The 144,179-nt window shown below is 38.8% G+C and overlaps 1 pseudogene; it reads right to left on the bottom strand.

Annotated features, from left to right (window-relative positions):
• Nucleotides 1–84,125: 84,125 nt before the first annotated feature.
• Nucleotides 84,126–136,430, bottom strand: LOC122690400 (annotated as a pseudogene).
• Between the last annotated feature and the right edge of the window lie 7,749 nt (nt 136,431–144,179).

Here is a 144,179-nt window from a genome sequence, read left to right as displayed (position 1 = left end):
TCTGCAGTGATTTTGGAGCCCAAAAAAATAAAGTCTGTCACTGTTTTCACTATTTCCCCATCTATCTGTCATGAAGTGATGGGATCATATACCATGATCTTAAGTTTTCTAAAAGTTGAGTTTTTAGCCAACTTTTTTATTCTCCTCTTTCACTTTCATCAAGTGGCTCTTTAGTTCTTCTTTGCTTTCTGCCATAAGGGTGGTGTGATCTCCATATCTGAGGTTATTGATATTTCTCCTGGCCATCTTGATTCCATCCTGTGCTTCATCCAGCCCAACGTTTCGCACGATGTACTCTGCATATAAGTTAAATAATCAGGGTGACATCCTTGATGTACTCCTTTCCTGATTTGGAACCAGTCTGTTGTTCCAAGTCCAGTTCCAACTGTTGCTTCCTGACCTGCATACAGATTTCTCAAGAGGCAGGTCAGGTGGTCTGGTATTCCCATCTCTTTAAGCATTTTCCAGAGTTTTTTGTGATCCACACAGTCAAAGGCTTTGGGATAATCAATAAAGCAGAAATAGATGTTTCTGGAACTCTCTTGCTTTTTCAATATCCAACGGATGTTTGCAATTTGATCTCTGATTCCAGTGTGTCATCACATTGGGCCAATATAAACACTTAAAATGCTATTACCATAGTTCAAACACTTTTTAAACCTTCATTAAATTGCTTTCAGAGACAGTTTCTCAGTAATACAAGAATAATAAATCCAGTCTCATTACTTTGTAGTAATAGGATTAGTCTCTTGGTCTCTTACCCTCTCCACTTTTGTCTTATAGTTTCTTAATGTTTTTCATTCTTTCAACAATTAATAAATATCAAATGGGCTAGTTTCTGGGGATATTATGGGGAATAAACCTCTCTCATATTGAGAGGGAGAAGATATGGGGCCTCTGGAAGCAGACTGAGACAAGTACTGCTGTTGTTGTTTAGTTGCTAAGTCATGTCTGACTCTTGTGCGACCCCATGAACCACAGCCCGCAAGGGTCCTCTGTCCATGGGATTTCCCAGGCAAGAATACTGGAGTGTGTTGCCATTTCCTTCTCCAAAGTACTGCTGTTACTGAATGCAAGTTCATGTACCAATACACAGTGAAGTTAAACAAACCAAAACATCAGAGTTTGAAGCAGAGAAAGGTTTATTCCAGGGCCAAACAAGGAGAATGGGTGACTAATGCTCAAAGCACCCAAATTCCCCAATGGTTTTTGGGCAGAAGTTTTTATACTCAAAATTTGAGGTGACAGATCACACTTTGTGACTTTCTTTTGATTGGCTGGCAGTGAGGTAACAGGGTGGTTCTCCGTGAAACTAGTGCTCAGCTTGAAATTACCAAGCTCCACCTGGGTGGGGTCCTTAGTTCCTGCAGAAGATCTCAAAGATATTCTTATGTATAGTCCTTGAGAAGGAACCAGAATTCTGCCTCAAGGCTGTACTACAGTTTCTGGACTATTCCACTCTTGTGTCTGTATCCTCTCCCTTCCCTGGTTAGCAACTATTTGAATCTGCCCTTTGGTATTCAGGAAGGTCTAGGAGGCAGAATGAAATCTATTTTCTACAACAGAAAAAAGGAGGCATGGAAAGGATTTGTACCCTAGAGGGTCCCACAGAGTTCTGCTCAGTTTCACCCTCCATCTCAGTAGATAGCTCTATTTGACTTCAGTCCTCTCCATTCATGAGGAGGTGTAGTATTACCTAAATCAATCACCTCTATTATAATGAAAAATAAAGACTGAAAACATTTTAGCCCAAAGTTTGAAAGTAAAAAGAAATTCTGGACACTGGAATCAGTGCCTTCCTAGTGAAACATGAGGGAAGGGGGCAGGACACAACCTTTGAAAGAATGACACAGACTGAGAACACAGCATGACCAGATTAGAATCAAATGGATCCAAGATGGTACACAAGCTAACTTCGACTAGACCTCACTATACACTCACTGTAACATATCAGCAAGCTAAATGATACACTCAGAAGCACCATGACAGTTCCAAGGCCTATCATCAAAGATCAGAAAATGGATGATGGCCCAATTCCTGGAAATCTCCACCCTTTCCCCAAAATAGTTGTAATAATCCTCCCATTCAATAGCCCATGAAATTACCCAGCCCATAAAAGCTAACCACATCACATTGTAAGGCTGCACTTGCCCTCTATGACTGCCCACACTCTGTCTGTGTAGTGTGCTTCTCTTTAAATGAATACACTTCCTACTTATCACTTTGTCTCTCACTGAATTATTTCAGAAAAACATCTATTTCTGCTTTATTGACTATGCCAAAGCCTTTGTGTTGATCACAGTAAACTGTGGAAAATTCTGAAAGAGATAGGAATACCAGTCTACCTGACCTGCCTCCTGAGAAATCTGTATGCAGGTCAGGAAGCAATAGTTAGAACCGGACATCAAACAAAAACAGGCTTGTTCCAAATAGGAAAAGGAGTACATCAAGTGGCTGACTTTACTTTTTGGGACTGCAAAATCACTGCAGATGGTAACTGCAACCATGAAATTAAAAGACGCTTGCTCCTTGGAAGAAAACTTATGACCAACTTAGACAGCTTATTAAAAACAAGAGACATTACTTTGCCAACAAAGGTCCATCTAGTCAAGGCTATGGTTTTTCCAGTAGTCATGTATGGATGTGAGAGTTGGACTATAAAGAAAGCTGAGCACCGAAGAATTGATGCTTTTGAACTGTGGTGTTGGAGAAGACTCTTGAGAGTCCCTTGGACTGCAAGGAGATCCAATCAGTCCATCCTAAAGGAAATCAGTCCTGAATATTCATTGGAAGGACTGATGCTGAAGCTGAAACTCCAATATTTTGGCCACCTGATTCGAAGAGCTGACTCATTTGAAAAGACCCTGATGCTGGGTAAGATTGAAGGTAGGAAGAGAAGGGGACGACAGAGGATGAGATGGTTGGATGGCATCACCGATTCAGTGGACATGAGTTTCAGTAAACTCTGGGAGTTGGCGATTGACAGGGAGGCCTGTCGTACTGCAGTCCATTGGATCACAAAGAGTCAGACACGACTGAGCAACGGAACTGAATTATTTCTGCAATGAGGCATCAAGAACCAGAGTTTCATTAGGTCCTGAAACCAGGTCTATGATCTCAGTTGGAAGACCATGGGTTTTGGCTGGATTTGAGTCCCAAACTGGGTTTTGGCCAGGATAGAGTTCTGGCACATGAGTTGAAGTATCAAGCTAAGGTAAATGATTTCACTAGTGCCTTCTTACTTCCTTTTTGTCCTCACTTTCATTCACTGAATTTTTTCACTGTTAAATGTGCCAGGTACTATTCAAGGCACCAGGACTATGACAATGAACGTGACAAATAAAAATCCTCAAGGAACCTACATTCTAGCTGGGGATACAGGTACTACACACAAAAACAACAACAAAAATAATAGGTTATATTCTACATAGTGATACATGCTAAGAAGACAAAAATTAAACTGCAGACACAGGAGAAGCTCTGAAAACTGACTAGAAGTCACCTTTTTTTAAGAGACCATTATATGCATAAGGGAGATCTCCATTTGTAAGATTGTCTCCCTCACCATACCAGGAAAGAAAAGGGTATGAACTTATTTCTAAAAATTCTTATTAATGCAGAAGGCACCAACTTATATCTGCATTACAATCTTATCCTCATTTACTGTGCTTTTCCTGGTCACTTTCCATAACTGAATCCCCACCCCCAACAGCTTTTGTCCTTAACCAAAGATGGTATTTAAGGTGAGGGCTTCTGCCATTTGGAGAGTTACACTCACTTTTCCTGGCTTTCTGCCATGTTATTAAACTTTTATTTGTTTTTCTCCTCAATCTATCTTACATCAATTTAGCTATTAAATCAGCTAAAGAACCTAGAAGAAAAGAAGGGAAAGTTCTTGGAGTAGTTGGCAGGACACTACAATGATTGGACACTACCCTCTCTAAAGCTGCTGCAGCTGAGATATCCTGGAAGAAGGTAAGATTTCTTACCATTCAGTCCCCTAAATCTCTGCCTGCAGGGTCTAATGGAAGTAAGAGTGTTGGAATCCTTTTCTTTTCCTAAATTTACATTATCAGGAGAAAATAATTGTGGAATTTGTTTCTTGGATATAGAGACTTTGGTAAAAAAATTTATGTGTACACTTGTTTGCTACTATCCTTGTACTCCCAGAGATGGTCATTGTTTTCTTAGTTCTCTGTTGTCCTTTTCTGTCTCCTGAGAGCTTGACCTTATAACCAGTGAGAATAGTCTCTCTAGTCTCCACCAACTGAAGGATGCATATACCAGCATGTATCTGGCAGGCATCAAAAAAGGCTGCAGATCCAAGAAGCAGCATTCTTTTTGTCCAAATGTGCAGGCTTTCAGAGGAGTCTGTCAGAACGAGTCCCAGTCCATAGAGGGCCTTTGTCATCTCAACTTTCATTGTCTTACTGTTTCAGGAAAAGTCCCATTAGAGTAGCATCTGCTTCTTGTCACAGATTAGCATGTCTGTGACTGAAGGCATCACATAGTCTCATGGGAAGTCAGAGATACATTTGCACCACCCTATTCTTAATGCCTGTGACAAGGAAATCTTTCCTTTCTTAGGCTACCTCTGTGGGTGAACTTTCTGAATCTTGTGAGGGATGTTATTTTTTGAACTCTCTTATAAAACATCTCTTACATCTTTGGTCAAGTCATAAAAAGGTTTACAGGTTTGAGTTGCTATTGAGATTAATACGTCTTATCTCTAATATCCAGACATTTTGAGTTGGAATATTTAAAAGCTAATTTTTAGAGACTTCTTATCCTAAACTGAGTGCTTCCCTGGTGGCTCAGAGGTTAAAGCATCTGCCTGCAATGTGGGAGACCCAGGTTTGATCCCTGGGTCGGGAAGGGCCCCTGGAGAAGGAAATGGCAACCTACTCCAGTATTCTTGCCTGGAGAATCCCGTGGACAGAGCAGCCTGGTAGGCTACAGTCCACGGGGTCCCAAAGAGTCAGACCAGACTGAGCGACTTCACTTTCATCCTAAACTATTGTCTTATTTGTACCTGTGGAAAGACCAAATTAAAAAGTGGATGCACAGAGTTCCTGGTGGCCTAGTTGTTAGGATTCCAGGCTTTCACTGTGTAAGGTGAGTACAGGGAAAAAGAGAGTGAGCCAGGCAGTCAGGCAATAAAAGGGAAATTTACTATAGGGAAAAGAGAGGGTGACTGGCCCTTAAAGAGAACCAGCGTCCTCCCTTTCTGACAGAATCCTTCTTATACTCCACCAACGAAAAATTCTCTGAAAGGATGGTCATGTAACCGGAGGTCTGAAATCTGGTGGTCTCACAGCTTTGAGAAGATAGGTGCCAGTAAGAAAACAGTGAGAAAACAGGCTACTCTAAAGGGACTTTTCCAGCAACAGTGAGACAATGAAAGTTGAAATAACAAAGGCCCTCTATGGACTGGGGTTGCCAAATGCCATTTGGACAATTTGGTCAGTCTCACGGATCACTGTGATTTTATTTTTTGTTTGTGAGGTCGACATAATGAGCCATCTTATCAATGAGACCCCATGTGGGCCCTATCACCCTGCTGTGGCCCTAGGTTCAATCCCTGATCAGGGAACTGAAATCATGCAAGCTGTGCAGCACAGCCCAAAAAAAAAAAAAAAACTGATAATAATAAAATATAAAAATGTTTAAAAAGTATATACAGAGAAGTATAACAGCTAGTCCTAGGAACTCCTAGTGGAGGTAAAGGAATTCCAACTGAGCTACTTCAAATCCTAAAATATGATGCTGTGAAAGTGCCACACTCTATATGCCCATAAATTTGGTAAACTTAGCTGTGGCCACGAAACTGGAAAAGGTCAGTTTTCATTCCAGTCCCAAAGAAGGGCAATGACAAAAATGTTCAAACTACCATACAATTGCACTCATCTCACATGCTAGCAAGGTAATGCTCAAAATTCTTCAAGGAAGTCTTCAACAGTATGTGAACTGAGAACTTCCAGATGTATAAGCTGGATTTAGAAAAGGTGGATGAACCAGAGATCAAATTGCCAACATCCACTGGATCATAGAAAAAGCAAGACAGTTCCAGAAAAACATCTACTTCTGCTTCATTGCCTTTGACTGTGTCAGTGAGTTCAGTTAAGTCACTCAGCCGTATCCGACTTTGCAACCCCATGGACTGCAGCACGCCAGGCCTCCCTGTCAATTGCCAACTCCCAGAGTTTACTCAAACTCATGTCCATTGAGTCGGTGATGCCATCCAACCATCACATCCTCTGTCGTCCTCTTCTCCTCCCGCCTTCAATCTTTCCCAGAATCAGGGTCTTTAAGTATTGGAGTTTCAGCTTCAACATCAGTCCTTCCAATGAACAACTAGGACTGATCTCCTTTAGGATGGACTGGTTTGATCTCCTTGCAGTCCAAGGGACTCTCAAGAGTCTTCTCCAACACCACAGTTCAAAAGCATCAATTCTTCGGTGCTCAACTTTCTTTATAGTCAAACTCTCACATACATACATGACTACTGGAAAAACCATAGCCTTGACTAGACGGGCCATTGTTGGCAAAGTAATGTCTCTGGTTTTTAATAAGCTGTCTAAATTGGTCATAAGTTTTCTTCCAAGGAGCAAGCATCTTATGATTTCATGGTTGCAGTCACCATCTGGAGTAATTTTGGAGCCCTCTCTCCCAAAAAAAGTGTCACTGTTTCCACTGTTCCCTATCTATTTGCCATGAAGTGATGGGACCAGATGCCATGATCTTACTTTTCTGAACGTTGAGTTTTAAGCCAACTTTTTCATTCCCCTTTTTCACTTTCATCAAGAGGCTCTTTAGTTCTTCTTCACTTTCTGCCAGAAGGGTGGTGTCATCTGCATATCTGAGGTTATTGATATTTCTCCTGGCAATCTTGATTCCAGCTTGTGCTTTATCCAGCCCAGCATTTCTCATGATGTACTCTGCATATAAGTTAAATAAGCATGGTGACAATATACAGCCTTGACTTACTCCTTTTCCTTTTTGGAACCAGTCTGTTGTTCCAAGTCCAGTTCTAACTGTTGCTTCCTGACCTGCATACAGATTTCTCAAGAGGCTGGTTAGGTGGTCTGGTATTCCCATCTCTTTCAGAATTTCCCACAGTTTATTGTGGTCGATACAGTCAAAGGCTTTGGCATAGTCAATAAAGCAGAAGTAGATGTTTTTTCTGGAACTGTGTTTTGCTGTGTAGATCACAGCAAACTGTGGAGAATTCTTTAAACTTGGAACAAGGGACTGGTTCCAAATTGGGAAAAGAGTATGTCAAGGCTGTATATTGTCACCCTGATTATTTAACTTCTATGCAGAGTATATCATTCAAAATGCTGGGCTGGATGAAACACAAGCTGGAATCAAGCTTGCCAAGAGAGAAATATCAATAACTTCATATATGTAGGTGACACCACCTTTAGGGCAGAAACTGAATAGGATCTCTGTGAAGGTTAAAGAGGAGAATGAAAAAGCTGGCTTAAAACTCAACATTCAAAAAACTAAGATCATGGCATCCAGTCCCATCACTTCATGGCAAAGAGATGGGGGAAAATGGAAACAGTGACAGGCTTTATTTTCTTCACCTCCAAAATCACTGTAGATGCTGAGTGCAGCCATGAAATTAAAAGATGCTTGCTCCTTGGAAGAAAAGATATAACAAACCTAGACAGCACACAGCGCATTAAAAAGCAGAGACATCACTTTGCTGACAAAAGTCCATATAGTCAAAACCATGGTTTTTCCAGTAGTCATGTACAGATGTGAGAGTTGGCTGAGCCCAGAAAAATTGATGCTTTCAAACTGTGGTGCAGGAGAAGGCTCTTAAGCGCTCCTTGTATAACAAGGAGATCAAAACAGTCAATCCTAAGGGAAATCAACTCTGAATATTCACTAGAAGGACTGATACTGAAACTGAAGCTCCAATACTTTGGCCACCTGATTAGACAGCTGACTCATTGGAAATGACTCTGATGCTGGAAAAGATTGAGGGCAGGAGAAGAAGGGGGCAACAGAGGATGAGATGGTTGGCTGGCATCACTGACTCAGTGTACATAAATTGGAGCAAACATTGGGAGTTAGTGAAGGACAGAGAAGCCTGGCATGCTGCAGTCCATAGGGTCGCAGAGTCGGACATGACTGAGTGACTGAACAACAGGGAACTCCTTTGGGCTTCCCTGGTGGCTCAGCAGTAAAGAATCCACCAGACAATGCAAAAGACACCAGTTTGATCCTTGGGTTAAGAAGATCCACTGGAGAAGGAAATGGCAAACCACTCCAGTATTCTTGCCTGCAAAATTCCAAGTACAGAGGAGTCTGGTGGGCTATAGTCCATGGGGTCACAAAGAGACACAACTTAGCAACTAAACAACAAAAGGGACTTCTTTAATAAAATGAAAAAGCAAAAATTAAACTTCCCATCCAAAGTAAATGTTCTGTTCTTAAAATCCAAAGAGTCAAAGGCACCACCTCCCAACACTCCTACTTATTTTTGATCTAAGAACTGCAGTTCCAGAAGGAATAGATATCTACAAAAATGACAGAATCTTACCAAGCTTGTTTTGTGTCCTCACAACTTGGCTCAGTAACTGCCAGGTTAGAGGTTCTAAAATATAGCTGAAGAAATGTGGGCTGCACCCCATCTGCAGCTAGATATCACTGATCAGAAAATGCTAGTTAAACTCCATGTGTGGCTAGGAACCTACCAAACTGCTGCCAACCCTCAAGGGAATTACAATATAGAATTACAATGGCCATTAAGAAGAAGTTCCAGTTAGATAAAATTATTTAAGAAGTGCACTTAAAATCAAGGGCTTACAATTCAAACAAAATAGGGTATGCAGAAGCCTCCAAAAGGCTTGAAAATTCCAACATAGCTTCACTGAAAGACTTGCTACAAAAGACCAATCTAAGAGGTATCCAAAACAAAAACCTAAAAGATTGATGTGGCCCTACTAATTCCCTCCATCCTCCCTTGAGTATCCATTCTAGTAATCCTTTGTTTAAATTACATTTGCACTCTGAAGAAACTACTAAACAGTTATCTTTTAAAATAAGAAAACCCAAGGTGACGGGAAATTCTCTTTGGGTCAAAGGCCAAACTAAAGGTCATAGTTAAAAAATTTCTTAAGCCCAGGAAGGATACTCAAAAACTTTTATAAATGTATTATTTTCTGAGATTAATGGATAGACAGAAAGGCAGAAAATAAGACTAGAGGCCAACAGCGTGTATGAACTTCTGACCATAACTATATTCAGAGCATGAGACCTTGAAAATATTTTTTTTTAATTTTTAATTAATTAATTATTTAATTTTTTTAATTTATCTCCCCTAAATAAAATAAAATTATGTACCCAGTGGGAAAGGAGCAAACTGGAGATACTTTATTTAGATAGGTGGGTCAACCCATTGATATTCAGGCTGCAGTCCAGTTCTTTGGGGAAATGGAAACAACAGTCTTTGCCTTGCAAAACTCTACAAAACCAGAAATGTGGTTCTAGAGGCAATTAAAATCCAACCAATCTTTACCAATCACCAAACCTCACCTATTCATCTCAAAATGCCTGTAAGCATTAAGACATTAGAAACAGAATTGTCTTGGACTTAAGAAAAAGAAAAAAAAATTAATAGCAACTACCCAACCTCTGATAATAGGCAAGTATGCTCCCAAAACTCCATTTGGAGGAAACTTGGATCCTTTCTCTGTGCCTTTTTTGTGAAGATTTTCCATTCCCATGTTCTCTAGGAACTAAGAGCCATACTTTTCAATCCAAACTTAAGGAAGATGTTTCTCATACAAAAAAAAAAAAAAAATGGGTATCACTCTCTTCCAACAACACAAGAGACGACTCTATACATGGACAATACCAGATGGTCAATATCAAAACCATATTGATTATATATTCTTTGCAGCCAAAGATGGAGAAGCTCTACACAGTCAGCAAAAAACAAGAATGGGAGCTGACCATACTCAGATCATGAACTCCTTGTTGCCAAATTCATATTTAAATTTAAATTGAAGAAAGTAGGGGAAACCACTAGACCATTCAGGTATGACCTAAATCAAATCTCTTAAGATTATACAGTCAAAGTGACAAATAGATTGAAGGGATTAAATCTGATAGACAGAGTGCCAGAAGAACTATGGACAGAGGTTCATGACATTGCACAAGAGGCAGTGATCAAGACCATCCCCAAGAAAAAGAAATGCAAAAGGCAAAATGTTTGTCTGAGGAGGCCTTACAAATAGCTGAGAAAAGAAGAGACGCTAAACGCAAAGAAGAAAAGGAGAGATATACCCATCTGAATGCAGAGTTTCAAAGGATAGCAAGGAGAGATAAGAAAGCCTTCCTCAGTGATCAATGCAAAGAAATAGAGGAAAACAACAGAATGAGAAAGACTAGAGATCTCTTCAAGATAATTAGAGATAACAAGGGAACATTTCATGCAAAGACAGGCACAAGAAAGGACAGAAACGGTATGGACCTAACAGAAGCAGAATATACTAAGAAGACATGGCAAGAACAAAGAAGAACTATGCAAAAAAGATCTTCATGACCCAGATAATCATGATGGTGTGGTCACTTACCTATAGCCAGAAATTCAGGAGTGTGAAGTCAACTGGGGCTTAGGAAGCATCACTACAAACAAAGCTAGCGGAGGTGATGGAATTCCAGTTGAACTATTCCAAATCCAGAAAGATGATGGTGTGAAAGTGATGCACTCAATATGCCAGCAAATTTGGAAAACTCAGCAGTGGCCACAGGACTGCAAAAGGTCAGTTTTCATTCCAATTCCAAAGAAAGGCAATGCCAAAGAATGTTCAAGCTACTGCATAACTGGACTCATCTCACACACTAGCAAAGTAATGCTCAAAATTTTCCAAGTGAGCCTTCAACAATATGAGAATGGTGAACTTTCAGATGTTCAAGCTGCATTTAGAAAAAGCAGGGTAAGCAGAGATCAAATTGTCAGCATTTGTTGGATCATAGAAAAAGCAAGAGAGATCCAGAAAAACATTTGCTTTATTGACTATGCCAAAGCCCTTGACTCTGTGGATCACAAAAAAAACATTCTTAAAAGGATGAGAATCCCAGACCACCTGACCTGCCTCCTGAGAAATCTGTATGCAGGTCGAAAAGCAACAGTCAGAACTGGCCATGAACAACAGACTGGTTCCAAATAGGGAAAGGAGAATGTCAAAGCTGTATGCTGTTACCCTGCTTATTTAACTTATATGCAGAGTGCATCATGAGAAACGCTGGGCTGGATGAAGCACAAGTTCAAATCAAGATTGCTGGGAGAAATATCAATAACCTCAGATATGCAGATGACACCACCCTTATGGCAGAAAGCAAAGAAGAACTAAAGAGCTTCTTGATGAAAGTGAAAAAGAAGAGTGAAAAAACTGGCTTAAATCTCAATATTCAAAAACCGAAGATCATGGCATCTGGCCCATCTCACTTCATGGCAAATAGATGGGAAAACAATGGCAACAGTGACAGAGTTTATTTTATTGGGCTCCAAAATCACTGTGGACAGTGACTGCAGCCATGAAATATTTTCCCCCTGCTTTTTTTTCCCCTTTATTTTTATTAGTTGGAAGCTAATTACTTTACAATGTTGTAGTGGTTTTTGCCATACATTGACATTTCATGAAATTAAAAGACACTTGCTCCTAGGAAGAAAAGCTATAACAAAACCTAGACAGCATATTATAAAGCACAGACATTACTTTGTTGACAGATCCATCTAGTCAAAGTTATGCTTTTTCCGCCAGTCATGTATGGATGTGAGAGTTGGACCACAAAGAAAGCTGAGTGCCAAAGAATCAATGATTTGTACTATGGCGTTGGAGAAGAATCTTGAGAGTCCCTTGGACTGCAAGGATATCAGTCACTCCTAAAGGAAATCAGTCCTGAATATTCATTGGAAGGACTGATGCTGAAATTAAAAGACACTTGCTCTTTGGAAGAAAAGCTATAACAAACCTAGACAGCATATTATAAAGCAGAGAGGGGAGCTACCCCACTCCCAAGGTCAGGGGTGGTGGCCGAGAGGAGCTATGCCACGTCCAAGGTAAGAGAAACCCAAGTAAGACAGTAGGCACTGAGAGAGGGCATCAGACGGCAGACAGACTGGAACCACAATCACAGACAACTAGCCAATCTGTTCACATGGAACACAGCCTTGTCTAACTCAGTGAAACTAAGCCATGCCGTTTGGGGCCACCCAAAACAGATGGGTCATGGTGGAGAGGTCTGACAGAATGTGGTCCACTGAAGAAGGGAATGGCAAACCACTTCAGTATTCTTGCCTTGAGAACCCCATGAACAGTATGAAAAGGCAAAAAGATAGGACACTGAAAGATGAACTCCCCAGGTCGGTAGGTGCACAATAAGCTACTGGAGATCAGTGGAGAAATAACTCGAGAAAGAATGAAGGGATGGAGCCAAAGCAAAAAAAAAAAAACACCCCAGAATGAAGGGATGGAGCCAAAACAAAAGCAAGTTGTGGATGGGACTGGTGATAGAAGCAAGGTTCAATGCTATAAAGAGCAATATTGCATAGGAACCTGGAATGTTAGGTCCATGAATCAAGGCAAATTGGAAGTGGTCAAACAGTTCACAAGAGTGAACACCGACATTCTAGGAATCAGCGAACTAAGATGGACTGGAATGGGTGAATTTAACTCAGATGACCATTATATCTACTATTGTGGGCAGGAATCCCTTAGAAGAAATGGAGTAGCCATCATAGTCAATAAAAGAATCTGAAATGCAGTACTTGGATGCAATCTCAAAAACGACAGAATGATCTCTGTTTGTTTCCAAGACAAACCATTCAATATCACAGTAATCCAAGTCTATGTTTTGACCAGTAACGCTGGAAAGCTGAAGTTGAACGGTTCTATGAAGACCTACAAGACCTTTTAGAACTAACACCCAAAAAAGATGTCCTTTTCATTATAGGGGACTGGAATGCAAAAGTAGGAAGTCAAGAAACACCTGGAGTAACAAGCAAATTTGGCTTTGGAGTACAGAATGAAGCAGGGCAAAGGCTAATAGAGTTTTGCCAAGAGAACACACTGGTGATAGCAAACACCCTCTTCCAACAACACAAGAGAAGACAGTACACATGGACATCACCAGATGGTTGACACTGAAATCAGATTGATTATATTCTTTGCAGCTAAAATTGAGAAGCTCTATACAGTTAGCAAAAACAAGACCAGGAGCTGACTGTGTCTCAGATCATGAACTCCTTATTGCCAAATTCAGACTGAAATTGAAGAAGTGGAGAAAACCACTATACCACTCAGGTATGACCTAAATCAAATCCCTTATGACTATACAGTGGAAGTGAGATATAGATTTAAGGGACTAGATCTGATAGACAGTGTGCCTGATGAACTATGGACGGAAGTTCGTGACATTGTACAGGAGACAGGAATCAAGACCATCTCCAAGGAAAAAAGAAATGCAAAAAAGCAAAATAGCTGTCTGAGGAGGCCTTACAAATAAGTGTGAAATGAAGAGAAACGAAAAGCAAAGGAGAAAAGGAAAGATATACCCATTTGAATGCAGAGTTCCAAAGGATAGCAAGGAGAGATAAGAAAGCCTTCCTCGGTGATCAATGCAAAGAAATAGAGGAAAACAATAGAATGGGAAAGACTAGAGATCTCTTCAAAAAAATTAGAGATACCAAGGGAACATTTCATGCAAAGGTGGGCTCAATAAAGGACAGAAATAGTACAGACCTAACAGAAGCAGAAACTATTAAGAAGAGTTGGCAAGAATACACAGAAGAACTGTACAAAAAAGATCTTCATGACTCAGATAATGACGATGGTGTGATCCCTCACCTAGAGCCAGACATCCTGGAATGTGAAGTCAAGTGGGCCTTAGGACCCATCACTATGAACAAAGCTAGTGGAGGTGATGAAATTCCAGTTGAATATTTCAAATCCTAGAAGATGATTCTGTGAAAGTGCTGCACTCAATATACCAGCAAATTTGGAAAACTCAGCAGTGGCCACAGGAATGGAAAAGGTCCGTTTTCACTCCAATCCCAAACAAAGGCAATCCCAAACAATGCTCAAACTACCGCACAATTGCACTCATCTCACAGGCTTGTAAAGTGATGCTTAAAATTCTCCAAGCCAGGCTTCAAAAATATGTGAACCATGAACTTCCAGATGTCCAAGCTGGTTTTAGAAAAGGCAGAGGAACCAGAGGTCAAATTGGCAACATCCACTGGATCATGGAAAAAGCAAAAGAGTTCCATAAAAGCATCTACTTCTGCTTTATTGACTATGTCAAAGCCTTTGACTGTGTGGATCACAATAAATTGTGCAAAATTCTGAAAGAGATAGGAATACCAGGCCACCTGTCCTGCCTCTTGAGAAACCTGTATACAGGTCAGGAAGCAACAGTTAGAACTGGACATGGAACAACAGACTGATTCCAAATAGGAAAAGGAGTATGTCAAGGCTGTATATTGTCACCCTGCTTATTTAACTTATATGCAGAGTACATCATGAGAAATGCTGGGCTGGATGAAGCATAAGCTGGAATCAAGATTGCCGTGAGAAATATCAATAACCTCAGATATGCAGATGACACCACTGTTATGGCAGAAAGTGAAGAAGAACTAAAGAGCCTCTTGATGAAAGTGAAAAAGGAGAGTGAAAAAGTTGGCTTAAAGCTCAACATTCAGAAAACTAAGATCATGGCATCTGGTCCCATCACTTCATGGCAAATAGATGGGGAAACATTGGAAACAGCGGCTGACTTTATTTTTCTGGACTCCAAAATCACTGCAGATGGTGACTGCCGCCCAACCTAGATAGCATATTAAAAAGCAGACATTACTTTGTCAACAAAGGTCTGTCTAGTCAAGGCTATGGTTTCTTGTATGGTGGTCATGTATGGATGTGAGATTAGGACTATAAAGAAAGCTGAGCACTGAAGAATTGATGCTTTTGAACTGTGGTGTTGGAGAAGACTCTTGAGAGTCCTTTGGACTGCAAGGGCATCCAACCAGTCCATCCTAAAGGAGATCACTCCTGGGTGTTCATTGGAAGGACTGACATTGAAGCTGAAACTCCAATACTTTGGCCAACTGATGCAAAGAGCTGACTTATTTGAAAAGACACTGTTTCTGGGAAAGACTGAGGGCAGAGGAGAAGGGAACGACAGAGGATGAGATGGTTGGATGGCATCACTGACTCAATGGACATGGGTTTGTGTGGACTCCAGGAGTTGCTGATGGACAGGGAGGCCTGGCGAGCTGCGGTTCATGGGGTTGCAAAGAGTCGATGGACACGACTGAGTGACTGAACTGAACTGAACTGATGCTGAACCTGAAACTCCAATACTTTGGCCACCTGATGGGAAAAACTGACTCATTGGAAAAGACCCTGATGCTGGGAAAGATTGAAGGTGGGAGGAGAAGGTGATGACAGAGGATGAGATGGTTGGATGCCATTACCTACTCGGTAGACATGAGTTTGAGTAGGCACCAGGAGTTGGTGATGGACAGGGAAGCCTGGTATGGTGCAGTCCATCAGGTCGCAAACAGTAGGACACTACTGAGCAACTGAACTGAACTGATTTGGGAATGAACAAATAAACAACTTTTCAAAAAATATTAGGAACTACAGTGTCCCTGTGTCTGTGTGTTAATGTGTCTACACTTGTGTGTTATAGATGTGTAAAATTTTTCTACCTCCAAACGACACTGCTAAAAGTAATCTATACTTATAAAGAGTTTTATTTAATTGGACTGATGGCAAGTGCTTGGACTGGATATTCTAAAACTCTCAGAAGTATAGAAAGTAACCCTAATGTTTTTCAAGTTCACATGATCTACAATAATTTTGGTAAATAAAAGCTAGTTTGAGTTTGTTGGTTTCACCCAGATAGGAATGTCTTTGGGCTTCCCTGGTAGCTCAGCCAGTAAAGAATCTGCCACAATTCGAGAGACCTGGGTTCAATCCCTGGGTTGGGAAGATCCCCTGGAAAAGGGAAAGTGTACCCACTCCACTATTCTGACCTAGAGAATTCCGTGGACTGTATAGTCCATGGGGTCACAAAGAGTGGGACACAACTGAGCAACTTTCACTTTCACTTTAGAGTTATCAACACTGAATATAATGCAGACATAAAACTTTTATTCTGCATGGATTTATTAATCAAATATGTTCATCTTTTATATTTCACAAAATTTGTCAGCAAGAAAAATAGCTTGGGGTGATGGCTGACTTTGTCTAATGTTTCATGAATTTTCATGAGTAGTCTAAACATAATTTTTGGGAGAAAATGATTTAGATAACTCACCTGCCAATTCAGGTAGATGTAAGAGACAGGTTCAGTCCCTGGGTTGGAAAGATCTCCTGGAGGAGGGCATGGCAACCCACTCCAGGATTCTTGCCTAGAGAATCCCACGGACAGAGGAGCCTGGCAGTCTGCAGTCCATAGGATTGTACAGAGTGAAACGCGACTTCAGTTCAGTTCAGTTCAGCCGCTCAGTCGTGTCCAAGTCTTTGCGGCCCCATGAACTGCAGCACGCCAGGCCTCCCTCTCCATCACCAACTCCTGGAGTTTACTCAAACTCATGTCCCTTGAGTCAGTGATGCCATCCAACCATCTCATCCTCTGTCGTCTCCTTCTCCTCCTGCCCTCAATCTTTCCCAGCATCAGGGTCTTTTCAAATGAGTAAGCTCTTTGTATCAGGTGGCAAAAATATTGGAGTTTCAGCTTCAACGTCAGTCCTTCCAATGACCACCCAGGACTGATTTCCTTTAGAATGGACTGGTTGGATCTCCTTGCAGTCCAAGGGATTCTCAAGAGTGTTTGACAGTATTTTTAATTAAAAATAACATCCAAAATCTTTTTAGTAACTTGAAACTTTGGAGCTTTGCTAAGTTAATTTAAATGATGGAAATTTACTAAGCATCTAGATCATTTCCAAATAAAATAAAATAACATAAAATAGTGAAACATTTATTACTAAACATAGGTTTATCTACTTTTGACTTTCTATCACAGAATAACTAAAGATATTCAGGTATATTATTAATGGTAGACATTTCCTGTGCCACATTGAAAGACTGTACTATGAGAAACAGTACATTTATGAATGTATGTATTTATAAATTTGCCAATCTAAAGAACACTGGTGTAACAGACAATCCATAATTTTTTACTATTTAGTTTTCACTATAAAGTTTCTAAGGGCAAATTATCTTGGTCATCTGATGCAAACAGCTGACTCTTTGGAAAAGTTCCTGATGCTGGGAATGATTGAGGGTATCAGAGGATAAGATGGATGGATGGCATCACCGATGCAATGGACATGAAGTTGGGCAAACTTCAGGAGATGGTGATGATGTCAGAGAGGCCTGGCGTGTAACAGTCCATGAGGTGGCAAACAGACTCAACTGGGTGACTGAACAACTAAGGTAAAGAATTCTCATAAATGTAATTAAAACTTCTAGAATTAATAAGGGAACCATCTCTGTATACAAAGAAATTATTGACAGGATGTATGTTGTCAATAAAAGAAGGTATGAAGAACGGGGATATATCTTTGCTGAAAGAAAAAAAAAGTTGAAGGTTTATGAAAAAAGAGTCTTTGGAAAGGATTTTTCTTGTTTTGATATGTCAGAATTGCCTAAGGGTAGAATGAATGAGTCAATATCAAAAGTAAGCCTGTACAAAATTAGAATTTAGCTTTCTCTGTTAAGAGATCAAAGTTTTCTTAGACTTTTGGTCTACTTTTGTAACAGTCTGTGAAAGTTTCTTTACCTTTTAAAGCAATATCTGCCTAGAAAGAAAAGGTTTTTTTTTAATCAAAATAATTTACTGTATTGTTTCTATCATGTCTTCAGTTACTTAGGAAAACTGAGTTTTCTTAATATTAAAAGAGTTAAATTTTGCTTACAACTACATAACCGTTTCATATTTTTGAAATCCTCATCACTTTGATGAACTGGATAATTGAGTATTGTTTCATAATGATCTGTGATCCTATTTAGGCATGTGTCCAAAACTCTTTGATATTTTCTACAAACTTTGCCAAATCTATTTCTAAATGAAGTCTTTATTGACCTCAAACAAACTTCAATTTTCCCAGAGGGTCCCCATAATATTTCAAAAAATTTGTTCTGTCATGGTGTAAAATGGAAGGTTTAACACTAATTGAGCTTATTGATATGTTAAATTACATGGGAAGTAACGTCAAATAAGAAGTGACACTAAGCCTCCTTTATGTTTTTTGTCTATGAGTATTCCAGAAAGTGTATGTAATACCTGGAAGTCTGATATGTCCTGGTATCAGTTCAGTTCAGTCACTCAGTCACGTCCGACTCTTTGCGACCCCATGGGCTGCAGCACACCAGGCTTCCCTGTCCATCATCAACTCCTGAAGCCTACTCAAACTCTTGTCCATCACATTAGTGATGCCATCCAACCATCTCATCCTCTGTCGTCCCCTTTGCCTCCTGCCTTCAATCTTTTCCAGCATCAGGGTCTTTTCCAATGGGTCGGTTCTTTGTATCAGATGGCCAAAGTATTTGAGTTTCATCTTCAGCATCAGCCCTTCCAATGGATATTCAGGACTGATTTCCTTTAGGATGGACTGGTTGGATCTCCTTGCAGTCCAGGGGAATCCCGAGAGTCTTCTCCAACACCACAGTTCAAAAGCATCAATTCTTTGATGCTCAACTTTCTTTATAGGCCAACTCTCACATCCATACATGACTACTGGAAAAAAAAAAAAAACAACTTTGACTAGATGGACCTTTGTTGGCAAGGTAATGTCTCTGCTTTTTAATAAGCTGTCTAGGTTGGTCATAGCTTTTCTTCCAAGGAGCAAGTGTCTTTTAATTTCATAGCTGCAGTCACCACAGTGATTTTGGAGCCCAAAAAAATAAAGTCTGTCACTATTTCCATTATTTCCCCATCTATTTGCTATGAAGTGATGGGATTGGATGCCATGATCTTAGTTTTCTGAAAGTTGAATTTTAAGCCAACTTTTTCACTCTCCTCTTTCACTTTCATCAAGAGGCCCTTTAGTTCTTCTTCGCTTTCTGCCATAAGGGTGGTGTCATCTGCATATCTGAGGTTATTGATATTTCTCTCAGCAATCTTGATTCCAGCTTGTGCTTCATCCAGCCTGGCATTTTGCATGATTTGCTCTGCATATAAGTTAAATAAGCAGGGTGACAATACACAGCCTTGATGTACTCCTTTCCCAATTTGGAACCAGTCTGTTGTTCCATGTCCAGTTCTAACTGTTTCTACTTGACCTGCATACAGATTTCTTAGGAGGCAGGTAAGGTGGTCTGGTATTCCCATCTCTTTAAACTTTTTCACAGTTTATTGTGATCCACACAGTCAAAGGCTTTGGCATAGTGAATAAAGCAAAAGTAGATGTTTTTCTGGAATCTCTTGTGTTTTCAATGATCCAATGGATGTTGGAAATTTGATCTCTGGTTCCTCTGCCTTTTCTAAAACCAGATTGAACATCTGGAAGTTCATAGTTCATGTACTGTTGAAGCCTCACTTGGAAACTTTTGAGCATTACTTTGCTAGCGTGTGAGATGAGTCCAATTGTGCAGTAGCTTAAACATTCCTTGGTATTGCCCTTCTTTGGGATTAGGATGAAAACTGACCTTTTCCAGTCCTGTGGCCACTGCTGAGTTTTCCAGATTTGCTGGCATATTGAGTGCAGCACTTTCACAGCAGAATTTGAAATAGTTCACCTGGAATTCTATCACCTCCACTAGCTTTGTTCATAGTGATGCTTCCTAAGGCCCACTTGACTTCACATTCCAGGATGTCTGTCTCTAGGTGAGTGATCACACCATCATAGTTATCTGGGTCATAAAGATCTTTTTTGTATATAATGCTTTAATCAGTCATAATCTAGTTATTATCCTAAAATGTTGTATGTTAAGGAAATTACCAAATTTCCTTGTCAACTATATTACAATGAACTCTCATCAGATCTTTAAGCATGGCCATTTTTAAGTATTTTGTCATTTACACAAAGTTATTGCTTTGCACAGACGCTTTTACAAAAGTATTCCTTCAAAAAAAAAAGTGCCTTATCTTCAAGAAGATTCATTGAAATAACTTTCAACAAATACAGGTTTCTGATAACCTTAAGAACATAAAATTGAACTGGGTAAGAGTTTGCAGAACTCCAAGGAAAAACTAAATTCATAAAACTACTAACACAAGATCAAGATCAATAAGAATTCTTTACATGAGACTGAATGAACTAATGAGGATGATAAATAATTTTTGTAGCTTTGTGTTTTACTGCTGGTTCTCTAATGTTTTGGTTCTCTAATGTTTTGCTTCTCCAGATCTTAGGAAGTCTTTTTCTCTTTTCTCTTAAGCTATCAAAAATTTGATAAGATATATCTTTGTGAACAAAGACAAAACATTTACTTTTTTTCCCTACCTGAGCCCTCCAGCTTTCAGAAACCCTTAAGTATTCTTTTCATGCCAACATATTTATTTGCATACATTCAATAAGAATCTGTTGTACTTGAAACAAGACACAATTAGAAACATTTGGTTATATTATCAAGGCTTTGACTGGAATACCATATTTGAGACAGGTATGCAGAGGCTCAGATATGACAGTTTTAAAGAACTCATGCTGACTTTATGGAGTCACTAAAGGTCCTTGGAAAAACATTCTGGTACCGCCCTTACAGAGTTCCCAGCAGTCTTATAGAGTGAGTAAGAAACGTCATTTCTTGGCAGTTGTAGAAACCTCGGGATACTTGGGGATGGAACCTCAAGAAGAGAGGAATTCACCCATATCTATAGTTATTGTACACAAAGTCTGATGACAAGTATTTGGCTTCGCTTCATAGCCTTGAGAGCCTGTTAACAGTTCAGTCTGAGATTCCTTATGAAAAGTTCCAGCATAATATACTTAAAAGAGCCTAAATGATCAATCATTATTCTTGCTGCACTTATGTGAATAACCAGACCAAGTTTATTGAATCTAACCTTAGTTTGCTAAACAAATTAGTCTTAATTTGGCTATCTTTGGTAGAAATGAGGGTAATTTTAAAGAGGAAAACTTATGCTTCAATAGCATACCTTTCTGGACATTAGATTCTAGTGCTGTTCTTTGTTATCTGAGATTTTGCTATTTACTTATAAACTAGACTAGATCCTAAATTCTTCTAGTTTCCTCAAATATCTGACTATGTATCTCCAAACTAACATCTCCAATTTTCTCCCATCTTTCTGACTTGGAATCACTGAAAACTAGTTTCCCTTTCTTTCTGAAGCCCTGCAAACTGAAGCTAGATGAGTTGATATAAACCTCAGTAAAATCACTATAATAACTTATGTTTATATAATTTTCTTCATGCCTGTTGCTGTATGAGCTACTCAGAAACTTTACCCAATGATATTGTCAGAAAAATTCAAACTACAAACCAGAAAAATCTGTCAAATCGCCACTACCTGCCCTCACTCCAACTAAAGATGCTTCGAGCCTGACATCTAGAAATCTTCTCGGCTGGCAGCTCTCAGGACTCAGACACTGGACTTATAATATGTGCCAATCATTAACCTTTGTTTCCTTATAAATTCCTCATATTAAATACCTGATTTCTTACACCATATAGGCCTAACTTTGGGAGCCCAGCTGCATCACCTGTCTCCTAAAATGAAACACAACTTTTTAACTGAACTGACCTACTCTCAAGGACTGAGAAACTGGTTCAGTGAGATGAAGCAATCTATCAACTTGGCTTCTGGATTGTAAAACTTCCCAGGGAAATTTCAAAGGCAGTACTAGGGGGAGCAGAATTTCTCACCCTGATATATGGCTCTTTGACATAAGGATTATTTTAGGCTGATTATTTTTTTAAAGTGCAAACACAGGAGAATTTTGAAAACAGCAGAAGCTGCCCTTTTGTGGGGGAAATTAATATTTATAAAAGAACTCTCCATTTGTAAAGGTATCTCCTTCTCTGTACCAGGAGGAGATGAATGACCACATCTCTAGAAACTCTTATCAATGGAGAAGGTATTGACTTCAATCTGCATAATAACCTTACCCTTTACTGTGGTTTTCCTGGTCACCTCCTATAATTGACTCCCCACTCCCAACATCTTCTTTTGTCTTTAGTCAGAGATGGTATTTGGCCATTTCAGAGTTAAGTCAGTTTTCCTGGGTATCTCCATGTGTACAAGAAGTATACATGTAATTAAAATTATATTTGCTTTTTTCTTGTTAATCTGTCCTTTATTAAGTGGGGGGGGGGGGTCTCAGCCAGGAACCTAGAAAGAGAAAAATTATTTTTCCTCCCCTACACTGCATTTCCATATTACAATTACTTTTCAGGTAGCAATTTTCAGTCTGAAATTTACTCTGTCATCTATACGCTATGTGCTGTGGACAGCTGTCAATTAGACAAAGACTCTAATCTACCACTTGTCCAAAGATGGCATAAGTATCCAGGCTAAAATACTTGTCTTCTCTGACAAGTACTAATTAACTGTTGGGCCAGAAAGCCCTCCCCAGATACAAGAGGACCTAAGTAGCCCCTCAAACACAAGTTGACAAAATGTTCAATTGTGTGGTTATAGGTTAGTCATCAACACAAACTAACAATAGCACACATGCCCACATGTTGTTGTTATTTAGTCACTAAATCGTGTCTGACTCTTTGCCACCACGTATTCTCTGTTAAATCAGTTATCAACACTGAAACGTATACATATTTTTTTAAAAAGTCAAGTCAAGCATTTATCATAAATGGACATCTGGAACAAATGACATGTTTATAGAGGAGTAAAAAGTAAATATCCCTTACTCCTCCATCGTTGTCAAAAAAAGCTTCAGGATGAAGAGATTTAGCCAATTATGGATTTCTGTCTGGAAAAGCTACCACTGCTAGTTTGTACTATTCTTCTCCAATAAATATGTGGGTGTAATGATCTGTAACAAAATTTCTAAATTGTTGATTGTGTTCCCCACCGATCATAGAACTTCCATCTCTAATTATCTCATGGTAATCAAATGTGAAATCACCAGCTTAAATGAAGAGGAGAATACATACTTAACTCCTAGGTAAATTTAGCAATGTACAATCAAATCCAATATAAATTCATCTAAAAAGAGTAGAAAATAAAATCCTATCATTTGTCCAAGTGCATAGAAGAGACCCTGACAAAGCAAGATGCAACTAGAAATGGGGACACAGAAATCCAGTTAGGTGAGCCAACCATACATGATAGTTTTTATCCATACCATATGATTTTATGTTTACTGTTTCTAGGTAGTGAGACCAAACTCCTAACCTTCAACTGCTTCTCTAGTGAAGAAGGTATAAACTATACTGTTTCAAACCTATGTCATGTCTCAAAAGGTGCCATGTTGTCTGCTCACACTGAAATAAAAATAATGAAAACACAAATGTATGCCAAGTCACGTAGCTGCAAAGGGATGAAATGAAGCCATTGCTGCACTAGTATATGGATTAATGTTGCCTTTTGCTGTCAATTCTAGCAAACACTACATCAAATGTGTAACCATGGCTGATTCATGTTATAACATTCACTCTCGGGTTTTTCTCTCCAGAAAGCCTATTCCACAGTTTATGAAGCTTGAGAGACACGAGTTATGCATAACCTCAGAAAAGCTAAGGGGCATCACATTCACTGGTATGGATCAGTGTGCAGATAGTTAATTATTTTGCTCACAGCCAAGAAGGAACATTTTTCCATTTCAAGATTTTTACCATATATATTTGGGGAATGTATAGTTCTGCGCATCAGTTGGTTTAAAAAAGAAAAAAAAATGTTGCAATCAACCTCTTTAAAACAGGCATTGCAAAGGTTTATTACATTATTTTTAATATTTCTAAAATTCTAGGAGGAGGTGAGCTAAGATGGCAGAAGAATAGGATGGGGAGACCACTTTCTCCCCCACAAATTCATTGAAAGAACATTTGAATGCTAAGCAAATTCCACAAAACAATTTCTGAACACTGGCAGAGAACATCAGGCACCCAGAAAGGCAGCCCATTGTCTTTGAAAGGAGGTAGGACAAAATATAAAAGATAAAAAGAGAGACAAAAAAATTAGGGACAGAGAACCGTCCCAGAAAGGGAGTCTTTAAAGAGAAGTTTCCAAGCACCAGGAGACCCTCTCCCCAGCGGGTCTGTGGGGAGTTTTGGAATCTCAGAGGGCAACATAACCAGGAGGGAAAAATAAATAAATAAATAAAACCCACAGATTATGTGCCTAACGGCAACTCCCAGCAGAGAAGTAGCCCAGATGCCCACATCCACCACCAGCAAGTGGGTGCTGAACAGGGAGGCACAGGACCGGGCCTGAATGCCCTGAGGGCAATCTGAGGGAGCTAATGTGAGATAGCAACCTAAACTGTGGGATAGCCAGAGAGAGAGAGGAATAAAAAGAGAGAGGGAGAGAGAGAGAACTATCCCTTGAAAAGCCCTAACCTAAGGCACTGCCGGCCCACTCACAGAACAAAGGACTAAGCGAATACCAGAGGAGAGCTAGCCTGCTGCGGACCGGCCCATCACCCACCGGAATCAGGGAAGCAGGCCAGCAGCAGCCAGAGCCGGAAAGGGACAAACTTGGCCCCAGAGATGGCATCCTCTACCAAAATGCGATCAGGCTTCTAATTGCTAACCAAGACTTCCTGGGATTCTGGATGGTTGACATCCGCCAGGAGGGTCACAGCCAGAGATCAGATCCCCAGAAGAGACACACGTGCCTGCTGCCACCCAGGAAACAGAGCGGCTGGGACCAAGGAGGTGATAGGATGCACCTGCCACCTCAGGAGAGTGTGCTCGCCAAGCACCTGGTTGCCTGAGCTGCTCGGAACTGGGAAAGGCACAAAACACAGGCCCAATTGAGTCTGCACCTTTGTGGAGTACCCGAGAACCTGAACCTGAGCGGCTTAGACCTGGGAAGGGCATGCAAGCCAGGGCCCGCTTTAGACAGTTCACATGCAGAGCAACCTGGAACCTGAGCAGTGTAGACTGGGAAAGTACACATGCCGTGAGCAGGGGCAAACCCAGTGTGACCAAGACTGTGAACACTCCCCACACACACCACTGATATTTGTTTGCAGTGCTCCTCTCCCCACACCACCACTGAACAAGTGAGCCTAAACAAATGACCACCTTCACCCCCTTGTGTCAAGGTGGAAATTAGACACTGAAGAGACCTGAAAACAGAAGAAGCCAAAATAAACAGAGGGAACTGCTTTGGAAGTGACAGGTGCAACAGATTAAAACACTGTAGTTAGCAGTGACTACACTAGAAGGGGCCTATAGATCTTGAAAAGTATAAACTGGAACAAAGAACTATCTGAAACTGAACTGACCCCACACTGCCTGCAACAGCTCCAGAATAACTCCTAGATTTATTTTTACTATAATCATTTTTTTTATTTTAAATTTTTTTGATTTTAAGTCCTCTATTACTCTTTTAATTTTCATTTTTATAACCTACTATTATCTTGCAAAAAAAGACCCTATTTTTAAAACAAACTTCATATATATTTTTTATAATTTTTGTGATTTTTTTTTAATATTGTATTTTTGAGAGTCTAACCTCTACTCTATATTTGTAATCTTCGCTTTTTGGTATTCGTTATCAATTTTATACCTTTAAGAATTCAATCTTCACTACTTATTTTTACTCAGGAGTGTCATTACTGGCTTGATTACTCTCTCCCCCTTTGACTCTCCTTTTTCTCCCCCAGGTCACCTCTGTCTCCTCCCTCCCCCTTCTCTTCTCTACCCAACTCTGTGAATCTCTGTGTGTATTCTGGGCTAAGGAGAACACTTAGGGAACTGATTGCTGCCTAGACATTTCTCTCTCTTTTTGATCCCCCCTTTTCTCCTCCTGGTCACCTCTATCTCCTTCTTCCCTCTTCTCTTCCCTATGTAACTCCATGAACCTCTCTGAGGGTTCAAGACTGTGGAGAGCACATAGGGAATTGATTACTGCCTAGATTGCTCTCTCCCCTTTTGATTCTCCCTCTTCTACTCCTGGTCGCCTCTATTTCCCTCCTCCCACTTCTCTTCTCCATGTAACTCTGTGAATCTCTGGGTGTCCCTCACTGTGGAGAATCTTTTCACCATTAGTCTAGATGTTTGGTGTATGGATGGAAAAGTCTTGAGGCTACTGTAAGAATAAGACTGAAAATCAGAGGCAGGAGGCTTAAGCCCAAAACCAGAGAACTCCTGACTCCAGGGAACATTAATAGATAAGAGATAATCCAAAAGCCTCCATACCTACACTGAAACTTAGCACCACCCAAGAGCCAAAAAGTTCCAGAGCAAGACATACCACACAAATTCTCCAGCAACGCAGGAACATACACTGAGTTTCAATATACAGGCTGCCCAAAGTCACACCAAACCCATAGACATCTCAAAAGCCACTACTGGACACTTCACTGCACTCCAGAGAGAAGAAATTCAGCTCCACCTGCCAGAACACCGACACAAGCTTTCCTAACCAGGAACCCTTGACAAGCCACTCGTCCAACCCCACCCACAGGGAGGAACCTCCACAATAAAGGAGAATCACAAACTGCCAGAATACAGAAAGGCCACTGCAAACACGGCAATCTAAACAAGATGAAAAGGCAGCGAAATACTCAGCAGGTAAAGGAACATGATAAATGCCCACCAAACCAAACAAAAGAGGAGGAGATAGGGAATCTACCTAAAAAAGAATTCAGAATAATAATAGTAAGAATGATCCAAAATCTTGAAAACAAAATGAAGTTACAGATAAATAGCCTGGAGGCAACGATTGAGAAGATGTAAGAAATGTTTAACAAAGACCTAGAAGAAATAAAAAAGAGTCAACCAATAATGAATAATGCAGTAAATGAGGTCAAAAACATTCTGGAGGGAACCAACAGTAGAATAATGGAGGCAGAAGATAGGATAAGTGAGGTAGAAGAAAGAATGGTAGAAATAAATGAAACAGAGAGGAAAAAAGAATTAAAAGAAATGAGGACAACCACAAGGACCTCTAGGACAATGTCAAACTCCCCAACATTTGAATCAAAGGAGTCCCAGAAGAAGAAGACAAAAAAAAAGGCCATGAGAAAATACTTGAGGAGATAATAGTTGAAAACTTCCCTAAAATGGGGAAGGAAATAATCAGCCAAGTCCAAGAAACCCAGAGAGTCCCAAACAGGATAAACCCAAGGTGAAACATCCCAAGACACATATTAATCAAATTAATGAAGATCAAACACAAAGAACAAATATTAAAAGCAGCAAGGGAAAAACAACAAATAACCCACAAGGGGATCCCCATAAGGATAACAGTTGATCTTTCAATAGAAACTCTCCAGGCCAGAAGGGACTGGCAGGACATACTTAAAGTGATGAAAGAGAAAAACCTACAGCCCAGATTACTGTACCCAGCAAGGATCTCATTCAAGTATGAAGGAGAAATCAAAAGCTTTACAAGCAAGCAAAAGCTGAGAGAATTCAGCACCACCAAACCAGCTCCTCAACAAATGCTAAAGGATCTTCTCTAGACAGGAAATGCAGAAAGGGTGTATAAACTCGAACCCAAAACAACAAACTAAATGGCAACAGGATCATACTTATCAATAATTACCTTAAATGTAAATGGGTTGAATGCCCCAACCAAAAGACAAAGACTGGCTGAGTGGATACAAAAACAAGACCCCTATATAAGCTGTCTACAAGAGACCCACCTCAAAACAAGGGACACATACAGACTTAAAGTGAAGGGCTTGAAAAAGATACTTCACACAATCGGAGACCCAAAAAAAGCAGGAGTAGCAATACTCATATCAAATAAAAAAAGACTTTAAAATCAAGGCTGTGAAAAGAGACAAAGGACACTACATAATGATCAAAGGATCAGTCCAAGAAGAAGATACAACAATTATAAATATATATGCACCCAACATAGAAGCACTGCATTATGTAAGGCAAATGCTAAGAAGTATGAAAGAGGAAATGAACAATAACACAATAATAGTGGGAGACTTTAATACCCCACTCACACCTATGGATAGATCAACTAAACAGAAAATTAACAAGGAAACACAAACGTTAAATGATGCAATGGATCAGTTAGACCTAATTGATATCTATAGGACAGCTACCCTAAAACAATGAATTTCACATTTTTCTCAAGTGCACACAGAACCTTCTCCAGGATAGTTCACATTCTGGGGCATAAATCTAGCCTTCGTAAATTCAAAAAAAAATTGAAATTACCCCAAGCATCTTTTCTGACCACAATGCAGTAGGATTAGATGTCAATTACAGGAAAAACACTATTAAAAAAATCCAACATATGGAGGCTAAACAACACCCTTCTGAATAACCAACAAATCACAGAAGAAATAAAAAAAGAAATCAAAATATTCATAGAAATGAATGAAAATGAAAACACAACAACCAAAACCTATGGGATACTGTAAAAGCAGTACTAAGGGGAAGGTTCATAGCATTACAGGCTTAACTCAAGAAACAAGAAAAAAGTCAAGTAAATAACCTAACTCTACACCAAAAACAACTAGAAAAGGAAGAAATGAAGAATCCCAGGGTTAGTAGAAAGAAAGAAATCTTAAAAATTAGGGCAGAAATAAATGCAAAAGAAACAAAAAAGACCGTAGCAAAAATCAACAAAGCTAAAAGCTGGGTTTTTTTGAAAAGGTAAATAAAACATACAAACTATTAGCCAGACTCATCAAAAAACAAAGGGAGAAGAATGAAATCAACAAAATTAGAAATAAAAATGGAGAAATCACAACAGACAACACTGAAATACAAAGGATCATAAGAGATTACTATCAGCAACTATATGCCAATAAAATGGACAACTTGGAAGAAATGGACAAATTCATAGAAAAGTATAACTTTCCAAAAGTGAACCAGGAAGAAATAGAAAATCTTAACAGAGACATCGCAACCCCAAAAATTAAAACTGTAATCAGAAATCTTCCAGCAAACAAAAGCCCAGGACCAGACGGCTTCACAGCTGAATTCTACCAAAAATTTAGAGAAGAGCTAACACCTATCTTACTCAAACTCTTCCAGAAAATTGCAGAGGAAGGTAAACTTCCAAACTCATTCTATGAGGCAACCATCACCCTAATTCCAAAACCAGACAAAGATGCCACAAAAAAAGAAAACTACAGCCAATATCACTGATGAATATAGATGCAAAAATCCTTAACAAAATTCTGGCAAACAGAATCCAGCAACATATTAAAAAGATCATACATCATGACCAAGTGGGCTTTATCTCAGGAATGAACCGATTCTTCAATACTCGCAAATCAATCAATGTGATACACCACATTAACAAATTAGGTTAAAAACCATATGATTATATCAATAGATGCAGAGAAAGCCTTTGACAAAATTCAATATCCATTTATGATATTAAAAAAAAAAAAAACCCTCCACAAAGCAGGAATATAAGGAGCATACCTCACCATAATAAAAGCTATGTATGATAAACCCACAGCAAACATTATCCTCAATGGTGAAAAATTGAAAGCATTTCCCCGAAAGTCAGGAACAAGACAAGGGTGCCCACTCTCACCACTACTATTCAACATAGTTTTGGAAGTTTTGGCCACAGCAATCAGAGAAGAAAAAGAAATAAAAGGAATCCAGATTGGAAAAGAAGTAAAACTCTCACTATTTGCATATGACATGATCCTCTACATAGAAAATTCTAAAGACTCCACCAGAAAATTACTAGAGCTAATTAATGAAAATAGTAAAGTTGCAGGATATAAAATTAACACACAGAAATCCCTTGCATTCCTATACACTAACAATGAGAAAACAGAAAGAGAAATTAAGGAAAGTATTCCATTCACCATCGCAATGAAAAGAATAAAATACTTAGGAGTAAATCTACCTAAAGAAACAAAAGACTTATATATAGAAAACTATAAAACACTGATGAAAGAAATCAAGAGGACACAGATAGATGGAGAAATATACCATGATCATGTATTGGAAAAATCAATATAATGAAAATGACTATACTACCCAAAGCAATCTATAGATTCAATGCAATCCTTATCAAGCTACCAATGATATTTTTCACAGAACTAGAACAAATGATTTCACAATTTGTATGGAAATACAAAAAACCTCGAATAGCACAAAACAAGCTTGAAAAAGAAGAACGGAACTGGAGGAATCAACCTACCTGACTTCAGGCTATACTACAAAGCCACAGTCATCAAGACAGTATGGTACTGGCACAAAGACAGAAATATAGATCAATGGAGCAAAATAGAAAGCCCAGAGATAAATCCACGCACCTATGGACACCTTATCTTTGACAACAGAGGCAAGAGTATACAATGGAGAAAAGACAATCTCTTTAACAAGTGATGCTGGGAAAACTGGACAACCACATGTAAAAGAATGAAGCTAGAACACTTTCTAACACCATACACAGATATAAACTCAAAATGGATTAAAGATCTAAACATAAGACCAGAAACTATAAAACTCCTAGAGGAAAACCCTCTCCAACATGTATCACAGCAGGATCCTCTATGACCCACCTCCCAGAGTAATGGAAATAAAAGCAAAAATAAACAAATGGGACCTAACTAAACTTAAACACTTTTGCACAATGAAGGAAACTATAAGCAAGGTGAAAATACAGCCTTCCAAATGGGAGAAAATAATAGCAAACGAAGCAACTGACAAAGGATTAATCTCAAAAATATACAAGCAACTCCTGCAGCTCAATTCCAGAAAAAAAAACGACCCAATCAAAAAATGGGCCAAAGAACTAAACAGACATCTCTCCAAAGAAGACATACAGATGGCTAACAAACACATGAAAAGATGCTCAACATCACTCATTATCAGAGAAATGCAAATCAAAACTACAATGAGGTACCATCTCATGCCGGTCAGAATGGCTGCTATCCAAAAGTCTACAAACAATAAATGCTGGAGAGGGTGTGGAGAAAAGGGAACCCTCTTACACTGTTGGTGGCAATGCAAACTAGTACTGCCACTATGGAGAACAGGTGGAGATTCCTTAAAAAACTGGAAATAGAACTTCCATATGACCCAGCAATCCCACTCCTGGGCATACACACCAAGGAAACCAGATCTGAAAGAGACACGTGTACCCCAGTGTTCATCGCAGCACTGTTTATAATAGCCAGGACATGGAAGCAACCTAGATGCCCATCAGCAGATGAATGGATAAGGAAGCTGTGGTACATATACACCATGGGATATTACTCAGCCATTAAAAAGAATACATTTGAATCAGTTCTAATGAGATGGATAAAACTGGAGCCTATTATAGAGAGTGAAGTAAGCCAGAAAGATAAAGACCAATACAGTATACTAATGCATATATATGGAATTTAGAAAGATGGTAACAATAACCCTATATGCAAGACAGAAAAAGAGACACAGATGTATAGAACAGACTTCTGGACTCTATGGGAGAAGGCCAGAGTGGGATGATCTGAGAGAACAGTATCGAAACATGTATATTATCAAGTGTGAAACAGATCGCCAGTCCAGGTTGGATGCATGAGACAAGTGCTCGGGGCTTGTGCACTGGGATGACCCAGAGGGATGGGATGGGGAGGGAGGTGGGAGGGGGGTTCAGGATGGGGAACACATGTAAATCCATGGCTGATTCATGTCAATGTATGGCAAAAACCACTATAATATTGTAAAGTAATTAGCCTCCAACTAATAAAAATAATTGGGAAAAAAAAAGATTCTACAAACAATAAACGTTGGAGAGGGTGTGGAGAAAAGGGAACCCTCTTACACTGTTGGTGGGAATGCAAACTAGTACAGCCACTATGGAGAACACTGTGGAGATTCCTTAAAAAAAACTGGAAATAGAACTTCCATATGACCCAGCAATCCCACTCCTGGGCATACCGAGGAAACCAGAATTGAGAGAGACATGTATACCCCAATGTTCATCACAGCACTGTTTATAATAGCCAGGACATGGAAGCAACCTAGATATCCATCGGCAGACAAATGGATAAGAAAGCTGTGGTACATATACACAATGGAATATTACTCAGCCATTGAAAAGAACACATTTGAATCAGTTCTAATGAGGAGGATGAACCTGGAGCCTATTATACAGAGCAAAGTAAGTCAGAAAGAAAAACACCAATACAGTATACTAATGCATATATATGGAATTTAGAAAGATGGTATTGATAACCCTATATGTGAGACAGCAAAAGAGACACAGATGTATAGAACAGCCTTTTGGACTCTGTCGGAGAAAGTGAAGGTGGGATTATTTGGAAGAATAGCATTGAAACATTTATATTATCATATGTGCAACAGATTGACAGTCCAGGTTCAATGCATGAGACATGGTGCTCAGGGCTGGTGCACTGGGATGGCCCAGAATGATGGGATGGAGAGGGAGGTGGGTGGGGGGTTCAGGATGGGGAACACATGAATACCCATGGCTGATTCATGTCAATGTATGGCAAAAAGCACTACAATATTGTAAAGTAATTAGCCTCCGATTAAAATAAATTGTAAAAAAACAAGGAAAATAAAATAAAATTCTATAAAAGAACAGATATAGTTCAGTTAAGAACAAATTCAAAGTCCTAGGAATATAAATCATTAAACATGCATACATAATACTTGGACAGCTCCTCAAAACATTGGGATTAAAGAGAAGAATGATGATTTCTATAGAGAAATGTGAAAATCAAAAACACTGTATTTTATCTGAAGTACAGACTACTAGAAGCATAAGCTGAAGGGATTCTTAAGCAGCATAAATCAGTCAGGCAGGCTGAAACAAACTGACCTACCTGTCAGGACCAAAGCAGAAGGTTCTGCCAAGGTTTAAGGGGGGTAAGGCGGAAAGGTGGGAGATGCTTGGGGCCAGAGGCAGGTGGCAGCAACTTCACTGCTCCCCTGCTGAGCTGCAATGCAGGATGGAGCTCAGGAAACAGGGAAAGATGTTTGTTGCTCACTCCACTTAAGTTCTAAGAAGTAGCCAAATAGCTTTCTTAACACTGTCTGGGTCCATGCCTTAAGGAATGCCATGGTTTATATCAATATTCTCTGATTAAATCTGCCCCCACCCAATAATCTAAGCTGCTTTGAACAGAGGCTGAATAGACCTGTTAGAAACTTGAGAAACTTTTGTTCTTAAATCAAAGTAAAAAAAAATATAAAATATATATAATTCCTACAAAGGGTTTGTGTTTAGTTTGGTGGTGGTTCCTGTTGGCTGCTTCTAGCAGGAATGGTGCAAACAATCCTATAGCCAAGAGATTTTCTACCTTACCACTAGGGGGAGCGAAAGGAATAAGAGTGAAAATGCCAGCACTTCAGTTAACAGGCTATAGTTTATGAGAGGTGTATTTTATGAGAAGTTTATCTTCCAGTTTGCTTCAAGCAGGCACTGGTCAGCATTATTTTGGAGCCCCAGAAAAAAATTTCAAGCCATTCCAACCAATATACTTTTAGCATCTACTGTGAGTAAGGTCATGGCTAGATGCAATGAGGGACACAGAGATAAATGACACAACCCTACTATCAAGTGGCTTGCAAATTAGTGGCTTTGGTGGTGGGTGGGGAGAGGGATGCAAAGTCTTTAGAACTACCTATATTAGAGCTTATAATAGTGTGATAAAATACACAAAAATGTGAAATTAAGTGATATTCTATTGATAGGGAGGATAAGTTATAGTTCAGTTAAGGGAGACATTTCTTGTTTAGTTGCTAAGTTGTGCCTGACTCTTTGAGACCCCATAGACTGTAGCCGGCCAGGCTCCTCTATCAGTGGGATTTCCCAGACAAGAATACTGGAGTGGGTTGCCATTTACTTCTCCAGGGGATCATACCTATCCAGGGATTCAAACCCACATCTCCTGTACTGGCAGGTGGATTCTTTACCACTGAGCCACTGGGGAAGCCCTAGGGGAGACATAGGAATTATGAAAAAATCTTGTGAAAATCTCAGCACTGTGACTGATGCAAAGTATGTTAGAAATCACTCAGGTGTTTAAGAAGTCTACTGTTACTTAGTTCAGTTCAGTTGCTCAGTCATGTCAGACTCTTTGCAACCCCATGGACTGCAGCATGCCAGGCCTCCCTGTCCATCACCAACTCCCGGAGTTTACTCAAATTCATGTCCATTGAGTCAGTGATACCATCCAACCATCTCATCCTCTGTCGTCCCCTTCTCTTCCCACCTTCAATCTTTCTCAGCACTCAGGGTCTTCTCAAATGAGTCAGTTCTTCGAATTAGGTGGCCAAAATATTGGAGTTTCAGCTTCAGCATCAGTCCTTCCAATGAATATTCAGGACTGATTTCCTTTAGGATGGACTGGTTGGATCTCCTTGCAGTCCAAGAGACTCTCATGTCCAAGACAGACGGGTCATGATGGAGAATTCTGACAAAATGTGGTCCACTGGAGAAGGGAATGGCAAACCACTTCAGTATTCTTGCCTTGAGAACCCCATGAACAGTATGAAAAGGCAAAAAGATAGGACACTGAAAGATGAACTCCACAGGTCAGTAGGTGCCCAATATGCTACTGGAGATCAGTGGAGAAATAACTCCACAAAGAATGAAGAGACAGAGCCAAAGCAAAAACAACACCCAGTTGTGGATGTGACTGGTGATAGAAGCAAGATCCGATGTTGTAAAGAGCAATATTGCAAAGGAACCTGGAATGTTAGGTCCATGAATCAAGGCAAATTGGAAGTGGTCAAACAGTTCACAAGAGTGAACACCGACATTCTAGGAATCAGCGAACTAAGATGGACTGGAATGGGTGAATTTAACTCAGATGACCATTATATCTACTACTGTGGGCAGGAATCCCTTAGAATAAATGGAGTAGCCATCATGGTTAACAAGAGTCCAAAATGCAGTGCTTGGATGCAATCTCAAAAATGACAGAATGATCTCTATTTGTTTCCAAGGCAAACCATTCAATATCACGGTATTCCAAGTATAGGCCCCAACCAGTAATGCTGAAGAAACTGAAGTTGAACAGTTCTCTGAAGACCTACAAGACCTTCTAGAACTAACACCCAAAACAGATGTCCTTTTCATTATAGGGAACTGGAATGCAAAAGTAGGAAGTCAAGAAACACCTGGAGTAACAGGCAAATTTGGCCTTGGAGTACAGAATGAAGCAGGGCAAAGGCTAATAGAGTTCAGCCAAGAGAACGCACTGGTCATAGAAAAACACCCTCTTTCAACAACACAAAATACTCTACACATGGACATCACCAGATGGTCGACACTGAAATCAGATTGATTATATTCTTTGCAGCCAAAGATGGAGACGCTCTAGACAGTCAGCAAAAACAAGACCGGGAGCTGACTGTGGCTCAGATCATGAACTCCTTATTGCCAAAATCAGACTGAAATTGAAGAAGTGGAGAAAACCACTACACCATTCAGGTATGACCTAAATCAAATCCCTTATGACTATACAGTGGAAGTGAGAAATAAATTTAAGGGACTAGATTTGATAGAGTGCCTGATGAACTACCATTACTAGGTTTCTGAACAACGAAAAACAGGAGCAAATGGTCTCTGCCAACTATAAAAAGCTTCCATATGCCAGGCACCTGATTCCAATGGATGCTCTGGGAGGGCCATTGCCCCACCAGAGCTGGTCTTCCATAATGGAAATGGGAAGACCATGATTTAGATGGCTACGATGGTTACTTTTATGAGTCAATTTGGAGTGTGTTTTGGATGAGATTGGGCTTCCCAGGTGGCTCAGATGGTAAAGAATCTGCCTGCAATGCAGGAGACCTGGGATCAATCCTTGAGTCTGGAAAATCCCCTGGAGAAGGGAATGGCTACCCACTCCAGTATTCTTGCCTGGAGAATCCCAGGGACAGAGGAGCCTGGCTGGCTATAGACCATGGCGTCACAAAGAGTCGGCCACAACTGAGCAACTAACACTTTCACTTTCTTTTCACTTAGATGAAAAGAAATATTTAAATCAGTGAATGTTTAAAACATTTAAATATTTTAAAAATATTTAAATCAGTGAATGTTGAGTAAAGCAGTTTGCCCTCCATAATCTGACTGGGCTTCATCCAATCAGTTGGATTGAAGGCTTGAAGAGAACAAAAGTCCAGTTTACCCGAGCAAGAGAGAATTCTCCAGAAAAATGCCCATGGACTTCACATGCACCATCAGCTCTCCTGGTTCTCCAGCCTGTGGGCCCACAGTACAGAATTTCAACTTGCCAGCCTCCATAATCATATCAGCCAATTCCTCATAACAGTTCTTTACATATATGTACACATTCTCTTGGCTCTGTTTTTACACACATGTGTGTGCATGTTAGCCGCTCAGTCATGTCTGACTCTTTGCAGGCCCATGGATGGAAGTCTGCCAGGCTCCTCTGTCCATGGAATTCTCCAGGCAAGAATACTGGAATGGGTTGTCATTTCCTTCTCCAGGGGATCTTCCAGACTCAGGGATCGAACCTGGGTCTCCCACACTACAAGCAGATTCTTTACCATGTGAGCTATTGAGAACTGTAATACAGTGACTCTTTGGCATACAGCAAGCAACTCAGATTTGTGTATAAGAGTACCAAATGATAATAGACTTTAGTAACTGCACCATTTCTTAATGTGGCTCTTACTGTGATACTAGCTAAATATATATCTCTTTAAGCACACTCATGTTCCCACAGGGAGAAGTTTAGTCCCTAGTCGTATAAGAGAGCCCAGCAAGAGCAAGCACTTTCACCAACAGTGAACTTTGGGAGTCAGGCAAACTTAAGTTCAACATCATAGTTCTACTATTTATTCACTGCATGAATATAGGCAGGCTTCTCTAAGATCTCAGTTCCACATCTATGATATGAGACTATTAATACCTATAGCACATAGTAAGATACTGTACGTGAAGTATTGGGTTGGCCAAAAAGTTCGTTTGGATTTTCCGTAAGATGTTATGGAGAAACCTAAGTGAACTTTTTGACCAACCCAATATTTGGTATCTGAAAGGCATGCTCTATTTTTTTAAATTGTCCTTATACCCACCATCCACATTGTCCAGTTTATACTTTATTGTATTGTTTCAACATATCTGTATCCATATAGCCATCAACTTTTAACAGCTATATTCCAAGGGCACATAACTAAGAAGTTTCTGCTGTACCCAAATGTTAGGGAGGGAAAGTTTCTTAACAGCCTCTTGATTCAGTTTTCCAAGAGTGAGAGAGTACCTCTTGAACCACAAGTAAAGTATACTTCCCATCTGTCCATTGTCCTGTCTAATCATTCATCATCTCCCATTTATACACAAGCATAGGGTTCCCCTTGCAGAGAGTCATGTCAGGGATCTCCCCTATCCTCGAAAATATCTGAGAAAGGCATATACCGTAAATCAGCATGTGGGCCCTTGTTTCAATAATAAAAATGATTCCTTCAAGGACATAGAGAATAGACTGGTGTTTGCCAAAGGGGAGAGGGTTAGGGGAGGAATGGAGTTTGGGGTTAGCAGATGTAAGTTTTTATATATAGAATGGATAAACAACAAGGTCTTACTGTATAACAGAGAGAACTACATTCAATATCCTATGATAAACCATAATGGAAAAGAATATAACAAAAAAGAATGCAAGAATGTGTATGTGTGTAACTGAATCACTTTGCTAAACAGCAGAAATTAATACATCATAAATCAAATATACATCAATTTAAAAATTGATAAAAAAATAATAAAAATGATTCTTTATGAGAAAAGCTGGAATTTCCTGTTGTTTTGTCCTAGATATGCAAAAGAAACAGATGCATTGACAAAACTGAGACATTTTGTGGTTTATATTCATTTGGGGGACATCTGAGATAATTTGTATATTGAGTACAGAGGAAAACAAGACCTAAAGGAGCCGTATGTGGCAACAGTGATTATGGATGTGGCTCTGGAGCCACATAGCGATGAATACCACTGCCTTATTTTGGAGTTATCTTTGGCCTTTTCCTACTTGCTCATTCCTAGATGACAAGGTCCTACTCCTTCCCTCAAGGGCCAATTCTGTGTTCTGCTTCTCTGGACAATGTTTCTCCAAGTGTGGGATATAACTCAGATTCTCCTGGGCTCCGACTCAGATCCACTGAAACTGAATCTCAAAGGGTAGGCCTTGAGAATCTACATTTGTAAGGAACCTCCCCCTTATCCTGCTAATGTACTGTAAAGCTTGATAATCACTACTCTAGACTAGAGGTGGATTACCATGAAGCTAATGAAGCATGCACACAATGAAGGTTTAGGGCCTCTAAACTTGCCTGGATCCCTTCCCAGAACCTTAATCTAATTTTTTTTAATTGGTAAATCTTTATTCTTTTTCCTTAAAGAGCCCTCCTCTTTAAGCTTCAGGTTAAATACAATCCTTGGATGCATCCCTACTCTGGATCCTAACTGACAAGAAAGTCAAACTCAAATCAGTTAAGCTATTAGATAATAAGAAATTTTATCATACCCATCTCTTGGGTATTTGCATTTTAGTAAAGATCTTTGGAGAGATTGAAATCTTCAAGTTCCAAAGAATAAATTCTCAGCAAAGGAAATACTGGCAAATGTCAAGCACTGGAGGGAGTAGAGGAGGTTCTTATCAACACATCTCAAACCCAACTGGGTTTGCAGAAGATTTTCTGCCTTCTTGGGAGGCTGGCCATAGATTTCCAGCTACAGAATCTGTTTAAGGAAGTTCATTAACATTGAGCTCTTTGTAACTGGTCTCTTGTTCCATCCTGCTAAAGATCAAGGAAACAATGTAGACACAGGTTTAATAAAATGATATTCTCACCTGGGAAGTTTGCCTGCAGCCAACAATGACATTCTCAGAGAGGAAAAGGAGCAACCAAGTCCAGCAAGTATAAATTAACTGGATGAGAGGGTAACCCATGTTCTAAACAGATGTCTCTGCACAGAAGGCACACTGACATTAATTCCAACAATTGAAACATACCACCTCACAAGTTGAAACTCTTAATTAAGAGGACTTTTGTCCTTGAAAGGTGACTAGAGAGAAGGGAAGAAGACCATGGCATTTGTAAATTCTCCTAAGGAAAAGCACCTCCAGACCTACTAGTTTGAGTGATGTAAATAGAACTTGTAAACCATGCCTTTTAATGTAAACAGATGATTTTTCTTTGTGTTAGAAAAATCCAATCGCTAAGAGAGATCTGAATACAAAAAGAACGTTTGGGAATTTAAAAATGTTTTGTGGTACTTTAAGGAAAGGAATTCATTTGAATTTCAGAGTGAATTTTATGAAACTCATTGCTATGACTTAGGCTTTGTTTGAAATTGATTTGGATTTCTATTTATACTTATAGAGAACTTGCCATGATGACCAGGGTGGCTCAGGTATGTCTCTCTTCTCACTGTGGCCACGATCCTAGCACCCAATTACCTGAAATTGGCTGAAACGCTGCAAACCCAACAGCTTTAGTATGTCATACTGATGTGCCATGTCACCTCACAGACCTAAACAAATTACATTACCTTAGTTTTGCTCTGCTCATTCTAAAGCAGATCCACTTCTCCACATTCAAAAATAACACTGAATGCACAGTGAGCAGAACTTATACTTTAAATTTTATGTCTATTAAGGCAGCACTCTCCAGGCCATGTTTAGTGGAACACTAATGTCTGGCAAGATATTACCCCCACCATACACACTAACAGTCAAAGAGTCAATAATCAAGTAAGTTTGGAAAAGAAGACACAACTTATCCCCATGTAGGGAAGTCACACTTTAAATTGTCATATGAAATGCTATGATAAGTGATACAGCAAAGAAATCTATTAATATTTAACTTCACATTGGCATTCTTGATGTGGCATCCCCTTTATACCCACTTTGCTAGGCTTGCCCTTTGATATTCAGATAGCTTGGTATTTGTCCACTGCCACAGTGTATCACAACTATGGTAGAGGAATGCTCCTAACTCCTGCTGCAGCCCTATGGAGCTCCTCTAATCCTTCCTCAGCTTCCACACCAGGAAAGAAGGATCAGAGTAGAGATCACAGAGCCACATGACAGCTAGATGCAATTGTCTAAATAGCCTGTAGAGAGAAAACAGATTCTTTTCTGTGGGAAGGAAAACCCACAGGAGAGGGTTTAAGAAAAGGTTAATGGTTTAATTTGTACTAATAGTGCCAAAACTATATAAAATGTAGGCTTGAGAATTATGCATCAGGAGATAGATTTTCCAGTCCCAACACCTATTACCCTGCTTCCTATGATATAACCAAACCAACCTTAAGGTTATCAGTTATAAAAAGGAGAACAAACTGACCTTCCAGTTTCTAATCAGAGCTGAGAAGTATACTTTGGAAGATTAAATGGAAAACATTGCACAATAAGCCAATCAGCCCTTCATCATTTATTAAAAACAAACAGCCAGATCTGGATCAATTTCAAAAGTAAATGAATAAAAAACAGTATCATATTCACTCCTGTTTTTACCCTAGTCTTTCCCAAATTCAACTGTTTAACAACTGACTCAGCAATCCTGACACCGATTCTACCTCTGGACTCGATGTTTGCACTTTTCTCAATGTTTAAATGCCAACTTATCCCCCACAGAATTTTCCTTGGCTCTCTAATCCTGTTCTTGTCAACTAATTTTCTTTTGTGCAGGAAATGCCCTGCTTCAGCCTAAAACCACACAGCACCTAACCCTTGCAGTTTCCCATTACCTGGCAACCATTTTGTCCACCCTTCCCAGGCCCACCTCCCATAAAAAACTTCAAGGCAAAAACAGAAGGAGTGTGGTCAAAAATGCTATTCCATACTACTGCCATTTTAGGAACAGTCCACCTAAAATTACAGGCTCAGTTAGGAGAGTTAGTCCCAAGAACTAAATTAAATCAACAAAAAGCAAGGAGGGGACAGTTGAGAGGTATCAAGCTCTAAACCAGTGATTCTCAATCTGAGAACCATAGAAGCTAATCAGTTCTTATGAAGAGCTTGTCAATCCATGTGTATACTAACCCACTAACAAAATATTTTTAATATATGCAGAAGTTTTCATGGTTATTAATTAAATTCAAATTCATTAAAAATAATCCTGAATTAATAGAAATTATATGACATTACCCCCTGGAGGAGGGCACAGTAACCCACTCCAGTAATCTTGCCTGGAGAATCCCATGGACAGAGAAGCCTGGCAGGCTATGGTCCATAGGGTCTCAAAGAGTTGGACAGGACTGAAGCGACTTAGCACAGCACAGCACATACGACATTATAAAAGAAAAACAGAAAATGATAGCTATTTTCATGGAGGCAAGGGTGAAGAGGGGATAGTCTCAGGAACTATTTTTATATGTACAAGAAATCTTCATCCTTGAAAATTTGGGGACCATTGCTCTAATCCTAATGGCAAAGGTCAACTAACAAATGCACTATCTGATAGACTCGTAGATAACATATTATGTACAATGTGAGAAAATGCAATTTAGTCTTAGTATAATGAAAAATGACAAATGAAATGAAATTTTGTTTCAGAGAAACTGAGGACATAAAGGCCCATATGTAATGTATGATAAAAATTGATAAAAAGCTTTCTACAATTGTAAAACCAATCACTTCAAAGAAATGTATTAAGGTTGCTATGACAACCCTAACACTGAATTTGGAATTTAGGCAAGCAAAATCAATAGATTTTCTAATTAATACCTTCCAAATATTATTTATCCCTATGAACATCATTTATATGTAACAATCAATTTCTACTGTTAGTTTTTGAGAACTCCACTATCTTTTCTGATTATTTCCAGAAACTTTCTCATTAACCTAGTCTTGTGTGATTTATTATACATTTCTTTCCTGGCACGAGGCCAACCACAATTGCCATGATAGGCTCTTGTATATAAACTTGTAAATCTCTGATTCTAGATTTCTGTTTTAAACCTTGTCCTTTCTTTTACAAGTCTGGTTTCTTTGAATAAAAAGTAGAGAATTAAAAAAAAAAAAACCTGAATCTGCAAGGTGAATAAACAAGGAGGAAAAAAAAAAGTGAGAATATGACAAAGAATAGAGAAATTGTCAGAAGAATAAATTACAGTATATGGAAGATCTTTTGACTCTACAATCATGCACAGACACAATTCAATAATGATAAGAGAGGAGGCACAAAAAAAATGGAAGGACCCTGCATATGAGAAGGGATTTTTCAAGCATGCATATAAAGTATGTACACATTGTGGTTACCATTGTAATTCATACTATGCATGAAGGTTAAACACTGGATCATAGCTTTCTAGAAATTATATTTATTTGGCCTAAAGACAAATCCTTGAATATCTTTCATCACAACACATTTTAGACTCACACAAAAATCCTAGCTCCATAAAAAAGCAACATATAAACAGGTACTTCACTAGAAGGTAGTCTCATTATTTTTCCCCTAGCTGTATGTTTTCTTTTCTGCTAAACCTTTGTGGTTAAAGAGAATTTAGGCCCAAAATACAGTTTACGAAAAAAGGAAGCCATCTATTTTGTAAGCTATAAAGGTTAAAATACTTCTATGAACCATTCCCCCAGAAGCTTTGTAAGTAACACTTTTCTCCAAAATTTTATGACAGCTGGTACAGCATGAAACTGTATGTCTTTTTATATCTCCTAAATAAAAATGACTAATTTTACTTCTTAGCACTGATTCTCTGGAGACAGAGTTAAGAGAGTCCCCACAGATTTATCTGGTTCTTATTATATTTTAACAATGTCTGCTTTTACACCAGAAACAATTGTGCTAGCCATCTGTCTGCAAATATTTATAAAGAAAATTACAAACTATACCTTTATATACTTCAGATATCTTTTTAAAATTGAGCATTTTTGGCGACTTACATCACAAAATTCCTCAGAGTGATTTGGTATTACCTACTAGAGAGAAGAGGTGACATCTCCATAGTGGATTTCAAATAAAAGAATCACCAAATGTTAGAGCTGGTAGCACCCTCAGAGACTTCTACTGTCCAGCTCTCTCCTTTTAAAGCTAAAACCCTGAAACCCAAGGAGGTTAAACAATTGGACCGTGCTCACAGTGCTATTTTTCAATGGAAACAAAGCTGGAAGCCAAGTTTTCTGACAACATGTCCACTGTTATTTGCACCATTCCACTGGGAGACCCTCCCCTGTAGAGAAATCCAACTGTGGAGCTATAGCTGACAATGCTTAGAAGTTTAAATCAAGACTGAAAGTCCATTAAACTCTGGATACTATCTCATAGCACCAATTAGATGAGAGAGGGTTCTGGTCACCTCTATCAAGGTACTGCTCACTGGATACTCCAAGCAGGAAGTAAGCTGCCGAACAGTCCCTGTATATCCTGAGAGTCTAGGGTCAATTCTATTCAGTAAAAGGCCACCAAAAACACATGTGTGTGTTGAACAAGTTGTGCACATTACTTGGCATAGTGCGGGAGAACACAGGGCAAAGGGAACATCTCAGGAAGAAGGTGTTAGAAAGAACATATTACACAACCGGGGATTAAGACGTGCAAAGTAAGGGAAGGTCTTAGGAAGCAGAAGTTCCCTCTAGATTAGAAACAATCAGAAAGCAAGACAATTCTATGATTGGGTGTCTCAAGATATCTTATCTATAGGTAAGCAGGCTGGATGAAGTTAAGGCTATACATACGACCCTTGAATCATGAAGAGGTTAGGGGCACCACCCCTGTGTGGTCAAAAACCCACATACACAACTAGTCCTCCATGTCAAGGATTCTGTATCCTCAGAGTCAACCCATGCACATTACAAGTACTAAAGTACTTTTTTTATTATTTATTTGGTTGTATCAGGTCTTGGTTGTGGCACACAGGCTTAGTTATCCCACGGCATGCGGAATCTTAGCTCCCCAAGCAGGGGTCGAACCAGCGTCCCCTGCATTGGAAATTGGATTTTCTACCACTGGACCACCTGGGATTCCCTGGAGTACATATTTATTGGAAAAGAATCTGCGTATAAGTGGACCCGTGCAGTTCAAGCTCATGGTGTTCAAGAGTTAACTGGAAGTGGCAGAACTTCGCTGGCAGTCCAATGACTGAGAATCTGCACTCCCAATGCAGGGGGCTTGAGTTACTTCCTTGGCTGGGAATTAGATACCACATGCCACAACTAAGAGTTCATATGCTGCAACTAAAGATCCTGTATGCTGAAAAGAAGACTGAAGATCTGTGAGCTGCAACTAAGACCTGGCACAGCCAAATAAATATATTTTTTAAAGAGTTAACTGGAATTGGTAAATAAATATCGCTCATTGTAGCTGAGAGTGATGGAGGCATTTGGGGTTGTGTGGGCTGCACAGCAATCTTGTTTTGTTCTCACTCCATTACAGTCTCCAAGTGACTTTGTCTCATGTTGGTGTTCATGTCCTGTGATGTTCTCCAACAGCAGAAAGAGATATAGCTGTTAGTCACAGTCCAAGTTGAAGTAGTATACATAATGAACTCGGGTGGCCCTGGCCTGCATCGGCTTGGAGCAGGGCTTGGGTTCCCAGCCAGAGATTGGGTCGTAGTGGTGAAAGCACCGGATCCTAGGCACTAGACCAGTGGTCAGTGACAAGAGCCCTGGCCCTTTGGCTTTCCAGGAAAGAATTTCCACAAAGACGGAAAGTAGCAAAGCAAGTAAAGTATTTACTAGGAGAGAAAAGAGTACAGTACGTGTGGAAAGACACATGGACAGACTCAAAGGAAGAGTCCCTGAGTCGCACCATCGTGGCAGTTTGAATTACTTTTATGGGACATTTTTTCCACATCTCCTTTGGCCAATCATTTTAACTTCCTAGTTCACAGTCCATATTTGGCATATCTCGGGATCCTCCCATGTGTGCACAGCAGTCTCTTAGCAAAGATGGATTTTACCAAAAAGGCATAGGGGTAGAGCCTCCAATGAACATGTGTGGTCAGGGTGGTCTCCTGACTTTGAGAAATATGTGGCCTGAGCAGGGTCCAGCCTCCCCCCTTAATTGTCCTGCTATTCTTGTCTTGGAGTTTCGTTTGGTCAATAGGGAATGAATCTCCAACTGCTTTACTGGGGGCGGGGGAGTGGGGGTGGGGGTGGGGGTTGGGGTAGGGGGAGATGGAGAAATCTAACTCCTGTCTCAATAAGACCTAGCTGAGAGCATCAGACCAGTTTCTGTATATCAGGGCTTACTCAGTAGATGGGGCAGATGAACAGACCTATGACTCCCAGGTACCAATCTTCCTAGACCTCCAATGGAATGCCTGAGTCACTATAAAGAAAACTTGGAAATCTGCTTTTACAAAATCAAACAATCAGATCAAAGCAGCACAAAGCAGCATTTCCTCTCTACTAGGGTCACAGTAACTGTAAATTGGAAAACAAGATGAATTTAACACCAGAAAGAATCAAGTTTGAATCCTGGCACTGCTTCTTGGTAACTATGGGACTTGGTAGATAAGCAACTCTGGCACCCTTAAAGCCACAGCATTGAATAAGATAATGTAATTTGTCTCAAGAGACTCACAATTAGGCCATCTCAAATGGCTGTCTCTTCACCAGTTTCTTAGTCCTGAGGAATGCTGCCCTTGGCAAGCCTCCTTGGCTATAAACAGGGAGCATTTACCCTCACAAACACTGCCGGGGCCCAGATGACTTTTTATGTTCCCTTGTGACTGTATTATAGAGTGGTTAGACTAATCCTTTAAGCTATACTAAAACTTTACCTTTACTTCAGGTTCACGCTGAAAGAATCCTAACTGTCAAAAATTAAAAAGAATGACTGATAAGGAAAAAAATAGCTGGTGGGGAGAATGACATGAATAAAGATAAGACTGAATTAGCAATTGTGTATGGAAAAGTCAAAGGATAAAATGTTCAAACTTATTGAGCTAATTCTAAAATACTGATCCTGGAAAGAAGATGAATTTTAATAGCATTGATGGGTGAAACAGTTGAAATTTATTATTAAAGTCAACACTTTGAAATGCTTATGACCTATAAAGTTTGGTTTTGTTTTTTGTTTTTTTTTTTTGACTGAATGGAAATTAGTTCTCTGGCCTGATAGAGTTAGCAAAGGAAAAAAATGCAAGGATCAGAGAAGTATGTAACACAGACACAAAGAGCATGCTTCAAGTCCTAACAATTCTAAAACCTCTTTTATGAAGGTCATGAAGAAGCCTCCAGCCAGGAAGGAAATGGCATCTCTGGCAACAGTTACTTAAAACAAAGGAACAGTCACTAACCTTTCCGATTGCCTTTGGTCATTTGGCTACCTTGACACTCAGAGGAAATCTGAAAGTTTCACAAAGATCTCTTGACATTTTTACTTAGTGGAGTCTTGTTTACCTTTGTAACATGATAACAAGGTTCCTTATAAGTACCTCTGGAGATTCTTCTCCAATGTTTTATCTATTAGTATCCTCAGTTATCCATGCACACATTTGAGGGCACCATCCAGATACATAACACAAAATGCTGGTCATCTGCAGGAAATTCTTCGTTAGCAAACAACTCTAACTTCCTAAGATACACACATTAACATAACAGAAGCATGGACCCAGAAGAGAGTTTGAGAGAAATTCTATTTTTTTTCTTTCCCATTATGGTTAGTTACAGGATATTGAATATATTTCCCTGTGTTATACAATAGGACTTTGTTGTTTATCCATTCTGTATAAAATACTTTTCATCTGCTAATCCCAAACTCCCAATCATCCCTCTCCCCAACCCCTTCCCCTTGGCAACCACAGGTCTATTCTCTATATCTGTGAGTCTGTACCTGTTTGGTAGATAGGAAAAAGGTTCATTTGTGTCATATTTTAGACTTGATTGCACATATAACTGATATTATATGTATTTGTCTTTCACTTTCTGAATTACTTCACTTAGTATGAGAATCTTCAGGTTTATCCATGTAGCTACAAATGGCATTATTTCATTATTTTTTATGACTGAGTAATATTCCATTGGATGGACAGATAGACAGTACATCATCTTTATCCATTCATCTGTCAAAGGACATTTAGGTTGTTTCCCATGTCTTGGGTATCATAAGCAGTTCTAAAATGAACATAGGAGTGCACATATCTTTTCAAATTATGGCTTTGTCTGCATATATGCCCCAAAGTGGGATTGCTAAAGAGAAATTCTATAAAATGAGGGAATTGGAGTTGCTCTATTAGGACCATCCTACCTCTCACATTGTTTGACGTAATAACCACTTCAATGGAATATAAAGTAGAAGAAGAAACAAATGTCAAGAGAAATATAATGTTAAGAGCTTCATTAGCTCAGTTGGCTAGAACCCAGTGGAAATGACCCCGAGAGCATAGGGCCAGAGATGTGATTGTTTCCTGGGCCTATTTGCCTCAACACACCTTCCCTGTGACTCTGCTTAGGGGTGGATGGTAGTGCTCAGTCGTGTCCAACTCTTTGTGACCCCATGACTGTAGCCCACCAGGATCCTCTGTCCATGGGATTTCCCAGGCAAGAATACTGGAATGGGTTGCCATTTCCTCTTCCAGGTCCCGACCCAGGGATTAAAACCACATCTCCTGCATTGGCAGGTGGATTCTTTACCACGGCACCACTTGGGAAGGCCCATTAACCCCTCACAAATCATTCCTTTTGAGCATGAGGGAAACAGCATGGGCAAATCAGTAAAATAAATTCTCCCTGAAAGGAATAGGGTAGAAATCTGCATTATCCATCTCATTATCAGGTATTTCACTAAAGAACTGTCCTTCAGATAAAAGAAACAGGGTACAAAATACAGCACTTGCCTAACTCATCTCCATTCCCATACATGCTGAATACACATAACCAGGAAAATCTCATGGTTGTGGATACTTGGGCAATTCTGCTCCCACCAATTGAGTTATACATTCACCTAAAGCCAGAATTATTAATTATTCACAAGCTTGCTGCTGCCAGCTCTACTTTGCATATTACATAAGATGGTGATCATAGTATATATGTGCAAAGAGAAAAAAAAGAGATTTATTTCCATGAAAATTAAATTGCAATTCAATAAAGATAAATTACTTTTTAAAAGTTTTCTTTTAAATAAAATAAAAAAGGTGTCAAATTAGATGTGGGTGAAACAGTCATAAAAGATTGGTTGAGAACAGGAGTCAGAAACATTAAGAAGGACTCCACACTCAAATTTCATAACAAGTGTTTTTTAATTGCTCTTTTACTTCAAAGAAACCAAAACTGGAAATCATAGAGAATGCATTATGCTGTGGTTTTAGTGAAAGACAAAACCAGTAGTATGCCAGAGCCAGCTGGGACTGGCTCACAAGAGCCAATTATCAAGTTTTCAGGAATTTGGTGGGCCTATTGTTAAACATTGCCATCATTAATAATGAAGTGATACAAACTTAGATTTAAATAAATTACATTTTAAAACAAACTTATTAAATACTGAAGATTAGTCATTTCCTAAATGTTTTACACTTTACAGTTATCTATATTCTTCAGGTTATTTACACATACTCTTGTTGTAGAGTGGAAATATAGTATAATGCTCTACCACTACACATTTCTTTTCAATTCTACTTTCAGTGCCGTGGTAGTAGCTTAAAAGTGAACACAACTGGAGTATTTACACCACAGAAAGCATCAACACAATAGTCAGGGCTATTATTTTTCAGAGAGTTGGTTGTTAAATGTATATCAGCATACCGCTAAACAGAAGTGAAATCGAGTAAGTGGAAGCATATTCAAAGAAAAATCCTTGTCCATAAAGCAGAAGGCTAACAAATGAACACACACATATTAACAAGTCTTAAGTTAAAAATGCTTCAATGTGTGTGTACATACATGTATGTGTATATATATCAATAAATACACATACACACACACTTATATATTTTTTCCCTACCTTAATTTTTTTTTAATTAACCTACTACTATTTGCATCAATGACTCAATGGACATGAATTTGAGCAAACTCTGGGAGATAGTGGAGGACAGAGGAGCCTGACATGCTACAGTCCATGGGGTCGCAAAGAATCAGACTCGACTTAGTGACTGAACAACAACAACAACTATTGGTCCTGATTCAGATTAGGGCTTCTACCAGAGCCAATGAAACAGCAGAACAAATTTTTATAACTTTTTGGAAAGTAGTTTGGCAACATTTATTGAAAGATTTGAAAATCCATATTCTTTCACCCCAAAACTTCACTTCTTTAATGTAAGAAAATTATAAAGGATACAGTCAAATAGGTAACAAAATGCTCATCATATTGTTTAAAATAAAAATACACAAATACATAAATAAATAAACAACCTAAATGTGCATCAGTGGGGAAAAGATTAAATAAATCATAATACCTGTATATAGTAAAGCATGATATAACAAGCAAAATCATGTTTCAAAGAACATTTAATGAGTAGGAAGAAATCCACCAAATATTAATACTGGTTATCAGTGGATGGTGGGACTTAAATTGATTCAATGTTTTATACAAGTAATGCACATGCATTATTGAAATGTTAGAAAATAGAGATAAATAAAAATATGAAGCTAATGATCATTCATAACTCCACAAAACAAAAACAACTATTTTAAATCTCTTGGTTTTCTTCTTGAAAGTTTTTTTGCTTATATGCATATGCACACATTTTTAATCCAAAGTGGTATTATAGGGTGCATATTATTTTGTAATTTTTTTCATAATAAATCTTAAAATATTCCTGGATAACTTTTACTTTATTTTCTTATTTACAATTTTCTGCATTTTCCAAACCTCTTTTTAAAATAAAGAGCATAAAATAGCTTATCTCCTAAGATGATCCCCAGAGAACTATGCCTGTGAATCTTGGCTGGCTGGGTAACTGTTTCTAACCAAAGAATAAAGCAGTAGAGGCAGTGTTCAAATTACAAAGTCTAAGATTTAGAAAGTCCTAAAAGCTTCCATTTTTGTGCTTTTGGGAGCCCTGAGCCACCATGTAGAAAACTCATGGAGAAACTGAAAAAGAGATCACAAATGGAGAGAAAAACCAAGATTACATGGAGAGAAGAGGCTCAACTTTGTCAGTGTCCTAGGTGAGTCCAGCCTTCCAGCGACGCCTTCCAAGGCATGGAAGTGGAGCTATCTAGGATTCTCTAACCCAGTGAAGCCTAAGATGACTGCAGTCTCAGTACATGAAACAGAACAAACATCCATTTGAGGCCAAATTATTCACAAAAAGGTGATAAATAAAATGTTGCTGTTTAAGGCACTAGGTTTGGGGGTTGTGACAAACAAGAAATAACCAAAACAGAACATGTGTTATTCATATAATATGAAAAAACAACATTATTTTTAAAGGCATTATAATGCACTTGTACATGCATTTTTGCATGCACATACACACAAACACACAATACACACAACTTATTTCCTGCTTGAAAATCTAATTGCTCCTGTCCAGTACATACTCCATTCTCTCTCACGTGCACCAAATTTCACAGTTCAGATGCAATCTGTGTAAAAAAAAGATAAATTTCTGACATTATAAATTATCTATTGAATGTCAATTTAAAACCCACAAAGACTGATGTGGATATTTCTTTTTATATAAGGAAACTGAGACCGATTGAGAATAAGTGACTATTCTAGGGTTACCCAGTCCTGTGCCCCCTGCTGCATTTTCCAAATTTGCTGGCATATTGAGTGCAGCACTTTCACAGCATCATCTTTTAGGATTTGAAATAGCTCAATTGGAATTCCATCACCTCCACAAGCTTTGTTCATGGTGATGCTTCCTAAGGCCCACTTGACTTTGCATTCCAGGATGTCTGGCTCTAGGTAAGTGAGCACAACATCGTGGTTATCCGGGTCATGAAGATCTTTTTTGTATTGTTCTTCTGTGTATTCTTACCACCTTTTCTTTATAGCTTCTGCTTCTGTTAGGTCCATACCACTTCTGTCCTTTATTGCGCCCATCTTTGCATGAAAGTTTCCCTTGTTATCTCTAATTTTCTTGAAGAGATCGCTAGTCTTTCCCATTGTATTGTTTTCCTCTATTTCTTTGCATTGATCAATGAGGAAGGCTTTCTTATCTCTCCTTGCTATTCTTTGGAAATCTGCATTCAAATGGGTATATCTTTCCTTTTCTCCTGTGCCTTTTTTTTTATTTTTTTTTCATTTATTTGTATTAGTTGGAGGCTAATTACTTTACATTATTGTAGTGGTTTTTGTCATACATTGACATGAATCAGCCATGGATTTACATGTATTCCCCATCCCGATCCCCTCTCCCACCTCCCTCTCTACCCGATCCCTCTGGGTCTTCCCAGTGCACCAGGCCTGAGCACTTGTCTCATGCATCCAACCTGGGTTGGTGATCTGTTTCACCCTAGATAATATACATGTTTTGATGCTGTTCTCTCGAAACATCCCACCCTCGCCTTCTCCCACAGAGTCCAAAAGTCTGTTCTATACATCTGTGTCTCTTTTTCTGTTTTGCATATAGGGTTATCGTTACCATCTTTCTAAATTCCATATATATGCGTTAGTATACTGTATTGGTCTTTATCTTTCTGGCTTACTTCACTCTGTATAATGGGCTCCAGTTTCATCCATCTCATTAGAACTGATTCAAATGAATTCTTTTAAATGGCTGAGTAATATTCCATGGTGTATATGTACCACAGCTTTCTTATCCATTCGTCTGCTGATGGGCATCTAGGTTGCTTCCATGTCCTGGCTATTATAAACAGTGCTGTGATGAACATTGGGGTGCACGTGTCTCTTTCAGATCTGGTTTCCTCGGTGTGTATGCCCAGAAGTGGTATTGCTGGGTCATGTGGCAGTTCTATTTCCAGTTTTTTAAGATTCTCTTCTTTTCTCAGCTATTTGTAAGGCCTCCTCAAACAACCATTTTGCCTTTTTACATTTCTTTTTCTTGGGGATGGTCTTGATCACTGTCACAAACCTCTATCAGTGTCACAAACCTCCATCTACAGTTAGTCAGGCACTGTCTATTAGATCTAATCCCTTGAATCTATTTGTCATTTCAACTGTATAATTGTAAGGAATTTGATTTAGGTCATACCTGGATGGTTAAGTGGTTTTCCCTACTTTCTTCAATTTAAGTCTGAATTTGGCAATAAGGACGTTCAAACTACCACACAATTACACTCATCTCACACGCTAGCAAAGTAATGCTCAAAATTCTCCAAGCCAGGCTTCAACAGCATCTGAACTGTACTGTTTGAGGTGTTCAAGCTGGATTTAGAAAAAGCAGAGGAACCAGAGATCAAATTGCCAACATCCACTGGATCACAGAAAAAACAAAAGAGTTCCAGAAAAACATCTATTTCTGCTTTATTGACTATGACAAAGCCTTTGACTGTGTGGATCACAATAAACTGTGGAAAATTCTGAAAGAGATGGGAATACCAGACCACCTTAACTGTCTCCTGAGAAATCTATATACAGGTCAAAAAGCAACAGTTAGAACCAGACATGGAACAACAGACTGGTTCTAAATCAGGAAAGGAGTACCTCAAGGCTGTATATTGTCACCCTGCTTATTTAACTACATCATGCAAAATGCCAAGCTGGATGAAGCACAAGCTGGAATCAAGATTGCCAGGAGAAATATCGATAACATCAGATACGCAGATAACACCACCCTTACAGCAGAAAGCGAAGAAGAACTAAAGAGCTTCTTGATGAATGTGAAAGAGAAGAGTGAAAAAGTGGCTTAAAACTTAACATTCAAAAAACTAAGATCACAGCATCAGGTCCCATCACTTCATGGCAAATAGATGGGGCAATAGTGACAGACTTTATTTTCTTGGGTTCCAAAATCATTGCTGATGGTGACTGCAACCATGAAATTAAAAGACATTTGCTCCTTGGAAGAAAAGCTATGACCAATCTAAACAGCATATTAAAAAACAGAGACATTACTTTGCCCACAAAGGTCCATGTAGTCAAAGCTATGGTTTTTCCAGTAGTCATGTATGGAAGTGAGAGTTGGACTATAAAGAAAGCTGAGCACTAAAGAATTGATGCTTTTGAACTGTGGTGTTGGAGAAGACGCTTGAGAGTCCCTTGGACTGCAAGGAGATCCAACCAGTCAATCCTAAAGAAATCCGTCCTAAATATTCATTGAAAGGACTGACACTGAAGCTGAAACTCCAATACTTTGGCCACTTGATGCAAAGAACTGACTCATTTGAAAAGACCCTGATGCTGGGAAAGATTGAAGGCAGGACTAGAAGGGGATGACAGAGGATAAGATGGTTAGATGGCATCACCAACTTAATGGACATGAGTTTGAGCAAACTCCAGGAGTTGGTGATGGACAGGGAAGCCTGGTGTGCAGCAGTCTACTGAGTTGCAAAGAGTCAGACACGACTGAGTGACTGAACTGAACTAATGTTACCCAAGTCACATGGGTAGTTAACAGCTAAGTTAGCACTGGTTCCCAGGTCAATGGGCTTCCCAGGTGGCACTAGTGGTAAAGAACCCACCTACCAATGCAGAAGTCATAAGAGACATGGGTTCGATCCCTGGGTTGGGAAGATCCCCTGGAGGAGAGCATGGCAACCCACTCCAGTATTCTTGCCTGGAGAATCCTATGGACAAGGGACAGTCCATAGGGTTGCACAAAGTCGGACACAACTGAAGTGACTTAGCACACACACACTGAGGTCAACACCCCTTCCTCTGCAATACAGTTTCTTTCAAAATAGTGGAATTAAAAATACTTATCTACCAGAAGACATATGTAGTCCCTGTGCTGTGTGCTGTGCTTAGTCGCTCAGTTGTGTCCGACTCTTTGTGACCCCATGCACCATAGCCTACCAAGCTCTTCTGTCCACAGGGATTCTCCAGGCAAGAATACTAGAGTGGGTTGCCATGCCCTCCTCAAGGGATCTTCCCAACCCAGAGATCGAACCCAGGCTTCCCGCATTGCAGGCAGATTCTTTACTGTCTGAGCCACCACGGAAGCCCATGTAGTCCCTACTTAACTAAAAATAAGAATCAAAATTTTACAAAACAGCCAGGTCTTCAGGGATTTCTAGGCTGAGAGATTTGGGTAGGTCAGAGAAGTTCAGATAGGTTGCAAAAAATAAGGATAATAAAAAAAAATCTAAGGATAAGCACTGAAACTATTATTGCTTGGAATGAAGGCCACAGGACAGAGAATCTACTTGCTTATCCACCTAGCACTAGTCATTTAAAATTATGAGCCAGCCATGCCCACGTGAACACGGTCAGAGGTGACATGAAGAATGCCAAAAGCTGAGGGGGTGCAGAAGATACTGGAAAGAGAGAAAAGGAAAAATAAGAAAATTAAAATAAGAAAAAAAAAAAATATATATATATATATAATGAACTAATCCCTACTTCTTCATGTCCTGTGAACCATGACATACTAAAGAAATACTTCTAAGGAAAGGGAGACTGATTCACCAACAGGTGACCTATGAACCACAGTAAGACAGCTCTTTCTTTGTATAGCTTCTTCATACTAACCTAGCAAGGCACTACAGAGCTAGAAGGTACCAAATTCTAACTTTCCCTCTGCTTTTCTTCCCAGGGGCAATATCTAATGTTAATGTTTTAAATAAGCAATATGCCCTTTACAGGACACAACTAGAGAAAAAAAGGCCATTCCAATTTTCTTAGTTCTTCTGTACCGAGAAATCTAGTCATTTCATTATGTAGGTCTGGGAAGGTCAAAAGACACACTGGTTGGTAATAATTCTTTTCCTCTGTCCTCAAAATGAGATTGTCACCGTGATCACTGATCTATATGGCCACCAAGAAGAGGGCTAAGAAGGTCAGCAGTGTCAAAGGCAGAACATTCACAAAATGTTTAGACTTGAAAAAAGCTCTCTGGCTTCCGAAAGCCATCAGAGATGAATACCAAACTTGGTAGACACATGCACGCTTCACTGATGCCAACGTACTGACTTCATCATGGGGAGCTTTCCTTGCTGCAGTAACAGCAGATGCCCATACCGTAGAGCCTGCACCATATCCACAATAAGCTGGGGAAAATCATATTTTTTTTAGGATAGTGAAATTCAAGCTATTTCCTTCATTTTCTCAGTGCAATGAGTCTATTAAGCTTCCACAAAGTACCCAATAAAATCATGTAACACAAATGCTATGCCCTTATCAGACTGCCGAAGGGAAGATTCTAAGCCTCCTTTGGATAATCAGATGGCAGGTGTGATCTGTAGTTTTCCCACCTTTGCTGACCTTTCCCTGTGGGCCGAATTTGTGCGGGAGCTCCAGTCCAAGGATCCTTAAATGGTACTTACATGGACCACTATTTTGTCCTGTCCGATGTTTTTCAGACTTGTCAGAGCAAAGCGCTTCCTAATCTCACCTGCTTGTGCATGGTTCCTATTAATAAGAGAGAAATTGCACTTAGCCTAAGAGTTCCAAATATAGGGTACAATGAGGTGATTGATTATACAAAGACCTAATTAAACTCGGTGACATCTTCCAGCCTTCTCTCCTGGGGCGGGGTGGGGGGTGGGGAGAAAAAAACAATTGCTTTAACATCGTGTGCTACCCCTCCCTCTTTTGAAAGGGACTCTGAGTTTTATCTTTCCAGGTCGTTTATTTCCATACAGATCCTTGACTTTCTTACTTTCTTCCTTAAGAAACAAGGTGAGTTTTCTAAGAGCCTTCTGAATAACATCAGAAAAACCCAGAGATGGTTTGCCTGTGTCCTCTCACACACATAAACTAGCATAGGAAAAAGAGGCTTCTCTTCAAGAAAGGAGTCTCACTTCCCAGAAACCAAAAGGATTCAAGGTTCAGAATCTGCTGCATGAATATACTTCAGTGAGAATGCAAAATGTTTACATTCTCATTATTTGTGAACACTGTAAGAGGCGTGATGAGGGCATTGTACTGCCAGAGTCTCACTTTCTATATGGACAGGTGAAAGTAATCAAAGACTGCACTCTCTATGCCATATCTAGTTGACTCAGTTTCTCCTTTAAGAAGACATAAAACAAGGTCCTACTATATAGCATAGGAAACTACATTCAATATCCTATACTAAACCATAATAAAAAGGAATATGAAAAATATATATATTGATAACTGAATCACTTTGCTGTAAAACAGAAATTAATATAACATTGTAAATCAACTATACTTCAATAAAATAAATTTTTAAGACTAAGTAAAATACAAGAAGAAATTATTTGTTTTCCCTTTATCCCATAGCAAGAGTTTCATCATAAAATTGTAGAATTTAGAGTTTGAAGAGCCATTGGAGCCTCTAAGCACAGATAAAACCTTATAAAATCTTCCCCTAAATTCTCTTAACAAAAAAAAAAAAAAACCTTGCTATTTTCATTATTTCTTTGAAAAATTACATGATCTTCTGAGGGACTTGCAATGACAACCCTAGAAGGGCAAAAATGCTGTTTACACATAGGACAAGTATAGCAAGAAATAGAATACAAACACCCTTGCAGTATACTTGAGTGCTGACCTGAAGGGCTGCATTTATGAGAAAGGGCAATGATATATGTACTAGATTTGTAAAAATGAACCCATCATCAAAAGCTCCAGGGTGTGTGTATTTGTAAAACACTAAAACATGACCAAAAAAGTTTTAAAAGGAACATGTAAGGCTTAATTCCAAACCTAATAAAGCACTAACTCTACATTTTCAGAGAAACAGGAAGAGTACTTCCCTGGCTTTTTAGAGCCATTCTCAACTGTGGAATTATGATACATCATTATATCTCAAATCAGTTTTGAGGCGTGCTGCAGGTAATATGTTCCAATAATATTTTTAAGAGGAAAGTCTGTAAGTGATTTGCTTAGCCAATTCATAATTATCCTCATTCACTTTCTTTCCAATATGCTTTCTTGAATAGAAAAGTTGGGTGAGGTGAGGTTACAACTTCTTACCAGAGGGTTTTCCCTTGTACACAAGAATCAATTCATTTATTCATTCACTTAACAAATGCTTTTTAAGTTTCTATAATGTTCCTGGAAGTATGCCAGGTACTATATATACAAAGATAGCCTTTGGCCATTGGAGAGCCCATAGGTGTGGCGTGGGAGACAGAGATGTAAAAGAATAAGTGCAATCCAAAGGGATGAATGCTAACACAAGTAAATGCAAAGTGAAAAAGAAATACTGGAAAGAAAACTTTTTTCTGGATGAGTCAAGGAAGACTCCACACAATTAGGTTAGTTGAGATACATCTCACAGGATTACTAGGAGTTTACTCAGACAGAGAAAGAGGGAGATGACACAGACAATAACCTAAATGTCAATCACCAGATGAATGGACAAAGATGATACTTATTCTTCCAATAAAGAAGATGTGGATGATATGGGCTTCTCAGGTGGCACAGTGGTAAAGAATCTGCCTGCCAGTGCAGTAGACCCGGGTTGGATCCCTGGGTCGGGAAGATCCCCTGGAGAAGGAAATAGCAACCCACTACAGTATCCTTGCCTGTAAAATTGCATGGACAGAGGAGCCTGGCAGGCTACAGTCCATGGAGTCGCAAAGAGTAGGACACAACTGAGCAACTGAGCAGTGAGAGCACTGATATATATATATATATACACACACACACACACATATATGTGTATATATATATATATATAACTGCAAAAATGACTGCATGTTTTTTAGCTTGGGTGATTTAATCGGCACTGATATTGTTAGCTTAAGAAAGCGAATGCAGAAAGAAGAGGTTTCATGGAGAGAAGATAAGGAGTTTCGTCCTGGACATTTTAGATCTGAAATGTCAATGGGTCATTCAGGCAGAGCCATTCAGGAGAGAGATGCAATCAGATTTCACGAAAAAAGTCTGGGTGACCAATACAGATAGAGACTCATTGATGTATAGGTTGCAGCTAAAATTGTAGGACTGGGTGAGATCACCCCCATCCCCTCCAAAAAAAGGTGAAAACAGAAAGGAATCTCAGCCAGAACTCCAAAAAGCACCAAGCCTTGTAGGGGAAGGGGGATAGAGGGGTGGAGAAAGCAGAGATAAAGGTGGCACTGGACAGAAAGAAACAAAAAGAGATATCGTGCTTCAGACAGAGTTTTAAGGAGGAAATTGTCAACAATACTGCATACCAAAGAAAATTAAAACGAGCACTGGATTTAGCAAACGAAGAGTTATGAAAAGCTATTAGAGTAGTTTCAATAGCATGATGGAAGCCAGAAATCCATTAGGCCAGATCTGAAGATCAGACAAGGGGATTTAAAAGGTAAGATCAAAAAAAAGAAGATATATATATATATATATAAAACTCACTTTGCTGTACACCTGAAATTAACACAATACTGTAAACCAACTATACTTCAATTTAAAAAAAAAAAAAGATAAAACACTGGTGGCTCTAGTGGTAAAGAATCCTCCTGCAAACGCAGGAGATGTGGGTTCCACCTCTGGGTTGGGAAGATTCCCCTGGAGTAGGAAATGGCAACCCACTCCAGTATTCTTGCGTGGAGAATTTCATGGACAAACGAGCCTGACCGGCTACAGTCCATGAGGTCACAAAGAGTCGGACGTGACTAAAGCGACTAAGCACCTTCCATAGAAACAATTGTTCCCTCCGTTTTCGTCTGGAGGGTGATCACAAACATGTTAATGAAGGCGGAGAGGTGCAGGAAAAGGAAAGAAGCTTGAGTTTTCACTACGATCCTTTGTGACAGTTATTAAGCTGCAAGTATTAAGTTATAGCCTCTCATACTCACCTTCTGGTTCTCCTTCGATGCCTTCGGATGCCGCTGCGGCTGGCACTGTAAACCACGGTCACGCTGCTTCGTTTGCCGCTGATGCCACGCTAGACGCTGAGACTAGAGGGCGCTCGAGGAAGGCTGGGAGGCTGCCGGGAGAGAAGGCAAGACTCCTTCCGGCTTGCTTCCTGTCCAAACCTTTCTCAAAATGGCCCTTCACCGAGGCTGCTGCGTCCCCTCCTTCATAATCTCGGTGCCAGCTCTGTATGGACCCTGCTCCAAGATGACAGGTTCTGAGAACCCAGATCTTCTTCTGTTCTCTGTGCCCTAAGAGTGATAAGTAACTACTTCCCGAGATAGGGAGCAACAGGGAAGGAACACTTTTAGAGAAAACTCCAGCATTGGGTTCGGAACAAGATAGTGATACCTTTGAGATTAATATTGTACTTACAATGCTCTAATGCTCCAGGTGCGTTTGATTCCTCATTTATTCAACTGACCTCATAATAGATATATATCTATATAGATATAGATGACTAGTCTGTCATGGATAAGAAACTACCCACTGTGTTGTGAGATTTTGTTTTCTCTTTAGAGATAGCACTGGAATGAACAAGCAGATTTGTGCTGGTACTTGTACTGTTTCCAACTGTTTATCTGACCTTGAACAAGTCCTCTTCCTTCTCTCAAGATTAGTTCACATATTTTGAAAACGTTGACGTTCATTGTCCTTTGATGGTCACCCTGAAAAATCATTACTGCTGTTCGTGACAGAAGGTAGAGAAATAGGGGAATCAGCAAGAGAGTTGGAAGTGGGGGGAACTTACATGACTACTTCTAAGAGTGAAAGTTGGTATCTTGTTGTAGAAAAGGCACTTTGCTGAAATGTTAAGTCACTTTTGGCTTGAGAGGTAAGACAACACAGTGGTTAAGAACACTGAGATGTCAGACCAACTTGTTATATTCTTTTTAGACTGACTTTTCAATCCTGTGTCTACCATGTCTTGGTTCTGAGGTGATAAGTTCATCATTTAAGCTTTCTCATTCTTAGCTTCATCATCTTTACAGTCAGTATACACCTCTTTTGTAAAAAGGATGTCTGTGGTTGCTGGATATGAAGCAGTCAGAACAACTGCATGCAGGATAAGGAGCTTTAGCTGTTTATTGACACTACCTTAGAAAAGCTACACTTCCATGGCTCCATGCAGAAAGATATGTTGCAGTCTGAACAGGGACTCACAGAGAGATACTATTAGTTTTAGATTATTTGATATTCTTCTGGTATTGAGGGATGTGTCAAAACCTTTCTTACCCATTGGTGGATTCATTTGGAAAGAACAAAATGTTTCTGGATTCTATCAAATTATATATAGTAAAAGAAAAACTCTTGATGAATACTGAGTTAATATATTTGCTTTCCTCACAACTGTATTAAAAGGAAAGCACCTTATGGATTTTTTTAAGTTGATGGTATATACTCCACAGATGTCAAGGGGAAAAAGAAAAGGATGGTACATCAGGCTCTATACCAAATATAAGAAACTATATTCATAGATGCATGAGTGATGTTTTTTCCATTACAGGGTTCATTTTCATAGAATACTGTGGCACACAGACCAATTTTCCCCCTGAAGATATTGCATTTCTTAGCATTTCTTAGCATCCAGTGAAACTGGATGGAAAAAATTAATAGCAAGACCATCTTTCTGACATAAAGAAGACAATTGTTTAAACTCCCCATGCTTACTTTCTAAATATTATTCTGCTGTGCTAGCTTATCTCTGGGCCTTAAAATAGAATTTTGCAAGCACCACTTATATCTTCATGTCAGTCCTTTACTACAAAACAAATGAGAGTTAAACATGCAGTCCTTGGGTTTGAAAACTTCAGGATAGATTTCTAAGACCCAAAGTAGGTTCATGGTTCATACATAGGTTCTCCATCCATCCTACACCTACATAGTCACTCTCACAAGCAAATTTTTTTCCCTATCATTGAAAAATTTAAATAATGCATCTGCTTCTAGGTCCTGAAGGTGCCAGGTTATAAATTAGGCTTCTTTGGCAATTGCATTAACTTTTTCAGATCACACAGATTATTATTTAAGTGTCTGGTTCATCAAAGATAATATGTTATATAAGGAAAGGAGTAGGAGGAAAGAGGTGGTAGAAACAGTATTTGAACCAGTTTTCAAATATATCTGCTTTGAATGACTAATGTGATTTTCCAAGGTTGAATTTTGCCATTTCTTAAATGCTTTGCTCTAACAACATATTTACAACCTATACTCAAAGTGAAAAGTTGAAAATGTGGAGGATATGAGACAGCAACAAATCTTTATTTCAAAACTTTTATGCAGGCTTTTAAGAACCAGCCTTAAAGTTAAATGCTAGCTCTTGCATATTCTAGGTGGAATAATAAATAGGTTTTCATGTTCTGTGCTAAAAAAGAAAAAAGATCTGTGATTTTAGTCATCAAAGGGAAATCCTGTGGTGATATATTTAACTGTAACAGTTTGGGCATAGGCTTTTGCATTTCCATTGTCTATATTGGCCAAATGAATAATGTTTCTTTGTTTTTTAAAGAAAACATAATCATAGTAAACAGTATGTTTTTTTTTCCTAAGATGAAAGACTTTAATACCTCTCCTCTTTTTTACAAACATTTATAGTTGTCAAAATGCTCTCCCTTATATTTCACATACAGTTAAACTTCCTAATATTCCCAATATGATAGATAACAGAGGATTCTTCCCCTTTTATAGATGACCTGAGCCTCAGAGAGACTGTGAATAACTTGCCCAAGGTCATGTGATATATCTATTTACTATTAGTTGATTACAAGTAAAATAAACTCAAATTGACTTAAGGAATAAACAAGTTGTTGATTGACTCATGTAACTCAAAGTCTGAGGGAGTAGAGGATGAAGAAGGAATAGGGTGAAATGCCTTTGCCTATAGCCACATCCAGGCTTCCCAGGTGGCTCTGTTGGTAAAGAACCTACTTGCCAATGCAGGAGACACAGGACATGTGGGTTCGATCCCTGGGTCAGAAAGATCTGCTGGAGGAGGGCATGGCAACCCACTCCAGTATTCTTGCCTGGAGAATCCCTAGACAGAGGAGCCTGGCGGGCTACAGTCCATAGGGTCGCAAAGAGTCAGACACAACTGAAACAGCTTAGCACAAATACAGGCATAGCCAGATCCAGAGGCTGAATTATGTCATCACGTCTCATTCACTTATCTCCGTCACTGAGCTCTGCTATTCTCCGCATTGGCTTTGTTCTTAGACAAGCTTGATCCTGGTTATAGATAGGTGACTGACAGTTATTAGTTTCAGTCATACATCCCATTCTCTCAACAGACAGTGGGTTTCATTTTTCCCAGTTGAGTCTCATCAGTGTGGCATTAGCCAGAGAGAAGGGATATGGAGACTGGCGAGACCTATGTCCCATGCCTTCCTTTGGAAGTGCAGGGGAGGATGGGGAGGATTGTTAGCCATACCTCAAGCCCCATGGAATAATAACAGGAAAGAAGTAGTTTGCTACAAGGAAAATCAGCTGACCAGAAAGAAAAAAAAATATGTTGAGCAAGCCACAGAACTACACACAGCTATTAAATAGAACAGCAAGGATCCAAAGTGAAGTTCAGTGAAATTCAAAGCATTCCCTCTTTCCACTCTATTATGCTGCCTCCATATATCATATGACAAATATTACTCAGTACACTATTTGCTCAGTATACTTATAACTCAAAAATGACCATAAGATCTATTAGTGCTCCAACAGAAACTCGCTACACTGGATATAAATAGTGATAATGAGAATGACTAGCATATGTCAAAAATTAGCACATCAAAAATTAACACTAAAGAGTCAATGAGTCTAAATTTCAGAGAAATTGCCAAGACAAAGGTTGAGATAGCTCTTATTAGAAACAACTTTCTCTGATGCTTCCCCAGCTACATCCACCCCTCACCTCACTCTAATTCTTCACCAGTCCAAGTCAAGAACTGTTTATGTTAGGTTCAAAAGGGAATAAAAAATGAACAGTATCTAGATCCTGTCACCAAGTAATTTGAAATTTAGTAGGAGTTAGAAGGTAAGATGAGGAATTAAGTGACCTTACAAATAGCTACAATATAAGATACATTATAAGTTTATATGAGTTCCCAAATGCTATGGGAATTATCAGAGGAGAGAAAATCTCCCTGGTGGGAAGAAATAGGACAGAGTTTATGGAGGAGGTCCTGGCATGGGAAATAGGTCTTTAAAGAAGGGATAAGGTTTTGACACACATCAGGGTAGAGGTGGAGTTAGTATCATGGGAAGAGGAATAGAGACAGGAAGCACATAGCAGGATCAGGAAACAGTTCCTAGTTGAATTGGCAAGGGTATGTATAACTGGAAACAAGCCTGGAAATACTTGGAGCCTTATTTGTGAATTCCTTTCAGTGCTAAGCCACTGAGTCTATATATTAATTGTGTAGGCATTAGGGAACCATTGAGAATTTTTGAGCAGGGTAATAACAGAATTATATCTTGACTTGACAAGGATGAATCTGGAAATGACAATAGAATGAAGTTTTCTGACTTTCATTCCAAATTAGACTGAACTGCCTAATTTCACATTTAATTTGGCAGGATGCTCTCCAAAACAAAAGACTCCTAAACTCCCAGCCTCCTGACAAAGGTTCAAATCCCTTTGTCCCCTGGATCCTTCTGTTTTTAAATCTCAGCTACGTCTTGAATAACCTCAGACTGATTTTCTCCCATGTTTCCTAAAGTGGTCAGATCTTTCCAATTCACTGTAAGTTCACTATCCAAGACCTGACATAGAAAATGCTCCCCTCTAGTTTTGTATTGTTTTTACAAAATCTGCATTGAAATCCTAGTGTTAGTCGCTCAGTCATGTCGGACTCTTTGCGACCCCATGGAGCCCTGCCAGGCTCCTCCTTTCAAGGGATTTTCCAGGCAAGGATACTGGAGTGGGTTGCCATTGCCTTCTCCAGAGGATCTTCCCGATCCAGGGATTGAACCCAGGTCTCCTGCATTGCAGGCAGATTCTTTACCATCTGACCCATGAGGGAAGCTGCTGCTGCTGCTAAATCGCTTCAGTCGTGTCCGACTCTGTGTGACCCCATAGATGGCAGTCCATGACATTTAAATCCTAGGCAATTATTAAGACCCAGATAACAACTCCCCTTCTGTATGAAGCATTCCCACATCAGCTCAGTTTACAAGTACATTTCCTTCCTTTTAAATCCCACAATATTTATTAGCAGCGTCACTGTTTTGGAAATTACCATATATTGCATATATAATTTGGTTGTTCCCAGTTGTAAATTCCTTGAGAATAGATATATTGAACAACCAACCTCTGTTAATTGAGCACCTACCGTGTACAAGATACCATTAGATACTGCAGGGAATATCAGAAACAAAATAAAGCAAACAAGATAACGCAAGTTTCCTCCCTTGAAACAGACTTTATTTTATTGAGACGTATAATACATTAGTGTGTATTGTTAATCTTGATTGACTGAAAAATCAGTGTCAACTGCTGTGAACTCCCTAAGCTTTCTGCCCCTTCACTTCAAAGTTTCTCTGAAGCTATATGTACTCTCTCACCCTTCTCTCCAGTCTTGGAGGAGAGAGAATCTTCCTTTAAAACTTAACACTAGCAACTGTGATCTTGGCCACATCTCTTTCAATATGCTCCAGGCTCTTGGCCTCTGAATTATCCATTAATATTTCAAGCATTTTGCAAACATTTTCATTTTCCTCCTTTCACCTCTCCCACTATCCCTGCACTTCTCTTAGGCTGCACCCAAATCCAGCTTCCCACATGTCTCCACTAGTCTGGAAAAGACCGTTGCTTGAACTTGCTAATTCTACCCTTCATTCTACTTTTTAAGGATTTTTTAAAAATTGAAGTTTAGTTGATTTACAATATCATATTAGTTTCAGGGGTACAGCACAGTGATTCAATATTTTTCTAGATTGTACTCCATTTAAAGTTGTTACAAAATAATGGCTATAATTCCCTGTGCTGTACAATATATCCTTTTCTGCTCATCTATTTTATATATAGTAGTTTGTATCTCTTAATCGCCTACCTCTATATAGCCCCTCCCCCTTACCTTTCCCCACTGGTAACCACTAGTTTGTTTTCTACATCTATGAGTTGGTTTCTGTTTTCCTATATACATTAATTTGTTTTATTTTTTAGATTCCACATATGAGGAATAACATACAGTATTTGTCTTTTCTGACTTATTTCACTAAGCATAATACTGTCTAGGTCCATCCACATTCTTGCAAAAGGCAAAATTTCATTCCTTTTTATGGCTGAGTAATATTCCATTGTATGTGAATTATATCTATATATATTTACACCACATCTTCATTTTCCATTCGTCTGTTGATGGACACTTAGGATGCTTTCATATCTTGGCTGTTATAAATAGAGCTGCTATGAACATTGCAGGGTGTGTGTCTTTTTGAATTAGTGGTTTCAGTTTTTCTGGATATATGCCCAGGAGTGGAATCACTAGATGATATGGTAGTTCTAATTTTAGTTTTTTGAGGAACCTCTATACTGTTCTCCATAGTGACTGTACCAATTTACATTCCCACCAACAGTGCACAAGGGTTCCCTTCTCTCCACATCCTCTCCAACATTTGTTATTTGTGTTCCTTTTGATGATAACCATCCATTGTTTTGATTTGCATTTCTTTAATAATTAGCAATGTTGAGCATCTTTTTATGTGTCTGTTAGCCATCTGTGTGTATTCTTTGAAAAAATGTCTAGTCTGTTCTTCTGCCCATTTTAAAACCCATCATTTTATTTTATCCTTCCACTGACTAATATATTCTTAGAAGTGTGGTTTCTACTCAATTACCTATAGCTGCATTGTTCTCTATGGAAGTTACCCTTTCAAAATGGTTTCCTTCTATGAAATCTATAGACATTTTCTTCAGACTTCATTCCTCCTCACAATCTTTTCAGCATTTAACAATGTTGACCAGACTCTTTGGTGAACCATTCTCTTTCATGGATTTCCATGACACTTTCCTGCTTCTCTGAACACTCCTCTTCCCCTTGGCTGGGTCCTCTCTCTCCCATCATATCCTAACGAGAAGCATTCCCTAAGACTCAGCCCTCAGCTTCTTATTTCTGTGTTTGTTCTCTCTTCTTCTGAGAAGGCCTGTTTTTGATGCTTTAACTATCTGTATTTTATAGTCCAAAGGAATATAGATCATTTTATTGTCTACAGTTAAAACCTTTCAATAACTTCCTACTCCAAGAAGAATAAAATATCAAGTTTTTTTTTTATGTGGCTTTCAAGATCCCCATGATCTGACTTCTGCCGTCCTCTCCAGCTTCATACTGTGCCACTGTGTACCTTGCTCAGTAGCTCCAAGTCACACTGTTTTCTGGCCATGCTACATGACATGCTGGATCATGTTTGATCCCAGACCAGGGATCAAATCCATGCCCCCTGCATTGGGAGCACGGAGTCTTAACCACTAGGCCACCAGGGAAGTCCCACATTGGGCTTCTTTCTAGTCCCATAGCACACCAAGATCTGTCCCACATCCAAGCCTGCTTGTTCCCTCTTCCTAGATTATTCTTTTTTCTACTTTGCCTAGCTGGTCCTATCCCATTGATCAGCTCTCAGGTTAACTGCCGCTTCCTCAGAGGCTTTCTTTGATCACCTAATCTCAAGCAGCCCACCCTTCATATGACTTGTCAGGGAGGAAGAAATTTTCCTCTACCCTTCTATGTTCTTCTAGCTGGTCTAAGAGTTAAATTGACATGATACTGATTAATAGGAGAAAATCACACAAAAGTTTAATAACATTTATACATGAGAAAGACCTAAGAAACTGAGTTATGAGCCAAAACGGCTGGAACCCTCACCTTAAAGGCAATCTTCAGCTAAAGACAGAAGAGGGTGTTGAGGGTAGTGGTTTAGGACCTCATAGGTAAGGGGAAGGCAGTTGACATGGAAATGGAGAAGCAAATCTTTAATCAATGGCTACTTGCTGAGCCAAGCAGAGAGGGTGGGACACAGAGGAATTTTAACCAACAGATTTTGCTAGGTTTCTCCCCATTGACAAACCTAGTTCGTGCTGTGGTTACCTATGGTGATAGCTCCCTGCTTAGAATACTTCCTCTACTTCTAAAGGCGGTTAGGGGAAAGGTCAAATGTTCTTCCTGAGTCTTTTGGGCCTTGATTGTTTTCAGCTGAAAATAATCCACATGCCAAAGAGATATTATGGGTGACAAATTTTCCTCCTCTACACACTTATCATGAGTTGTAATTGTGTGCAAATATTTTCCTCATTAATTGTCTGTCTCTCTCTGTTGAGTATAAGATAAGCATATTGAAGGCTAGTGTGACATCTACGTTAGCCCCAGTATCTAGCATAGTGCCTAGCATAGAGTATGTGCCCATAAATGTTTGATAAACCAATAATGAGAATGGTTCTCAAATTTCAACTCCTACCCTGATTTCTTCCAGAGTTCCCATCTCGTATCTCCAGTTCCCTATTGGCCATTTACATATGGATGACCCTGCTCTAATTTGTCATTTAACCAAAATCATCTTGCCTCAAAAAACTGCCCTCCTAAGTAGAGAACGGACATGTGGACACAGCAGGAGAAGGGGAGGGTGGACAAAGTGAGAGAGAAGCATTGACACATAAACACTACATTGTGTAAAACAGATAGCTAGTGGGAAGCTGCCGTATAGCACAGGGAGCTCAGCTCAGTGTTCTGTGATGACCTAGAAGTGTGAGATGCGGTGGGGGTGAAGGGTGCAGGAGAGGTCCAAGAGGCTGTGACTATATGTATACATATAGCTGATCTACTTCCACTTCTTGTACAACAGAAACTAACACAACATTGTAAAGCAACTATACTCCAATTAAAAAAAAAAAAAAACCCTCCTCTCCTCAGGATGACCTTATATGTCAATGTTATAATAACCTCATCCAGGATTGAAATCTGGAAGTCACCTTTAACTCTGTCTTCTCCACTGGCCCTTTAATCCTTTACCTGACATAGTGCTTGAAGATATCTTCTTCTTCACATTCCATAGTCAGAATGGAATGCTGGTTCAGAATGCTATTACCTGTAGTCTAGTTCACTAAGTGAGCTCCAGTTTTTTTGACCATACACGCTACCTAACTTATTAATACATGAACACTCAGTTTCAATGTGCCTTTATATGTTAGGTGCATGTAATCCTAGGCTTCCTTGGTGGCTCATATGGTAAAGAATCTGCCTATAGTGCAGGAGACGTGGGTTCAATCCCTAGGTCAGGAAGATACCCTGGAGAAGGGAATGGCAACCCACTCCAGTATTCTTGCCAGGAATATTCCATGGACAGCAGATCCTGGCAGGCTACAGTCCATGGAGTTGCAAAGGGTAAGATGCAACTGAACGACTGAGCATGCACACACTCCCCATTCTACTGCCTATTCTACTGTCTCTGCTTAGGCAATCCAGATATGCTTTATAGTGCCTCCAGCATATCAAGATAGTTATACTGTATAGCACAGGGAAGTATTCTCTGTATCTTGTAATAACCTATAATGGAAAACAATCTGAAAAAGAATAGATACATACCCATGTATATTTATAGTGGGTTTCCATGGTGGTTCAGATGGTAAAGAATCTGCCTGCATTGTGGGAGACTCAAGTTCAATCCCTATGTTGGGAAGATCCCCTGGAGAACAGAATGGCTACCCACTCCAGCATTCTTGCCTGGAGAATTCCATGGACAGAGGACCCTGGCAGGCTATAGTCCATGGGGTCACAAAGAGTCAAACAGGACTGAGACAGTAATTGCATTGCATTGCATACTTATATATATATACATATATATGTATAACTGAACAATAAAGTGTACACTTTACTGTACACTTGAAACTAACACAATGTTGTAAATGAACTATATTTCAATTTTTAAAGTTATACCTCTGCATCTTTGCAAGTGTTCTCTCTCCTTGAAAGTTCCCATTTCACCTGCCTTTGCCACAGGATTATGTTGAAATTGTCATCTTCTCTGTGCAACTTTCTGACCTCCTTCCCCAACATACCCATGCATCAGTGTCGCCACCACCACTGTCTTGACAAAATCAGTAAGTATTTGCCATTCCTTATCTTTTTTCCTGAAGTACTTTGTCTAGACCTGTATTAGCAGGTAGAACACTGAATTATATAGATATCTCCACATTTTTATTTCTCCCTCTGGACCACAAGTCTCCAAGCACAGCTGACAGTAAAAATGTTTAAGCACCTACCCACCTCCACATATACACATGTATGATAGTATTATATTACTGTCCATATTATTGTATGTTATTATATATTCAGTTCAGTTCTGTCACTCAGTCATGTCCGACTCCTTGCAATCCCATGAATCACAGCACGCCAGGCCTCCCTGTCCATCACCAACTCCCGGAGTTTACTCAAACTCACGTCCATCGATTCGGTGATGCCATCCAGCCATCTCATCCTCTGTCATCCCCTTCTCCTCCTGCCCTCAATCCCTCCCAGCATCAGGGTCTTTTCCAATGAGTCAGCTCTTCGCATGAGGTGGCCAAAGTATTGGAGTTTCAGCTTCAGCATCAGTCCTTCCAATGAACACCCAGGACTGATCTCCTTTAGGATGGACTGGTTGGATCTCCTTGCAGTCCAAGGGACTCTCAAGAGTCTTCTCCAACACCACAGTTCAAAAGCATCAATTTTTCGGCACTCAGCTTTCTTTATAGTCCAACTCTCACATCCATACATGACCACTGGAAAAACCATAGCCTTGACCAGACGGACCTTTGTTGGCAAAGTAACGTCTCTGCTTTTTAATATGCTATCTCGGTTGGTCATAACTTTCCTTCCAAGGAGTAAGCGTCTTTTAATTTCATGGCTGCGATCACCATCTATTACTGTATTATATATATTATGCCACATATATTACTGTAATGTTGTATATATTATAAAATATGAAAACCAAAATTGAAAAAAGATGAGCTAAAACAAATTAATTATTAAAATTTCTAACATGTTTTTTATCCCTCCAAGGATATTATTTTGAACTCATCCCTGAGTTGTATGCACTCCTCCTTTTTGGATGTCTGTAGTTTACACTATTGTCATAGCTTCCAACCTATGGTGATATATCCCACTGATCACCCTGTAGCACTCATTTGACATTTCTAGTTCTTCTTGTACAACTATCTAATTTTAAATTAACCAAAAAACCTTTCATGATTATTTTCATGCAGTAATATTTACCAAGTGGCCACAATATACCAGAAACTTTTCTGGGTCCTGGGGCTTCAGTAGCGAACAAGAAAGATCAGGTCTCTGTGCTTATGAAGCTTTCAAACTGGGATCAGAAGAGAGAGAGAAATATAAACAAAATAATATTATCATATAAGTGTAACCAACTGGAAGATCTGCAGTGTATTGTATTAGTGCAAAAAAGGCTTTAGAATTAGGCAGGCCTGGATTCAAATCCAGGGTTGACCACATACAAGATCTGTGATTTAGGCAATAAACTTAATCATTCTGAGTTTGTTTTCTCATCTGTAAAATAAAATTAATAATTTTTCTGTCAAAAGGGTACTTGTGAGAATGAAAAAAGTATAAAATTCCTAGCATAAATGCCTGACCATTAATGTTATTAAAATATATTCTGCAAAATTTTCATAGCTCAGACAGCATATATGTTACAATATGATTCTATCCAAAAGTAAATCTAGAAATATGATATGGGGATTCTTTTCTTGGTTCACCTTAATTAGATAGATTTGAGGGTACACTTGACTGTGAGAGGAAATCGTTAAAGAAGGAATGTTCGGAGCTAATTATCTACTTAAGATCAGAAAAAATAATTCCTGTTGACAGTTCACTTACCTGACAACTTTCCCAGAAGGTGAAGAATTGGCAGTTTATCTTTACTGAATGTTTGATGCCCTTGAGGCAGCCTTGAGTTCCACAGATTAAAACCGAGTGGATAGAAGCAAACAGAAGAACAAAAGGAGCCCCAAATTGTCTTTCTTGTTCAATCCCCTACCTTCCTATATAAAAAGGGCTCAGCCTACAGCATTCAGATATTCATTTGCTTCCTGTGAATTTTCCATTTGAAAGGTGTACATGGATATGGCAAAGTGCTTCACAGCCTCTGTTCCCAAAACCACAGAGAAATAAAACCTAAATACCAACAGCAGGAACATTAAATGGCTACAATACCCAAGTTCAGTTAAGCAAGAAGTAGTGACTGATATGGCTTCTCAGGTGACTCAGTGGTAAAAGAATCCACCTGCCAATGCAGGAGGTACAGCAGCCACCAGTTTGATCCCTGGGTCAGGAAGATCCCCTGGAGAAGGAAATGGCAAACCATTACAGTATTTTTTCCTAGGAAATCCCATGAACAGAGCAGCCTGGTGGGCGACAGTCCTTAGGGTCACAAAGAGTCAGACATGACTGAGCGACTGAGCATGCAGCACACAAGTGAGTGATACAGAGGGCTTATAAGTTCCAATGTGACTTCTGAGGCTGTTAATATATTAGTACTTGAAGAAAAGTACTCACGATTGTGAATATGCACATTTAGGTGACAAAAGCACATTTAAAATGCATATGTTATTATTTGCTTAAAACCTTGCTCATAAGCAAGGTTTCCTTTGATTGCGGTTACATGATTTTTATTAAAACATTTCATTTTCTAATAGCATTTGAATCAGAACACATATGTCCATTTTATTACCTTACTAATTAATGTCTTTTGAATGTTCTGTAAAATACCTAGACAACAAATCCACTCCTTTTCTCTCTCTCATTCAACTTTTTAATTGTTTTTCCAAAACCCTGAATCTCAAAAAATAAAATTAAATAACAATTGCAGTGGTGAGTTAGCCAGGATTTTTCTGAGTCCTATCTGCCTTTGCCCAGTGATTCGTATATTTTAAATTTGGCTTCTTTTCGCTCAACTATAAGGAAATAATTGATAAAAATTCACACCTGTCAAAGAACTCTTTAAAATTTTAATATTCATAAGCTTTAACTTTTATGGCTAATTTCTTGTCACCTAAATAATTTTGCATTAAACTTCATAAATATTAGACCAGTCCTTTGCCTTCAGTCTCTCTAGGTCTGTCATGAGTGATCAACACCAGAAAACAGAAGTGAGTAAACTAAAAACTGTCCTTTCATATTCCAAGGATGATGGCTTATCTAGTAACTCATAATGTTAGAAGAAAATTACCAATACTATCAACAATTCATTCCCATTGATAGGGTAACCAGATTCACCCCAAACATAAAACAACAAACAGAAGGTCAACTTTTATTTTTATTCATGAATACAAGAGAATCACCTGAAGTTCAGACATAGCCTGAGAAGATTTTAATTATGGTACAGAGTTGAGAGTGCAATGCACCCACTACCATTTCATTTGAGGTCTCTGTTGATGTATTTTAACCAAGTCTCAACAGCATAGTTTAAATGAATGATGGTTTTATGTGATAGGAAATGCTAATATAGAAAAGTCATTAGTTAACCAAGAATTAAGGTAGAGAAAATAAAGCATTAGCAATTTTATTTCCAGTCTCATCACAGAAGTGAGTTTTGACTCTGCACGTACTAGTGTTAAACTTTATTAGTCATCTGAATATGTCATTAAGTATTCCTACTTAAATTAAATGTTTGGTGTGCATTAATTAAATTTATTAACATGATACTTTCCCACTTTTCCTTTCCATTGCCGTATTCCAGTCTCTCACTTTGACTCACCTGGATAATCACAATAGCCTCCTAACAGATCATCATGCCTGTAGTTACTCACAAGTCCAATCCAAAGTTATTATCACCGTCAGAATAGTAATAATAACAGCTGCTATCCTCGAAAGAGTACGTGTGATTTAGTGTTAGCTGTATTATGTGGAGTTTTAATTTAATCTTCACAACAGCTCTCTAAGGTCATTACCATTATATCCTTTTTTTACAGATGTGAACACTGAGGTGAGGTTAAGCAATTTGTTCAAAGTCAAATAACTAGAAACAATAGCCTTTGAGCAAGTTTTTCCTGTACTACCTTTAAAACATATCCTGAGTCCTCTAATTCTATGTACACTCCATACACATTCTCGACATTGGCCAGAGCCACCTTTTTAAAAAATATGAACCATATGATATCAACCCTGCTTGAAATCTCTTCTGATGGCTTCCCATTACAAGTAGAATAAAAATAAAATCCTCACTGTGGTTTACAAAGACAAATGTAATCAGACCCTTGCCTCCTTCTATAACTTACTTTCATGCAAGTGTATCCCCTTCATTTATTTCAGTCCAGCCATGCAAGCCTTCTGTCTGTTTCTGGAACACATCATGCTCATTCCCACAAGGGCCTTTAAATCTGCTATTTGCTTTGATTGGAAGACTGCCTCAGATATTTACATGGATCATCCCATCATGTAATTCATGTCTTAAGTCAAACTTCATGTCATTAGTGAGGCCTTCTTTAACCATCACATTTAAAGCAGTTTACCTGTTTCTGCCAGTCATGATCATATTGCCCTGTTTCATTTTGTTCATCACTCTTACCTAAATTATCTAGAAAATGTCTTTGTGTGTGTTATCATTCATCTCTTCTGTCCGTAGCTGAAAAGTCAGTATCATGAGAGCAGAAGTCTTGCCAATATACATCACTACTTTGGCCCCAGTTACTAGAATAGTCCCTGGAACATAGGAGCTCAATAAATATTCATTGATTGCACCCAGTTTTGCCTGACTTCAGAACACCAGCTCTTAACCATATGCTAAACTGCTTCTTAAAGGATAGGTTTCTTCACTTTACTTCTTTCTTCAAAAATCATCAGTATTGCTGTTGTCTACAAAATTAAGTTCCAGCTGCTCAGTTTTGCTTTCAAGGACTTTGACCTCTAGCGTGTCTTTCTGTCTGACTTCCTCCTGCAGTCTACTCTATGTGTTATGTCTGAATACACCCTACACTTCCCCCACACTCCTACCATTTCTACCTTTAAGATGTTAGCTACATCCTTCACAGCCAAGCTCAAATCACACCTCTTACACAAAACTTTCCTAACCTCCCTGCAATATTGTGATTTATAAGAAATATATATGTAATCATTCAGATGAGTAAATATATTTCTCATGTATATTTGGTCTTTGCCTAAGGTTTCTGACTCACAGCTCCCCAACCCCATGGAATTTCCTGAGTGATAAGAGCAATGGGGACATCTTCTGTTCATAATATTTGGTCTCTTGCCCTCAGTTCTGGAAATTCTTCAGAGCCATAAAGGTGAAATATGAAGCCCCCTTTCCACTGCAATTGAATTTATGTTAATGAAGTGACTTTTGGAAAGCACCTGAAGATGGAGACTGGTTACCAGGAGAATCAATCAGGAATAGATGTTTGGAACTTTTAGTCCCACCCTCTGAATTTCTGGGAAAGGAGAGGGGCTGGAGGTTGTGTCAATCACCAGTGGTCAGTGGCCACCAATGGTTATAAGTTAACCAAGTGTAACCATGTAATGAAGTCTCCATAAACACCCAAAAGAAGGGAGTTCAGAGAGCTTCTAGGTTGGTGAACCTGTGGAGATGCTGGGAGAATGAGGCAGAGTATGGAAGCTCTCACCCTTTCCCCACACCTAGCCCTATGCCTCTCTTCTATCTGGCTGTTCCTAAGTCATACACTTTTTTGATATACCAGTAAATTTATTTCAGGTACCTAGAATAGTCAAATTCATAAAGTCAGAAAGTACATTGGTAGATGCTGGGGACTGGGGGTTGGGGTGGTGGGGAATGGGGATGGGGAGTTAATGTTTAATGGGGACAGAGTTTCAGTTTAATAAGGTGAAAAGAAAAAAAAAAGGTGAAAAGTTCAGGAGGAGGCTGATGGTGAGAGTGTACAACAATGTGAATATACTTAGTGACACTGAGCTGTACAGTTAAATATGTTAAAATGGTATGTTTATATTATGTGAATTTTACCACAATAAAAAAGCTTAATTTTTTAAAAATTAGAAAAATATATAATACACTGGTAATCTAGTAGGTAAAGTGTTGAGCTCAGTGAGCTGCTCTAGCAAATATTTGAACCTGAAGAGGAAGTTGTTGGCAATCTATTCTCAACTGTCAGAAGCACAGGCAATTACCTGAGCTTGTGATTGGTGTCTGGTTGAGGGGGGTACTGTCTTGTAGGACTAAATCCTTAACCTGTGGAATCTGATACTACCTCTGGGTAGTGAAGAAGGAAATGGCAACCCACTCCAGTAGTCTTCCCTGGAGAACCCCATGGACAGAGGAACCTGGAGGACTACAGTCCATGGGGTCGCAAGAGTCGGACACGACTCAATGACTAAACCACCACCACCACTGGGTAGATAGTGTTAGAATTGAGCTGAATTGTAGGGCACCTGCTTCGTGTCAGAGAACTGTTTTTTGGTGTGGGAAACCTCCCCACCACACACACACACACACACACACACACACACACACACACTTTGGAATTGAGTGCAGAACCCTTACTCCCTCAACTCAAAGTGTTTCCCTTCGCAGTTTCCCCCATGGTACTTTGTTGATCTTAAAACACTCAGCACAGTGTGGTGATTTAGTCAGTAAGTCGTGTCCGACTCTTGTGACCCCATAGACTGTAGCCCGCCAGACTCCTCTGTCCATGGGATTTCCCAGGCAAGAATACTGGAGTGGGTGGCCAATTCCTCCTCCAGCGGATCTTCCCGACCTAGGGATCAAAGCTGCATTGCAGGTGGATTCTTTACTGACTGAGCTACCAGGGAAATCCAGTGTACCTCATAATAAAGTTATCTGTAGCTATATCTGCCTCCAGATGCTTACCTCTTATTTTCCATCACATTTCTGATGCAGGTTCTAGCACAAAATGTCTACTCAAATGGTGAACTGAGCTAAATATTTGCAGTTCTCCCATCCCTATCAACACTTACATATGGACTTCTCTGGTGGCTCAGATGGCATTTGCATTATTTTTTTTTTTTTTGCCTGTTGCTTTTTAATTGCTTTCATTTATTAAATTAAGGTATGTAACTTTCCCCCAGCTAGACTTCAAGGTGGTTGTTGTTCAGTCGCTCGGTTGTTCCCTACTCTTTGCGATCCTGTGGACTGTTGCACACCAAGCTTTCTTGTCCTTCACCATCTCCCAGAGCTTGCTCAAACTCATTTCCATTTAGTTGGTGATGCCATACAACCATGTCATCCTCTGTCGTCCCCTTCTCCTCCTGCCTTCAGTCTTTCCCAGCATCAGGGTCTTTTCTGATGAGTCAGCTCTTTGCATCAGGTGGTCAAAGTGCTGGAGCTTCAACTTCAACATCGCTCCTTCCAATGAATATTCAGGATTGATTTCCCTTAGACTTCAAGGTAGGGAAGGCTTCTGTTTCTTTAAGATTTTTTTTTTCCTTGCCCTTTCTCTTATCAACACTGCCTCCCTCCCCACCATTACTGACTCTTTACACTTGGCATTTTGCTGAATATATAGCAAGTGTACTCTGTTTATACAGTGAGTGAAGACTAGACAAATAAGTGAATAAAAAGACTTCCACTAGGTTTAGTCTGATAAGTTTAAAAAAAAATAGCATGAAAGCCCTCAACTAGATTTTCCCTTTCTCTATTTCAAATGAAATAGTGGCCAACTCAGGAGGAGGGGGTAGGGTGGTAGCCCTGGGGTGCTAGCCGGAGGCAGGAACGGAGAACTAGAATCCCTTGGGTGATAATTTCTGTCAAATCTGCACAGAGGTTTAAGAGCAAAGAAAGGACAAAGCATTCTCTTCCCTCCATACTCCGCATGTCTCCCAGCCCAGAGACATGCACAGCTCTGGTATAAATAAATGCACAATTTGATTTTTCCTTTTTCTTTCAAGTAACTACAGAAAGCTTAAAAATGGTTACTTGTCAAGAATAACCATTTGTTTGGCAAATAACAAAAAAAAACTATTGTGTTTATGAACTTTATTCATATCCCCAGAAGGAAAGATGACTAACAAAATATTAGTGCACTGATGAATATTTACTGATGAATTAAGAGGTTGCAGTGGCCACAATTCTTTGGCTTTTAAACATAAAATTGAGTCTGGACAAGCATCAATATTTAAGGCATCTTCTCTTTTTTAGCCCAAGATAGCTTATGACTTAGTCTAGATGAGTCAGACCAAACAAATGTCTCCTGTGTTTTTCCAGAATAAACATTTCCCAGAGGCAGAACTCTGCCTTCAGCCCTGCCTATTAAAACACAAAGCTGCTTGAGTTTTTCTTATAAACATAAGGAAGAAGAGATGGAAGAGGAGAGGGAAAAACATGAGGCAAAAGTTTCTTAATGAATGAACTAAACATTGAGCCTCTTGAGGAAAACTAGCAGGTTTGATTGATTGTTTTTGTGTTCAGTGAGTTGTTTATTTCAGAAAGACCTCTCCAGCCACAGACAAAAGCAACAAACACACAAACAAAACTAAAAACAACAGAAATTGGAGAAGTGACTCAGCCTCTGAAGACTATCTAGAACAACCATGAACTGATTAAGTTCTAGTCAAATGACCCTCTGACAAGTAAGAAAAACAAAACAACAACAACAAAAGAAACAATACAAAAAAAATCATAGCCATCCTCAAGATGTCCAAATATGCGCAATAAAGTTTCCAAGGAGACTTTTCTGGATCCAGACTGTAAAGCAGAGGAAGCAAAAGAATGATGAATAATGAACAGTGAAGCATGTCAATCTGTGGCTGCTAAAGAAAGGAATTTACCCTGGGAAGTCAGGAACAGTATCTTGATAACTTAGTATAATTATTTCATCAGCCAGTAGAGAATACTTTTGATTGGAACAGATCTTTAATATACCAGAAAGATCTTCATAGAAGAACTGTTTAAAGTACAGTAAATAGCAATAGTTTTTTAAAAAGTCTGTCTTTTTGGTTTTAAAAATAAAATTCCCCTTACTAATGCAATCATTTCATGGAAGTGGGCTATGATCTATTCCTTTTTTCATACAGTGAACAAATTGAGATTTATTTTAAAATTTTTTCTGACATATTTTATGTCAACTCTAGGTAAATAATATTTTCACATAATAGTCTCCTATAATCTATAACTGGCAACTAAGTACATAATCCAATGCCCCACTCCTTGAGGTATCTTTGATTGTCATGCTGCAAATATTGCCTTATTTACATATAATATCTTTCTCTGCATGGTAGAAAAGTTCCTTTTTGTATATAACTTACAAAAGCCTCTTTAAAGCAAATACATGGAAATTGTGGTTAATCAGAAAATATTAAGCCAAACCTTAATAACTCAGAAATGGTATAAGCCACTTGAACATACTGATGTCAAGGTCATTTGGGGAGAGAAGGTGATTTAGTCACTAAATCCCTTTCTGCCAGGCTCCTCTGTCCATGGGATTCTCCAGGCAAGAATACTGGAGTGGCATTATCAGAGAAATGCAAATCAAAATCACAATGAGGTACCATTACACACCAGTCAGGATGGCTGCTATCCAAAAGTCTACAAGCAATAAATGCTGGAGAGGGTGTGGAGAAAAGGGAACCCTCTTACACTGTTGGTGGGAATGCAAACTAGTACAGCCACTATGGAGAACAGTCTTAAAAAAACTGGAAATAGAACTTCTATATGACCCAGCAATCCCACTCCTGGGCATACACACCGAGGAAACCAGATCTGAAAGAGACACGTGCACCCCAATGTTCATCACAGCACTGTTTATAATAGCCAGGACATGGAAGCAACCTAGATGCCCATCAGCAGACAAATGGATAAGGAAGCTGTGGTACATATACACCATGGGATATTACTCAGCCATTAAAAAGAATTCATTTGAATCAGTTCTAATGAGATGGATGAAACTGGAGCCCATTATACAGAGTGAAGTAAGCCAGAAAGATAAAGACCATTACAGTATACTAACACATATATATGGAATTTAGAAAGATGGTAACGATAACCCTATATGCAAAACAGAAAAAGAGACACAGATGTACAGAACAGACTTTTGAACTCTGTGGGAGAAGGCGAGGGTGGGATGTTTCAAGAGAACAGCATCGAAACATGTATATTATCTATGGTGAAACAGATCACCAGCCCAGGTTGGATGCATGAGACAAGTGCTCAGGCCTGGTGCACTGGGAAGACCCAGAGGGATCGGGTAGAGAGGGAGGTGGGAGAGGGGATCGGGATGGGGAATACATGTAAATCCATGGCTGATTCATGTCAATGTATGACAAAAACCACTACAATATTGTAAAGTAATTAGCCTCCAACTAATAAAAATAAATGAAAAAAAAAAAAAGAATACTGAAGTGGGTAGCTATTTCCTTCTGCAGGGGATCTTCCCAACCCAGGGATCAAACCCACGTCTCCTGCACTGCAGGTGGATTCTTTAACACTGAGCCAGAGAGAAGAGACACACACAAACACTTCCTCAGACAGATTTTTGTGGGAAAATGGATTACACTTGTATTTTACAGAGTAGGTGATATTATTAAGAAGATTGAAATCCATAAAGTTGAAAAGTTTCTTTAGGACTGAGTGAAATAATGTACTTAAAGATCTGAAAGTTGGACATCTAATCCATTTGGTTCTCAAAGTTTCCGAATTCTAATACGGAAAGGCACTTGCTGTTAGACCAGGAATATGGAGGTTACAGCGGTATAATTCAAAGCACAGTAAATAGTAAGGGAACTGTAAGTATCAAAATCACCTGGAGTATTTAGTAGGAAGACTGATATCATCAATGACATTTGAGAAACACTGATTTAGGTATTTATTCTGGGTTATTCCCTTGATGCTCAAGCAAGTCATTGTAACCTCTCTGTGTGAAAAGTTACTAGATATGCTAAATTTATGTGTTGCCCTGTTCTCAAATGACAGCAACAAATAAGATACTTCATGGGATTTTTAAAAATAGTACATTTTTGTATTTTGCAAACTCCAATATCCATTTTCTACTCTTGTTTATGTAAAGGTCAAGGCCTCCAGGGAACTTCCATAAAAAAAAAGGTTTGTTAAGACATAAAGTGGTGAAGTATTGATACTATTTTAAGCTATAATTTCCTAGATGACAGAGAATGTTTAACTGAACCATGGGCATATGGGAAAATCTTTACAAACAAACTTTTTGATGATGATGATTATCAAAAATAGAAAAGTGCAGTTTAATATTGACTCAGTAGAATATGAGAAACACTAAGTGAATGTTTATTTATGCCCCCCACACAAAAGCCAGTTAAGAGTTTTTGCTGAGCATGGGGAAAAAAAACTGCTATATCTTCTAATTTAGACACTGCAGTCAGTGAAATCTGTGGAAGGTTCAGAGAGTCGTGGTTTACAGTAAGCTCCAAAACTTTCTGTGTCTTTCTGGTGAACTTAATTATCACAGTGTCTTTTAAACCCCATATGGGCAATTTCTATTGATTATAATGCTGCCTGCTGCCTACTGCTAAGAGCAAAACCGTTCCACTGCATGCTCGAGAGTGGATAATCCTTGCCAGCAGGTCACTTATGCCTCCCAAAGTTTCCTTTTAACACAATGATGATGGTGATGATGGTGGCGATAATAATAATAATAATCCTTAATGCTATCTCAATACATTCTACTAAGATAGCTGGAAAATTAAATAGGTTTTCCTTATAGTTCTAATTCAATACATGATTTTGGATTCTGGTCATCTAAACATAGGGCTTCACCTGCAGTGGCGGAGATGCAAGTTCAATCCCTGAGTCAGGAAGTTCCTCTGGAGGAGGGCACAGCAACCCACCTCAGCATTCTTGCTGGGATAATCCCATGGACAGAGGACCATGGCGGGCTACAGTCCACAGGGTCTCAAAGAGTCAGGTACGACTGAGCAGGCGCACACACATCTAAATATGTATTTCTTGCTTGATTTTTTGTTTGTGTGTTTAAGAAACCACTGAAACACTGCTGACTCAATGGTCTTGGCACAAAAATGTTTTTTATATTCTAGAATGGTCAGTTCAATAATCTCTGCCTCCAATGGTACCCCAAAACTACTATAATAAAACAGAATGGATTTATTTTTGCCCTTTTCAGCCATTTCAATCCCTGAAGTGGTCACCAGTAGCTCCTTTCATTAATCATACAATATTATAAATTCACGTACATTCAAACCACTGGAGCTACTTTAAGATAAGAAGATTTCAAATTAATACATGCCTACTAATTTTGAGATCTGAGTTGAAGTTTCTTAGTTCTGTATCACTTCATGCATATGACAATCATAATCAGTTTCTATACACAAAGTATGAGCAATTTAGAGATCTAAAATTAGTGTGAGCAAATTATTTAAATGAGTGCTGTGTAAGAGATTAATCAGGTCACATGAATGACTAGAGTGTCCCAAATCCAAGTTGTCACGTATTTTCTTCTCCACTAATTGTCTAACCAAAGGTAGCACAAATTTCATTTAGTGAATTTATAGATAGTATAGTGGTTATTTTCCAAACCCACAGTGATATAGCATTCATAGCTGAATTTAAACATTTTTGTCCATTTTCTGACTGAAGGTTTTTTCAAAAAGAATGATCCCTAAAGTTTAGCATTGTTGTTTTTGCTTTAGTTGCTAAGTCATGCTCAACTGTTTTGTGACCCCATAGACTGTACTCTGCCAGGGTCTGCTGTTATATGGAATTTCTCAGGCAAGAATACTGGAGTGGGTTACTATTTCCTTCTCTAGGGGATCTTCCCGACCCAGGGATCTAAACTGTGTCTCCTGCACTAGCAGGCAGGTTCTTTACCACGGAGCCACCAGGGAAGCCCGAAAGTTTAGCGGAGAATTAAGAAACATCGTCAATCAATAGGAACATGAACTAGATGACTTTGTCTTGCTAATGGTATGTTTAATAACTTGGTTTATGGCCTCTACATACAAACCTTTATTATGTGTCCTTTCAGTCAAGCAAAACTGGGACAATATTGACGCTTACAATTTAGTTTCAGCTATTTTTACAACATAGAAATCCTATGAAACTGTTTATCTGTCCCGAAAATATAAGAAAACCTAAACACAACCCCACAAACATCCATGTCATTTATATATAATTTCTATCTAAATTCCTTTAAATACTATACTATAAAGCATAATTGCCTTTATTGACAAAGTTTGCCTAGCAGTTTTGAGTGGGTGTTGATTTCTGGCTTTATTATAGTTTTAACATTATAAACTTTTTAATAGGTATTTTTTTTATATCTCTAAATACCAAAAAACTTTATAAGATGCACTCTAGAATTGTAAACCCTTTAGCATGTAGCGGTCATGCTTTGAATACCTATTTGATGAATAAATCAAGGAGTTTTCCTCTTCCACATTCCAAGAAAGATTATCAGTATTTAGTGGGGAAAATGGTTATAGCTCATAATCTCTACGTTACATCAAACTCTAAACCAATATAAAGTTATATATACCTACATCTCAGGCAAGAAATAGAGATCTTCTCATAGTCTCCATAAAGAAAGGTAAGATTCAATGAAGTAGCAGGCAAACTGTACACTATAAAGCATATAGTTGAATAGTGAAAAAATTTCTGATTTGGCAGATCGCCTAGTAGGTGTTGGGAGACATGTGCATGCGTGCATGCTAAATCACTTCAGTCGTGTCCAACTCTTTGCAACCCTATAGACCGCAGCCTGCCAGGCTCCTCTGTCCATGGGATTCTCCAAGCAAGAATACTGGAGTGGGATGCCATGCCCTTCTCCAGGGGATCTTCTTGACCCGGGGATCAAACCTGCGTCTCTTATGTCTCCTGCATTGGCAGGCAGATTCTTTATCATTAGCACCACCTGGAAAGCCAGTTGGAAGGCATATCAGCTTTCAAAATTAGCTGGGGTCAGAGAGACTCTTCCTAGGTAGCAAATATTTCCAAGTCCCACCACTGTTATCTTCTGCTTCCCTTTAAAAAAAAAAAAAAAAGCCAAGAAGACAGAATCCAGGCATAAATGTTACAATGTTAATGCATTTGGCACTATTACACAAATTTGGGAGAAAAGAAAAAGTGAGTCAAAAATTAATTAAGGGTGTTTATATAACAGAACTGTACATGACCAAGTATGTTACCACAACGTTTTACATTTAGTTTTCTGGAGCCTTAGGCGGGCTTAATGTCTAGAATGGGGCTCTTCTCTAGAAAATCCTTTTCAAGATCTTTTATCTTTATCAAACAGGATTATTTCCACCTCCATCACATGGCTCATGAGTACTAGATAACACATGCCTACTCAGGCTTAAGATACTTGAAATCTAGGCAAATGGGGCCATGATTATTATTCAGTGGGTTTGAATTTCACTGTACTAATTTTGAGTGAATGAAGAGCATTCAGAACAACTCTTGCCTGTTTCATTTCTGTGATTTTCTTCTGTTTCTCCTTTCCCTTTCTTGAGCTCTGCCTTTCTTTTGATAACAGGCAAGAGATTCACTTTAAGTGAATGAAGGGAATAGTGTGAGGAAGACCATTTCTGCCTCAATTTCAACTTCTGTGTTCAAATATACCATGCTATGACCCACTACTTTACCTTTAATTTATGCTTTAGCATCTTAGTGAATAGCTAATTTGTAGCTCATCAAAATACTCTCTCCTCTTCCAAGACATAAACTGTACTGTGAAGTCCTCAGCTATTAGTGGCTTAGAAGACAAGGTGTGTGTGTGAGAGAGAGACAGCGAGAGAGAGACAGAGACAGAGAAAGAAAGAGACAGATAGAGTCACTAAGTTGTATCCAACTCTTTGTGACCCCATGGATTGTAGCCTGTCAGGCTCCTCTGACCATGGAATTCTCCAGGCAAGAATACTGGGGTGGGTAGCCATTCCTTTCTCCAGGGGATCTTCCCAACCCAGGGATCGAACCCAGATCTCCTGCATTGCAGGCAGATTCTTTACCTTCTGAGCCACCAGGAAGCCCAAAGGAGAGGCCACATCCCTCCAAAAATAGGCTCTTTCATACTCAAAAATAGCCAGTATACAAATATCTTGTGTTTAGTTCCTAATATTTGCAAAGTACTTTGTTCTCGTTGCTGTTCTAGATATACATGTTTGATCAGTGAGGGGTGACAGAAGGCGGAGGTGGTGCTGCAGGCATCTGGTATAAGCTTGGAAGCTGAACGCCACACAGAGAGAAAGACACTCCATCTAAGAGGGCAAGCCAGGCAGCATTCTGCAGCCTGTAACACTGGGCTGGGGAGCGAACCAGCAGAAGTCTTGTCTAGGGCTGGCGGGGTCCAGGTACCCTGGAGGCTCACTGTTCATGGAGGTCATGGGCAGCTGTGGCAAGCAGTGGCCCCTGGGCTCAGCACACATCATTCAGGGCCTTGCGGGCAAACTCAGGCAGGACGAAGGCTGCCCAGTGCACATCAGAATTGCAGTATTTCAGTTACATCTGTTCCACCTGCTTCGTGTGTCTGCTGCCTCAGGGGCTCCAAGAAGTTGGTGCTTGGATATTTGCCGCACAGCATAAAGCCAATTTAGGATCCCCTGGAGAAGTGCATAGCAACCCACTCCAGTATTCTTGCCTGGAGAATTCCATGGACAGAGGAACCTGGCAGGGTACAGTTCATGGGGTCGCAGAGTCAGACACGACTGAAACTACTCAGCATGCACAGAGGAATGCACATGAAGCCGATTTGGCTGTTGGGGTAGGTGGGGATGGTGCACGAAGCATAGCCTATGCCCAGAAAGAGTGATTTGCAGAACTAGCAGCATCTCCTTGATGAGGTCCAGGTTCAGCCACTAACATGAGTTTGTGGCAGCAAAGGATGCCATCCTCTTTCAGGGATGAGCCGGTAATAGGAATTCTTCATGAGTTGGTAACAGGACTTCTTGAAGAGATTCTCAGCAGGGCCCAGAGGGTCTGAGGAGTCAGTGATAATGACATCTAAAGTATCCTGGTTATGCTTCATGGAGCTCAAAACCATCACCCACAGATAGGGTGAGCTTTGAACTGGAGTAGCGAACGGTCATGGGCTTCCCTGGTAGCTCAGCAGGGAAAGAATCCACCTGCAAAGCAGGAGACCCCAGTTTGATACCTGGGTTGGGAAGATCCCCTGGAGAAGGGATAGGCTACCCACTCCAGTTTTCTTGCCGGGAGAATCCCATGGACAGAGGAGCCTGGCGGGCTACATATCATAGGGTCACAAAGAGTCAGACACGACTGAGAGACTAAGCACAGTACAGCACAGTCAATGGCCATGCCCAGCAGGAACTTCTTAAGAGACTTGAATGACATTGCCCTCGGTCTCGAACTGGACCACTGACTCCACAGAGGAATGCTGCACCACTTCCCGCTGGACACCACCATCCTCGCCCCTGAGGATCAGCCCCTCACCTGGATTGACGTGGCCGCAGAGGGCTGCAGAGCAGCCTTTCATCACCTGGTAGGAGAACTCATTCCTCTCAGTGTACTGGATGACAGATGACACCATCCAATGTCATCACAGAGCACGTTTCCATAGCTCTTACTGAGAAACACAAGGATATCCTGGTACCAAGAGCGCTGATGGTGTAACAGCCGCTCCACCTGCAGCTACAGGACCTGGCCGGGATATAGGCTGCAAGTCTCCCAAACTAGCCTTCAGGAAGGGCTACAGGGCAGTCGGAGGTGGGACTCCATGGCTGGCGAGGAGGTGGGGGAAGGGGATATCAGGATTCCAGCTCCGCCGGCACCTCGCTCCGTCCCCACCAGCATCCTAACACCGCCCACGTTCTAACAGCTCCCGCACCCTAACCCCAGGGGTGGGGCGGGACTGCCAGTCAGGGGAGAAATCCAAAGCCTCTTTGCAGACTAGTTTGCTATTTTTCTTTCTCCTAGGTGTTTATTCTAGATGTTTTTTCTCCTAGATGTCAATCCTAAAGGAAATCAGTCCTGAATATTCATTGGAAGCTGAAACTGAAGCGAAACTCCAGTACTTTGGCCACCTGATGCGAAGAACTGAGTCCTTGGGAAAGACCCTGACGCTGGGAAGGATTGAAGGCAGGAGAAGAGGGGGACAACAGAGGATGAAATGGTTGGATGCCATCACTGACTCGGTGGACATGATCTTGAGCAAGTCCTGGGAGTTGGTGATGGACAGGGAAGCCTGGCATGCTGCAGTCCATGGGGTCGCAGAGTCGGACATGACTGAGCAACTGAACTGAACTGAACAGAGACGTTTATTATCATTAACATTCTCCCCCACCATCTCCAGATCACTGTCTCACTTCTATATGACATAATCCCATCCTAACACTTCTGGAAATAGCCACTAGAGAGCACAAGAGGTGCTGTGTCCACTTATCCAGCAAACACTTTTAATACAAAATTATGAAAATGGTATTTCATTACCAGAAAATATACCTGTCTTGAAGAGTTCTGACAAAACATGGTCTACCTGAGGAGGAAATGGCAACCCACTCCAGTATCTTGCCTGCGTTGCTCAGTTGTGGATGTATCTGGTGGTGAAAGTAAAGTCTGATGCTGTAAAGAACAATATTGCATAGGAACCTGGAATGTTATGTCCATGAATCAAGGTAATTTGGCGTGGTCAAGCAGGAGATGGCAAGAGTGAACATCAACATTTTAGGAATCAGTGAACTAAAATGTATGGGAATGGGCAACTTTAATTCAGATGACCATTGTATCTACTACTGTGGGCAAGAATCCCTTAGGAGAAATGCAGTAGCCCTCATAGTCAACAAAAGAGACCAAAATACAGTACTTGGGCTCAGCCTCAAAAATGACAGAATGATCTCGGTTCTTTCCAAGGCAAACCATTCAACATCACAGTAATCCAAGTCTATGCCAAAACCACTGAAACTGAGGAGGCTGAAATTAACTGGTTTTATGAAGACCTACTTTATCTTCTAGTGTGCATGCTTAGTCACTCAGTTGTATCTGACTCTGTGTGACCCCATGGACTGTAGCCTGCCAGGCTCCTCTGTCCATGGGATTCTCCAGGCAAGAATACTTGAGTGGGTTGCCACTTCCCGCTCCAGAAGATCTTCCCAATTCAAGGATCAAATGAGTGTCTCTTCCATCTCCTGTACTGGCAAGTGGATTCTTTACCACTGAACCACCTGGGAAGCCCACAGCATCTTCTAGAACTAACACCAAAAAAAAAAAAAAAAAAAGATGTCCTTTTCATCATAGGGGATTGGAATGCAAAAATAGAAAGTCAAGAGATACGCAGAATAACAGGCAAGTTTGGCCTTGGAGTACAAAATGAAGCAGGGCAAAGGCTAACAGAATTTTGTCAAGAGAACAGGCTGATCATAGCAAATATCCTTTCCTAACAACCCAAGAGACAGCTGTACACATGGACATCACTAGACAGTTAATAGTGAAATCAGATTGATTATGTTCTTTGCAGTCAAAGATGGAGAAGCTGTATACAATTAGAAAAAGAAGACCTAGAGCAGACTGTGGCTCAGATCATGAGCTCCTTATCGTAAAGTTCAGGTTTAAATTGAAGAAGGTAGGGGAAAACACTAATCCATTCAGGTATGATCTAAATCAAATCCTTATGATTATACAGCTGCAGTGATGAATAGATTCAAGGGATTAGATCTGGTAGACAAAGTGCCCGAAGAACTATGGACAGAGTTGCATAGCACTGTACAAGAGGCAGTGACCAAAACATTCCTAAAGAAAAAGAAATGCAAGAAGGCAAAGTGGTTGTCTGAGGAAGCTTTACAAATAGCTGAGGAAGAAAAAAAAGAAAAAGGCAAGGGAGAAAGGGAAAGATATCCCCAACTGAATGCAAAGTTCCAGAGAATAGCAAAGAGAGACAAGAAGGTCTTTTTAAATGAACAATGCAAAGAAATAGAGGAAAACAATAGAATGGGAAAGACTAGAAATCTCTTCAAGAAAATTGAAGATATTAAATGAACATTTCTTGCAAAGATGGGCACAATAAAGGAAAAAAATGGTAAGGACCTAACAGAAGCAGAAGATATTAAGAAGTGGCAAAAATACACAGAAGAACTATACAAAAAAAATCTTAATGACCCAGATAACCACGATGGTGTGATCACTCACCTAGAGCCAGACATCCTAGAATGTGAAGTCAAGTGGGCCTTAGGAAACATCACTGCAAACAAAGCTAGTGGAGGCAATGGAATTCCAGCTGATCTATTTAAAATCCTAAAAGATGATGGTGTGAAAGTGCTGCACTCAATATGCCAGAAAATTTGGAAATGTCAGCAGTGGCCATAGGACTGGCAAAGGTCAGTTTTCATTCCAGTCCCAAAGAAGGGCAATCCCAAAGATCAAACTACTTTACAATTGTGCTCATTTCACACACTAGCAAGGTGATGCTCAAGACCCTTCAGGCTAGGCTTCAGTAGTATGTGAACCAAGAACTTCCAGATATACAAATTGGAATTAGAAAAGGCAGAGGAACCAGAGATCAAATTGCAAACATCTGTTGGATCTTGGAAAAAGCAAGAGAATTCCAGAAAAACATCCACTTCTGCTTCACTGACTACACTAAACCCTTTGACTGTGTGGATCACAACAAACTGGAAAATTCTTAAAGAGACAGGAATACCAGACCCTTATCTGTCTCTTGAGAAACCTGTCTGCAGATCAAGAAGCAACAGTTAGAACCGGACATGAAACAATAGACTGGTTCAAAATTGGGAAAGGAATACAACAAGGCTGTATGTTATCACCCAGCTTATTTAATATCTATGCAGAGTACATCATGCAAAATGCCAGGCTGGATGAATCCAAAGCTGGAATCAAGATTTCTGGGAGAAATATCAACAATATCAGATATGCAGAAGATTCCACTCTAACGGCAGAAAGTGAAGAGGGACTAAGATCCTTCTTGATGAGGGTGAAAGAGGAGAGTGAAAAAGCTGGCTTAAAACTCAGCATTCAGAAAGCCAATATCATGGCATCCAGTCCCATCATTTCATGGCAAGTAGAAGGGGAAAAAATAGAAGTACTGACAGATTTTATTTTCTTGGGCTTCAAAATCACTGCAGACAGTGACTGCAGCCATGAAGTTAAAAGACGCTTGCTCCTTGGAAGGAAAGCTATGATAAACCAAGACAGCATATTAAAAAGCAGTGACGTCACTTTGATGTCAAAGGTTCATATAGTCAAAACTATAGTTTTTCCAGTATTCATGTATAGGTGTGAGAGTTGGACCATAAAGAAAGCTGAGACCTGAATAATTGAAGCTTTCAAACTGCAGTGTTGGAGAAGACTCTTGAGAGTCCCTTGGACAGCAAGGAGATTAAACCGGTCAATCCTAAAGGAAATCAACCCTGAATATTCATTGGAAGGACTGATCCTGTTGCTGAACTCCAATACTTTGTTCAGCTGATGTGAAGAGACCCTAGTGCTGAGAAAGATTGTAGCCAAAAGGATAAGAGAGAGGCAGGGAATGAAATGGTTAGATAGCATCACCAACTCAATGGACATGAATTTGAGCAAACTCCAGGAGACAGTGGAGGACAGAGAAGCCTATCGTGCTGCAGTCCATAAGGTTTCAAGAGTCAGACACAACTTAACGACTGAACAACAACAGAATAAAATTACAGTCTTAACTATGAAGATGAAAAGCCTTATGAACTTCCATTCACCACTGCATATCTTGACCAACTCATAGTCAGTGTTGTGAAGACCAAGACAATGTCATGAAGACCAAAATGAAGACCATTTTGACCTGGACAGAGTACTTTGCCAAGGATGTAGGACTCCCTGTGTTAAAACTGGGAAAGCAGTTGCAAACTAGTGGGTTTGATCAAGTGAAGACCAATTGAATGTAGTGGAAACTGCTACTGTCAAGAAAATCAAAGCATCTTACCTCCTTTCTGCTGGAATATACCTTTCTCATTAAACTTTAAATCATTAATGATTTCTTCTCTTACTACATAATATTGCTTCCTACCTGGTGCTACTATCTCCTCAAAGCCAAAATTTTGTGAACTCTAGTTTTCTTGTTATTGTTGTAGCTGTTTTGACTAAAAGCTACTAATTTCTTTTTAAATGGTCATCTTCAAGACTCTCTCTGAACTATTTTATTTAATGATTCTTTTACAATGTAATCAATAGATAGGTATTCCATGATAATCTCTGGCATCATGGTACCATGATTCCATTTCCCTCTTCTTCATCTCAACAATGAAAGTAGCTGGAATTTTGCTGACCTTCTCATAACAGTTGCACACCAATTACATTTATCTTACTGTGACAACAATCGATATTGTTGCCCTTTCTTGATTAGAAAATGGAGGCTAAGTGGAATCAGTGACTGGTATAGATTTTAGAGGGCTTAGTTTGTGGCTCAGTTGATAAAGAATTTGCCTGCAATACATGAGACTGCCTGTAAAACAAAAGACCCTAGTTTGATCCCTGGGTCAGGAAGATTCCCTGGATAAGGAAATGGCAACCCATTCCAGTATTCTTGCCTGGAGAATCCCATAGACAGAGGATCCTGGCAGGCTATAGTATATGGAGTCACAAGAGTCAGACATGACTTAGCAAACAAACCAAGCCATAGGTTGTAGAACTAGTCACAGGAAAAGCCGACTGCCTGCCATGGCCTTCTTTCCATATTAATAATGACTCTCCATTTTCTAGCCTATCTGTCAAATATACCTAACATCTATAAGCACAAAAGAAATGTGACCTAAAGTTTGTAGATTAAAAGATCTACTGGAAAACGTTTTCTCAGCCCTGTCTTTTGTATAGCTTTGATAGTTTCTTGGTTGACTTTTCTAATTACTCTCATGAGATCATAAAATCCAACTCTCTGACGGAATGCTATTGAGTTGCTTTCCTTTATTTTCACCTTGGATGTGTCATTTGTGTTTTAAATGTTCATGGTAAGCATTACTCAGAATGTATATTCTCATAATATTTAAAAAAAAAAAAAAAAAGCAAACATTGTCAGGGCCTGAAAAATGAGGTGGGGAGAAACAGCAGTCCTGAATTTTTTTTTACTCAAAGCACCCATGATCATAGATTGAATTTCAGACCACCAAACCAAACAATTTTTCTTCAAAATTGAAGTTAAAATCCTCTTTATTTTTTCCTCTATTTGCCATTCAAGGAAAAAAATATGTGCTAGTAATCCATAATTCACTTTATTGGAAGAAATTTCTTGGGAATTATATTCTAGAAATGACTAGTCGGGCAATTTTAGATTCTATAATGAAGTCATTTCAAAGGAATTTTCCAAATAAAACTTTCTCACTTTGAAGAATGGCATTGCTTTAGTCCAATTCACACAATGAAAAGAAAATAAAAGCCTAAAGTTAATTCTGTAAGAATACAGGAATACATGCAAGCTTTGATACAAACTAATGGCATGCAATCAAGACACAAACTTGAACAGTTTATTGAGCAAAATGTCTGCAAAGTTAAAATATTCACAGAGACAGTAGCTACAAATATGAAGAAAAATATCAGAACAAAAATCACTGAAAGACAGACTTATAGTTCAGCTTTAACTGCCTACAGGGAAGTTTTTATTTGAATTCAGTTCATCCTAGAAGATTCCAAACTGGGAGTTCACTGAACCCTAACTTACAAAGAGAACTGACAGCCAGTCAGGTACATTTCACTCCAGTCAGTTAGAGCTGATGTTGCCTTCATGGATTTATGCTACTCCTGGGGATGTGTATATCTGTCTATCTGTACAGCTCACCCCAACTGTAGGGAAATGAGTATAAACAATATAGATGTCCAAACTACAGGTATAATGCATGAGTTATTAACAACTTTAACTCCTCAGTTTTATTTCTCATAAGTGTCTGGCTAGATTTACACTATCCAACGGTTGTTGTAAGAAACATGCATGTCCCTAACAATTCTCATAACATGCCTCCTTATTTAACATTGTTGCTTTAAGATTTATAAGCTATATGTTGCTCAAACCAGTATCCTATTAAACTGTAACTTTAAAAGTACAACAAAACGCATGGCTGATTGGCAAAATGAAAGGTCTTGTAGCGGCAGGAAATTTTTTCCATTTTGTGTGAAAGTCTTATGCATGTGCAGAGTGCAGCAGCCAATGTTTCTGGATCACCATTGTCCAACTGATCCTACCTATATGTAAGTTATCCACAATAATCTTCAGACTTGCAATGTAAATAAAGAAAATATAGTATGGCTTGTAGGTACATGGGAGAAAATTCTATCACGTTTCTGCAATATATATTCCATACAAGAACAGTATGTTATTATACCTCAGACTCATTAATTGGTGTTTAGAAAAACTCATTAATTTTTACCTGTGTGCTATGCTTAGTTGCTCAGTTGTGTCTGACTCTTTGCAACCCCATGCACTATAGCCCGCCAGGCTCCTCTGTCCTTGGGGATTCTCCAGGCAATAATATTGGAGTGAGCTGCCATGCTCTCCTCCAGGGGATCTTCCCAACTCAGGGATCAAACCCAGTTTTCACGTATGTCTTTCTTCTATATTTAGTGTGTATGAGTGATGGTGCAAACTTTGAACTCAGTAAAATATTTTATCAATTATACTCATCATTTTATTCCCTACTATATGTAGTATTTTTTTTAAAGCTGCTGTTGTTGTTCAGTTGCTAAGTCATGTCCCAATCTTTGTGACCCTATGAACTGCAGCACGCCAGGCTTCCCTGTCCTTCACTCTCTCCCTGAGTTTGCTCAAACTCATGTCCATTGAGTCAGTGGTGCCATCCAACCATCTCATCCCATGAACAGTATGAGAACCCCATGAACAGTATGAAAAGGCAAAAAAGCTGTTGCTTAACTTTTTCCTGTATCTATCAAAAAGAATGTTGATCATATTTAGATTTTTAATATTTCATATCTACTTGCTACAATTGTATCTTAGCCTGTATTGCTGTTTCATTTCTATTTCATTTGATTATATTTTGTTCATGGCTACTAGAAGATGATTGTATACATTAGATAACGGGATCTAATCAACTTTCCATTTGATAACGTATGTCTGTAAATGTGATTTAATTACTTTTCCATATGATACATTAGGTCAATTGTCTGACAGGACCACACAATATTCCTAGCTAAATATATGTATTGTATTTATTTATTTTAAATTGGAAGATAATTGTTTTACAATGTTGTGTTGGTTTCAGCTGTACAATAACATGTATCTACTATGAGTATAATTATATCCTCTCCCTCAGGGCTTCCCTGGTGACTCAGCAGTAAAGAATCGATCTCTGGGTCAGGAAGATCCCATGGAGGAGGGCATGGCAACCCACTCTAGTGTTCTTGCCTGGAGAATTCCATGGACAGAGGAGTCTGGCAGGCTATAGTCTATAGGGTTGCAAAAAGTCTGACACAACCGAAGCAACTTAGTGTGTACGCACACATGCATTCCCTCCCTCTTAAGCCTCCCTTCCACCTCCCTGTCCCACCCCTCTAGGTTGTCACAGAGCACCGAATTGAGTTCCCTGTGCTATACAAATGTATCCCAGTATTCTTAGCTAAATATATTTTAATTACATTTTAATTCACACTTAAAATATACATATAGTATAATTAAACATATAGTATAATTTCCAGTATACTTCTATGAGTTTTGAAAATGCATACCGATATGTAACCATCATCATAATCAAGATACAGAACAGTTCCAGCACTCTCCAAAATTACATTATGATGATCTTTGAAGTCAGTTTCTCCCTCCAACCACTGATCTGTATGCTATTTCTATAACACTGCCTTTTCCAAAATATCACACGTCATCATATAATATAAAACCTTCTCAGTCTGGCTGCTTTCATTTTGCATAATGAAACACGCACATCATGTGTGTGTGCTGTTTGATATATTAGTAAGTTTCTTCCTTCATTTTAGCTAAGTAATATTCCAGTTTATCCAGTGACTAGTTGAAGGACATTGAGTTGTTTCCAGTTTTTTATGATTATGTAAAGCTGTTGAAATGTGTGTACACATTTAGAGGTAAATATAAGCTCACATCCTGTGTGTGTGTGTGAACTCTCTTGTGTCCGACTCTTTGCAACCCTATGGACTATAGCCCACCAGGCTCCTCTGTGCATGGAATTCTCCAGGCAAGAATACTGGAGTGGGTTGCCATTCCCTTCTCCAGGGGATCTTCCCGACCCAGAGATCTAACCTGCATCTCCTGCATTGCAGGTGGATTCTTTATCACTGCTCCACCTGGGATGGCATTACATCCTTTAGGTAAATACAATTACTGTCACATTTCTTAAGTGCATGATCAACATCATAAGAAACTGCCCAGCAGTTTTCCAAAGTGTCTGTACCAGTGTGCACTCCAACCAGCAGTATAGAAGGGTTCCAACTGCTCTACATCCTCTCTAGTACTTGATATGGTCTGCTTCTTTTTTTAAATGTTAACCATCATGATAGATGTGTTAAGGAACCATTGACCAAAACTACGCACGTTGGCCAGGCACGATAATAACTGCTTGCTTGAGTTTGCTCACAACAGTAAGTCCTGATAAGGAACACGGAACTGACAAGCTACCATCAGCCAGAAGAATTCAGAAGAGGCCAAAAGGAGGGAAGATACATTAGCCATTAATAACATGTCCTGCGAGCCTCCCAGAAACCCTCATGCTAGAATCCAACTTGGCTGAGAGATGCAGACAACAACAGGAAAGACCCTGAGTCACACCAAATAGGGGCACAAGCATACTAGTCAGAGACAACCTAGAAACTAAGCCCATTACCCTAAAACTCAAGAGACCTCCTGGGTTCCTTTACCCTGATGCTCTCAGCCCAGCTGCCTCTTCCCAATAAAATTTTGCTTTGTCAGTACATGTGTCTCCTTGGACAATTCATTTCTGAGTGTTAGACAAGAGCCCACTCTCACCTGGAAGGGGACCCCTCTGGTAACACATGTTGTAGTATCTCACTGTAAATTTTTAAATCGCTTATTTGAGATATAATTGATATAAAATAAACTAAGTAGTTACCACAAAATAAAAAAGTACAACAAAACATAGCTTTTTCATTTATAAACCAATGAGTACCATTTGTATGGACAGTGCTTAGTAAACTGAATAAGATAAATAGGTGTTTAAAGATCTACCTTTACACCTCTGGTGTACTTTGTGATCAGTTTAAGAGGGAATGCTATCACAATCACTTGTGAAATAGTGTCATCTAGTCATTAAAGGCATCAGGTGCTAACTTTCCTAGAAAAATGGCCTTATTAAAATAGACTGAGGAGCTATATTGTATCATGAACTTGGAGTGGCCCATTCTACATTTAATTTAACATATCTAAAAATATCATAGAGCTGAAAGGATATTCAAATGAAATAAATACTTACTTTCCATTTGATTATTATAGTAATCTATCACTTTGAAATCATGATGCAGTGTTTCCTATCAAAACAAGGTTTCTGCTGTACTTCAAAGATTACAGGTGAGAGTAAAATATCCTTCATGTTTCACATATATTCCTATCATCCACTAGGAACCTATTTTTATAGGTTTATTTATATCTTTGGGGTAGAAGAGAGCAAAGTTATATTATTGAAGTTGTAAAATTGAAAGAAAAGATTTGATGATTTTAGCATAGTATTGAGAACTATTTATTGGTTTTTGGAAAAATTATTTTTATATGTCTTCAACTGTTAATAATGCATACTGAACTATTTATGGATGAAATATGATGAATTTGCTTTAATATGAAGTGAAGTGAAGTGAAGTGACTCAGTCGTATCCAACTCTTTGCGACCCCATGGACTGTGGTCTGCCAGGCTCCTCTGTCCATGGGATTTTCCAGGCAAGAATACTGGAGTGGGTTGCCATTTCCTTCTCCTCTATATTCCAGGCTAATAAAAATGGGTGGGATAGATGAAACAAGATTGGAAAGATGTTAATCATTGTGTAAATTGGGTGATCAATTCTAAAGGAAATCAACCCTGAATATTCATCGTAAAGACTGATGCCGCAGCTGAAGCTCCAATACTTTGGTCACCTGATGCCAAGAGCCAACTCATTGGAAAAGACCCTGGTGCTGAGAAAGATTGAAGACAGGAGGAGAAGGGGATGACAGAGGACGAGATGGTTGGATGACACCACCAAGTCAATGGACATGAGTTTGAGCAAACTCAGGGAGATAGTGAAGGACAGGGAACCTTGGCATGCTGCAGCCCATGGGCCTGCCAAGAGTCAGACACGACTAAGTGACTGAACAAAAATTCATTGTGTAAACTGGGTGACAGTTACATGGAATTGAGTATATTATTCTACTTTTGTGTGTATGTGGAAATTTCTGAAATAAAATTTTAAAAATTGTTCTTATCATAATTAACCCTACCTTCATGAGAGTTTAGGAAACATGGTTCAGTGATGTACATAAACTTTATGTAAAAACACCATTTTTACACCAATTTCTAAATCCAAGCATGAAAAAATGACCTTTAAATGACATTCTATCACAAATACAGAAGTGCTCCTAATTAGTGCAAAATCAGCAAGAATATGTGAGAGCGATTCTTGACGTGATTTAACCAATGTTTTTATGTTTCAAAAATAGTGGGAGAATCAAAGGATCAAATTTAGGCACAGGTTCACTGATACGAATCAATCATCTATTTAGTTAGAAACATACTAGAGGCTGGAAAACATACAATATAGTAGACAAGACATTGCCCCCCATTTGTCAAAAAGTTTTCATATCAGCAGAGCAGACAACATTAGCACACACCAAACAGCAGAGAGTTGAAAGCTGAACTGCAGGGTCCAAGTAGTAATTATAAAGGAAATTATCAAAAGGAGAGCTTTGTGAAGGTCCCACATAAGAGATCAGAATTGAAATGGTCATTTTAAAATGGATAATGTTTGGGGAACCAGGAAAAAATATTATGTTGCATGTAGGGACTTTAACACAAGCAAAAATATTTTTTTAAAAAAAGAGTCAGCATGGTATGTAGATATTAAAGAAAACATGAAACCTAGAGCAAGGAACAGATGTGAAGGAATAATAACAATGACAACAGAAATAATAATAATAACAGACTCTGTGCAAGGCATTATTCTCAGTGTTTTACATATATTTACTCTTATGAGTATATATTATTAATAATAGCCCAATTTTGCAAATGAAGAAACTGAGGCACAGAGAGATTAAGTGATGTGCCCGAGGTTTTGAACCCATTCTAGTTTCAGGATACATGTGTTGACTCCCTTGCCACACTGCCCAGTGGGAAATAGGACTAGATAGTTTGGGATCAGATAATGATACCAACGATATAGGTTGGGCTTCCCAGGTGGCACTAGTGGTAAAGAAGCCACCTGCCAATGCAGGAGACATAAGAGACTTGGGTTTGATCCCTGGGTAAGAAAGATCCCCTGAAGGAGGGCATGGCAACCCACTCCAGTAATCTTGCCTGGAGAATCCCATGGACAGAGGAGCCTGGCGGGCTACAGTCCACAGGGTCACAAAGAATTGAACATGACTGAAGCAACTTAGCACGCACACAATGTTGACTCCTCTTCCATCCTTACTTCAAATAGCCACTACTTTCACGGACTATCCAAAACTGTTCGGCCTAGAAGTTGAGAGCTAATTTTGATCTCTCAAGTGAAAGAATCAGAAAACTGTGGCACTAAGTTTAAGGAACTTGGCTGAAAGCAAGTAATTTTGTTTTGGATCAAAGAACTAAAAACCGGAAGACTGTTGGTCTGAACACCAGACTTCACATACAAATGTACACTTCTTCTCTCAGAACTATAATTCCATAGGCTGAAACTGGAAGTATGTGTAACTGAATCCCAGCCATCTGTCTCACATCTAATGACACAGTTCAATAAGTATTACACAATAATTTACAGCCTGTTGTGTTTTTTTTTTTTTTGCATGTCAAGCAAATAAAAATAAATAGGGCAAATATTTCTCATAATTTTTTTCATTATTGTTCAGCTTGAGATAGAAACCCCACCATTTAATTAACACTTGGAATAGATTCTAGGGCCCAGAATAAAGGTATAGAATCTAAGATTATGATTATTAATAGTCTCCTCTCCTCATACTTTTCCTGTTACCTCTGACCTTGTCACCTGATGCATTCTCATACCTGTTGACTGAATTGATTATTTTCACTCCTTTATTATCTTTGAGAAATATTACATTATCCTCCCAAATCCCTCCCCCCACCCTAACTCCTTAAGTCCAGAATTAACTCTTGTGGAATGGAAAGCTTTTGCATTGTCATATAGGAACGACTTTCCTGAACTCAGGTCACCAACCTTCTCGGTTAGCCAGAGACTTTCCTGGTTTGGGCACTGGAAGTCCGGCATTCAAGAAAAAGCCCTCAATCCCAGGCAAGGCAGGACAGCTGGTCACCCTAGTGCCTGGCACACCATCTAAAAATGTTGGAGAAAAACAGATGTGCCTGTCTCAATAAAGCTATTTGTGTATCTACACATTGTTTAATGAAACAAACTGAACATGTGCAGGTGAGAAAAAAATAGAATAAAAAGTGAAATGCTTCCTCAGCCTTCTGGAGAGACATGTAATCCTAGCATGAGAACTCTTGCCACTTGGAAGAGAAGTGAGCCTTTTCCTTAAACCTGATATGGTCTGTTGATAATCAGCTACAAGAAGGGTAAAAACACTTCCTAGTAACTTCTCAAGTTGCAGTAACACTAGCTATCATGCCATGCTGGGGAAGTAGGATATCAATTTACCTGAAAATTGAACTAGCTCTTAATTAAAACTAATTAATTTGTTAATTTTTAACAATTAACAATTGGTTAATTGTTAACTAATTGTTGTGTTCGTCCAACACAGAATTTCTTTATTGTAGTGTACTGGCCCTGACCCAGCTTTCAGAAACGATAACAGTTTAGCAATATTTTCTTTTATTGCAGTTGAAAACCCAGTATTAGTGTTCAAGCAAAATAACTGACATTTATTATTAAGGTATTCTCTGAGAAAGTCACAATTTTACTGAAAGTGAGGCCAAAAAAAAGGGGAGCTGGTATTTGAGTAAAATATCTTCCCCTCAAATCCTTACTAAGAGTGTGGGCATGATTTCTCAACGCACACTCTAATCTCAAAAATACTTGAGAAAGGATCTACAAGTCAGTGTTCCCCCTCAGAAAACTTTAAGGGACCATTTTTCCCTCTCATAGACACTATATTTGTGGGACAGCCAGGGATGAAATTAATTTTATGTTACAAACATGCAAAGATAGTTTGAAGACACTTCTCTTTTCTTCAAAGAGAAGTTGTTTGGAGGGCCTGATGATAAACAGCAAATGTATTTTAAAATTGCATTTCATTTGCAAAACGTGATAGGTAATTAATTATTAATTCTCTAAGAAGCCCCCCCTCCAACTTGAATAAATCTAATGAAAATGAAAATCATGCCAATCAGAACTGGATTTTACATTGGAATTAATAATTTATTTTATTTGCTCACTATAATACAGGGAAGATGACAAGAAAAGTTAGTATATTTATAAAGAAAACAAAGCAGAGGTAGTACATTTTATCATTAGAGAACTTTCCCATAGAGCAAAAACATTTGAGATTAAAAATTTAAATTATGCATCACACTTTTGTAAATGCAGAGCAGAAGTTAAAGACAGAAAAACTGGTTACTTTCAGATTTATATGTCAAAATAGAAAGTTGATGTGTAATATTGTTGGGGTTTTTGTGAGAAGGCCTTAAGCTTAGCAGGCTGAGGTGATGAATAATTTTCTTAAGGATACATAGAAAATCAGCTTCTATACATTCCTTGGCAAAATTTCACTACAGATATAATGGGAATAGCAGTTCAAAACCAAACCAACCAACCAACCAGAAAAGCTAGGAAACAGACAAGAACAGGGGTGAGGGCAGGAGGATGGTTACTTTATTTCTGATGTTTTGTTATTTTCATATATTTAACAATGAAAGCTATTACAAATAGAACTTAATGTCCCTTCTTGCACCCTGTGTGCAGACGGCAGTATTGCTAGATAGGGCAGTATCCTCCCTGGGGCATCCTATTCTATGGCCTTTCAAGGACAACCAGAATCAGGAACTCATCATGCTCTTGTGATTCTTATACTTTACACTGGGAAGTTTGCCCTTCTAGATCTTCACGTAGCTGGCTCCTCATCAATTCAGTTACCACTTCTGTATACAATATGGGCTTCTTGGTGGCTCAGTGGTTAAGAATCTGCCTGCAATGCAGGAGCTACAGGAGATGCGGGTTCGATCCCTGGGTCAGGAAGATCTCCTGGAGAAGGGAATGGTTATGCACTCCAGTATTCTTGCCCGGAGAACCCCATGGACAGAGGATCCTGGTGGGTTATAGTCCATACGGTTGCAAAGAGCCAGACACAACCGAAGCAACTTAACATGCATGTACTGCAAATTTCATTATAGAGTAAACATATTTGCAATGAGCAACTTAAATTATGGGGCTTCCCTGGTGGCTCAGATGCTAAAGAATCTGCCTGCAAGGCAGGAGACCTGGGTTCAGTTCCTAGGTTGGGAAGATCCCCTGGAAGAAGGCATGACAATCCACTCAGTATTCTTGCCTGGAGAATCCCATGAACATAGGAGCCTGGTGGGCTACAGTTCATGGGGTCACAAAGAGTTGGACATGACTGAGCAACTAAGCACAAGGGACACAACTTAAACTATAAAACACAGCTTTTTAATATAAAAAACTCCCCTCTCCCCTGAGTCATTCTTCAGCTCATCGCCTTGCTTTGGTTCCTTCATATTGATTGTTTAATCTGTAATCTATCATTTATTCATTAATGTATTTATGATATCTATCTCCCTCCCCCATAAAATATAAACTCCATGAGTTTGGCGATTTTTGTTAACAACTCTATTCCAAATACATAAAAAGGTGCTGGGGACGTAGCTGTTTAGTTGTTAGTTACTCAGTTGTGTCCGACCCTTTGTGACCAATGGACCGTAGCCCACTAGGCTGCTCTGTCCATGGGATTCTCCAGGCAAGAATCCTGGAGTGGGTTGCCATTTCCTTCTCCAGGGGATCCTCCCAACCCAGGGATCGAAGCCAGGTCTCCCACGCTGCAGGCAGTTTCTTTACTATCTGAACCACCAGGGAAGCCCGGGGATGTAGTAAACCCTCAATAAATATTTATCACGTGGATAAACAAACCAAGAAAGAAGGAGCCATTTGCATCAGATCTGATATTATTGCTCCATTCAGAGTGAGAGGCTCTCTAATATGATGCCTACCAAACTAGTAAAGGCCCAGCTTTCCTTCCAGAAATGATATCATTTTAGTCCTTTATTCTAGTGGTGCGAAGACTCAAAAAAGAAACTCTAGAAAAGAATGTTCTGTAAAGGCAGTGTTGTTTTGTATTCTTTTTCTAAATATAAGTCAGCTAAATTCTTGGAGTGACCTAAAACAAAAAAATGCAGGATGATGCTAGTTGCACCATTATTTAAGCCAAAAACAGACTGTTACAGTGAGTAGAGTGAGTTTTATCCCTGAAAGAAAACAAAAGCTAGTTCACTATGTGAAATGTTCTCTTCAATAGTGATGCTGCCTGCTGACAGAGTTTGTTGTTAACAAGTATTCTGTCTTACATCCACATTCATCAAAGAATTGAGCCCTGATCCCACTGGGAGAGCCTGTGAAATGATTCTCATGGTCCAACACAGTAGGGAAATGCTGCACACTCTAGCTTTTTCTTAAAGACTCACAAAGCATATGGGGACATCATAAAGGTTTTGAGAAGTCCTACATTCAAAAGCCTTCGAATTTGTTTCATCCATGTTTCCCAAATTTTGACTGATCCATATGAAGGGAGTCTGAAAAACCCACTGTGGGAGAAAAAAGTTGGTGGTCCCCAGTATTGATTTGTTTACATGTTTTGTTTATAGTGAGTGACAAACTCCTAGTGGGACAGTTAAATAGTATACAAACTCATTAAGACTGTGCCAACATCTAGACCTTTACTGAATAAATGAGCAATGGCTGGGTCATTTGACAAGATACTTATTATTCAGGTTTCTGGAATAATCTTCTAGCTCTTTAGCCCCCAAATTGCCCAGGGACTTAATGTGGTTGAATTCCTTTATACCTAGTTTGCAGTTCTTCAGTCACAGCTATCAGGGACAAGAAGTTGTTTTCAAAATATGAGAAAATTTGGCACAGCTTCAGGGGGGATATGCATGAAGCAGGGAAAAAGGAAGTCAACACACCACCAGTCAGCCTGATCAGCTGTGTCACTCCTGAGGTCAATAAGTGACAGATATTGCTGTCAGACCACCCACACAGTCAGATAATTTGCTGCCCCCCCTTCCCCCACCCAGAGGGGGACTTCTAAGGAACCCACAAATGACCAACTTCATGGAGTTTTCTCTTTAGAGAGTAACAAGGTTTTCCTGTAAAGAATGCCAAAAGAATTAGTCTTTTGTCACGTGTGTTTATTTCTCAAGAGGCTTTTAAGGCCTTGCTGGTCTGTAGCTCAGTGTGACAATAATGCAGGATGCATTTTTTTTCAAGGGGAAGTCAGCCTTCAAAACAGTGACATCCTGGACCACTTCCAGAGAGATTGCAAAACTTACAACTGTAGTACTAATAGACATCAATTTCCCTCTGGTGGTGGCCTGCTAATTTAACTCACCAAATAAACAAGGAGAGCTCTTAAGCCTTTATTCTAGTGGTCAGTACATTTGCTTTTAAATATGGGTCAGGAAAGGGTAAATAACACCTTTTATCAATGGGAGATCGTACAGCCTTAGACAATTGTAAAGATTATTTTGAGTATTGTTGGCACCTGAGTCTTGAGTTCTGGGATTTATGCAAATTCTGCTTGAGGTTAAAGAGAATCTAGTATCTCAGGTCTGCCTGTGTGGTTATATTGATGTCTCTAAGGCTTTATTTCATGCAGAGTCCCACATTCTATAGGTTAAAATGATGGTTTGGTCATTCCTTCAAATGTTGAGGCAACTACATTCTGCTGTGCTTTGTAAACTTTACTGATTCAAAGACTTCTTGTTCAGAACTCTTGTTTTTCATGTATGAACCTGATATTGTTTCCATACCTACTAAACATTACATCTCTGGTGATGAATAGCACTATCATCTCTAAGTTATCTGGTTCCTCTAGTTTATGGAAAGGAAGATTGCTACAACATTAATTCCCTTAACCACAAAAATGTGGATATCTAAATATTATTAAGACAGGAAGGTTCAGAAGTCAGTTCACGGCAATCAGCATGCACAAGGAAGGTTGCTACAGTGCTTTGGGATTATAAGGTAGGGTCCTGCAGTTAAGAAACTATTGTGAGGGAAAATAATTTTGAGGGGAAGTAAGATATAAAAACTATGATAAATGAAAGATATAACACTGTGAAACATGAAACATTTAAACTAGGCCTCAGAATATAGGTAGAAATGAGGTGTGACTGTTCGTGGGAATGCAAACTAGTACAGCCACTATGGAGAACAGTGTGGAGATTCCTTAAAAAACTGGAAATAGAACTGCCATATGACCCAGCAATCCCACTTATGGGCATACACACTGAGGAAACCAGATCTGAAAGAGACACATGCACCCCAATGTTCATTGCAGCACTGTTTATAATAGCCAGGACATGGAAGCAACATAGATGCCCATCAGCAGACCAATGGATAAGAAAGCTATGGTACATATACATAATGGAATATTACTCAGCCATTAAAAAGAATTTATTTGAATCAGTTCTAATGAGATGGATGAAACTGGAGCGCATTATACAGAGTGAAGTAAGCCAGAAAGATAAAGACCAATACAGTATACTAATGCATATATATGGAATTTAGAAAGATGGTAATAATAACCATATATGCAAGACAGAAAAAGAGACACAGATGTATAGAACAGACTTTGGGACTCTGTGGGAGAAGGCGAGGGTGGGATGATCTGAGAGAATAGCATCAAAACATGTATATTATCAAGTGTGAAACAGATCACCAGTCCAGGTTGGATGCATGAGACAAGTGCTCGGGGCTGGTGCACTGGGATGACCCAGAGGGATGGGATGGGGAGGGAGGTGGGAAGGGGGTCCAGGATGTGGAACACATGTAAATCCATGGCTGATTCATGTCAATGTATGGCAAAAACCACTACAATATTGTAAAGTAATTAGCCTCCAACTGATAAAAATAAATGAAAAAAAAAAAAAAAAGCTCTCTAACATGAAGCCAGGAAGCCATTGAGAAAGTATGACATATGCACGTCTCAGCCCTGTTGGAATTTGAACTTTGACCATTTTTTCGTCTTAACATAAGCATCCAGAACATCTGCTCAATGTTCCAGAAATGCAAGATATATGTCAGATCCTTACCCTAAAATAACTTGGGACAGGCTATTCCTTAAGGACAAATAGTTCCTTTCTTGCATTAGTGACAATCATTATTCTTGAACAACCTTGTGGTTTTTGCTTTTAGAAACCCCAACTCTCTCTTCCCTGGAGCAATCTTTTGGTTTTACCTGGATCTGTGTGTCCTGAATTGCAGTTCTTAAGACCCCAAGTAAAATTCTTTGTTCTTTGCAGCCTTGACACTGATTATGGCTCAACAGAGGGATTGGATGGCCCAAGTAGAGGGTATTATAAGAACACAAGCAGTGGCAATGGAAAAGGACAGATAGGAGTGTGTGTGTGTGTGTGTGTGTGTGTGTGATGTGTATAGTGTGTGAGTTGTCTTAAAACATAAAAGGAGTTGTTAGTTGACAGGGAAAGCTAGAAAGATGAGTTGCAGCCAATGCATTGAGGGCCTTGAAAGCCAGACCAAAGTGATTTGGCAGACAGTGGTGATTTCTTTATGAGGAAAATGATATTATCTGTTTAATGAATCTGAAAATATATCTGGTTGTGATGTGAAGGGAAACTGAAGTTTAATGAAACACTAAGACAGTTAGACTCCCTAAGTGGTTATTGCAGGGAAAACTATAGAGATAAAATTGAAATGTAATCTCATAGCAATTAAAATATAACCCGAACACCTACATGCAACATGTCACAATTGCCTCTTTTGACTTAACATCTTCTGTGTGGATGACTTATGAAGATGAAAAGCAAAAACATAATGCTTTGCAAGGTTATTTTTTAGAATGCAAAATTGATCAATCATTTCCATAAAAGTACCATTTCATTTCATAAATTTTACTGCTTGGAACATTAATAATGGAGAGCACATAAAGAACTGAAATTAAGCACTTTTACTACACTGTCTTAAAGATGCATGTGTATCTTCCAAATGTTAAAAAAAAAAATAAAGAAGCCATTCTTTTCAACTTCAAAGCTAGCATTTTTTTGTGACCCAGATCCTGAATAAAAACATAAAAACAGTCTTTAGTTCTGCTGTTAAGATGGAGAAATCTTAAACTCTAAAGTTTGCTCTTAAAACAAAGAAAAAATGAAAAGAAAAAGAAAGGTAGGCAATATGTTTCTATTGTTGTGCAGCAAGGCAGCTACACAATGCTGAAGAGAGAAAAGAATGACTTTAATATAAAAGTCTTGGATTCTGGCAAGCTTTGGATTATTCATACTATTTGGTTTTGAGGTTTAGATTGAACTGTGTGTCAGTAACAGCACACTGAATGCCATTTTTTTCAAGCCTAAACAAAAAGTCCTCAAAATAATTACTTTCAAGTCTTCTTTGTTCCTCTTGCCATTTGCTCTTCAGCTTTTTTTTTTTTTTTTGCTTATTTTAACCAATTAGGCAAATATGAAATATATGTTGAGTCTAGTTAACAGAAAGTATTTTCAGAATGTAGTTCTTAGAAGTGATAATGAACAAGGCAACATGTGTTTACTGAAAGAAAAAGGCACAATGTAAAAGTTGTGAGTTAAGTTTTATTTGGGGAAACTTACTGAGGACTATAGCCTGGGAGACAGCCTCTTAGACAGCTCCGAGGAACTGCTCCCAAGAGGTAATGGAGAAACCAGGATATATATGAATTCTTTTGCTGGGGGTGCTGGGGGCACATGTAGTTGAACATCAAAAGATTACTACTAATTACAAAGAACAGAAGTCTCAACTTAATGATTTTAGGGCAATGAGAAGATGCAGGAATCTGGGGATCATTGAAATTATTCCTTAGATATGTGTCTTAAGTATCTAGGGGTAGTATATTTAAAGTACAGAATGCTTCCTGTTTTTATCCATCCTGAATTCTGCTCAGGGTACACTGTTACTGGATGTCTACAGTGATTAATACCTTGATCTTTGTAGAACCAGAATGGTGGGCAACATTCTTTTCTCTACACATGATATATAAAAATAATGTAAGAAGGGGGAAATAAGCATCTTACTGAACTTCTGGAATCTGTATGTTTATTTAACAACATCCAGTTTAAGAATCAAGTATTATCATTGTCTTTTGCTTTCCTGTTATGATTTTCAGCTCAATAAATTCCTGCTTCCTGATTTTGTCATACTTGGAATTCTGCTGCACTCACTCATCAGATCTATTTTTGGCAGCTGTATCCTGTCTCCATCTCTAAGGGCATGTGATCAAATTCTTCAAACTGACTCAGGGTGTCTGGTGACTTTTCAGACTGTTTGGGCAACTCAGTGGGGCATTCAACCTTTCCAGTAACTATACCACAGGAGAATAAGCAAACTGTATCCTTATCTTCTGCCTGGAGGTTAGCATTACTAATGTTATAGTGTTTACATTTTCTTCTATGGATGCTTAACTATATTTTCCAGGTTCATTAGATACTTTCCCCAAAATTATTCAATGCTCTGGGACTAATGTTCTTTTTCAATGAAAAATAAGCAAGATATCCTTCATAAAGGACCAGGATCTATCATTTTTGTTGGGTTTTCCATTGGTGGGAATGAATTGTACTGCACCCAGTGTCTCTGAATACATATCCAGATGCTAAAACATGAGATTTCCCACCTAAACATAAATACAATTGCATTTCTTATTTTAATTCATACAAATGTGTTCAACAAACATTTGTTGAGCAACTACTATATACAACAGACTACACACCGTAGAGAGGATACAATGATGAATGGACCACAGTCCCTTACCCTGAAGAATCTTCTAGTTTTTCAGGACACTAAAGGGATAGTATAAGTAAAGTGTACAAATAACTGCAATACAAGGTAAAATATGATGAGGGCAATAAAGAAAATGTTCTAGAGAGTGGCAGATTATAAATGGTGGCTGAATCAGAGGGAATGATTCAAGAAGAAGTAGCAGTGGAGCTATGGAATTTAATAGAGAGGATTTCAACAGGCAGAGATAAAAGAGGAAATAACCCTGCTAGAGATAACAGCAAGCACAAAGGTGAGGAGGCAGGAAAACACACAGCAAGTTTGGGGAAAGACAAGTGATCTAGTCTGATGGGCCATTGAATGGACATCCTCAGAAAGTGAACAATAAAACTGAAAAAAGTGGGTGAAGGCCACATGAAGAAGGATGTCAGCTAGATGGAGAAGTTCAGAGTTTATTTAGTGCACAAGAAAGAAGCAATGAAAGCCTTTAAGAAGGAAAATGACTTGCCATATTTACTTATGCAGGAGTCTCTGGTGGCTCAGTGGTAAAGAATCCGCCTGCAATATGAGACATGGATTTGATCCCTGGGCCAGGAAAATCCCATGGAGAAGGAAATGGCAACCTACTCCAGTATTCTTGGGAGTGGGAAATTCCATGGACAGAGGAACCCGACAAGCTACAGTCCATGTGGTTGCAAGAGTCGGACATGACTTGCCAACTAAACCACCACTACATTTACTTTATGCATCTATTTGCACCTTTCCGCATTACAAAAAGCATCTGATGCAGTCAACAAAAATGAAAATATTGTAATAAGATAAAAATATTAAAATGATCAAGATGTATAGATAAAATATTAATAAGAAAGCCAAAAGACACCAGGAGTAGCCAGTGCAAAAAAAAGAAGCTCCTACACAATTATTAATAGTAGGGCCTACAGTCAGCTTTGGGTTAAAGAAAGGCAATGTCAAAGAATGTTCAAACTGCTGCACAATTACACTCATCTCATATGCTAGCAAAGTAATGCTCAAAATTCTCCAAGCCAGGCTTCAGCAATATGTGAACCATGAATTTCCAGGTGTTCAAACTGGATTTAGAAAAGGCAGAGGAACCAGAGATCAAGTTGCAAACATCTGTTGGATCATAGAAAAAGCAAGAGAGTTCCATAAAAACATTTGCTTCTGTTTTATTGACTACACCAAAGCCTTTGACTGTGTGGATCACAACAAACTGTGGATAATTCTTAAGAGATGGGAATATCAACCACCTTACCTGACTCCTGAGAAATCTGTATGTAGGTCAAGAAGCAACAGTTAGAACTGGACATGGAACAATGGACTGGTTCCAAATCAGGAAAGGAGTATGTCAAAGCTGTATATTGTCACTGTGCTTATTTAACTTATATGCAGAGTACATTATGTGCAATGCCAGGCCGGATGAAGCACAAGCTGGAATCAAGATTGCCAGGAGAAATATCAATAACCTCAGATATGAAGATGACATCAAACTAATAGCAGAAAGTGAAGAGGAACTGAATAGCCTCTTGATGAAAGTGAAAGAGGAGAGTGGAAAAGTTGGCTTAAAACTCAGCATTCAAAATCTAAGATCATGGCATCCAGTCCCATTACTTCATGGCGAATAGATGGGGAAACAACAGAAACAGTGACAGACTATTTTCTTGGGCTCCAAATTCACTGCAGATGATGACTGTAGCTATGAAATTAAAAGATGCTTGCTCCTTGGAAGAAAAGCTATGACCAACCTAGACAGCATATTTAAAATCAGAGGCACTTCTTTGCCAACAAAGGTCCATCTAGTCAAGGCTATGGTTTTTCCAGTAGTCATGTATGGATGTGGGAGTTGGACTATAAAGAAAGCTGAGCACCGAAGAATTGATTCTTTTGAACTGTGGTGTTGGAGAAGACACTTGAGAGTCCCTTCAACTGCAAAGAGATGAGTCAATCCTAAGGAACTCAATCCTGAATATTCATTGGAAGGACTGATGCTGAAGCTGAAACTCCAATACTTTGGCTACCTGATGCGAAGAACTGACTCATTTGAAAAGACCCTGATGCTGGGAAAGATTGAAGGTGGGAGGAGAAGGGGATGACAGAGATGAGACGGTTGGATGGCATCACCAACTCGACAGACACGAGTCTGGGAAAGCTCCAGGAGTTGATGATGGACAAGGAAGCCTGGCATGCTGCAGTCTATGGGGTCACAGAGTCAGACATGACTGAGTGACTGAACTGAACTGAACTTGTGTTTCTAATTGGCCAGAGAAATGGTAGAGATGTAACATGTGGACCAAGGACACAATCAAAGCTGTGATTCGTATAGGTCAATCTAGTAGTGGCACAAAGGATAAATTGGCATATGGACATTGTCAGTGGATGGTAGACTGGTTAGGAAGTTATTACAACATCAATGAGGTAATAAAAATTCTTTCTTATGGAATTTGGTATTCCCTTAATATAAGACTGGCAAAGAGGAGAAACTGTTGTTTTTGGTATCTTTATGGCCTAAAACATGTTGCCAATGACAAGTTCCAGAGATGTATAAAACTAATCTGGTGCTATTTCCTGTCTGCTAGAGGTGTTTTCTTTAGGGTGTGTATGTTGTGCAATTCATTTCTTTGGAGAGAGCCTTGTCTAAGTATCACCAGGCGCTTGGCAGGTCAAGTCCTCTGTGTCCTCCAGTGACATCTTTAACTGTGAGGCTGTGTGGTACCTTTCAGAGTGGACTTCACCTTTGCAGTGGGAATACCCGTAAGTCATTTAAGAATAAATGTTCAGTTAATAATGGGTTTCTTTCAAAATAAATGAAGACTATGCTTTTTTCTCCTTTGTGTCAGTGTTCACTTTCAATGTGAAGATAGCAGCAGGGAAAAGAGAGAGCTTGCAAAGGCAACTACAGCTCCAAAAAAAGGAGCGGCGGGGGGAGTCAAAGTCGTAATGATGCAGATTCATTTCATTTTAGAATGCCTGGCCAGGGCAGTGAGATCTGTTTGAATAAGAGCTGTTGCATCCCGCCGTGAGAGAAAGTTATTCCTTGCTGAGTCTAAATTATTCAGAAACAGGGGAGAGTAGAGTGAGGGAGTAATTATCTCTACCAATGGGGCATGCTAACCTTTCCAAGCAAGGTATCATTCTACACGCACACACACATGTGCACGTTTGTGCATGCACACAGATACATATGTCTACTTCAAAGTGTATTCTATATTTTCAGCCACACTCTTTTCATAACATACGACGAAAGGGACCCTCTCTTATCTCACCTGCACCTTTCTCCTGAATTACCCTATGTTTCCACTCTTCTGTCCTTTCTTCCTACCATTTGCCTTCTGGACTACATAGCCTGCAAAAAGAATTGCTCTCAGATAGCTCTTCTATATCCATAGTTCTTTATTTCTGGTTAATTACTGCTCAGATGTTTTCATTTTGTTTTGTATTATATAATATGAGAAAGAGACAGAGACAGAGAATGAGAGAGAAATTTGTGTGTGAGTTATGACGCGTAACCCAACAGCCGTGGTTCTCAAATGTCAGCATACATCAGAATCACCTAAAGAGCTCCATACAACATGATTGCTGGACATGCCCCAGAGTTTCTCATTCAATAGGACTGGATAGGATCTGAAAATGTGAATTTCTAACAATATCTCAGGTAATGCTGATGCTGGCAGCTTTGAGATCACACTTAAAGAACCCCTGTGATGAAATACTATTAATAATATTAAAGCTGCCCTGAGGCTTCTTTCTAATTCCGTTGTTCTCTTTCCCCTTAAGAGGTCAATTACTATGCTGATTTTTAAAAATCATTTCCTTGCTTTTTAAAAATACTCTTAATTTTGTCACATGTACATGTACTCCTAAACTACAAAGGAATATTTGGACAATGGAATATTACCCAAGGGTGAAAAGGAATGAACTGTTGGTATACAGAATAACGTGATAAATCTTAGAAACATAATTCCAGGTGAAAAAAAGTTACTGAAGATTATATGTGGTAATTTAGCATTTTCAAATATTCCAGTGCTTTTCATCCCCAGTTCTGGTTGATGACATCTCCAGAAAAGTCTTATATTTTTCACAAATAATATGTTGCATATACAACTTCTTTCTAAGGATCTCTATGCATGCCGCAGTTTCTCATTTAATCTAAAAGTTGTGAGGTAGGTAGGGAAAGACATTTCCTTCTATCTTTTAACAAATAAATGTGAAATACAAAAAGGAATCACCTAAGAGTGAATGTGATTGGAAAAATAAAGGTTAAAATTCCAGATTCTTGGAGACTTTTATTGAGGACAATTGATGTTATATCCACAAGAAGTAGGACAGCATAATAAATTTTAAAAGTTCTGGCTAGGAATTAGGAGAGGTAGATTCCAGTCCTGATTCTACTCCAGAAAAGTCAATTCATCCCTCTGGGTTTGATCCCTCATCTACAAAATGATGAGATCAATAGTTTTAAAACCATGCTCAAAAGAGCCCTAGGGATTCCTCACAGACATTTCTGGAACTGCATCGGGCAGTGAGGAGGATGTGGAGGTTGGAGGGAGCAAGGATGATGTTTGAGGTTCAGGACCTTCTTTCCAGTGCTACCCAGGTGGCTCAGTGGTTAAGAATCTGCTTGCCAAGCACAAGATGCAGGTTTAATTCCTGGATCAGGAAGATCCCCTGGAGGAGGAAATGGCACCCCACTCCAGTATCCTAGCCTAGAAAATCCAATGGACAGAGGTTCCTGGTGGGCTACAGTCCACTGGGTCGCAAAGAGTCGGACACAACTGAGAATGCATGCATTACACATTACCTTCTTTCCACCTCTTCCATCTGAGCCACTGAACTCTCTGATTTTCACATGCTGGACTTCTAGAAAGAATTCATTTGGAGAACTGGTTCTGTTGATTGACAAATAAAGTTCAAAAACTACAAAACTAACAGATTTATAAAGGCCCTTCCAGCTCTACTGTATTCTTCTATTCCAAACCTTTCTTAAAGCAATCTGTACCACCACCACCACGAAAACTCCCTTTTATTTCAGTCTTGCTTTTGGTTTTTCTTTAAAAAAAAATTTTAAAAAAACTCTCTCAAATTTCCATCTCAATGCCCCCAAGCCTATATATTATTCTTTCACTCTACCTTCTTTAATGCAGTCTCTGAAGAAAGATCTCACTTCTCAGCTTCAAGACAAATCTTTCCATCCATGTTCCAGACCTCATTCCCTACAATTCTTAAGACTTTGCCTATTTATTATTTTCATTCATACTCTCTCTTTCTCCTCTTCCATCTCCTCTCTTTCTCATTTTCAAGATATTTATCACAGGCTACACATATGCTCAATAATTTTTGCTAAACATAAACAAAGCACAAACCCTCCCTATAGCCTACATCCTCCTCTGATTATTAGTTCCCTCTCCTTCCCTCTTCAAATGTCTGGCATTGTTGTTTCTATTAGTATTTTTTTTGTTTCCTATTTCATCACTTCTCAATCTACGATAGTTTGCCTTTTCTTCCCACCATTTCAATAAAAATGTCCTGGCAAAATCCTCCACCAATGGTCATCTCAGTTCTCTATCACGGCATCATATAGTAGTTATTCTATCAGTTTAGTACTCTTAGCAACTTCTTTCCCACCCTCCACCTTAGCTGGAGGTTTTGTATGAAAGACCCTGGTGTCTCTGCCCCAGCCCTATGCGATGTCATCTATACTACTACACTCTGATCTCTGCCCTTAGTTTATCGTAATCATTGTCTCATGCCCAGGTTCTCTCTCTTTGTCTCACACCTTCAAACTGACCTTTTAGCTGGGATTATCTGAGTCTCTTCCCTGGTGGCTCAGACTGTAAAGAATCTGCCTGCAATGCAGGAGACCTGGGTTCAATCCCTGTGTTGGGAAGATCCCCTGGAGGAGAGCATGGCAACCCACTTCAGTATTCTTGCCTGGAGAATCCCCATGGACAGAGGAGCCTGGCAGGCTACAGTCCGTGGGGTTGCAAAGAGTCAGATATGACTGAGAAAAAAGCACATACATATACATACATCTGAGTCTCTTAGTATTTCATCCTTTGACACTGCTTCTCAGGTCATTTGAGCTCCATGCTCTGCAATTCATGGAACACTTCATCCCAAACCCAAACTTTCAGTGTGGGCATCTAAGTTTGTTCAGAGGGGATGAGGGGCACAGATCCAAGGTCCTTGTACTTCTCATGCTGCAAGTTCTCCCAAGATGATAGTATCCTCTCTGGTGACTTCAACTACCACCTGTGTGTTGGTAATTTTCAGTCTTCTTACTTCAGATTCAGACTTATGTAGCCCAATTGTAGCAAGATATTGCCACTTGGGGATTCAATAGTTACATCAGACAAAATATGTCCAGACTAAAGTCATCATCTTCCCTCTAATACTTGAGGCTTCTCCTGATTTCCCCATTTCAATGAATGATACCCACTTCTAACCACTCATCTACATTGGTATCAGAGTGCTTGTAATAAAGCAGAATGAAAGAAGCAGTAGTACACAACTGGCACAGAGTTGAGATTATAGATATCTCTATGCCCCTATTTATGCTGCTTATCTCCATGAATCCCCAAGAATCAAGCTGAAAGTTAAAGCTAAGTAATCAGTGATGTTATTAATTTTTTTTGCTTACTTCATGTAATAATAAAGTAATTCATATATGTATAACTAAATCATCTTGCTGTACATCTGAAACTAACACAACATTGTAAATCAACTATGCTTCAATACATATTTTAAAAACCAAAAAAAAAAAAAAACTAAAAAAAAACTGCTGTGCTGACCAAAAAAATAATAATAAAGTAATTTATAGCTATCACCTAGTGCCTCTTATTCTGAGAAACAGAACCAACTAGTCACCAGAATTTCCTATTGGAAAATGTCTCCCAGGATCATAGAATAAATTGATAAACCCATAAATTACAACCTAAGTGGTTCATTCTTTCCAGAGCTAGCTGAGAATTTCTCCAAACATAAACCTTGGACAATTACCCTCTCCCCAAAATAAGATCTGATGTAAGAGTTCCTTTGCTCGCAACCCTCCACTACCATTGATTATTTTATTTAACAAATCTTTATTGAATGTCTAAAGTATGCAAGGTACTGTTCTGGACATGAAAGACACAGCAGTAAGCCAAACAATACACCCGTGCTATTTCTTTTTTTCCCTCACAGGATTCATTTCTCCACTCTTTCCTGGTCCTCTGTTGCCCAGGAGACTGACTTCTAAGACTGGCTTCACTTGGGCTTCTTGCCAGCTGATTTCTGCTCTGGTTTTAACAATAGGTACACTGGTATGATACAGAAGGATGGGAAGAAAGAAGAACTGGTCATTTCTTCTCCTGCTTCTTCTGACTTCCAGGATCATGTCTCTCTGTGTTCATGTCTCTCTGAGTTCCTCTAAGATTACATCTTCTTTAAGACAAGTCTCCTTCCTAGATCTAGCTTTCACTGAGCTTTACTAATTCTTTTTTCCACTTGCCCTTTCAATATACCTTATTTGTACCCATAACCCTGTCCATACTGCTGGGAAATAATCCTTCTTTATAGTCTCTTTATTTGAACTATCTGCAAGGATTTCTGATTCCTGATGGGATCCTGGAGTGATACACACTTGGGGCTTATAGAACTCACATTCTATGGTGGCAGTGGTTCAGGGGGAAGAAAGAGAGAAAAACCATCAAACACATAATGATATAATACAATGTCATAAGAATATGTGCTATGAAGAAAAAGTGAAGCAAGACAAGAGCAATAGGGGTGGGATAGTTGGAGGTTGACTATGAATAGACTGTAGAAGGAAAACTTTTCTAAAGAAGTAACATTTTGACATAGACAAAATTATAAAATTAATCTTAAGGACATCTAGAGCATTCAGAACAGGGGAAACAGCCAGTGCAAAGGCCCTGAGGTGGGAAATTAATTAGTAGGTTTGAGGATAGCTAGAAGGTTAGTGTGGCTACTTGATCATACTTAATCATTCATTAATTTGCATTCATTCCTTCTAGTTTTAAGCACTGCTCTGGAAAATGGAGATGAAAGTCATGGTCTCTGCCTTCATGGAGCTAACAGAAACAGTAACAAAGTCCTCTTCTTCTGCTTAAATTCGAAAAGAGGAAAAAATATACTAAAATGTCATAGCAAATTATACCAAATCATACCAAATTATACCAAATATACCAAATACATAGCATTTGGACTCCTGTAAAGTACAAGGTCAGCCAGACACTTCCATCAGCCTCATTCTAATGTTCACATGTCAAATTCAAGATCCACTCATTACACATTCAACATAGTCACAGGCTATTAAAAAGTTTAAAGATGATTGCTAAAAAATATATAAATAAATATTTAATGCTATTTTAAAATAAAGTTGCTATGTTATGATAGCAAAGTATGCATATAGATAACCATGTTTGTAAACCATAAGAAGAAATTGGAGGATGTCTTTTAGAGACCTAAAATGTTTTACATTATGATGAAGTATAAACATAATAAAAGATAAAAAGAAGTCCCACAATAAAAAGAATAAGAGGAGATGGTATTAGAATTAAGATATTGGAAGAAGCCCTTCACATTGATAGTGACAAATGCTAGAGTTGGCCATGGAAGCCTCGGTTTCCTTTAAGAAAAGGAATGAATGAAATAGACAGTGACGTGCATGAAGAAAACATAGATTTTCATTCATGCAAACAACACTGATCAAGTATGTAGTAAGTGCCTACTACTCTGCATGGCCTCTTGGGAATAGAAAGAAAGCCACACTCCTAGTACTGAAAGTGCCTTCGAGGAGAAAAGACAAATACATGAAAAGAATGGTCAGATGCCAGAAAAAATCAGTCCAAGAAGGCACTATTCTCAGTAGTCTAGCTCTTAACAAATTTTTAATCAGATAATATCCATGATTTAAGGACATTCAGTTAATACTGCACTTTAGAAAAAATTGATAAAGGTATTGGGACAGGGTTACAGTCAGTATCTCTTGCCTCACTTATTTCACATCTAATCCTCATGGGGTTATCTTTCCCTTTACTTTGAGTGTATTCCAAAAAGGAACCAGAATAGAGAAGTCACCAACACACACATTCAGCAATTTTCAATCTATCAGTATGGCTGCATTCATTCTGAAGACCTATTTTCTACATGTTATCTAGCAGCTGATGAAACAGATCGCAAATATAAATTGTCTCATGGGGTCTAAATTCTGTCTGGCCAATACCTACAGTAAGAGTGAATGGCATTCAAAATCCTTCACAAAGAATTGCTAATTAGTTGACTTCTCTGGTGGTCCAGTGGTTAAGACTCTGCACTTCCACTGCAGGGGGCATGGGTTCTATCCCTGGTCGAGCAACTAAGATTGTTCTTGCCCTGAGGTTCAGCCAGGAAGAAAAAAAAAAGAATTACCGATTAGTTCATCCAGTCCAGTGCTACAGATTGATGCAAATGTGGTTGTTCAATAACCTGTGTTGTGAAAAAGGAAGTTTCACAATGCCTAAGGTATTCCATATGAGCAACAGAAGCACATTCACCCATGACCTGGAATCTATTATATTATAGCTACATGTTTTGTTTTCCATTCCATGCAGTTATTTCCTGCAGAAATTCACCTTGCTGGTTATATTTTGTTGAATCTAAACACTTATATAACTGGAAGTTTCAAAAGACTACAAAATTGATAGAGGGAAATGGTTAGGACAGGTAATGATGAAATTTAAAATGTCATGGAGTGTGAATTACTTATACATAGGTAAACAGAAACTGACTGTATTTTCCAAAATTACTTTCATTCCTGGGCTTCCACAGCAGCTGTATATTTCTATATCCTCCTCTGTTCTGTACCACCAACCATGCTGCTACTGCTAAGTCGCTTCAGTTGTGTCCAACTCTGTGTGACCCCATGAACTATAGACCACCAGGCTCTTCTGTCCATGGGATTCTCCGAGCAAGAATACTGGAGTGGGTTGCCATGCCCTCCTCTAAGGGATCTTTCTGACCCAGGGATTGAACCTACATCTCTTACATCTCCTGTATTGGCAGGCACATCCTTTACCACCACCACCAACCATAATTAGCCAAAATAATTGTTATAGCCCTTCATTTACATCAGCAGATCATGTTATGCAAATTATTTTTAAAAATCTGGTGCTAGGTTGATCATAACCTCTTCAATTTGAGATTATTTTCCACATTTTGGATATGATTCTTTTCACTTCAGTTCAGTTCAGTTCAGTCGCTCAGTCATGTCTGACTCTTTGCAACCCCATGGACCACAGCATGCCAGGCCTCCCTGTCCATCACCAACTCCCGGAGTTTACCCAAACTCATGTCCATCGAGTCAGTGATGCCATCCAATCATCTCATCCTCTGTCATCCCCTTCTCCTCCTGCCCTCAATCTTTCCCAGCATCAGGGTCTTTTCAGATGAGTCAGCTCTTCACATCAGGTGGCCAAAGTATTGGAGTTTCAGCTTTAACATCAGTCCTTCCAATGAATATTCAGGACTGATCTCCTTTAGGATGAACTGGTTGGACCTCCTTGCAATTCAAGGGACTCTCAAGAGTCTTCTCCAACGCCACAGTTCAAAAGCATCAATGATTCTTTTAAGATACTACAATATCCCTAAGGGTTGAAGTCTTCTTTGATGTATTTTTTAAGTTATTTAAAAAAGAATTCTTGGGACTTTCCTGGTGGTTCAGTGGTAAAAGAATCTGTCTTGCAATGCAGGGGACAAGAGTTCTATCCCTGGTTGGGGAACTAAGATCCCACATGCTGCAGAGCAACTAAGCCCACATGCCACCACTACTGAACCCCGTGTACTCTGGGGCCTGCAAACCCACAACTACTGAGCCCACATGCCACATCCCATATCGAAAGACCCTGTATGATGCAATAAACATCCTGTGTGCCATGACTAAGGCCTGATGCAGCCTAATTGATTAATTAATTAAAAAAAGGAATTCTTATCTCCAAGTATCAACCTACCCATGCCAACCTATGATTTACATAATAAACAAGACACCAAGTGTACAAGTCACAGAACTCCTATATAATGTTTCTACCAAGAAAAAATAACTTCCACCTTTTTTATTGGATGCTAGTTTTTCAAATACCCTTTGCCAATATAGAGACTACCCAAGGACATTGATGAACATTTCTATTAAGCACCTATAGTGTACAGAGCCATTTTCTAGACACTATAGAAAATGCAAAACATAAAAAGAGGCCTGCCCTACATAAGCTTATTATTTAAAATGAGACCTAAGATAGACACATGAAAAAGGAAAGAATAAAAGTGAGTCTGATAATGTATTCAAGTTGCATATAAGATGCTACAGGATGCAAACAAAGGGATAAATCAACTGGGATAATGATAATTAGGGAAATTCCTTGAAGTAGATGACTGTTGAGATGTTTTGTTTTTTTCCCTTATTTGTGAAAATCCGGTCCAACCGTTTCTGACAAAGTAAACTTACAGCTTGATGTGATTTGGGATCTGTGTGAAAACAACTGAATCTGTTATTTTATAAGAAAAAAGAAGGGCAGAAGAGATTCATCACTTCTGCAAGGGGAAGAAAAACTATACTTCATCTTTAGGCACTCCTTCTTCTCTGAAATATGATTCATATCTTCCACCATGGAATAGTCTGTTTTGCCTTGCATTGTTCTACTGAATGATGGAGTAAGATGATAAAGCATTTCATCTGAGGATGCAAAACAGTGACAAGTTAGATTATACATTGAGGTTATTGGGATACAAATGTGATAGCTTAGGGCACCCTTTTCAGGAAAAGAAAACTGATGATCTTTTATATTTCTTATAGGAAGCAGCAATTTTGAACATATAAGTCTTCGCCAGCCCTAGTCAAAAGACACAAGGTCCTGTATATATATATATATATATATACATATATATATATATATATATATATAAATCTTCTTGCCCAGTTTTCCTGGAGTCTATTAACAAAGAAGATTCATCTCTGGCCTCAACGCACTGCTCCACTTTGAAGCTCTTTAAAAAATGATTCTACATGATATTCTTCACTTTTCACAGAGGAAAAAGTCATGTAACTGATTCAACCAACTATTTAATAATTAGAGCTGAATTGTTAGCCACTGTAAAATACAATTGTATACAAAGGATTAGTTACCTTTCTGACAAACAGTGACAATCTGCATTTATTTAAACTCAGAGATGTAGATCTGCTGTCTTTGGTATTACAGCATGATTTTCCTTAGCTCCATCTTTATCCAGAGCCAGTTTTCCCAAATTTAGGGAGAAGCTTAGATTCTGAGCCAAAACATCATTTTTAAATTGCCAGAAGCTGCCTGTTAATTTTTCCCATGTTCTTATAAATTCAATTAAAAGTTGAAGCTTAGATCAAATTAAAATGACTTGCTTCATTATCAAACATCCAGCCATCCAGCTGTTCACAATATTAACGTTAATACATTTCATGTACAATAGTATTTTCTGATGTTCTCTGCAGGTTCCCTCATGTCTGTAGTCAATTAATTATTTGTTATGTGTGTGCTTATGGCAGCCTGGCTTCCTGTTTCCACTACCTCTTCTGCTTCCACAAAGCTCTGAAACACTTAAATACTGACATTCATGAATCATAACTAAATTCAATATCCTTTATTTTCTTTCCTCTGAAAACAGGTCTCATACTAGAAGGGAGAGAAGTCTAACATCTCTGAAAAACTTAAATACAATTCTTCTTCATTATCAGACATTATGACCACAATCCATCTACCAATATATGTCTGTCATGGCAGATATCTGGCATCTTGACAAAAATTGTAGCACCGAATATGAATGAGGAGATGGCAAGATATGCCACCTTCTTGAACTGAGGATTGAAAATAGTGATGATTGAAATAACTGAGAAGCATCATATTTTTATTTTCAGAAAGACTAAAAGTAAGTGCTTTGACTGAAATCCAAAGATATTATGCCTACCTGGTAGAAAGAGCCATCCCATTCAGTCAGTAACCAGTAATCATTATTAATGCACAGTAAATCATTATTAATGCACAGTAGTATGGAGAAGAAAATGGCAGCCCACTCCAGTATTCTTGCCTGGAGAATCCCATGGACAAAGGAACCTAGAGGGCCAAAGTGCATAGAGTCGCAAAGAGTCGGATACAACTAACACACACACACACAAAGTACTATTGCTAAGACAGACCCATACGTATAGGAAAATTAATCAAAATGAAAGAAATTATTACCAAGAAACAAAGCAGATTTGATGATTAGCAAAAATCATTGAACAAAGAGTATTTTGGAAACAACACAATTTCAGCTACTTCCCTTCCTCATAGTAATCCCTTCCCGGACTTCTATCCATCTGTAGCTTCCTGAATCACCTGAGTCCTTCTTAACCTGTCATGGAATTTTAGGCTATCTTTAGTATCTGTTTAAGACTAGCATACTATTCCTGTCCCAGTAACTACACATCCACACATACTTCCTAGCCTCAGTCATCACTCCTTTAGCAACACAAATGTTATGACCATTCTAAATGATCCATACACATTCATACTCAACAGAGAACAAATTAGCAGGGAAAGAAACAGGGAAAAAGACATTTCAGATAGGGGAGATATGAAGCACAAAATACCACACTCTGTGTATAGAATTACAATCATTGCCAGTGGAAGACGTACAAGTTGAGGTTCATCAAAGGAAGGGGCATCCTCATGGCTTTCAATTACGTGCCACGTGATCAAAAGTGGAAATTAAGCAAATATTTTCAGGCAATAGCGAGTCAAAGTGTTCATGATTGCCATATGAGTATTAAAGATACTAATATATAAGGCAAGTGAATGTTGCATCTTTATCCATACTTGATTGTTCTTTTGTCAATAAACTTTCATAATGTCCCAGCCTCAACATATGATATCAATGTTATTAAACTTTTGGTTTCAAAATTTTATAATTAATTATGTCCATCTTTTCTTATTTATTAATTGACCCAAGCTTTCTAATATGGTATCTCTCAAAGTATCAACTCTAGACACCTACATCAGAAACCTCACTTGATGCTTGTTAACAGGTAGTTTCCTAGGACTCGGGTCAGATTTGCTGAATCAGAGTGCCACCTAGGAATCTCAATTTTGACAAACACTCTCAGCTGATTCTCATGCACAATGAAATCTAACCACATCACAGCATGATACCTATCTGTGGTGAATTAGACTAGGGTCACTGCTGACAGAAAGTTAGTACAATCTGACTTTTGTATGCTGAATGTGGTGTCAGTGTTTGCCAAGGCATATTTCTCAGAGCTCTGCTCACTGGAGATGCTCTCGAACAAAATTTCTGTGGCCAAATGCATTTCATATACCATCAAAATTACATAGTTATTATTAATTATAATTAATAACATATTAAAGGTTCTGAGAAGTCCTGCATTAAAAGAAAAACAGCATTTCCCAAATTTATTTGACTATGAAACCCTTTATTATCTATTATCTATTTATTATCCTTATTATCTATGAAACCTATTTATATACTATAGGATGAAATGCTAATATGAGTATATTTCTAAAATAATGCTCTCATGCTCCACTGTTAAATGTGGTGTTGGTGTTTATCATATTATTGAATTATTTTCCATTTCCAGGTTATTAAGATTTTTAAAAACCAGGGTTATATTGGGATATATTTAAAAATCAGGGATATAACTGATGGTGGTAAAGGGTCAATGCACTGATGAAAACAAAATACATTGAAATTCCATGTGGTTTTTCAATAAATGGCTCAATTTATTAATATGTTAGTTATGATCTGAATATCTTTATAATAAGTCCACCAACAAAACTTAGTTGGCAAATTGTGAGTCAGAAAACAGAAGCTCAGTTCTCCTGTTAGAATATTAAAAAAAACTTTTTGTTAGATCACTAAGTGAGAAATCATTTGGAGGCATTAGCAGATCAATTGTAATTTGTAAAGCAACCTTTAGCAGTTATAGTTAAGATGGTTTTCAATGATTGCCTCATTAGAACACGGCATCCCCCTTTCCTGTAGCACACATGATGCATTCTCTATTATCTGGCTGTGGATTCACTGCAGTGTGGATTTGTGAGATTCTGAGCACATCTTCATCACCTCACACCAAACTACTGAACAGCCCCTCAATCCCAGGACACTGGAAACACACCAAAAACATCTGACTCTGCCTGCTCAAATATTACCCAAGCTGTCTTCCTTCTGCCTATTTACACATTAGAGCCTAGAGAGCAAACTTTCACCTTTATCGAAATAATGTTTCCAGAAGGTACAATTTATTATATTTATGTATCAACTCTTTTGACCTTACTGATATCACTTTTACCAGTTTTGCCATCATCACTTCCTTGTTCCCTTAGGAGCCTCTAACTTCTCTATAGAGTTTTAAATAAAATCAAGCCTATTTAGGAAAGTACAGATATGGAATCTTTTGAAAGCTGGGAACAAGTATGATACTAGCAGTAATTAAAGAAAAAAGGTAGAAATCATTTGCTTTAAAGACTGTATGAAATATTATAGAATGTCCCATTGTGAAAAGCAGTTTAGCACAGAATTAGCAATCAAGGCTTTCTGCCAGCCTTCTTAGCAGCTGTTAAAACTTGTTTGGAACCTTTGCATGAGAAAGGCTGCAGCAACTATAAACTACAGTGGTTCATCTGAAATACATTTATGGTTATTAAAAGCACAGCAAAACATCTGCAAAAGAAAGCAAGCACTAGGGGGTTAGAAGGGCAAGTTAGTGAAGCTTCCCAGAATTATCTCAGGGCCTGTCAGGGAAGGTTAAAAAAGAGGCTTCCCCAGCAGCTGCCAGAGACAGAACTGAAGCTGCCAAGAGTTAAAGGAAGCGAACAAAGTGTAGAGGGACCCAGAGGATTTCTATCTTGTAGGCTCAGTGTGAGGAAATGTAGAAAGGTGCTAAGCTCCAAAGTAAGAGACGTATATGTTAGGAAATTGAATGGATTGAGCCTTGTATGATCAACACAGTTTGCACACAAGCAAAAAGATAAATTCTGTAAAGGGAAAAGTACTAATTACAGTGACGTCCAAAGAGTAGCTTCCCCAATGCTCCTTCAGATGCAATAAAAACTGAATTTCCACATGGACTAATAAATTAGGAACTTAATCAGAAAGACTGAAAAATGTGTTTGCAAAAGAAAATAGAACATTCGAGTGGAAAGTCAAATAAGGCAGCATGGAGAATTCCAAGCAATTAATAGTCCTAAAGATTGACAAGCATTTGAGTCAGGTTCACAATAAATGCAGAAAAACATATTCAGGAATTTAAGAAGACATCAACTATTATCAGTGGGTTATTTTGGCCTCCTTTACACTGGCCAAGTGGTTTACCCTCTATCATTCCTCTTTCTTATAATCTTGTATGTCATTCCTAGGTCAAATATATGTTAAATGGAAATATACAGAGATTTATGTTAAAATCTTTCACAATAAAATACAAGTCTCTGTTGATTAACTTTCCATAATTATTTATCAGTAACCTTAGACATGCTATAGAACTAATGTAATGTATAGAATGTTCAATGCATTTATTTTCTGAAGAGTTATAAATTTAAGATTGCACTGGATAGCTGCCATGGTCTTCTAATGTATTACAAGACAGCATTGGTGATTGCTATGCATTTAAAAGATTGTTGTTCTATTAAAAAAAGCTGGATAAATGAACATTAGAGTGCTTACTTAAAGCCACACTCCCTGAAGTCAATAAAACATAGAAATATTTTTTAAGTTCCAAGTTAAGTTTTAAGTTCATACTACTTTCTACATCTTACTATTAGATTAAGTGGACTTCTAAATTGAGTGATAATCTTAACAGGGTGATGATAATATGTTAACATTAGAATGATTATACGAGAAGTCAGAACAAAGTAAACACTTTTGTGTTATACATTTCTAACTCTGTGTTTATAAACAACATTTCTTAAGGAGGTTCATCCTGTACTGATGCAATAGTTTTCCTTAATATTAGAATCTCCACATTCCAAATTCCTCCATACCAGGTCAATCTACTACCATCAATTAACTTCTCAGAGCCGATGCTATTTCTGCACCATCTTCCATGATGTCCTCCTACTCTAAATATTCTCACGTGTGTGCATGCTCAGTTGCTTCAGTTGTGTCCAACTCTTTGTGACCCCATGGACTGTAGCTCACCAGGCTCCTCTTTCCATGGGATTCTCCAGGCAAGAATACAGGAATGGGTCGCCACACCCTTCTCTAGGGGATCTTCCAGACCCAAGGATCAAACCTGCGTCTCTTATGTCTCCTGCATTGGCAGGTGGATTCTTTACCACTAGTGCCACCTGGGAAGCCCTTGGGGGCTAATGTCTCTGACCTATTTTTTCATCTACTAATGATAAATTATACACTAATTCATTACATGGTATTCTCAATTAAATGAGATGAAAAACTTTGGAGGCTAAAGGGTATGTGTATGTGTGTGTATGTGTTTGTATGTTCCTTCTATAATCAATATTTGTATATATAGTCACTGAGATCCTAGATTTTGATATTTAGTGTTCAGTAAGTCTTCAGAATCAAAAAAAAAAAATTACTTGTCCTGGCCAGCTGTTTTTAAAGCTCCTCTCTGCTAACTGGCTTTAAATAATAACAACAGAAAGAGAAAGTATACCATTATTTACAGATACTGTCAAACCGTGTGCACTGAATCTTGTCCCTATTCCACTACTTGTCTCTTGCTTTCAGAGTTTAAATAATCTCATACCCACTCCTGGGCTTCTGACTGTCCAAACTCACTTGGCTTTCACTTTTCTTTAAGTATAAATCGCATCGGCTTGTACCTTTCTAAGACTCAGTTACCACATTTACTTAGCCACATTCTAAGTAAAATTTAAAAATGCAGAAATGTTTATACTGCAATAACATCGTCTAATATGATTCTGCCATTGCTACCTGAAAATATAGGTTTTATTATCCAGTTAAAAATAATGCAGAATAGAAAATATCTGTATCTGGAAACACTGGGTGTCAGATTTGTAAGATTCCAAAATACATAGATTTTAATTTATTTCTGCAACATCCTAATAAATTATCAACTTTAATTCCTAGTTGTTTTTATTGAATAAATTGATTCCCTAAAAAACTGAATGTAAATGTGCTACTCAAATAATTTCTATGACTATTTATGATTTTCTGTGAAAATCTCCAGCAAATTCTCATCCCCCAACTTTCTGAACCTAATTAGCCCTTATCATTTCTAAATGACTGAACTGTCCACCTGTTTGGATCTTGGAACTACCTGGTTTTATGAGCAGTGATGGCCAGAGAAGCAGAGTAATGGAAATGGCCAAAAAAATACAAAGCCCACATATGTTCTATACCAAAATACAGTTGCTACTTCAGGGCAAAAGGCACTGAAAGTCAGGATATGGCAAGGAGTTAATATTTCTGTAGGTTTTACATTTCTGTCTCTTTGTGTCTGCCAATAAAATGAAAATATGGCATTTACTGTCATGTTCCCTACTATTATCTTAAGCAATCTTAACATTTGTAATATAAGAACCTCAACTGTTTACCTCTAATGTTACTATAAACACTCTCATAATAGACCCTTCTAATTGGTGAACAATTGATCACTGATACCAGCGTGCTAATAAATCTATCATGAAAACAATAATGCTTATTTACTAAGATTTTAGCAGAATCTGTGCTAGAATCTATAATAACTAATAGTTAGAAACCTTGCTGGGGGGAAGATATAACCTAGATTGCCACAAATGGATTTGAAACCAGTTCAAAAGCAAACCACACAGCATTACCCCCACATTTTGAATCAGTTAATAATAAACATAAGTGGAATAATTGAAAAGTCTGAGTCTCCTCTTTTGACACTTGAAATGTTTCTGGGATATACATAAACAAGAAATTGAAAACATAAAGAAAAGAACAGTGGCTCCAAAAACCCAGTTATTCATCCAAAAGACGTTATTAGGTGACCTGAGTTATTCAAGTACAGTTTTCCTGTACTTTTATGTGGTGGGTTAGGTCTCTGTGGTATCCTCACACCCAAAAGCCAAACCCCAAAACCCACCAGTAGTCAAAGATCTTAAAACTGCTTGGCATACTCTAAAATCGAATTGACCTTCTTTAAATACAATCCTGACAAGAGATACAAAACAGTATATTCATTTCCAAGGGCTGCTATGAAAAAAACACCAACTGGGTGACTTAAAACCACAGAATCTTACTCCCTCACAGTTCTGGAGGTCAGAAGTTTGAAATCAAGGTGTTGGCAGTGTCATTCTTTCTGTGCAGTCTCTATGAGTGGATCCTTCTTTGCTTTTTCCATCTTCCAGTGGCCCCAGACTTCCACTGGCTCATGGTAGAATAATTCCAATCTCTGCCTCTGTCTTCACATGGCTGTCTTCCTTGTGTCTGCATTTGTCCAAGTTTCCGTCTTGTAAGGACCCCATTATTACCTGCTCTTAACTTGATTACATTTGCAGAGACCTTATTTCCAAATCAGGTCACAGTAACAGAAACCAAGGATTAGGCTTGTCATATCTTTTTTTTTTTTTTTTTTTAATCCTGGGAGGGGACGGCCACAATTCAGCCCATAACACTGGGCAAAATGATGTCTGGATGCCCCCTTTCAGGTTCTATCTTTCCTTAACTCTGCCACTCAAATGTTGAGCAAGAAATCCAATTACATTCTAGAGATTTAATTTTGATATTTTTTTAATAAAATACCGACTAAATGTGACACTCAGTTAAATGCAAGCACAGAGATTCAATTTACTTATTTTTTTTTTAAAAAATCACTTTTCAACTTTCTTCCAGATCCTACTGGATAAATACATATCTCAGAACTAGAATCAAGTACACAGTCATTAAAGACCAAAACCCACAGATGTCACAGGCTCCATGTGGCTGATGTCTTTAAGCAGACAGTCTGCTACAATCTGTACCAACTGACACTTCCAGGTGGTGGACAAAGGAAGCCCCAGGGAAGCCACATTGTTTCAATCTAGCTTCAGGGTAACATATATCACAGAAATCAACTTTTATTATTTTAAAAAATTTTCCCCTTAGGTCATCTAGGTGATTCTTAATTGCCTTCCTTCTTCTTAAATTTGTCCTGGGAAAAAGTGAGTAGTACATAACTTCTGTTATTTGGCGAGACTTGTATCTTTAAGTGAATGCTGATGATGAATGAAATTGCATCCCTATTAGGGATGACAACCAATCACAGGGGCAGGCTTGTATAGAGATTTCTTAAGGAAAGTATAATAGTTAGGACAAGCTTTATCATAGGCTAGTGATATATTCTTGTAAAAGAAAGCAATGAATCAATTCATCATTGTCAGAACAATATTTTTCTTAAAGCATTTTTGAAATATTTTGTTGCTACACCTGATTAACTTAAATGCAAAACAAAATAAGCAGATGGCAATGACATTTGCCATCCTATAGGGAGGAATGGTGTACCATGTGCCTTGCACCTAAAATTTTCGGAGCCTTTTAACTCTCAAATCTAGGTATAAAGCTCCCTCACACTCTGAGCTGGATGAGGCTCCCTGGCAGGAGGAAGAAAGGGAATCCTAGGCCAACCAATATCTTGTTGTTGTTCAGTTGCTCAGTCGCGTCCGACTCTTTGTGACCCCATGGACTGCAGCATGCCAGGCTTCCCTGTCCTTCGTTATCTCCCAGAGCTTGCTCAAAGTCATGTCCATTGAGTCAGTGATGCCATCCAACCACCTCGGCCTCTGTCGTCCCCTTCTCCTCCAGCCTACTTGCTCAAAATGACGATGTTTTGCTGGTGTTCCCCTGCTGACCTGTACTCTGGTTTTCACCCTATTTTTTTGTGTATTAGATTCTAATAGGTGGCGTAGTTCCTATAACTAGATTTGGTCTTCTGCCTAAGTATCTAACTCTCTGCCTGGGTTTCTATACCATTCACCAAGCCTAGAATTCTGAATGATCACTGAGTCCTGGACAAACCTCGGCTCCATCCTAAATCCCAGTTCCTATTTCTGGCTGAGTAATGCTACTTAAGGCCAATTTGCTACTGCTTATATCTGTACTGTCTGTCAGAACCGAGTGGTAGACCTCGTTGGGTCTCATCTTATATTCTTATATCCCATATTCCTGTCCTGCCCTTCCAGTGATTAGTCAGATATGGTTTCCAGTTAACCTTGGTCTGACCCATTTAATACTCCAGTTAAGAATTGAGATAGGGGCTGGCCAAAAAGTTCGTTCAGATTTGTCCTTATAATCTTATGGAAAAATTTGAACAAAATTTTTGGTCAACCGAATAGTTTGTTGAAAGTGATAACTCCAAATGAGCAATCAGTCAAAATACAAGCACCTGTAGAAATAAGAAGTATAGTCACATATTAACTTGTTTCAGAAATCAAGTGGCATACTTCTGATATTGTCCACTATTACTTTTGTTATCTGTGTTGAAGGTTTGGGACTTCTATTTTCCCCTAGGTAATCTAGTAATGTCTTAATTCCTTTCTTTCTTTCTTTCTTTCTTTTTTTTTAATCAATAGGTATAGGATCAAGCCTGTGTTTGTTTTTTAGTATTCTTCATCTCAAAACTGTTTCAAGCTTAAATATTCATTGGTTGTCTCTGAGTTTATTAATATAGAGTTTCATACTGATATTGACAACTTTTTAAATTTGAATATTGCTCTCCCATCAGATGAAGGAGAATTTGCTTAATAAGAATCCCCCTGTTGTAGACTGAATTATGTTCATCCAAATTTCATATGTTGAAGTTCTAACCTCCAATATCACAGAATGTGACTAATTTTGGAAATAAGGCCTCTAAAGAGGTAGTTAAGGTTAATGAGGTCATAAGGATGGGGCCCTAATCCAAATAAAATTGGTGTCCTTATAAGAAGAGGAAGAGACACCAGGGCTATGCACTCAGAGTAAAGGCCATGTAAGTACACAGTAAGAAGACTGACATTTGCAAGCAAAGGAGAGAAGCCTCAGGAGAATGAACCCTGCTGAGTCTTTGATCTTAAACTTCTACCCTCCAGAGCTATGAGAAAGTAAAAATCTGTTGTTTAAGTCACTCAGTTGGTGGGCTTACATTATGGCAGCACTAACACACTAACATACACCCTTTTAAGTCACAACCCGTGAGTTAAGAACAAAAAGAGGATGATCTTTGACACTTCGTAACTTATTCTTGATATTTGGTTGCTATCCTAGAAAATACACCATGGGCTTCTACTATTTGTGTTAAGAATAATATATTTTAACAATCATGATTTAGAAATTTATTTCTAATCAGAGGATAATTGTTTTACAGTGTTATGTTGCTTTCTGCCATACATCAACATGAATCAGGCCCCCCTCCTCTTGAACCTCCCTCCCACCTTCCACCCCAAACCACCCCTCTAGGTTGTCACAGAGCACTGGGTTGGCGCTCCCTGCATCATACAGCAAATTCCCACTGGCCATCTATTTTACATATAGTAATATATATGATTCAATGCAGAGGGTGGGATGAATTGAGAGAGTAACAATCATTTTTAACCAACAATTATATCTAGAATTTTTAGAAAGTTGATTAATAGTCAGGAAACCTGATTGTAATCTGTCTAGCCAATTAACAGGTCATGCAACCTTGTTCAGGTCTTTTAATCTTCTTGAACTTTGGTTTATTTAACTAGATGAAGGGATAACAAGTCTTGTCTTGATCACCGCAAAAAGCACTCTTAGAATCAAAAGTGAAAGAGCATGAAAGTATTTTGAAGTTGTGAAGCTCTATAAAAATGTAATGTCTTTGTTTTAGTAAAAGGCAAGGATTGCTTAACATTTTTTTTCTATTTATTTCTATTAGTTGGAGGTTAATTACTTTACAATATTGTAGTGGTTTTTGCCATACATTGACATGAATCAGCCATGGATTTATGTGTGTTTCCCATCCTGAACCCCTCTCCCATGTCCCTCCCCATCCCATCCCTCTGGGTCTTCCCAGTGCACCAGCCCTGAGCACTTGTCTCATGCATCCAACCTGGGCTGGTGATCTGTTTCACCCTTGATAGTGTGCTTGTTTCAATGCTATCCTCTCAGAACATCCCACCCTCGCCTTCTCCCACAGAGTCCAAAAGTCTGTTCTGTACATCTGTGTCTCTTTTTCTGTTTTGCATATAGGGTTATCCTTACCATCTATTTAAATTCCGTATATATGTGTTAGTATACTGTCTTGGTCTTTATCTTTCTGACTTACTTCACTCTGTATAATGGGCTCCAGTTTCATCCATCTCATTAGAACTGATTCAAATGAATTCTTTTTAATAGCTGAGTAATATTCCATTATGTATATGTACCATAGCTTCCTTATCCATTGGTCTGCTGATGGGCATCTAGGTTGCTTCCATGTCTTGGCTATTATAAACAGTGCTGCAATGAACATTGGGGTGCATGTGTCTCTTTCAGATCTGGTTTCCTCAGTGTGTATGCCCAGGAGTGGGATTGCTGGGTCATATGGCAGTTCTATTTCCAGTTTTTTAAAGGAATCTCCACACTGTTTGCTATAGTGGCAGTACTAGTTTGCATTGCCACTAGCAGTGTAAGAGGGTTCCCTTTTCTCCACACCCTCTCCAGCATTTATTGCTTGTAGACTTTTGGATAGCAGCCATTCTGACCGGCATGTAATGGTACCTCACTGAGGTTTTGATTTGCATTTCTCTGATAATGAGTGATGTTGAGCATCTTTTCATGTGTTTGTTAGCCATCTGTATGTCTTCTTTGGAGAAATGTCTGTTTAGTTCTTTGGCCCATTTTTTGATTGGGTTATTTATTTTTCTGGAATTGAGCTGCAGGAGTTGCTTGTGTATTTTTGAGATGAATCCTTTGTTGCTTCATTTGCTATTCTTTTCTCCCATTCTGAAGGCAGTCTTTTCACTTCGCTTATAGTTTCCTTTGTTGTGCAAAAGCTTTTAAGTTTAATTAGGTCCCATTTGTTTATTTTTGCTTTTATTTCCAATATTCTGGGAGGTGGGTCATAGAGGATCTTGCTGTGATTTATGTCAGAGAGTGTTTTGCCTATATCCTCCTCTAGGAGTTTTATAGTTTCTAGTCTTACATTTAGATCACTAATCCATTTTTGAGTTTATTTTTGTGTATGGTGTTAGAAAGTGTTCTAGTTTCATTCTTTTACAAGTGGTTGACCAGTTTTCCCAGCACCACTTGTTAAAGAGATTGTCTTTTTTCCATTGTATATTCTTGCCTCCTCTGTCGAAGATAAGGTGTCCATAGGTATGTGGATTTATCTCTGGGCTTTTTATTCTGTTCCATTGATCTATATTTCTGTCTTTGTGCCAGTACCATACTGTCTTGATGACTGTGGCTTTGTAGTACAGCCTGAAGTTAGGCAGTTTGATTCCTCCAGTTCCATTCTTCTTTCTCAAGATTGCTTTGGCTATTCGAGGTTTTTTTTGTATTTCCACACAAATTGTGAAATTATTTGTTCTAGTTTTGTGAAGAATACCGTTGGTAGCTTGATAGGGATTGCATTGAATCTATAGATTGCTTTGGGTAGTATACTCGTTTTCACAATACTGATTCTTCCAATCCATGAACACGGTATATTTCTCCATCTATTTGTGTCATCTTTGATTTCTTTCATCAGTGTTTTATAGTTTTCTATGTATAGGTCTTTTGTTTCTTTAGGTAGATATACTCCTAAGTATTTCATCTTTTTGTTGCAATGGTGAATGGTATTGTTTCCTTAATTTCTCTTTCTGTTTTCTCATTGTTAGTGTATAGGAATGCAAGGGATTTCTGTGTGTTAATTTTATATCCTGCAACTTTACTGTATTCATTGATTAGCTGTAGTAATTTTCTGGTAGAGTCTTTAGGGTTTTCTATGTAGAGGATCATGTCATCTGCAAACAGTGAGAGTTTTACTTCTTTTCCTTTCTGGATTCCTTTTATTTCTTTTTCTGCTCTGATTGCTGTGGCCAACACTTCCAAAACTATGTTGAATAGTAGTGGTGAGAGTGGTCACCCTTGTCTTGTTCCTGATTTTAGGGGAAATGCTTTCAGTTTTTCACTATTGAGGATAAGGTTTGCTGTGGGTTTGTCATATATAGGTTTTATTATGTTGACATATGTTCCTTCTATTCCTGCTTTCTGGAGAGTTTTTATCATAAGTGGATGTTGAATTTTGTCAAAAGCTTTTTCTGCATCTATTGAGATAATCATATTGTTTTTATATTTCAATTTGTTAATGTGATGTATGACATTGATTGATTTGCAGATATTAAAGAATCCTTGCATTCCTGGGATAAAGCCCACTTGGTCATGATGTATGATCTTTTTAATATGTTGTTGAATTCTGTTTGCTAGAATTTTGTTAAGGATTTTTGCGTCTATGTTCATCAGTGATATTGTCCTGTAGTTTTCTTTTTTTGTGGCATCTTTTTCTGGTTTTGGTATTAGGGTGATGGTGGCCTCATAGAAGGAGTTTGGAAGTTTACCTTCTGCAATTTCCTGGAAGAGTTTGAGTAAGATAGGTGTTAGCTCTTCTCTAAATTTTTGGTAGAATTCAGCTGTGAAGCCATCTGGTCCTGGGCTTTTGTTTGCTGGTAGATTTCTGATTTCAGTTTTGATTTCTGTGCTTGAGCTGGGTCTGTTAAGATCTTCTATTTCTTCCTGGTTCAGTTTTGGGAAGTTATATTTATCTAAGAATTTGTCCATTTCTTCCAAATTGTCCATTTTATTTGCTTAACATTTATAAAGAAGCCTTTCTGTCCCCCCAAATTCACCAAGTGTTGAAGAATAACTATAAAGTAATGCACTGTATACCCAACAAAAACTGCAGGGGAGAAAAGACCTAAGAAATCCATAGTTCTGATATACTTTGGTAATTAAAAGTATCAGCTTTGGAGGAGGGGGACAGATACATTAAGAGTTTGGGATTAGCAGATACAAGCTATTATATATAAAAGAGATAAACAAAAAGGTCTTACAGGGTAGTATATTCAATATCTTGTAATAAACTATAATGGAAAAAAATCTGAAAAAGTATATACAGTTTCCCTAGTAGCTCAGTTTTTAAAGAATTTGCCTGCAATGCAGGACACCCAGGTTCGATCCCTGGGTCAGGAAGATCCCCTGGAGAAGGGAATGGCTACCCACCCCAATATTCTTGCCTGCAGAACTCCATGGACAGAGGAGTCTAGCAGGCTATAGTCCATGGGGTCCCACAGAGTCAGATATGACTGAGCAACTAACACTAACTAATACTAATATACATTATCTAATTGGAAATCAGTCCTGAATATTCATTGGAAGGACTGATGCTGAAGCTGAAGCTCCAATACTTTGGCCACCTGATGAGAAGAATTGACTAATTGGAAAAGACCCTGATGCTGGGAAAGATCGAAGTAGGAGGAGAAGATGGTTGGATGGCATCACTGACTTGATGGACATGAGTTTGAGCGAGCTCCAGGAGTTGGTGATGGACAGGGAGGCCTGATGTTCTGCAGTCTATGGGGTCATAAAGAGTTGGACACAACTGAGTGACTGAACTGAATTGAATATACATCATGGAAATCACTTTGTTGTACACCAGAAACTAACAACAACACTGTAAATCAATTAAAAAATAAAAACCAAAATACCAGTTTAGGCCCAGAAAAATCTGAATTTAAGCTCTGCCAGTTCTCTCTGACTAACACAATTCTTTTAACCTTAGTTTCCTCATCTATAAAAGGGGGAAAATAATATTTACCTCATAGATTATTTACCACAGTAACTGAGATAATAATGAATGTAAAGGAAGCAACACCAAATTAGTAAAGCATACAGTAAGCACTCAATAAATGTTGGTTATCATTATCTTTGATAATATTTTTATTGCTACTAAAAGCCTAGACATTTTTCAGGAGACTATGACTGTTCTCATACTTTCTCAAACCACAGCTGCACTATACCTTAACACCTCCAACCCTCACAGATAAACCTTGCAGAATAACTGGGTGGTGGTGTTAGCTGTGCAGTCATGTCTGACTCTTTGCGATACCATGGACTGTAGCCCACCAGGCTCCTCTGTCCATGGGATTCTCAAGGCAGGAATACTGGAGTGGGTTGCCATTCCCTTCTCTAGGGGATCTTCCCAACCCAGGAATTGAAGCCAGGTCACCTGTATTGCAGGCAGATTTTTTACTGTCTGAGCCACCAGGGAATCCTGCAGAATAACTAGAGAAATGCAAAACCTAGAAAGTGATCATGGAGAGGAAGCTGGTTCAAAAGGAAAAAAACACATATGGTTTCCATTTTCCTGAATGAGAAGCCAAAGTCTGATGACAGCGTCAGGCCAAACTGAATGGCACAACCCACATTTGGGTTCTACATGAATGGGGCCAGGTGGCCAGGCATAGACTGCAGGGAATCTGACCAGATGGTCACAGGTCAGCATTTAAGCACTGAGATTCAAACTGGTTTTAAATAAGGAAACAGCAGAACTGAGGCCGAGATGGGGAATAGGAGAACAGATGGGGTGGTTCACACAAAAGCATAACCAGGGTAGGACACAAGAAGTGCCTTATGGCCTGCTCTCCATGCTGATTCAAACATCTTTGTGAGTGCAAGTAATTAAGGACCAGTAGGTGTGCACAGTACTGGTGAATGAGGCTGTGACCTCCAGGTCTGATGACTACAGAAGAGGCTCTTGATCAACAAGGAGTCCGAAGTGTTCTAAAAGTCCCCTCAGCTATTTTTGTATGTGTACATGAGCCTAAAAATTATCTTGTATATATCCAGGCAGTGTGTTGATCACACAATGAGTGACAGGGACTGGCCTGAGGTTTTAGACTTTTCAAATTTTGATCTTGGTATATGATATCTATGCTAATTGTACCCTTCACACATGTTACAGGTATTATTTTCTGTTTATGTTAGGATTGTCTGCTGCTGCTACTGCTAAGTTGCTTCAGCCCCACCCTGTGCGACCCCATAGACAGCAGCCCACCAGGCTCCTCTGTCTCTGGGTTTCTCCAGGCAAGAATGCTGGAGTGGGTTGCCATTTGCTTCTCCAACGCATGAGAGTGAAAAGTGAAAGTGAAGTCAGTTGCTCAGTTGTGTCCAATTCTTTGAGACCCCATGGACTGTAGCCCACCAGGCTCCTCCGTCCATGGGATCCTCAAGGCAAGAGTACCAGAGTGGGTTGCCATTTGCTTCTCCTTAGGATTGCCTAGGGGATAGGATATGCTGGAAAGGAAAAGAGAGACCTTGATGAAAATAATGAGTAACATATACAGTGTTTATCATATGTTGTCCTAAATGTCTTACACATGATTATCTCATTTAATACTCCCAACATCCTTGTGAGGTAGATATTGTTTATTGTCCTTATTTTCCAGATGGTAACCCAAGGCACACGGATGTGAGAGTTGGACCATAAAGAAGGCTGACCACCAAAGAATTGATGCTTTCAAATTGTGGTGCTAGAGAAGACACTGAGTTTCCTGGACATCAAGAAGATCAAACCAATCAATTCTAAAAGAAATCAACTCTGACTATTCATTGGAAGGACTGATGCTGAAGATGAACCTCCAGTACTTTGGCCACCTGATGCAAAGGACTGACTCACTTGAAAAGACCCTGATGCTGGGAAAGATTGAAGACAAAAGGAGAACAGGGCAGCAGAGGATGAGATGGTTAGATAGTGTCACTGATTTAATTCATATGAGTTTGAGCAAACTTCTGGAGATAGTGGAGGACAGAGGAGCCTGGCATGCTGCCCATGGGTTCACAAGGAGTTGGACACGACGTAGTGACTGAACAAGAACAGCAATAACCCAAGGCACAGTGGGGATGAGTAACTAGTAAGTAGTGAATCCAGGATTCAAAACTAGCCAGTTGATCCCCAATTTCCTGAGCACCAATACTGAGCATCTAGTAATGCTTCAATAAGTATTTCTCCTATTAATGAGTAAATAATTATTGAGAGGTAGAAAAAGTTGTAATTGAAAAAAAAAAAAAGAAAAAGTTGTAATTGTGTGTGGGCACGCCAATCCTCTTAGTTGGCAAGTACAGTGGCTGTAAAGAAAATGTTGTCTATTGTTCTTGTATGTACCACTTCCTCCCCCATAGTCAGTATGTGCAGATCATTGGTACTGATGAGGGAAATAAGAATTGGATTTGATGTCTCACAAACAATTACACTTACCGTGTCCACAGCGGCACTCTTTTTCATTCCTCAAACTTGCTCTACCTTCAGTCCTTCTGATCTCAATGAACCTTGTTGACTTTATCTTCAAAATATTTCCACATCTGACCACTTCTCACTACTCCCTGTGCTACCATCAGTGATGTGCTGGCTGTCCGGCTTCGGCCCTGCTGTCTTTTGAGCAGCCATTATTATTCCATTAATAATCTAAATCAGATTATGTTATTGCGCTGTTCACCTCAATGGCCCCATCTCACTATGAGTAAAAGATAAGGACCTCACAAATGGCCTCCACGGCTTTACAGGACTATCTATCTGACCACATCCTCTAAACGCCTAGTCCAACCATGCTCACTCAACTCCAGCCATATTGCACTTTGCACTGCTTCTGTAACTCACGAGGAATGTTCCCCACAAAAGGCCTGTGTCTCTGCCTGAAATTTTCCTTCCGCCATACCTGTATGGCTCACTTCTCACCTCTGCTATGTCTTTTCTTGTATGTCAGCTCAGTTCAGTATATCTTGACCATCCTATTTGCAATCTCACAATCAATATTAAAAAAGAAAAAACACTAACACCCTAATTCAAAAAGATACAAATACCCCAATGTTCATAGCAGCACTATTTATGTAGGTAAGACATGGAAGCAACCTAAGTGTCCATTAACAAATGGATAGATAAAGAAGATGTGGTACATAAAATGGAATGTTACTCAGCCATAAGAAAGAATGAAATCTTGCTATTTGTAGCAATATGTATGGACTTGGAGGTCATTTTGCTCAGTGAAATAAGTCAGAGAAAGAGAAATAGTATATGATATCATTTATATGTCAAATTTTAAAAATATAGTACATAGTGAAAATGACATAAAAGAAGCAGACTCACAGATATAGAGAACAAACTAGTGGTTACAAGTGGTGGGGGTCAATATAAGGGTGGGGGAGTGAGAGATACTAAATATTTGGTATAAGATAGGCTATGAGAATATATTGTACAACACAGGAAATAAAGCCAATATTTTGTAATAACTGTAAATCAAAAGTAACCTTTAAAATTGTATAAAAATTAAAAAATTAAATTAAAAAGTAAATAAATAAAATCTAACCCTCACCCCTGCCCTTCAGATCTCCTTAGCTTACTTTATTTATTTTTTCTAAAACCATTAGCTTTAGAACACATAATAAATGTCACTGATACATTCTGTTTACTGTTTCCTTCTACTACACTGTTAACTAACTCCATAAGGGCAAGTGTTTTTATCTGGTTTCTACTCTGATATATCTAAAGCACCTAGAATGGAGCCAGGCACCAGGCAATTAACATATGTTTATTGAATTAGACAGGAGATTCTCATGTGGAATATTGATGAGCAGCCCTCAAGATAAAGACAAACTATGTGGTTACACTTAAAGCAATATTTCAAGATAAGTCAATGACAAGCTGTTTAAGAAAGTAAAACTCATCCCTGAACCCCTACCTTGTTTCTCCTAAGCTAATATCTGTTCAGTACAGTTCAGCTCTGTCACTCAGTCGAGTCTGACTCTTTGCAACACCATGGACTGCAACATGCCAGGCCTCCCTGACCATCACCAACTCCCAGAGTTACTCAAACTCATGACCATTGAGTCAATGATGCCATCTAACCACCTCATCCTCTGTCGTCCCCTTCTCCTCCCACTTTCAATCTTTCCCAGCATCAGGGTATTTTCAAATAAGTCAGTTCTTTACATCAGGTAGCCAAAGTGTTGGAGTTTCAGCTTCAACATCAGTCCTTCCAATGACTATTCAGGACTGATTTCCTTTAGGATGGACTGGTTGGATCTCCTTGCAGTCCAAATGACTTTCAAGAGTCTTCTCCAACACCACAATTCAAAAGCATCAATTTTTCAACTTTCTTTATACTCCAACTCTCACATCCATACATGATTGTTGGAAAATCCATAGCCTTGACTAGACAAACCTTTGTTGGCAAAGTAATGTGTCTGCTTTTTAATATCCTGTCTAGGTTTGTCTTAGCTTTTCTTTCAAGGAGCAAGTGTAGTTTAATTTTGTGGCTTCAGTCACCATCTGCAGTGATTTTGGGGCACAAAAAATAAAGTCTGCCACTGTTTCCACTGTTTCCCCATCTATTTGCCATGAAGTGATGGGACCGGATGCCATGATCTTAGTTTTCTGAATGTTGAGCTTTAAACCAACTTTTTCACTCTCTTCTTTCACTTTAATTAAGTGGCTCTTAAGTTCTTCTTTGCTTTCTGCCATAAGGGTGGTGTCATCTGCATATCTGAGGTTATTGATATTTCTCCCAGCAATCTTGATTCCAGCTTGTGTTCATGCAGCCCAGCGTTTCTCATGATGTACTGTGCTTATGAGTTAAACAAGCAGGGTGAAAATATACAGACTTCACGTATTCCTTTTCCTGTTTGAAACCAGTCTGTTATTCCATGTCCAGTTCTAACTGTTGCTTCCTGACCTGCATACAGGTTTCTCAACAGGCAGGTCAGATAGTCTGGTATTCCCATCTCTTTCAGAATTTTCCACAGTTTGTGGTGATCCACACAGTCAAAGGCTTTGGCATAGTCAATAAAGCAGAAATAGATCTTTTTCTGGAACTCTCTTGCTTTTTCAATGTTCCAATGGATGTTGCCAATTTGATCTCTGGTTCCTCTGCCTTTTCTAAAACCAACTTGAACATCTGGAAGTTCACAACATATTGTTGGAACGAGGCTTGGAGAATTTGAGCATTGCTTTACTAGTGTGTGAGGTGAGTGCAGTTATGCAGTAGTTTGAGCATTCTTTGATAGTCTTTCTTCGGGATTGGAATGAAAACTGAGCTTTTCCAGTCCTGTGGCCACTGCTGCATTTTCCAAATTTGCTGCCATATTGAGTGCAGCACTTTCACAGAATCATCTTTTAGGATTTGAAGTAGCTCAACTGGAATTCCGTCACCTCCACTAGCTTTGTTTGTAGTGATGCTTCCTAAGGCCCACTTGACTTCACATTCCAGGATGTCTGGCTCTAGGTGAATGATCACGCCATCGTAATCATCTGGGTCGTGAAGATCATTTTTGTACAGTTCTTCTGTGTATTCTTGCCACCTCTTCTTTATATCTTCTGCTTCTGTTAGGTCCATACTATTTCTGTCCTTTATTGAGCCCACCTTTGCATGAAATGTTCCCTTGGTATCTCTAAATTTCTTGAAGAGATCTCTAGTCTTTCCTATTTTATTATTTTCCTCTTTTTCTTTGCACTGGTCACTGAGGAAGGCTTTCTTATCTCTCCTTGCTATTCTTTGAAACTCTGAATTCAAATGGGTATCTTTCCTTTTCTCCTTTGCTTTTCACTTCTCTTCTTTTCACAGCTATTTGTAAGGCCTCCTCAGACAGCTATTTTGCTTTTTGCATTGCTTTTTCTTGGGGATGTTCTTGATCCCTGTCTCCTCTACAATGTCACGAACCTCCATCCATAGTTCATCAAACACTCTGTCTATCAGATCTAGCCCCTTAAATCTATTTCTCACTTCCACTGTATAAGGGATTTGATTTAGGTCATACCTGACTGTATAGACCTTCTCCACCGTTGGCTGCAAAGAATATAATCAGTCTGATTTTGGTATTGACCATCTGGTGATGTCCATGTGTAGAGTCTTCTCTTGTGTTGTTGGAAGAGGGTGTTTGCTATGACCAGTGTGTTCTCTTGGCAGAACTCTATTAGCCTTTACCCTGCTTCATTCTGTACCCCAAGGCCAAATTTGCCCGTTACTCCAGGTGTTTCTTGACTTCCTAACTTTTCATTCCAGTCCCCTATAATGAAAAGCTAGTATAGGTATATTCTAACTGTTCTGGTATATTCCTTTTATATTCAATAGTCACAAAGCAGATCCACCATCCAGAACAAAATGCAAACCAGTACACAATAAATCAACATAAAATAGTACTTTTAAAAGTCTGCCCTACAAATGAGTAAATGAAAATGGACTGTTGCAAATGTTAGCAGCAAACTTGATATATTCATGAAAAGCAACACATTTTCTAAGCTCATAAAAACATTTTCTTTTTTTTTTGCCATACCAAGCAGGCAAGCAGGATCTTTGTTCCCCAACCAGGAATTGAACCTGTGCCACTTGCAGTGACAGTGTGGAATCTTAACCACTGGACAGCCAGGTAAGTCTTCTGATAGCTCATTTCTTGTTAATTTTGAAAAATATCCCAATATCTGAGGTACCACAGTTTGTTTATCCTTTTACTTATTGAAGGATATGATCTAGTTTTTTTTTTTTTAACCAACAATGAAAAAAATAAACAAACAAAAAATCTCAAAAGAATGTTTTTATGCAAGTTCCCTGGCTGTGCAATGGTTAAGACTCTGTGCTTCCACTGCAGGAGGCATGGGTTCAGTACCTGGTCAGGGAACTAAGATCTTCCAGGCTGCAAGGCAAGGCCAAAAAGAAAAGAAGAAATTAGATATAAAATCATGAAAAGACAAGGAAGAAACTAAATGCATATTGCTAAGGAAAAGAAGTCAGTCTGAAAAGGCTACACTCTGTATGACTGCAACTCTATGACATTCTGGAAAAGACAAAACTACGGAGACAGTACAAAGACCAGTGGTTGCCAGGAATTAAGGGAAAGTGATGAATAGAAGGAGCACAGAGGATTTTTAGGGAGGTGAAAACACTCCCTGTGTACTACAACAGTGCATACATATCATTGTACATTTGTCCACACCCATAGAATGTACAACACCAAGAGTGAACCCTAAAGTAAACTTTGGACTTTGGGTGATAATGACATGTCAATGTAGGTTCATCAATTATAACAAATGTGGGGGATGTTTATAACAGGGGAAGTTGTGCATGTGTAGGGGCAGGAAGTATATGGGAAACATCTGTACTTCCCCCTCAATTTTTCTGTGAACCTAAAACTGCACTAAAAAAAATTAAAGTCTGATTTTTTTTATAAAAATAGGGCAGCTAAGAGGAATAACATGTTGCAAACATTTCCATTTGCAATCAGTTAAAGAATACCATTATTACAGAAGTAGTATATATGCACTATAGAAAATTAGAAAATGCAAGTTAGCAAAAACTTAAAAACTAAGTCTTCACATTGCCACCTCCAGAGATCCCGATCTGTGTTAATTCTAGCGCATATGCATCTTAACTTCTTTTGAGCATGCATACAGACAATATATGAGCTTATATATTTTTGACCAACACAGCATCACACTGTTCAGCACTTGCTTTTCAAAAGTCATTGATCTTCATCCTTCCATTTCAGTAAGATTTCATCTCATCTAATATCCAAACTACATTGAAATTTCCCTCAAGGGAAAGAAAAATGACGATTCTTGTTAGTTTGTCAAGAACAGTGTCCAATTCAGGAGAATATATTGAAAAATCACTTTTAAAGTAATAGTAACTCAAACTTCTTTAATCATATTATTTTATTAGAGAAATGCAAATCAAACCTTCAATCAGATATCACCTCATAACAGTCAGAATGGCCATCATTAAAAAGTCTACAAAGTTGTCTAAAAATAAATGGAAAAAAAATAATAAATAAAAAGCAGAGACATTACTTTGCCAACAACAACAACAACAAAAAAGTCTACAAACAAATTTTGGAAACAGTGTGGAGAAAAGTGTATCCTACACTGTCAGTGAGAATGTATGGAGAATAGTATAAAGGTTCCTTAAAAAATTAAAAATAGAGCTACCATATGACCTAGCAATCCCATTCCTGGGCATGTATTTAGAGAAAACTCAAATTCAAAAAGATATAGGCACCCCAATGTTCATTGCAGCACTATTTACAATAGCCAAGACATGGAAACAACCTAACTGTCCATCAAGAGATGAATGGATAAACAAGATGTGGCAGATATAGATGTAGATATAGATAATGGAACACTACTCAGTCATAAAAAAGAATGAAATAATATCATTTGCAGCCACATGAATAGATCTAGAAATTATGATGCTAAATGAGGTAAGTCAGACAAACATCATATGACATCACTTCTACGTGGAATCTAAAATACAACACAAATGAACTTATGTATAAAACAAATAGACTCACAGGCACAGAAAACAAACTTATGGTTACCAAATGGGAAAGACAGGGTAGAGTGATAAGTTAGGACTTTGGAATTAACATACACATAATATTATATATATAATAGACACATAACAAAGTCCTACTGTATATTCAATATCTTGTAAAAACTTATAACAGAAAAGAATCTGGAAAAGAAAGAATCTCTTAATAGTTTTAATTGTTTTCAGATAACTCTCTTGGAATGTCTAGAAAGACAATCGTATCACTTGTAACTAATTACTATTTTGTCTTTGCAATATTTAAATGTCTGAGTGGTTTTATCATATGGCATCTTTCTAGAACTTCTGAGACAGTATTGAGTAAAAATGATAACTCTCAAAAAAAAGAATAGATAGCACTTTGCTGTACACCTGAAACTAACACAACATTGTAAATCAGCTATACTTCAATCGTTTAAAAAAGGAAAAAAAAATATTTCCAAATGTGGAAACTTTCTCTTATCTGAAAATATTTATTTTTACAGCATTTGTCTGCATGTGATTTAAACTTTATTCAGTATAAATTCATCAATGATTTGTTGAATAAAAGTATAAAATATGTACTAAAATGCATAAGATATTCAAATTATAAAATGAAAGAAAACTTTTAATTATAAGGAAAGTTTTTAGATCATTGGAACTGGTAAAAATATACACAGTAACTTTGGACAACTCATTTTGGTTGAATTTTTATTAGTGTGGTCATTGTCTGAAACTGATTTATTAAAATTGCTTTTTCTCTTTTTACTACATAATAAACTACTCATGGAGCATCCCTGGTGGCTCAGTGGTGGCTCCTCCTGCCAGTGTAGGAGACACAGGATATGTGGGTTTGATCGCTGGGTTGGGACTATCCCCTGGAGGAGGGCATGGCAATCCACTCCAGTATTCTTTCCTGGACAATCCCATGGACAGAGGAGCCTGGTGGGCTCTAGTCCATAGGGTTGCAAAGAGTTGAGGTGACTGAGCATGCATGCATACTCAAACTGTTCATATTCTGTGGCATTTTATTAAGCTTTTTCAGTCAACAAAATGAATCAATTCTGTTACTGTTAGTGACAGCAAAGGGTTATTGAATAAAATGACAAACCTAGAACTGATAAAAAATTTGATGGAAAATATAAATCACTTTTATTCAACAACTCTTTCTCATCAGTATCCTTTAAATTTCAACATATATTTTCCTTAAAAATAATTAATGGTAGACTTACCACGGTGATTTTCTGAATGAACCCTTTTCTGAATATAAAATACAAGTACAAATCATTTATAAAATTAATAAATCCATCCATCTGTACAGGCTCTAATGTGTCCTGTATGTTTGAGATTTGAGCATTATGTGAATAAAACTGAAAACTCTCATTTGCTATGTTGTTTTTAAAAATTCTGCAAGTATGGTTTCGACATCATTGTCAAACTCAAAACTTATTCCCAAAGATAAAACTAATATGTGGTTAAAAAAGCAAACAACTACTTTGTGGTAAGCTTTTTTAAAGTGCTATTTACTGGAAAAAAGTCTGGCAATTTCTTATAAAACTAAAAATGTAACTATCAAACAATCCAGAAATCACATCCCTTGGCATTTTTCCCACAAATAAGTTTGTAAAAACTTATTTTTGCACAATAAAACTATACACAAATGTTCATAGCCTAATTCATACTCGTCAAAAAGTGGAAACTACCCAAATGTTTTCCACTGGGTGATTGTATAAACAAACTTTGGTTTCTCCATACAATACTACCAGCAATAAAAAGGAACAAACTATTGATATGCAAAACAACCTGAATGAGGGACTTCCCTGTTGGTCCAGTAATTAAGATTTCATGCTTACACTGCAGGGGGCACAGGTTTGATCCCTGGTCAGGGAGCTAAGGGGTTCCCCAGGTGGTGCTAGTGGTAAAGAACCCGCCTGTCAATGCAGGAGACAGAAGAGAAGCAGGTTTGATTCCTGGGTTGAGAAGATACCCTGGAGGAGGGCATGGCAACCCACTCCACTATTCTTGGCTAGAGAAGCCCATGGACAGAACAGTCTGGCAGGTTATGGTCCATAGTGTTGCAAAGAGTCAGACATGATTGAAGTGACTTAGCACGCATGCACACACAGGGAAC

This window comes from Cervus elaphus, chromosome X, assembly GCF_910594005.1.
Source record: "Cervus elaphus chromosome X, mCerEla1.1, whole genome shotgun sequence".
NCBI lineage: Eukaryota > Metazoa > Chordata > Mammalia > Artiodactyla > Cervidae > Cervus > Cervus elaphus.
This window is presented reverse-complemented; position numbering and strand designations above follow the sequence as displayed.